The sequence below is a fragment of the Cupressus sempervirens genome, chromosome 6 (genome assembly GCF_028749045.1).
Source record: "Cupressus sempervirens isolate cs-2001-9-10 chromosome 6, ASM2874904v1, whole genome shotgun sequence".
Taxonomy (NCBI): domain Eukaryota; kingdom Viridiplantae; phylum Streptophyta; class Pinopsida; order Cupressales; family Cupressaceae; genus Cupressus; species Cupressus sempervirens.
This window is the reverse complement of record NC_143123.1, coordinates 69,582,599-69,726,777: the sequence shown is the minus strand read 5'-3', so window position 1 is coordinate 69,726,777 and position 144,179 is coordinate 69,582,599. Positions and strand designations below refer to the sequence as shown.

At 33.8% G+C, this 144,179-nt stretch overlaps 1 protein-coding gene across 1 annotated transcript; it reads right to left on the bottom strand.

Moving 5' to 3' along the window:
* Positions 1-43,298: 43,298 nt before the first annotated feature.
* LOC149551183 (asparagine synthetase [glutamine-hydrolyzing] 3-like) lies at positions 43,299-114,923 on the bottom strand. The gene is made up of 16 exons (XM_089786762.1): positions 114,685-114,923; positions 114,446-114,595; positions 114,151-114,267; positions 109,298-109,436; positions 104,432-104,530; positions 104,103-104,244; positions 103,779-103,874; positions 103,329-103,423; positions 75,283-75,444; positions 57,553-57,633; positions 57,210-57,431; positions 47,076-47,210; positions 46,604-46,684; positions 44,913-44,999; positions 44,158-44,265; positions 43,299-43,857 (listed from the first exon to the last, which is right to left on the bottom strand). The coding sequence occupies exons 3-16, from the start codon at positions 114,228-114,230 to the stop codon at positions 43,609-43,611; spliced, it is 1,776 nt and encodes a 591-aa protein (XP_089642888.1). The 5' UTR covers positions 114,231-114,267; positions 114,446-114,595; positions 114,685-114,923; the 3' UTR covers positions 43,299-43,608.
* Between the last annotated feature and the right edge of the window lie 29,256 nt (positions 114,924-144,179).

Below are 144,179 nucleotides of genomic sequence, written 5' to 3'. Positions count from 1 at the left end.
ATACAGGCATAAAAATAACCTTTTTATCCAGTGATTAATGTGTTATAGCAGTTGGCTTCCCAAGCACAATGACAATTTGTTGAAGGATATCCTCTCGCCAGAACTCCAAAGGAAGTCGTGGTAGGCAAACCCAAACAGGAACCCTCGAAGAGAGATCCTCAACAAAATTGAACCCTATATGCTAGGTTTCACCAAAAGAGCCACATGGTCATCAAAATATGGGTCTCCCTCAAAGACTTGGTTTCGATCTGACATGCAAGAGAAAGCCATCAAAAAGTAGCTATCACTAGCCAGCATAATATCCATATCACCTTCCACCTACCATGAATGGTGAATCCAGGTTCCAAAGCCAATAGGGAAATTTGGATACCAAGAAACTTGAATATCAATGCATGTGTGGCCAAATAGTCGACATCTTCCATTATTACCTTCGGAGGGATAACCAGTGTAGGTTGATCCTAGCTATGTGGAAGGCAGCCATTAACTTTATTTAACTTTGAGCACTCACTAACATAAAATGTCTCCTTCTCCTGTGAACTCACCCCATGAGAAGATCCACCATAAGCTAAGGCGCCACCAAGAATGAGACTCTTGGCAACCCTGCTCATGGCCATAAGAGCCAAGCAAAAAAACTCCCTCACAACTAATCCACACAACAACACTCAACCCTTGCACACCTCTGAAGAACACTACCATTCACACACATAGCCGCACAAAACAAATAGAGCAGGAAGGGTCAGTGCTAGGGCACAAAACCCTAGCCTACGAGAAGCTCAAAGGAGAGCACATTTTCATTATAGTCTATGGAAAATAGGATCATCCTAGGACACATTTCAAATGATAAACAAAAGTAATAAATCTATTCACTACTCCCACTACATGGGCAATATCCTAAGATGAGTGCAAACCATAAGATGCATGAAGCTACCTTTCATTAAATCTTGAACTGTTTGTATCTTATGACATATTTCAAATGATAGAAAAAAGTGATCAACCTAATTAGCACCTATCATACTATATCTATCCATATCTTGTGACTGTGCTTTTTTTAAGATAATATGTTGTCTATGTTCCATCTATCCCAAATTTTGGTCATACTAAGGGTCATTTTTTCTACTCCTAAATTCTTCATTGCAAACTTGTGAGCTAAATGTTGTTTCAAATCACAAACAACCCTTATGCTATTATTGGTTACTAACATGTCATCAACGTAAAACAATAATTTAAAAAAATTGTCATTATATAGTACCTTGTAATAAACACATAAATTAGATTAAAGTGTTTTATTTTTTTCTCCAAGAGCAAAGCTCCCCCAAATAGCGTATCAGCTAAATAAAAGATGTCAAACTCCAAAGAGAATGTCTTCCCCATTATCTTTTTCAAACACTTGACCTGATTCCCCATTTGATTCTCCACCATAACTTTTTGAATTTTACATTTGGTAAAAAGTTTTGATTTCCTATTGAACATATTAACTCATACTTTGTGAATAGAATCATTAGGAAAAGTGATAAAATAATTAGCACCTTCAAAAGAGGTGTCCTCCTTGGAGCCAAACACATTTAAGTGCACAAGTTCCAAAGGCTTTGTCTTCTTCTAATTGCAAGTCATTTAGAAATTGTTGGATTGTATTTTTCATAAATAAAATGCTCATACAACTCCAAGACAACATTTTTCAATCTTGAAAGTTGATCCCTTCAATAGAAATGACATCTTCAACTCTAAAAGGGAAAGAAGATTAGAATGATAATGTGTCCAAATTTATAGGAAAGGGAAATCTCGGTAAAGTATTACACACTTTCAATACCAAGGAGAGACTCATTTATAAAATATATTAACTTTCTTACACACCTCCAAGCAAGGATAAGATCATCATGAAGGACAAACAATTCTATGCAAAGAATAACATCTTTAAAAAAAAAAAACTCAATCAAAGGGTTAGTGAATTCTTAAGAAGAATTATTTTGTGAAAATTATAATTTCCCCTAACATAGAAACAAGAATAATTAGGCTATTATGTTGCTACCCAAACATTATTACAAATGAAAATTTACTACCAAGGATGAATTTAAATGCTCTAAAAAAGTAAGCTAATAGTATCACATAGTGAGGACTGACATAATAGGTCTAAAAATGTTATGGTATCATATGGAAAGTTGAATAAAAAATAAATCCAATATCAAATGTTGTAGGAATGAGAGTAATATTTTAAATATATATGCTTCCCTAATTCTCTTCAATAGGAAATAGTATGACCATACATATGATGATCTAAGTACAAAAAAATCTACAAAATCACATTTTTAATTTGTTACCTTATTTCTTATAGGACAAAGAATGAGAAATTTGTCTTCAAAGAGTCTCATTCAAATTATATTGTCTCCAAATAAGCAATTAGTTTTAGGAAAAATGTGTCTTATACTGTGCAAGGGGAAGGTCAATTGTTGGTAAAGGGATTGGCAATGAAGGAATACAAAATCCTATGCCTTCTGTGTTATATTGGGATACATGTTGTATAGGGACCTCGATTGCTCTTGCATGCATCCAAAACCTTATCCACTACATCCTTGTTTAATAGTAGAGTCGAAACTAAAATTTTAATTTATTTGTAAATCTAATGGGAAATGACTATCATGTCATCATAGGACTCTTCAAAAATGGTAACTATAAGCACATTTTGAAACTAAAAGGGGATGAATAGATGAATAAGGATGGATCCTTGTGTGGGAATGTACATCTTTATTAACATCATTTGTGTCCACTTAGGAGGTAAGAGTCATTTTGTATTAATTTGTTGGAATGGGAGAAAGTTTGTTATCCTTAATTTTTATTTAATATAAAGTTAAGTGACATTCCATTAAGGAAATACATAAAAATATATTGCCTTAAAAAATGTTGATGATTAAAATAATCTCTAGGAGAATATGAGGCATCTAAGTCTATTTATACGTTGAGGGGTGGATTATATATTCTTAAAGCATATTCCTCTGGGACCAAAGCATCCTTATGGGAAGAGGACCCATCACTAATCTCCAATGCTTCATATCTAGTAGAGAGATCATTGACCAACATATTAATGATTTCTTCATGAATAAGGGAAACTCTAGGAGAGGGACAAGCATGATTCATCACAAAATGATGTATATGGTGCATTAAGGTTCAACATGAAACATCAACTAAATATTTTATGAAAAAAATAAAACACACCATGAGTATCTTTAAAAATGTTACCATAGAAACATGAATATTTCTTAAAGGTCTTAGAAATGAAGTAATTGACATGAACATCCTTGCAATCCTCATTACATAATACATTATATTTTATTATTGCTAATTAGCGATGTAATACTCAAGCTAGAATTCATTGTTTTGGGTAGAATCCCTAGAAGCCAAATTCCCCAAGTCTCTTGTTCCCAGGAACAAAATGCCCAAGGTATTTTGTACCTAGTAACTTCAGCTCATATTTAAATCACATTTTAGTTATATTTTCAAGTTTCCATTTCTAGCTTTTATAAATTCCTATATTTTTTCATCACTTTGTCTTTTATCAAAGTGTTTATATTTTCTTATTTAGTCATTTATCTTACATAATTAGGTCATTTTATCCAAATTTGTTTCATCTTAATTATTATCGTGAAGGATCATTTCACTTACTTAGTGTTTAAATTTTATTCAAGCCCGTTAGGTCATCTTCCTCTCAATTGTGCATTAGGAAAAGATAGGCAAATCCCTTATATATTTTGTTCCCCTTTTTACTATACATTTTGGTGAACATATTGAGAGATTTTATGTGGTATGATGGGGATGGGAAACAAAAAACATTGTGTGAATTGGAATTGGTGTTGTAAACCCAAACAATTAGGAGGCTTTGGATCAAAGGATCTCAAGAAACATGCTATTTCTCTTGCCTCAAAATGGATATTAAAGGCTATCCATGGGGATGAGCATTGGAAAGTGTTGATTAGACATAATATTCAATGCTCCACTATCTTCAAGGGTAAAAATTGGAGGAATGTCCTATTTTGTGACATGTTGATGGGGGGCTTTAAAATTAAGATTTTTGGCTCTAATGTGTTTTCTACCTTGTGGAAGGTTTGGACCCATGCAAAGATATTCCTTCCAGCCATAGCTCCAGTTAGAGCTATAGTTGGGTCTTGTCCATCTTATATTGTCTCAGATAGATCAATTTGGTGGGGTTTGAATTTAAATGAGAAATCATTGGCACTTACACAAGTTGTTCATCCAAGCATTGGAATGGTCTTTGTATTTCATTAATCAATGACCTAATGATTAATAATCAGTTGGGAACTTGGGAGGAAATTAGAACCATGTTTGGCATTCCTCGGTCTCACAAAAAAACGTATACATTGATTATTAAGGCACTTGGTAACTGTAACTTTTCTAAGGTAATTGATTCAGATAGTTTTCTTAAATAGATGATGTGGCATGATGGGACGATTCTTAATGAAGTAACTTCAAAGAAAATATATAATATGGTTGTTTTAGATCTAGATATCTACCAAAGAGTGATCTAGGCTGGGGTTTTTTCTCTCCATTTTCTTATCAGTGTTTCTTTTTTCAATATTTTTGGTAGTAGAAAGTTGAACCAAACAAGTTATGTTTTAGGTGGTTATTGTTACTTTAAAAACTTTCTTTAGGCTCCAATATGGAATCATTGGGTCCTGATCCTAGGCATTGCGAGATTTATAACTCAATTGAATCTTTTGAACATGTCTCATTTCAATGTGATTTTTCCACTATGGTTTACTTGATCCTTTTAGGAAATCCCATTGTGTGGAATTCAAAACCAAGTTTTTATTGGAGTGAAATCTTAGCAAGACATGTTGAAGCCTTTGATTCTAAACTTAACATATTTTGTTATGTTCTTACTTGTGAGATCTTATGGTTCCTTTGGAAAGTGAGAAATGAATAGGTCTTTTAGAAGAAATATAGAAGAGTTACTAGGTTTACATGTAAACTTACCAATTGTTTTCATTATGTCACAATTTTCTCTTTCCTTGGAAGTTTCTATGGCTCAATTTATGATGTTAGTTCAAGAGGGCATTTTTCTTATTCACAAAGAAGTGGTCAAGACCTTCCAATATTTTGATCAATTCAAAGATATTTAGGATCCTATTAAAATAAATCAGCTTGAGAAGAGGATGGAAGATCTACAAATTTCCAATAATGTTCAGAATTTTACAACTGCTATTAGTGGTAATGAAGAGTCCAAAGAACCTAATGACAATACTTCTAAAGAATGTGTGCTTGTAGGTTGGAACGATGAACTTTTTGATACTATCTTTTTACTCTTTGGTTTCTAATGATGATTAGGACCCAAATGGAGAGGAATAGCAAGCTTCTCGATGTTTTTGAGTCTGTTATTTTGTGATATATTATGAACTTTGTATAGTTTCTCTAAGCTCTTCATACTTCATACCCATTATATTGAATACGCAATATATTGTTGCCCAAATGAATTTTTTCATTTCTGCAATTTAATATAGGCTTCTAGTTACATATAATAAGTACCTATATATTATATATTTATTTATATTGAATATATATTTATAGTGTGTAGTATATACTATAATATATAGTATGTATATATTATAATATATAAAGTATATATTTACTTATATTATTATTAAATTATAATATATATTGTATTAGAGTATATTATAGGATATAGTATATATTATATTATAGCATAATTTTGTTTATATAATATATATCTAATACACTATATTTTAATATACTATGTTTTTAAATATACTATATATATTTGTTGACAATATATGTTCCTAGGGGGACCCCTAGGGACATATGCCATTTATTCCAATGGGTATAAAGGATTCATAGTTTATTATATGATAGTATATGTTCCTAATGGTCCTAGGACCCCTAAACACATATTTCATATGTTTGGATGAGTCAAAAGTGGTCTTAGGGTACCCTATGATCCCTTTCAACCCATTTGGTGACTCCTAGGGATGTATGTTTTCATGGAATGGGTCAAAAGGGGTCATAAGATGCTTTATGACCCCTTTCAGCCCATTCAAATAAATGAGATTTAAGACCCCTAGGGATATATGTTGTAATGAAATGAGTCAAAAGGGGTCATAGGATACCCTATGACAATTTTCAACCCATTTAAACAAATAAAATATGTCCCTAGGGGTCTTAGGCCCGTAGGACCCCTAGGGACTTATGTTGTCATGGAATGGGTGAAAAGGGATCATAGGGTACCCTATGCACCATCTCAACCCATTTGAATAGATAAAACATGTCATGTTACCCTGGAATGGGTTGACAGGGTCATAAGATACCCTATGACCCCTTTCAACCCATTCAATCACATTATATATGTCTTTGGGGACCCTATGACCCCTTTCAACCCATTCAATCATATTATATCTTTTGCTAAGGGTCCTAAGACCCCTATGAAATTACTTTTGTCATGGAATGGGTTGAAAGGGGTCATAGGATACCCTAAGACCCCTTTCCACCCATTCTAACAAATGAGATATGTCCCTAGGGGTCCTAGGGGTGTATGTTATCATGGAATGTGTTAAAAGGGGTCATAGAATACCCTATGACCCCTTTCGACTCATTCACATAAATGACATATGTTGTTAGGGGTCCTAGGACCCCTAGGGATGTATGTTGTCATGGAATGCGTTGTAAGGGGTCATAGGATATCATATGACCCCTTTTCCCCCATTCAAAAAAAGAGATATTTCTCTAGGGGTCCTAGAACCCCTCGGTATGTATGTTGTCATGGGATGATTCGAAAGGGGTCATAAGATAACCTGTGACCCATTTTGACCCATCCAAACAAATGAGATATGTCCCTAGGGGTCCTAGGACCCCTAGAGATGTATATTATCATGGGATGGGTTGAAAGGGGTTATAGGGTATCATATGATCCAGGTTTAGACCCATTCGAACAAATGAGATATATCCCTAGGGGTCCTAGGACCCCTCGTGATGTATGTTGTCATGGAATGGATTGGAATGGGTCATAGGGTACGCTATGACCCCTTTCAATCATGAATGGGTCGAAAGGGGTCATATGATACCATATGACCCCTTTTGACCTATTCAAAAAAATGAGATATGTCCCTAGGGGTCGTAAGAACCCTATAGACATATGTTTTCATCGAATGGGTTAAAAGGGGTCATAAGTTACCCTATGAAGTCTTTTGACCCATTTAAACAAATGATTTATTCCTCTAGAGCTTTTAGGACACCTAGACAGATATGTTGCCATGGAATGGGTTGAAAGGGGTCATAAGATACCCTATGACCCATTTTATCACGTCCAATCACATTATATATGTCGCTAAGGGTCCTAAGACCCCTAGGAATATATGTTGTCATGGAATGGGTTAAAAGGCATCATAAGGTACCCTATGACCCATTTCCACCCATTCGAGCACATGAGATATGTCCATAGGGTTCCTAGGATACATAGGAAGATATGATGTCATAGAATAGGTTGAAAGAGGTCATAGAATACCCTATGACCCCTTTTGACCCATCGAATAAATGAGATATGTCCCTAGGCACATAGGACCCCTAGGAACATATGTTGTCATGGAATGGGTTGAAAGGGTCATAAGATACCCTATGACCTATTTCAACCCATTAAAACAAATTAAATATGGCCCTAAGGGTCCTAGGACCCCTAGAGACTCATTTTATCATAGAATGGGTCAAAAGCAACTCATTTCAACAAATGAGATATGTCCTTAGGAATCCTAGGACCCCTAGGGATGTATGTTGTTATGGAATGGGTTGAAAGTGGTCATAGGATACCCTATGACCCCTTTCAACTAATTTCAACAAATGAGATATGTCCTTAGGATTCCTGGGACCCCTAGAGATCTATGTTGTCATGGAATGGGTTGAAATGTGTCATAGGGTACCCTATGACCCCTTTCTACCCATTTGAACAAATGTGAATGTCCTTGTGGGTCCTAGGACCCTTAGGAATGTATGTTGTCATGAAATAGGTCAAAAGAGGTTATAAGATACTCTATGACCCCTTATCCTTTCCACACATTTGAATGAATTTGATATGTCCCTAGGGTTACATATATTTTCATCAATGGGTTGAAAAGGGTCACAGAAATCCCCATGACCCCTTTTGACCTATTTGACCAAACAAGATATGTCCCTAGAGCTTCCAGGACACCTAGGAACATATGTTGACATGGAATGAGTTGAAAAGGGTCATAGCATACCTTATGACCCATTTCAACCCATCCAATCACATTATATATGTCCCTAGGGGTCCTAGGACCCTTAGCGACATATGTTGTCATGGAAAGGGTCGAAAGCAGTCATGGGATACCCTATGACCTCCATTTCAACAAATGAGTTATGTCCTTGTATAATTATTATAATATATACTATATAATTACTAAGTTAGAATAGTATAACATGTACTATATAAATTAATATATACTATAATACAATAAATATACTATAATATTTACACTATAATTTATTATACATACTATATAAAAAATGTATATAGTATGTTAAATTTGTACTATATAATTACTATATAAACTAAAATGTATAATATAATATAAGACTATCCTATATAAAATAATATTATCTTATATAGTATATGCTATAAACACGTAATATTAAATGTATGGAACAATTTGTAATTAAAAAGAGAATTAAAAGATAAAATTGTTGATTTTTCTCATTCTATAACAACCAAAAAGGCATAAAGTTGACCAATTGAAATTTTTAATCACATGGATCGAGGAGGAGAGAATCTCAACCTCTTACTAAGTTTGAATCCAAACCCTCCAATTTCCATGGGATTCCTCTCGCTAAGTATGGTCAGAAAAGGAATGCCTAATATATCAGGTATCTTATATATCGAGTATCCAATTTTCCTAGGTAATTGTTTTTGCTTTGGTATTAGGATTGGGGAGAAAATTTTGACATGATTTCTAAAGCACTCTTGGGTGTTTTTAGACTCTTTTTTTCATGTCACCAATTTTTGACCCACCATGATCCTATACATACCCTTCATACTAATAAATTGTTAGATTGGATATCTAAGATGGAAAAGTACTTTGTAAGACCTCTCCTTGTATGTAGTTATTTAAATATGAACTTCTCCTTTAAAACCTTTATAGGAGATTTCGATCATGGATGGATATTTGAGCATGACAAGCAATGGTATGGAGTAAATGTTGTTGTTCTTGCTAGAAACCATGTAGACAACATCATGATAAATTTTGGATATCTTATGTATAATGATTATGATGATGGACATGAATTAACATTTTATGGTTTAGATTTCCTACTGGAAGTTGAGATCAATTGATATGTTTATGTTTTGATACTCTGTGATTCGAGACTTACTACATTGTTTGATTGTTAAACATTGATTTGTACTAACGATGATATGAGGTATTTCACCTTATGATGATGATGTTGATTATGGTACCTTGATGATTAGGTTATAAGCATGCAAAATTTTAGTATGCCCTATTGATGATGTTTATGATGTTTTAGGTATACATATGCATTACGATGATTATATTTAGTATTTTAATTCAAACAGATGAATATGTTATGATGATTCAATTATGAGGTTAGTGATGATTAAATATGTGTGGTGAAATGAAAAAGGTTATTTAAATAAAAAAATTAATGTTTTGATCAATGTAATTATGCAAATTTGGTTTAAATATATGAATGTGATGTTATTGAACTACTGATATTTGAATTGAGTGTGCAAGATAATTAACCATGGAATTTATTAGAGAATCTTTAATTGACCCTATGTGAAAACTATAAGACTAAGGTTGAGTCCAATAAAGTGATTTGAATCTCTTTGTCAGGTATTTAATTTGTATCGTAATCTGAATGTATGTGTATCATTCTATAATGTGTGATGTGTCAAATGTTATGTAAAAGTAAATCTCATGGTGTCACTTGACACTCATAATATGCATATGTCTACTGACATGTCAATTTAGGGTTAGCATAGTAACCCATTAATCTGAGACTAATTATTTAGTAACCTAAATTAATCTCCTTAATTAGGGTTTAGTGGAAAGGCTACATCCTTAGGGTTTTTGAAGATCAAATATTTCAAGCCACTTGTATAGGCCCTAAAATGATTCTAGAGGCTAAATTTAATAAAATTCAAGTGCCCAAGTAACAACAAGAGGATGCAAGGAAACACACTTTTGTTATCCTCGCATTTGCACACTACGGTGGGGTTCTAGTCTAGACACACCCCTTAGTACAATAAACCTTAATCATAGGGAGATGTCAATAAAGATAGCTATGTAGTTAGTATGTGAGATCAATCATAATATGAGCAATATGGTGTTTAGACCACCATCTAATTTCAATGCAAGATCCCTGCAATGTATTTGGAAGACATAAGATTCCTCTTTCCCCTCAGTAACCCTAGTACAGCTGCATTATGTTAGTAATGTAAATTTTGTAAAGCAATTGGATTTATTTCCTTATTTGTATGATTTCAAATTTTAGTATTTTAATATTATTTTCTTCTTGCCAACAATGTGATGTGGGGCTGCTTAACCAAATGTAGTATTGATGATTCTATTTTGCCTCTGGGACATGTCTTTATTTCTTGATTAAAATTTTACTATTGTGGTCACTCTTTATTTCTTTTATTTCATACTTTTGCATTGGATGTTTCATCCTTGATTTTGAATTTGAATTTAGCGGCAACTTCTTGTGAATTGTGTTGGCAAAGTGACATATGATGGGCCTACCAAAGGGTTCCTAACAATCAAGTAGAGGTATAGCAATAGGGTATGGGGTTCTTAGTGAAGGTATTCAAGCCTCACCCTCTCTCAGAACTATCATAGAAAGGCTAGTGAATATTCATTGACTAATATGAGTAATGGGTTGCACCCCAACATAAAACTAGTTAAGGTTACGAGTTAACCTAATGGACTTTTAGATGTGAAATGTGCATGTGTAGCGATGGTCTTATTTGGTGTCCTACCAAAGATGCAATATGCAATGGAACTCTAAAGTAAAAGTGATTAACCTTGAATAAAGAACCAAGTTGCATTATAAGAACCTCATTTGAGGGAGTCTTGTACAATTGTTGCCTCGATGAGTGAGTATGTGGAATTTAGAACACCTTATGGTATCAATATTACTATTAGAGACTCTATAAGTATATTTATACCAATTTAGAATGTTATATATGTGTGACCCATATGTTGTGGGAATTGTTCAACCCCGAGAAAATGTACCCATGTCAGAGTATGGGTTGAACTTGCTTTTAGTAAGGATAATTAGGTAATTATGTTATCATCCCTAAGTATGTATGTGAATTATAAATCATGTTTTTTGTATCGGACTAAATTTTGTGAATAAGCATAGACTAGGTCTAGCATGGATGAATGTCTCAGTTTGTGTAGCTTGCAGGAGGAAGTCAAAGGCTAGTGGGGGAGGATGTAAGACCCCTCCTTGTATGTACTTATTTAAATATTAAATTCTTTTTGAAAACCTTTATAGGAGATTTAGATGGATATTTGAGCATGACAAGACAACGGTATGAGGAAAATATTGTTGTTCTTACTACAAACCATGTAGAGGACACCATGATAAATTTTGGTTATCTTATGTATAATGATTATGATGATAGATATGAATTAACTTTTTATGGTTTAGGTGTCCTAGTGTAAATTGAGATAAATTGATTTGTTTATGTTTTGATACTTCGTGATTCAAGACTTACTACATTGTTTGATTGTTAAACATTGATTTTTACTAACGATGATATGAGGTATTTCACCTTATTATGATGACATTAATTATGGTGCCTTGATGATTAGGTTATATGCATGCATTTAGTTCAGTATACCCTATTGATGATGTTTATGATGTTTTAGGTATATGTATGCATTACGATGATTATATTCAGTATTTTAATTTGAATAGATGAATATGTTATGATGATTCAATTATGAGGTTAGTGATGATTAAATATGTGTGTTGAAATGAGAAAGGTTATTTAAATGAAATTTTTAATATTTTGATCAATGTGATTATGCAAATTTAGTTTAAATATATGAATGTGATGTTATCAAACTACTGGAATTGAGTGTGCAAGATAATTAACCATAGAATTTATTAGAGAATCAATAATTGACCCTATGTGTAAGTTGTAAGACCAAGGTTGAATCCAATAAAGTAATTTGAATCTCATTGTCAAGTGTTTAATTTGTATCATAATCTACATGTATATGTATCATTCTTTAATTTGTGACATGTCAAATGTTATGTAAAAGTAAATATTATGGTGTCACTTAACACCTATTATATGCATATGTGTACTAACATGCAAATTTAGGGTTAGCTAAGTAACTTGTTAACTTGAGATTTATTAGTTAGTAACCTAGATTAATCTCCTTAATTAGGGTTTAGTGGAAAGGTTACATCCTTAGGATTTTTAAAGATCAAATATTTCAAGCCACTTGTATAGGTCCTCAAATGATCCTAGAGGCCAAAATTAATAAAATTCAAGTGCCCAAGTGGTATGTGTATGGGTTGGGAACCTTTTCCACCCTTCTAGAACTCCCTAATAGCATTTATGACCCCTAAAATATCCCAATTTTCCCTTTGTGCGAAAATGGACCATCTCCATGAGGTTATTCAAATTTACACTTCTCCTAAAAGGTTGTCTTGATGTTAGGGGCAAGTGGGAAGACCATAGGAGGCTTAAGTCAAGTTTGGAGTTATTGTTGTTTTGGGTGGGTGAGTTTAGAAGCTATTTAGTGGCCATTTTGAGAGTTGAAGCTTGTTCACTCATTGTCTATATTTAGAGAAGTCAAGCTTGGATTTAAAGAGGAAGAAGGATTTAGCTCATCTCAAAACTCCATTGTCATAACATTTGTGAAGGTAGGATTCTTTATTGTCTTGTCCTTCATTCATTGTTCATTGCTTGCTTATGTAAATCTCTTGCATGTGTGTATTGTGTGTTTGTGTTGGAACATGTGAGGAATGGATATTTGTGGGTTTTCCATTTGTTTTATTTTCATATTTTATTATTGATTGTGTTGGGAAAACTATGAAGGGTGTGTTGGTAGTACTCACTCTCAGATAAAGCAGGAGTGGCCATGTATAGGAGAAGGGCTTTAGTTTGACTCTAGGCCAGTGTAGAGTCTCTCCTCATGTTGAGGAGAGGGAGAAAGCAAGGTGTTATGGGTTGTTAATTGTCAATACAAATTTATTTTGTTTTGAGTAAATAAGGAGAGAAAGAAATGGAAGTCTATTATGATTTGGTAGCCTTGGAAGAGGCATATGATTTATGTTAATGATTGACATCTCCTACTTGGAAAAATCCACCTTCTCCCTAGTCATAGGTTCATTATGAAACTTGTGCAAATTTTGGACTAGACTATATGTTGAGTGTGTCATTGTGATTATTTCTAAATGTCACCTGGTCGATTACTGATTCTCCTAGCTCGGGGTGTGGCCTCACATCAAGGCCTAGGTTGGGAGGTGAGCTCTCCATGGTTGTTCTATGTATTGCAGATTGCTTTGATAGGTTCTTATGATGGAGCAACTTGATTTTGGAACTTTTATGATGTTCCTTGAGTCACCTTATGTGGATATTTATCCATTATTTCAATCTTTTGTGTATTATTACATTCATGTAATGAGGAAGAAATTGTATCTTGATTTTAATTATGAAATGTTTCCAATATGGTATATTGCATACCTATTAATAAGAAAATCTCATTCCATGAAGAAATATGCATGTTATGTAACAAAGTTTAGGGTTCCATTCTATTGATAATTTTAGTGCTTAAAGTGAATAAGGAATCCCTAATTTGGTTGTAAACAAGATGTATTATGAGTAAAGTGATAGTGTATTATAGATTTCAATATTGTAGTGAAAGATTGTTCATGAAAAAAATGTCTTGATGAGAGACCATATCAATAAACCTTAGAAGACTTTATTCATTGCATGTCAAAAATGTGCTTGATTTAGCTATCAAATTTAATTGAAATCATAAATTGAAGAAATGGATATCATGTATGTGGAGTTACTTACTTATAGATTAAACCATTAGAATAAATTCGATTAAGTAGACACATTAAAGAAGGTGTATGGTAATGTCCAATGAAACATTGGGATAATAAAATAAAATCCTACTAAATTGATAGATAACATTGATACTAAGACAATATAAAGCAAGGGTGGAAGAAGAATTTAGAAAAGAAAATACATATGCCCATACATATTCTAAGAAAGCAAATTTGCTCTCTGGAAAACATATGGGACATAAATTAAATTTAAAAGACCTTACAATAGAGAATATTCTTTGAGAATATTCCATTTTTTTACTTTTAAATAGTGAGGGATAGAGACCCCATTAAATGCAAAGAAAGATTTTTTAAGAAAAATCATTTATTCCTAAGCTAATGTCCTCATTAATTTCTTGAATTTTTAAGAAAAAAAATTATTCCTAAGCTAACATCCTCATTAATTTATTTCCCCAAAGTCTACCTTCCAATCTCGAGGCATGGACTTGGGCCAATTTATGGTTGACTCGGAGTACTAATTGCCCTCCCAAGTCAAACATAACAAATCATAAGGGGACTGGGCACACGCTTTGGAGTTGTGGCTATTAACATGTGAAGGATCTTGGGTGGTGTGCCTACCACCTTGGGAAGTGCCTACTTGGACTATGAACCCCACTTGCCAAGTGGGAAGTTTGGAATAGGGTATTGGGGTGGTTAAGTAGAGTACTAAATAGAGTTAGGGAGTTATTAGGTGTTCGAAAACTTAGTGTTATTAAAGTTAGTAGTAGCTACATTTGTGTGAGTTGATAATACTTTTTTTTAGTAATTAAATATGATAGGATTTTAGTAAATAAAATGATAGATTCAGTTTAGTTTCTTTTTAAAATAAGATTAGTATTTCATGTGTGGGAAGTAAATTTTTTTTAGAGTCCATTTCTTGACTTTGATAGTTGTTAATTAAAGATTAGATAGTTACAAGTTAGTATGAAAATTGATGGCATTGTTTTGAGTGATATGTATTAATGGGTTACATTATAGTTTTAAACTAGTAGTAATGTATGAAGTAGTGAATTGATATGTCTCTAGTGTGTAGGTACTTTGTATTAAAATAACTTTAGTTAGTTAGGATATTAGTAGGTGTAAAGTATGAGTTAATGATTTTGGTTTTATTTTAAAATTTAAATATTTGAATGAGACTTTAGGAAATTGAAAATTTACATTTTTTTAATATAGTATATCTAATTATGTTGACAAGATAATTATGGACATTAGTCTACTATAGGGTTAATGTTAGAGTTAAATCGGGATAGTGCTAGGAGAAATAGTTTTGTTTAGGTGTGTATGTTTAAAGATTGATTTGATACTAAACGTTGAAACTAAATAAGAAACTATAGTTATATTATTTGAAAATTAATTAAATATTTCATTTTAACGTTTTGTACATTTATTCAAAAGTTCATTTAATTCAAATTATGAAGGTTATAGAATCAAAGGGGCATTGAAAGAACCTTACGTTGATAATCGAATAGAAATTAGGAATAGGGATGAAACTAATGCCATGAGTAATGTAATAATCAATACCTAATGATTTCATTTAGTATAATAGTTAATTTTAATAATTAGAGTTAAGTTATTTGATGAACTTGTCAAAGATGCAAAACTGGTTCACCTAGGAGATTAGACTGGCACACCAAATAAATATGAGATAACTTGATAACCTAATATTAGTTATGAAATTACATGAACTTAATAATGTGACATACAAAATTGTCAAAGTAAGGTTGAATTTGTTAGCATGAACGTTGATGATACTACATTGGGGGAGTATCCTAAGCATTGGAGAGTATTGACATGTTGCATTCGTGACTATGTTTGTCATTGATGTCAACATAGCATGATTTCTATAAAGATTGGCTGAGTAAAAGATAAACATCTTGATGGTATAAACGATGGTTTGATTGTTTGGTGATGCACAATTATGGATATGTTCAACACAATGTCCTAATGACATGGTTAAGTACACGAAGTCTAAGTTGAAGATGTATGAAAGTTGTACCTAATTTATAGAGAGAAGTTTAAAGATAGAGTATTGGGAAAGCAGTTCTTGATCTTTGTTTTCTATCTTACATCTGAGATGTAATGAAGAGATGTACAGTCAAGCAGTGACAAAGGACAATCAGTTGATGATGTTAGCAAGTGCATAAGCCTTAGTATCACACATGTGAAGTTTTGTATAGATTATGAGTCAAAAGTGCTATTGTAATTGTAATTAATTAATTATCTTATTATAATTAATTGGGAAAGCCTCAAGGCTGACTCAAGGAATTATTATGAAGATATGGTATAAAAGAAAGATTTTTTCCTTGTTTGTAATATGTATAAAGTGTTGTGATCATTTTATGAAGTATGAAGTGCAAAAATAAGCAGAGTTCTTACTGAATGCATGTAAGCATCCAAGGGATTATTGGATGTGAGATTGGTGATCTGTTGACAAGATCAAAAGGAACAAAATTTTGGTTGATAGGACAGAGAAAGAGGAAGGAACAGTACAATACCATTCTATTATTCCACAAGGAATAATATAGAGATCATTTGGATAGTGGGTTCATTGGTCTTTCCCTTGAAGTTGTTTGGGAAGTGGGTCCAGCTGACTTCCACAACTCCTAACAGGGTTGGCACAATTCCTAGCAGAGTTGGAATCTCCTAATAGGGACTCATATGTACTGAATGTATTCATAGACTCCTAATAGGGTTCATCCTCTAACAAGAAATATTTATATTAGTACATTATCTTGTGGGTACCATCTCCATCAGGGTTTTCCCTTTGATCAAGGGTTTGCCTAGTTAACATATTTGGTGTTATTGTGTATGAGTATCTTGTTATGGTTTTATTTTATATTACTCATATGGTTATTTTTTTTTAAGATTCATAATTATGATAATAATTGGATAATTGATTCATCCTCCACCTCCTCTTAATTATATCAGTGGACTATATATTCTAAAAATTGGTATTAGAGCATTAGGTCCTTGAAGGATAAGCTTAACATCTTTGGGAGATCAATGGTGAATCTTTTCAGAAAGGATAGTCCTAGATTTGATGGGCCAACTATGATAATTGGAAGGAGAATATGAAAACTCATCTTTTGTGCATGGGTCTAGGATATTGGATCTTAACAAAGGGTAAGAAGGAAATTGTTGAAGAAGAAAATCTTGAGGGATGTAGTGAAGAAGAGAGAGAGATATTCATGTAACATGAGAGAAAAAGAGCTCTACTAATAGCTCTTTCTGAGAATGAATACAATCAGGTAAAGTCACTTGTAACATCTTATAAAATTTGGAAAGCATTAGAATCTACTTTCGAAGGTGATGAACATGCAAAGAGAATGAGATTACAGAATTGCATATGTGCATTTCAAGATGCTAGAATGATGGAAGATGAATTTATAAGAAGTTATATTAGAAGAATATCAAAAATTGTTGTAGGAATTTGGTCTCATGATGGAACCAAGGAAGATTATGACGTTATATGGAAGATCTTGAAAAGTTTGACACTACCATCCAAGCCAATAGCTTAAATGATTCAATTAGTAATGCCTTGCACTAAGGATTTCACAAAGAAAATGTTGCTTGGAAAATTAGAATCAGAAAAAGTAGATCTAAGACAATTTGGAGATCTAGCAAAAGTCAAAACACCTTTTAGTTCCTTGAACATTTGACCTAATTTGACAAAGAGTGCAAGCACACATGGAGATTTTGTTGGTAGCAACAGATCTGATGAAGACAAGAAGATTGAGGAAGAAATGGCCCTTTTTCTGAGAAGAGAAAAAGATGGTAAGAAAATCTTTAAATGTTGGACTTGTAATGAATTTGGTCATTATTCATATAAATGTCCTAAAAGAGAGAAAAAGTATAAGGGAAAGTTTAAGAGAAGAGATAGAGATAGAAACTTTTTGTATGCAAATGAAGATGAAGAATCTAATTAAAAAGGTCAAAATGAAAGTGATGATGAATTGGGATTTGTGGCTATCAAGGAAGATGATCTTGATAGAGAAATTAGAGAAGAAAGAGCTCTAGTTTACCAAGTGGAAAAGAAATCTGATTGGATAATTGATAGTGTTTGTTCACATAACATGACTGGTGATATGAATAAGTTTTTTGAGTTCAAGAATCATGATGGAGGTATTGTTAGAGTTGGTAACAATGCAGCCTATCATATAATAGGAATTGGATCCATTACTCTTGATGGTAAAAGTAATACTAATGATGTTTATTTTGTTAATGGATTGAATCATAACTTGTTGAGTGTTGGACAGTTGGTGGACAAAGGTTATCAGTTACAATTCACTGAGAAGACCTGCATTATCAAAGACAAAGATGGTAAGATGATTAGAACTAACAATAGATCTAGAGGTAATGTATTTCAATTGAATCCTACTAAAATGGCATGTTTTGTAGCTAAAGTGGATAACATTTGGTTGTGGCATAGAAGATTCTGTCACATAAACTGTGATAATATTGTGAAGGTTAATAGCACTTTTGTAGTCAAAGACTTGGCTTAGATTACTAAGCCTACTAATGTTGTGTATAAGGAATGTATTTTGGATAAGTAGAAGAAAGTATCATTTCCTAGCAAGATGTTCACTACCACAAAGAAGTTGGAAATCGTTCACACAAATCTAAGTGGTCCTTCTAAAACAAGAGGATTCTATGGTGAAAGGTATCTTATGAGTTTTGTTGATGATTTGACTAGAATGATGTGGGTAGCATTTCTTAAAGAGAAATCTGAAGCTTTTGAGAAGTTTAAGATATTTAAGAATAGAGTTGAGAATGAATCTAGTGTTAAGATAAAGTGTTGGAGATCTGATAAGGGATGAGAATTCACCTCTAGATATTTTAACATATTTTGGGAAGAAAATGGAATCAAAAGGAAGCTATCTGCACCTAGAACACCTTAAAAAAATGGGATTGGTAAAAGAAGGAATAAGTCAATAGTAGAAGCAGCGAGAGTGATTTTTTTTGAGAATGATGTTTCTAAGACATTTTGGAGAAAAGAAATCAATACAATAGTGTGAGGCCTCGCCCCGACCCTTCGTGGCCTTAGTTGTTACTTTATCATTTTTGATACTCACGACTCGAGATGTCGAGACATTATCTGATGCTTAGAACATACTTTATTATTTCATGTTGTGTGATGTTATTTTCAGATATTTGATGTCCATCATTTAATGCTTTATGTATGTGATGAATTAAGTAAAATGTAGGATTAACACATTGATTTTAGAATCTTTATGATTAAGTATATAAGTCGGATACAAGAAACACTGATTTATGTATGTTTCAATTTATGTAAATTTTTGATACGTATATATGTACATGTGATTTTTGGGACTACTGATGTGTGCAATGAGTGTGCAGATATTTTAGTCGAGGAAACGGACGGAGGAACAGAACTGATCCCTATGTGATGTTTGTGGTAACCTTGTTGTTCATAATTCAAGTATTGTATTGTGAGATGTATGTATGTATCTTTCTGTGTTCAGTGAATGTAAATGTTCGTAACTATGTTCTTTAAGTGTCGCTTGAGACTCGTGAATTGTTGTGCTCCTCAGTGTGCTATTTTGGGTTAGTTGTGTAACCTTTGGACCTATGTTGGTTTAAGTTAGTGTCAGTTTGCTTATTAAGTTCTTAATCAAGATTATCATTCCTAATCCAGATTAGTGCTTAATCTGCTTTTTAAGAGTTGTTAGTGGGTCCTAATTATTTCCTAGCCTTTGTGTGGCTCTAAACCTATTCCTAAGGCTTTAAAACATGTAATATTTATACCCAAGGGGTATGGGTATGGGTTAGGGGTCTTTTCCAACCCCTAAGCCCCTTTTGTTGACTTTGGAGATCACTCAAAAAGTCTCTTTTTGCCTTTGTGCGAAAATTGACCATGGTTATGATGAGTTGTCTTACCACACCTCCTTTTGGTGTCTAACCATAGTGAGGGTAGAGTTAGGAGTTTCTAGAATTTCTAGTGGGTGAGAGAAGTTATTGATCCCCTTTGGTGGTTGAGTTTGAGGCTTATTTTAGAGGCCTTTGTTGGACTAGTGGAGGTTGTTACCCAATCTCTACATTTAGAGAGAAGCTTTTGAAGGTTGAAGGAAGGAAGTGGAAACTCTACTCAAACTTGTTCATTTCCATTACCTCTTTGTGAAGGTTGAAATTCTCATCTCCCTTGTTTAGATTTCATTCTTGTTTCATGCTTATGCTACCTTGTTGTTGTTTCAATGTTTGTATGTTTGTGGGTATGTTGGGAAGCTTTGGAAACCATGTTATTTTTGGTTGATTTCCTTTCATGTTTATGTTGCAATTTTGAGATTTTTCTTGCATGCGTTTTTTGGTATTACTCACCCTTGGAGAGGGCAAAAGTGACCAATTTTGGGAAAGGTATGTTTAGTCGGACTCCATCCAGTGTAGAGTCTCTTCTCAGGATGAGAAGAGGGAGAAAGGGTAGGGTGTTATGGGCCCCTATCTATCAGCACAAACCTGGTATGATTCTGGTATGTTGAAATGGAAGAACGAAAGTTCTTGGTATATAGCCCTGATTGGGCATCTGTTTGGTGTTGTGCTTGACTTCTCCTGGTTGGAAGAATCCACCTTTCCCTAGTTTTTATTCATTGTTAATATTATTGTGTAAACCATGTATGATTATGCTTGTTTGAATTGTTCTTGGTCATGCTTTTTGTCACCTAATTTGAATTCTGTTCCATCCATGGTTCAAATAGTGAGTTGCAAAAAACATTATAAATCCCTTGATGAGGGTCTTGAAGAAAATCCAATTTAATTGTTGAAATTTGGGATTGATATCCTATTGTAAATTGTATTTTAAGCTTGTTGTAATGGCAACGAAGCCAGGTTTTCTTCCTGGTTCTTTCCCGGCTGAGCCTTTGAATCAGGTTTCCCAATAAAATTGGTGATTGAGTATAATTTCTTGTCTTGTGATTTAATCGTAATTTCATTAGATGGATGCCCATTAGGAATAAGAAGTTTTGATGATGGTTTAATTGAGAAAATTTTCAAGTCCCTTATATGCTCCTTTTATGTTCAAAATGATAATTATGATAAGGTTATTACAAGTCCTTATAGGTTTGCTTTATAAGGAGATTTGTGATAAAGAATGAATTATTGCAATCCAAGTTATATAGAGAAAAAATAATTATGGTGTCACAATGTTTAAACTTATGTTTTAAATCTATCAAAAAAAAATATATTACTTTTGCTTGCAAATCCACACTCAGAGAAATAAGACAAAAAAAAAATTGTATCCAAGAGCTAAATAAGTCTCTAGAATTTGTATGAGTAAAACAAATTGAATGACCTTTGGTAACAGAGAATCAAAGTGATTCCTTAAATATCCTATTTGCTTTATTGTAATTATTATTATTTTTAGATTAAAAATAGTAATAGAAATAAAACATAGATGTAAATGCTTAAAATAACAATTAAAATTTCAAAAAAACTATCTATATTGCTTATCTTCTAAATATCCTTCTTACCTATTTAACTTTTGCATTTACTTCTTCATTAGACGTCAGTTTGGAAAAGCATTTTAAATTATTTAAATTTTACCAAAGTCAATTTGTCATCATACAAGATGACGTCACCCTGTCACCTCATTGGAATTTGCAGACCCCTCTTGCAATGTGAATTATGAAGGAGTTAGCTTGTTTAAAGTTTTACCTTTGGCCTGGGACGCCACCTTTCTTGGCAGGCCTTGGGTAGTGTATGCTGCCCCCTCCACTTGGGCAGCACGTTGTCCCAAGTGTAGCACTTGGGAAGCGCAACACAGATTTTGTTTTTTTGCATGGAGTAAGGGTGGGTTTAGGGTTAGTTGTAGGTAGTTTTAAATTTAGTTTTTTTTAAATGTTTTAGTTAGTATGTTTTATTATAAAGATTAGTTGTTTTTTATTTAGATACATTTTAATTAATCTAAATCTCGAATACATTTACATTATCATTTAAATAATTTGTCTATTTTTGCCTCGTAGTTTGGGCATGACAAATAGTATACACTCTGAAAAAAATATAGATCAGAAAAGGTATGAGCAAGACACCTTATGAACTATGGTTTGGTTATTCACCATCAGTTAAGTATTTCAAAATATTTGGGAGCAAATGTTGTATTAAGAGAGATGATGACATTGGTAAGTTTGATCCAATAAGTGATGAAGGTATGTTTCTTCATTATTCATTAAAAAAAAAGACATACAAATTTTTTAACTATAGAACTAAAACAGTAGTTGAATGCGCAAATGTAAGGATTGATGAAGAGTCTAGAACCAAGGAAAAGATGGTAGAATATAATTCAAATGAAGAAGAAGATAATTATGGAATCATTAAAAATATTACTAAAGTTTTCTTTGAGACTAACAATGATTTGTAGAATGATGTGCTAATTATTGAGCAAAGAATAGAGGAGAGATCTGAACCTAGAGAAGAGATAAGAGTTGAGATGTCAACTCCTACCTCTAACAAAAATTTGACAAAGAATCATCCTCCTAAGAAGATAATTGGAAACAAAGACAAAGGTGTGATGACAAGGAAAGGAGTAAATGAGGAGATATGTTTGATATCTCAAGTTGAGCCTAAAAGCATAGATGAAGCATGTAAAGATGATCATTGGATTCAAGCAATGAAGGAAGAATTAGATCAGATTGTGAAGAATTATACATGTGAGTTAGTTCCTAGACCTAAAGACAAGAATGTGATAAGAACCAAATGGATATTCAAAAACAAGATGAATGAGCAAGGCAAAGTTGTGAGGAACAAGGCTAGACTTGTATGCAATGGATGTTCGTAGCAAGAAATCATAGGCTATGAGGAGACATATGCACTTGTAGCCAGAATGGAAGTAGTAAGGATGTTCTTGGCTTATGCAGTGAATAAGAAGTTCAAGGTTTATCAGATGGATGTTAAGTCAGCCTTTATGAATGGATAACTTGAAGAAGAGGTATATATTGAGTAGCCTAAAGGTTTTCCTTTATTTGAATACAAAGACATGGTATGCATATTAAAGAAATTTTTATATGCTCTAAACCAAGCATCTAGAACCTAGTATGCAAGGTTGAACATTCATTTGGCAAAGCTTGGATTTGCTAAAGGTATGGCAGACAATGACTTGTATTTGAAAGAAGTTGAAAATGGTTTTCTAATCATTGTTATATTTTTTGATGACATCATTTTTGGAGGTAATGATGAAGCAAGTGATAAGTTTTATAAAGAAATGAAGAATGAATTCGAAATGAGCATGATAGGAGAAATGAAGTTTTTCCTAGGATTGTAGATTGTACATAACAGTGATCATATTTTCATTTCACAAGCTAAGTACTTCAATGATTTGTTGAAAAGCTTTGGTTTGAAAAGTTGTAAACTTGTTGGTACACCTATGTTAACCAGTCACAAGTTATCCAGTAAAGATGAAACACCTATAGTAGAGTAGAAGAAGTATAGATCCAATGTTGGAGGTTTGCAATATCTGACTCACACCATACGCTATAGTTGGGATTATAGCTAGATTCCAAGCTAATCCTAAGGAGTATCATTTTGTAGTAGTGAAGAGAATATTTGGATATTTGAAAGGGACATTTGACTATGGAATTTTCTATGAGTAATAGGGTGATTTCAATCTATGTGCATATATCGATGCAGATTGGGTAGGCAATATAAATGACAAAAAGAGCACTAGTGGCGAAGCATTCTTTCTTGGAGGAAGATTGGTTTCTTGGTTAAGAAAGAAGTGAGATTGTATTTCACAAAGTACTACTAAGGCATATTATGTTGTAGCATCAAATAAGTGTAATCAAGTTATGTGGATGAACCAAATGTTGAAAGATATCAGAATTGAGTTTGAAGAACATATTATCATTTATTGCAATAATACGAGTATAGTGAGTATGTCTAAGAATCATGTATTGTATTCTAAGACTAAGCATATATCTATTAAGCATCATGTGTTGAGAGAGAAAGCAACAAAAAAGGAGATCAGATTGGAGCATGTGAGTATTAAAGATCATATTGTAGATATCTTTATGAAGGCTTTGCCTAAAGATAGTTTTGAGTACTTGGGAGTTATGCTTGGGATTATGTCCCTACCTACTTCTATGTAGATGATGCAAAAAGTGCATCAGTCCAGTAATGTAGAGCACTACTGTTAGCCTGGACTAAGCACTACTGTTAGCCTAGACTGAGTGTTGATGCTTCTTGCATGGGGGAGTATCTATGATGATCTGAGTCACTGAGGACTCTCGGTATTTGGAATTGAATAGTGTCTTTGGAAACACAAGCTGGTTGAAGACTTGGAGTAGCATATTAGCAATTGGTATTTATCAATTGATATGTAGTAACATTGAGATTGAGGTCCTTGACATTGATGTCAATGGAAGAGAATATGAAAAAAACACATCTTCTAAGGTATGGGGGAGAGTATCTCCTAAGGCATGGAAAAGAGATATCTCTTTAGAGAGATTTAGAAATATTCATGAAAGGAAGCAGGAATATGCATCTGATGTATTGTGAATTATTTAGTGTGAAGTAAACAATTGGCATCTAAGAAGGAGTATGCACCTATTGTGTACTTGTTGTTTTGAGATTATTTTTAGCATGTGGACAACTGATGTTGGTCAGCAATAGCAGCAGAACATTGTTTGGTATTCTTAGAACTTAGATGGTTTTTTCATCTATGTTTCCATCAATACCAAAGGGGAAAATTGTTAGCATGAATGTTGATGATACTAAATTGGAGGATTATCCTAACCATTGGAGAGTATTGACATGTTGCATTCATGACTGTGTTTTTCATTGATGTCAACATAGCACAGTTTTTGTAAAGATTGGTTTGGTAACAGATGGAGATCTTGATGGTACAGATAATGGTTTTATGTCTGGTGATGTGCAGTTACAAACATGTTCAACACAATTTCCTGATGACATGGTTAAGTGTGTAGAGTCGGAGTCAAAGATGTACAAAAGTTGTACCTAATTTATAAAGAGTAGTTCAGAGATAGAGTATTGGGAAAGTAGTTCCTAATCTTTGTTGGCTATCTTACATTTGAGATGTAATGAAGAGATGCATAGTCAGGCAGTTATAGAGGATAGTTAGCTGATAACATCAGTGAGTGAACAAGCCTTAGTATCACACATGTGAGGTTTTGTAGAGACTATGAGCCGAAAGTGCTATTATAATTATAATTAATTAATTATCTTATTATAATTAATTGGGAAAGTCTCAAGGCTGACTCAAGGAATTATTATGAAGATATGGTATAAAGGAAAGATGTTTGCCTTGTTTGTAATATGTATGAGGGGTTGTGATCACTATATAAACTATGAAGTGCAAAAAGAAGTAGAGTGCTTAGTGAATGTGTGTAAGTGATCCAAGGGATTATTGGATGTGAGATTGGTGATCTAGTTACAAGATCAGAAGGAGCAGAAGTTTAGTTGATAGGAAAGAGAAAGAGGAAGGAACAATATAGTATCATTCTATTATTCTACAAGGAATAATACAAAGATCATTTGGATAGTGGGTTCATTGGTCTTTCCCTTGAAGTTGTTTAGGTAGTGGGTCCAGGTGTCTTCCACAACTCCTAAAAGGGTTGAAAACTCCTAATAGGGATTCAAAGTCTCCTAATAGGGACTCATATGTACTTAATGTATTCATAGAATCCTAATAGGGTCCATCCTCTAACAAGGAATATTTACATTAGTACATCATCTTATGGGTACCATCCCCACCAAGGTTTTCCCTATGTTCAAGGGTTTCCCTAGTCAACATTGTTAGAAATAGTTGTCCACCAAGATAACTGAAGGGAGGGGGGGTGAATTAGTTATCCAATAATTAAAACATTTATCCACCTCAAATAATCTTATCCATTCAACCAAAGTAAATAGCAACCATACAAAGATGTACATGCACAATTACACCAGATATTTTAATTAGGGAAACCCTTAATCAAAGGGAAAATAGTGGTGGGAATGATGCCCACAAGATGATGTACTAATATAAATATTCCTTGTTAGAGGATGGACCTTGTTAGAGTCTATTACAACATTTAGTACATATGAGTCCCTGTAAAGAGACTTTGAATCCTTGTTAGAAGATTCCAACCCTGTTAGGAGTTGTAGAAGATAGAAGGACCCACTTTCCAAATAGTTTTTGGGGAAAGATCACCAAACTCATTGTCCAATTGATCTCTCAACTATTCCTTACAGAATAATTGTATGCATTGAACTTTAACTTCTTTCCTCTATCTTGTCAACCAGACCAAACATTGTTAGACCTTATAGACCAAGTCACGAACCTTGGATCCAAGTATCAAACTTTGCATCACACAATAAAACTTCGGCAATGAAGTTTCCTTCACATTCTCTCTATTCTTCTTATCTTTGCATTCCACTCTTTGTGCTACTTATAACCATTCACATTCATCCATACACATCTCCTCATGATAAAGGAAAATTCCCTTCCTTTATACCAATCCATAAAAAAATTCCCTAAGTCAGCTATTACACCTTATCAATTAATCATTATAGGACCTCATTAAGAACACGTTACACTTAGCAATAACCTTAATCTTCTGCCTTACAATTTGAAAACATTTTTGTACATGCAATATTATGATGAGTGAGCTTAGCTATGTCATCTCTAGAATTTCTTCTTCATGTCTTTAACTTTGTCTTCACGAAATGAAAAATATGCTAAGAGATATAACAAGTTTACCAGAACATGCCTCTATAAACTCTATCTCAAAATAGTCTCCACTGAAACTTACATAACTTCTTCTAGAAATAATATCTTGTGCTTTTGAGGTTAGCTACATATATTAGACACTTAGTAGTATCTCCCTTGAACCTCTTTTAGTGAAAGTACTCAACTATCTATTTGTATCATCTTGATTTTTCTATTGTTCTTATGTCAGATACCACAGAAAATTGTTATGTTGACATCAATCATAAACACAATCATGAATGTAACAAATTGTCATGATAATGATATAATCATGTTTCTACAATACTCCCCCATAGGAATATCATTAGCATTCATGCTTCAAACAATCTCCTCCTTTGGCATTGATGGCAACATAGATGAAAAACATCTAGTTCCAAAAATACCAATTGCAAAAGACTATGAACCTTTTTTTTCAAATCCTCTTCATCAATCATTATTCCCATTGATATACCTCAATATGCTCTATGTTGTACCTCCCAAACTATATTTTTCACATTATTTTTCATTATTTTTCATGTTGTACATCTCTCCCCCATTGACATCAATGTCGAAGGTTTCAGCAACCATTAACCTCTGTAACAACTATCTCTGACTAGATCAAGTGTCCAAAGACATAGTTAAAAATAGAAAACAAGAGTCCTAGATGACTCTGTCCATCACAGATACTTCCCCATATAGGAAGCACTAACATTCAATTCAGACAAATAATATTGCTCTATTACACTAGATTGATGCACTCTTACATCATCTACTTTGATGTAGGAAGGGGCATAACCCCTAGCATACCTCACAAATACTCAAAAGTCTCTTTGGGAAGAGGCTTAGTAAAAATATCTACAATCTATTCTTTGGTGTGTACATACTCCAATCTAATTTCCTTTTCTGCAACTTTCTCTCTCAACATGTGATACTTGATAGAAATGTGCTTAGTCTTAGAATGCAACATTGGATTCTTAGACATATTCACTATGCTTGTGTTGTCACAATGTATGATAATAGGTTCACTAAACTCTATCTTTATATCCTTCAGCATCTGCTTCATCCAAAAAAACTTGATTACAATTTTTTATAGCCACAACATTTTTTGCCTCTGTTGTACTTTGTGAGGTACAATCCTGCTTCTTGCTTAGCCAAGAAACCATTTTTTCTCCAAGAAAGAAGGCTCAACCACTAGTGCTCTTTCTGTGATCTATACTACCTACACAATCAGCATCAGTATAAGCGTATAAAGTGAAATTATTAGATCTTTCATACCACAATCCAAACTTTGGTGTTCCTTTCAAATATCTAAATATCCTTTTGACTGTTGCATAATGTACTTTTCTGGGATCGGTTTGAAATCTCACAACAATTCCAACTGCATTTGCTATATCTGGCCTTGTGTGAGTTAGATATTGTAATCCTTCAATCATAGATTTGTACTTCTTTTTCTCAACAAGAGGTGTCTCATCCTTTATAGATACTTGTGTCCAATTACCATAGGTGTTCCAATGGGTTTACATGTTTCCAAACCAAACCTTTTCAGTAAATCTTTCAAATACTTAGTCCGAGAAATAAAGATTCCTTATTTGTCTTGCACAATATGTAATCCTATAAAATATTTCATTTCTTCTATCATGCTCATTTCAAATTCGTTCTTCATTTCTTCTACAAACTTTTTACTTCCATCATCAATCCATCATCAATTTCTTTCCAATATAGATTACTATCTGTCATACCTTTGTTATATCCAATCTTTGTCAAATGCTTGTCCAACCTTGCATACCAAGTTCTAGGTTCTTGCTTCAAGCCATGCAATGCTTTCTTCAATTTGCACACAATGTCCTTGTCATCTGTTAAAGGACAACCTTCAGGTTGTTCTATGTATACCTCTTCTTCAAGTTCTCCATTCAAAATTTTTGAAGGGACATCCATGTGATATACCTTGAATTTCTTATATCTTGCATATGCTAAGAATAACCTTGCTACTTCTATTCTCACCATAGGAGCATAGGTTTCATCATAGTCTATTCCTTCTTGTTGTGAGTAACCTTTACATGCCAATCTTACTTTGTTCTTTACAACTTCACCTTGTTCATTCATCTTGTTTCTGAATACCCATTTTGTTCCTATCACATTCTTGTCTGTTGATTTGGGGACCAATCCCCATGTCTTATTCTTCACTATCTAATCGAATTCTTCTTTCATAGCTTGCTTCCACTAGTCACCTTTACATGCTTCATTTGCATTCTTTGGTTCAACTTGAGATATCAAACATAGTTCTCCATTGATTCTACTTCTTGTCATCACACCATTATCTTTGCTTTTGATGATCTACTTGGGTGGATGATTCTTTGTCATATTCTTACCAGAAGTAGGAGTTGTTATCTCAACTCTTAGCTCTGTTGAAGGTTATGAGCTTTGTTAGTCTCAAAGAGTACTTCATTCCTTGGCTCTCCTTCATTCTATAAATCATTGTTAGTCTCAAAGAGTACTTCATTCCTTGGCTCTCCTTCATTCTATAAATCATTGTTAGTCTCAAAGAGTACTTCATTCCTTGGCTCTCCTTCATTCTATAAATCATTGTTAGTCTCAAAGAGTACTTCATCATTCCTTCATTTAGTAACAATATTCTCATCATCTGAATTATAGTCAACTATTTTGTCTTGTATCCTTAATTTCTCATCAACTCTTACATTTGCACTTTCCATAATAGTCTTAGTTCTTAGATTATAACATTGATAGCTCTTTCTTTTCAATGAATAACCAAGAAACATAACTTCATCACTTCTAGCATCAAACTTACCAATATCATCATCTCTTTTGACATAACATTTACTATCAAAAATTTTTAAATACTTAACTGTAGGTGAGTGACCAAACCATAGTTCATCAAGGGTCTTATTTGTGTCTTTCTTAACTTGCATTTTGTTCATAGTGTAGACTATTGTATTCACGGCTTCTCTCCAAAACATCTTGGATACATCATTCTCAATTAACATAGCTCTTGCTACTTCTATTACTGACTTGTTTCTTCTCTCTGCAATGCCATTTTGTTCAGGGGTTCTCGGAGATGACAACTATCTTTTCATTCCATTAACTTCACAAAATATGTTAAACTCATTTGAAGTAAATTATCCTCCTCTATTTGATCTTAAACATTTAATCTTCATACCTGATTCACTCTCAACTCTATTCTTGAATATCTTGAACTTATCAAATGCCTCATATTTTTCTTTAAGAAATGAAACCCACATCATTCTAAAAAAGTCATCAACTAAAATCATGAAATACCTTTCACCATAGAATCCTTTAGTCTTTTTAGGACTACTAAGATCTATATGTATAATCTCCAGTTTTGATGCAATAGTAAATTTCTTGTTTAGAAATGAAGTTTTGTTATGCTTTTTCAATACACACTCCTTGCAAATTGTGCTAGTAGACTTTACAATCTTAGACAAATCTCTAACTGCAAACATACTACTAGTCTTCACAATGTTGTCAAAGTTTATATGACAAAATCTCTTATGCCATAACCAACTATCATCTACCTTTACAACTAAACATGTCATTTCAGTAGGGTTCAACTAAAATACATTACTTCTAGATCTAGTTCCTATTCCAAATACCTTTCCATCTTTGTCTTTGAGCATGCATGTCTTCTCTGTGAACTGTAATTGATAACCTTTATCCACTAATTGTCCAACACTCAAAAGATTGTGCTTCAAACCATAAACAAAATATACATCCTCAGTGTTAGTCTTACCATCAAGAGTTATAGATCCAATACCTTTTACTTGACACACTGCATCGCTTCCAACTTTGACAATGCCTCCATCATGACTTTTGAAGTCAACAAACTTGTTCACATCACTAGTCATATGATGTGAACAACCAATGTCGATTATCAAGTCAGATTTCTTTTCAACCTATGATACCAAAGCTATTTTCTCTGGACTTTCTTCTTTAATAGCTACAAATCCTATTTCATCATCACTAGCACTTACTGCTTGTTCATCAAAAACATCTTCTTCATTTGCATGCAAACACTCTCTATCTCTTCTAGGTTTGAAATTTCCTATATAGTTTTTCTCTCTTTTAGGACACTTAGATGCATAATGACCAAATTTATTACAAGTCCAACATTTAAAGATTTTCTTACCATCCTTTTTCTTCTTACCAGAAGGGCTATTCCTTCTTCTATCTTTCTGTCTTCATTGGTTCTGCTACTGCTAGCAAAGTCTCCTCTAGCACTTGTGCTCCTTGATAAACTAGGCTGAATATTTAGGGCACTGAAAGCTTTTTTTAGTTCTAGTCAATTCTCTGAATTGTCTAAGTTCATTCTCAATTGCTTCAAGCCTCCCAAGTAATGTTTCCTTTGTGAAATCTTTGGTACAAGAGATCAACAACTGTATCATTTGAACTGCTGGCTTAAATGGTAGTGTTAATCTCTTCAATATCGTCCATATCACCTCATCATCTTGCTTGGTTCCTCCTTAAGATCTAATACCTATAGTAATTTTTGATATTTTGCCTACAAATGTTCTTATAGATTCATCTTTCATCATCTTAGCATCTTGAAATGCACAAATCCAACTTTGTAACCTCAATTTCTAAGAATGTTCATCTCCTTCAAAACTATTTTCCAAAGCTTTCCAAATCATATGAGAAGTAATAAGTGACTTTACCTGGTTATACTCAATTTTAGGAAGTGCAAACAATAGTGCTTCTCTATCTCTCATGTCGCACATGAAAAGTTCCCTTTCTTCCTTGGTACAAGTTTCCAAATCTTTTTCAGCAATGATTTTCTTTTCTAATTTTGTCAAGATTCAATATCCTGGACCCATACATAGTAGATGTGTCTTCATCTTTTCCTTCCAACTATCATAATTTGTTCCATCAAACTTTGGACTATCTTTTTTGAATATGTTTACCATAGATGTCCCAAAGTTGTTAAACTTTATCTTCAAGGACCTAATCCTCTGATACCAATTGTTAGAAACAATGGTCCAAAAAGATAATTAAGAGGGGAGATGAATTGGTTATTCAATAATTAAAACATTTATTCACCCTAAATAATCCTATCCATTCAACCAAAGTAAACAGTAACCATACAAAGATGCACATACACAATTACACCAGATATGTTAACTAGGGAAACCCTTGATTAGAGAGAAAACCCCGGTGGGAATCATGCCCACAAGATGATGTACTAATAGAAATATTGCTTGTTAGAGGATGGACCCTGTTAGGAGTCTATTACAACATTTAGTATATATGAGTCCCTGTTAGGAGACTTTGAATCTTGTTAGAAGATTCCAACCCTGTCAGAAGTTGTGCCAACCTTGTTAGGAGTTGTAGAAGACAGAAGAACCCACTGTCCAAACAGCTTCTAGGGCAAGATCACTAAACTCACTGTCCAACTGATCTCTCAACTATTCCTTACAGAATAATTGTATGTACTAAACTTTAACTTCTTTCCTTTGTCCTATCAATTGGACTAATCACTATCAGGCCTTGTACACCTAGTCATGAACCTTGGATCCAAGTATCGAACTTCAGATCACACAATAAAACTTTGGCAATGAAGTTTCCTTCACATTCACTCTACTCTTCTTATCTTCACATTCTGCTCTTTGTTCTGCTTATAATCATTCACATTCATCCATACACATCTCCTCACGATAAAGGAAAATATTCTTCCTTTATATTGAATCCATCAAATAATTCCCTAAGTCAGCTATTACACCTTCTCAATTAATTATTATAAGGCCTCATTAAGGACATGTTACACTTAGTGATAACCTTAATCTTTTTCCCTGCAACTTGAATAACTTTTTGTACATACAATATTATGACGAGCGAGCTTAGTTACGTCATCTCCAAAATGTCTTTTTCACATCTTTAACTTTGGCTTCATAGAATAACAACTCTTCTAAGAGATATAACAAGTTTACCAAAACATGCCTCTGTAAACTCTATCTCAAAATAGTCTCCATCGAAACTTGCATAACTTCTTCCATACATAATATCTTGTGCTTCTGAGGTTAGCTACATATACTAGGCACTTAGTAGTATCTCTCTTTAACCTCGCTTAGTGAAATCACTCAACTATCTATGTATACCAACTTGATCTTTTCATTGTTCTTCTGTTAAATACCACAGAAAATTGCTATGTTGACATCAATGAAAAACACAGTCATGAATGTAACATATCATCATGATAATGATCTAATCATGTTTCTACAATAATCCTCCATATAAATATCATCATCATCCATGCTTCAAACAAACATATCTAGTGTTATTGGGTATGAGTATCTTGTTGTGGTTTCAGTTTATATTACTCATTTGGTTAAGTTTGCTTAAGGTTGATAATTATGATAATAGTTGGATAATTGATTCACCACCCCCCCCCCCCCCCCCTCAATTATATCAATGGACTATATATTCTAATAGACTTAGTCAACAATTAAGGTTGAACTTGAATGTACCCTGGTAATGGTGTAATTTTAGGATTATGATTGAACATGAATCACTTGGACTTAACCTAACTCAAACCTAAAAAAATTCAATCCAAATTTAACTAAAGAAATAAGGAAACCTAAAAATCCTCAAAACATGATGTAATCACTCAATTAAGGTTTTGTTAATCCACCTGGTTAACCCGAACAAGGTGTTTCTGTAGCATCTTGGCTTGTGTTTTTTGAACCTATGCAGTTTGGTTGAATGGTCAACTCTGCATGTAAATGAAATGTAATCAAAACTCACTTAAACCCTTGATCAACCTTTCATAACTTTCAAGGTAACATGTATTAAACATGGTGGTTATTTAACTTCTTTTTTAAAAAAAAATTGTTTTTTTTTTGCCCCAAATTTTGGGCATGACATACTTCGAGTATGAGAATACACTGGTTGATAAAAAGGTGAAGTTGAAAGTACTAAGTTGAAAGGACATGCATCTCTTTGTTGGGAACATTTAGAGACTGATAGGAAGAGAAGAGGAAAGGAAAATATTAAGACTTAGGTGAAGATGATTAGCAAGTTGAAGGGAAAATTCCTTCCAAGTGACCACCAAGTTAACTTGTTGAAGAAATTGTAGAAGCTCTGGATAAGGCACATGACTTTGAAGGACTAGACAAAGGAATTCTACAAGTTGGATATTAGATATGGACACATAGATGATGAAGTGGAGAGGATTTCCAGATACCTGAATGGATTAAGGACATCTATACAAGATGAAATTAGCTTGGCCAAGATGGATAGCATTTAGGAGGCATGTCAATTTGTACTAAAGGTAGAAGAAAAGTTGAATAAGAGGCATGAATTGAGGTAGAGAGGTATAGGTAGTAGACTCCCTAGAGGTAGAGGTAGATCTTATGGTAAAGGTAAAATAACTTATTCCGATCAAGATAAGACTAATTAGGACATATACAAATCTGAATGGAAGTAGTAAGGTTCCTCAAAAGTGTAACACCCTGCTCGAGAACCCAAGTGAAATTAACCTATTATGTTACAATATTTTACACTACTTTTTTTTTTAATTTTGTACAACACAAAATAACAATGCAGAAGAAATGTGCACATACATGTCAAGTACACATAAACAATTACAAATATAGTTTACATTCCTCAAGGGTTCATTCTTGTTGAGTCATGTTTAAGAAAGTCTTATTGATTAGTTTTAATCTTAAGCACAATACCCACAATCATAAATGAATAAAAAATACATAATCTCATGAACAAATACATAAATACAACTAGTATGATAAAGAACATCTAGATAACAACATCCACTGCACATATTGTAGGGTATGCAATAATAAATACAAGTACATCAAAATATAATACATCAATCCATATGATCTCAAAATATAAGATACATGATACAATATGCATCAACTAAATAGAAGTCTCTAAGACAAGAACAAGAATGATAATGATACAACTACATCAGCAAACATCCAATATCTATCAATCTAAGGGGGACTCAAAGGGTAAGAAGTCACTACCTCCCAACTGCATGGTCACCTAATCAGGCTCCTACTCCCACCATTCAGGGGAGATAATATACAATCCACATACGAATGTCAAATCATAAAATCAATCATAAACAAGAAATATTAATAGCCAAATCTACCTCAAGGGTACACAAACTATTGATAAAGAAAGATAAACAACATCGAATAGACACTCAACCAATTTCAATACTATATACCAAAGTCAACAACAGATACCAAGTATAAACCAAGTATTGAAGCCAAAGAGATACAAGACTAAAAGAAAAACCATTTCCGAACAAAGTGTCAAATGTCAAAAGCACATTAACTAACAAATAACAGTTGTACTCAAAGAGAGTAGATCCCCAATCAATAACTTCAAAAATAAATACACCACTAATGAATAATTAAAACTCGTCAATAAAAGTCAACCGTCAATAATAAATGGCATCTAACCAATATGTAACAATTTACAATAAAAACATCTAACAAATACACCATCAGAGGCAAATATTAAAAAAAACATGAAAGAGACTCAAGTTACATACTAGGGAGTGCCATCACATGGTCAAACTACTTAAGTTACCCTGGACTGGTCTCTCACTAGACCTCAGACTCTCAAGCGTTGAGTTACCGTAGACTGGTCACTCTGGACCCCAAACCCTCAACATGACACATGTGAAACTAGAATACCCTTCCATGAAGACAAGAATAACTAATCATAGCTCTCATTAGGTATCATCACATTCTTATCCTTAGCTTATGTAAGAACTCAAGATATGGGTGAGGCAATATCTTTTTAATGTGTCTCTAAATATTTTAATTACTATATTATCACTTATTACACAACTTACAATGAGTTACCCTGGAAACCACTTTGGGCCCCGACCCCCATTGCAAGTCACTCCCATAGGATGCACCTAAACTTTCTTCCCAAAACTCACAAACCACAATTGTGTCTCATACCACAAAATAATAAGCATCAAATTTAGTTGCATAACAGACAACCCAAAAATATAAGTTAGTTCTCAAAACCCAAGTCATCATAAATGCTCATCAAATAAATCTTGTAAACATAAGTCTTAATTTTGAATCACAAAGTACATATGACATCCAATCAAATAATCATAAATGAAATCTCAAAAGTCTCTAGTGCACGTCCTAGTTGATCAGCTAAACACTACACAACTCACATAAAACCATGACAAAATAAATAGCATAAGACTTTAAATAAAATATAAAGAAACACATAGTTTCAACCATATGATTTCATTCCATCATTTTTTATTGTTTAGTTTAGCCATGAAAATGTTTTTCATAATAAAGTAAGAATATACATATTTATATAAATTATTCCATTCGTATACTTATGTAAATTAATAAATATTTAAATATCAAATCTCTTTATGCATATAAAATATCATGCAATATTATCCCACTATTAATTTAAATAATCTTAAATAATATTATTAGATTAAATATTAATATCAATTTTATTTCTAAAATAGTAATATGACTTCTATATAAGTCAGAAACTAATATTTACTTCTTCTTTTTAATTCATAATACAACTAGAGATAACTCAAACTTGAAATTATAAATTTAATTAAATTATTTAGAATTTCTCTTATAGAATCAAATAATTATAACTAGGTAGACAAGAGCCTACAACACAATGGTAAATTGTGAGCCTCTTATCAAAGAGGCCTTAGGATCGAATCTACTCACGCTCAACACATAATAATAATTAACATAATCATTACTCTTACCGATCAAAAATAATTATTATTATTATTATAACTAGGTGATTACAAAGTGAACTCCACCATAACTTATCTTGAATTATAATAGAATCACAAATATATATTTATTAAATGTCCACTTGCATTAATAAATATATAATCACTTATATGCAACTAAGAATTTAACTATGATTAAGAAAGCATTAATACTAACATCCACTTCACAAATAAATAGGTAATATTTATTTTATTTTTGAAGGTAATAAATAATATTTTTTTAAATATATATATTCGAAATTAATAAATAATAATTTTTAAAAAAAAAACTTTTTTAATCTACAAATCAAATTATATATTTTAAAAATATAATAAGCATGGATCATAATATAGTTAGTTTTGTATCTTGAATGTATCTTTTTTTTAAAGATTTTCAACCAATAATTATGTTTAAATTTGAGGCAAATATATGTTTTGTTTGATGAATCCATTTGAGGGTTTCTATAGAAGATTCAAATAATTTTCTTTCAAACCTCATTGATAATAATCATTTCCCTCTAAAATTTAATATTTAATTTTCATTGTTGTTTTTTCCTAAATCGATTTTCAATGTCATAATCCTGTAGTTTACAATTGATAGTTGTTTCGAAACAATGTATGAATCAAAATTTGTTTCCTAATTACAAATCAAAATTATTCTAAATATTTCATTACATAAATTTTAACAAATAAATTTCAGCAAAATGGCAAACACGAGGTAGACATATATTCCAAAATAATTTTTACAAAGGAGTTCTCAAACCCTACCTCAATCTGACAACTGAAATTCTGGACAATCTGGTTAGACATGCAATCCAAATACTCTTAAACTTTCAACAATTCTTTAACTTCAATTCCCAAATTGTTTTCCCAAAACCTATGTGTTCAAATGACCAAGAAAGCCTCTATAAAGAGCCCTAACCCTCTTTAGGATTTCTAACATCTAATCTAGAAAAAGCAACTCACTTTTAATTAAATATTAAAATAAATTAATATATTAATTATTCCATGCACATATAATGCATCTTTTAATTAAAATATTCTTTTTTATTTTATTTTCTCCATATAATGCATCTTTTAATTATTCCAAAGCACTTTTAAAAGCATAATTTGTTATTTTAATTAATAATAATAATTAAAGTCTATTATTAGGTCTTGCCAAAGACATGATACTATTGTTTTCATTAAATTCAATTGACCAATCATCTCATAAGATTTAAAAGATTAAAAGAAACTTCAAATGTTTATATCTTTTTTCTATTTTTTCATTATTTTATAAATCTCTTTGTCCATACACTCTATTGGACCATACTATTTTTGGTAAGAGAAAATTCAATTTTCTTCAACAAAAAACACAAATATTTTCTAACAACTCTATCATGCATTAATTACAACTTTGTCTTTTCCACATTTGTGACAAGTTGATTAGATATTCAAAAAAGTAATATTTGTATCTTCCAACTCACACCACTTTGAACAAAAATGAATGTCTAATCAATATTAATTATCACCATTTAATTTTTTCCAAATATAGAAAAATATTTTATATTTATTAGTTTTACATTGATGTTTATTTTTGACAATTGTAAAGTGTTATTTTTTTAAGTTTACACTATGTTTTACTAGCTACTGTTTTACAATCTTGCTATAATTTTTTTTATACCATTTTACAAATTGTAAAACTAATACTACCTCTCAAACTTACTAGATATTTTGGTAGTTTGAATTAATAATCAACAAATTTTTTTTTAATTAAATATTTCAACTTATAATTGAATTGGTAGAAATGAGTAGTTCATTCATATAATATAATTTCTATTGTTATTTATATATTTCTTTAAATAATATAATTATTAATATTTTTAAAATTCCCTTCAACTCTCTCTATCATTCTACCCTTACTTGTCCTTATAATAACATATCATTCTCTCTTTTAGCTCTCTCTTTATATCCTTCCTTTCTATCTATAAATCTCTATTTTCCTTCTTTTCCAATTATTGGTAGGAACTTTGAAGCATTGCGTCTCTTGTTTAAATACAACTCTAATTTAATCAATTATTAATTGAATAATTACAACAAATCAATATTAAATCGTTAATATTTTATTTCTTTTTATCTCATTTTTCAAATTAAACTTTTAAATTAAAGTACATATTTAATTAGTTTCCAATTAATTAAAGTACATATTTAATTAGTTTCCAATTAATTAAATATCATCATATTTTAATATTTTCTTTTTAATCAAATTAATATTTAATATTTATAATATTATAACATTAATACAAAAGTCATAATCAAATCATTTATCAAGTGAATCGCAAAGTCAAACTCACATAAAAGCAACATAAGAAAAACTAACAATGTCTCCCACTCTCGCTCTCGCTTCTGTCTCTAACGGCGATGCCCTTGCTGGTTTTCAACCCACGTCTTCTCTTGTCCACTCTCTGGTAGTCAATGGGGTAGGGGTTTGTCCTTTGGCCATGGCAGTGGGTGGCCCCTCTGTAGCGGTTAGGGGTGTGGCTTCTACTCCAATAGCTCCTATTGGCGAGGCTCACCGTTCCCCTAACACTCTACTTCGAGGTGTTATGGGTAGATCCGCCATCTCTTATGCTGATGTGGTTGCCTACGAGGCTGGTATTGGAGGTCAAGTTGTGTGTTTGGGGCTTCAAATTGTTGTGTTTGTTGTTGTAAGTAACATGATTCTAATTCATCTAGAGTCTGATATTGTTGATGAGATTTCCACATATGTGGAGGACTTCTCTTCTACATCTACTATTTTTTGTTTTAGGAGATTTTGGCCCTCTCTGTCAGATCTGTATGCTTGGATATCCAAATATTGGGAGCCTATCATTTTGGATTCAGTTCAAATTTACCCTGTGGCAAAGGGTTTTTTTATTGTGAAATTTGATACTACTGAAGATAGAAATGTCATCTTGCACCATGGTTTCTCTTGGGAGGAGAGGTACCCTTTGATGGCTAAACCTTGGTATAAAGATTTTGACCCGTCAACTGAATCCTTTAATAAGATTCCTCTTTGGATCGGGTTGTCGAATCTTCTACTTCACTTATGGTTGGGTTCAATCCTAGAGGCTATGAGGGAGGCCCATAGGGACTTCTTGTTGGTTGATACCCCATCTTCCAATGTGTATCAGACGGCGTATGCTCACATTCTTGTGGAGATTGACGTCTCCAAGGGGCTCCCTGAAATGATTAAGTTGGCCTCTCCAAAAGGCTCATGGATTCAGCTTCTTGATTATGAGGGTATTCCCTTCCAATGCAGGAAATGTCATAAGACCGACCATCTTGATGCGTGATGCTCCTTTGAAAAGGTTTGATCAAAGAAATCACCTTCTTGGTGGTTGGGGGTTTCGAATGATCACTATACGGTTCAAAAAGTTTCCACTGTTAGGGATGGGTTGGTTAGCTCTTCTCAAGATTCTTTGGTGATAGATTATGTTGTTCTCTCTAATGGTTATGATGTTGTCCCTATGGTGGTGACCAATAATGTTGCAGTAGTCCCTCCTTCAAATGTTATAACTGTTGATTTGAATGTTGCCCCTCTTGCGGCTCTATCTCAGGACAGTGTCGCAGTCCCTTCTACTGATGTGGTCCAGAAATTGTGTGGTAGTGTTGTTTCTTCTCCTACCATGAGGGTGTTGTGGGTTGGTTGCAGTGCTAATGACCCTGCATGGCAGAAGGCTGTTGGGAAGTTGGAGGATGGATGGACAATAGTAAAAGGAAAAAAATGTCAACCCCTCCAATCCATCATTTGATATGTCTTTACGATCTCAAAAGACAAGACTGAAATGTAAATCTTGAAACTTGGTTTTCATAACTTGTTGCTTGCCTATTCTTTTAGAGGTTGACCATTTTTGTTTGGCTCTCCAGGCCTTTTTGGCCTGTTGTTTCTTTGTAGTTTGACATGGTTCAAGACTTATTGTCTATTTTTTTTGTAACCATGGGGTTTCAAGCACCTGTTCAAAACTTATTTTGGTGGTAAAAATGTATTGTGTTACCTGTGAGGCCACCCTAGTCACCTATTTTTGGTTGGTGACCTGTTCACCCTTGGGTTGTTGTATCTTTTGTTCGAGTTCCATTGAAAATATTTTGATACGTGAAGGGTTTCAGGCACCCTTCAAAACCTATTTTCCTTAGTAAAAAACATAAGCAAAACTGACTAAAGTCAAAATCAAATAGCACATGCAAAGAACTCATAGGTTTCAAAAAGGGTAGGCAGTCATATACATGTCCTCCTTCTTAGGAAAAGTAATTAGGCTTTTGGTTGTGATTGGACCTGAACATCATATCCTCATTTTTACCATTGAGTTATTGAGATAGGGCATGCTCATCCTGCCAATTCAGAGAAGTCGATGTCTGGTACCTGCAACTTGCATAAAAGACAAGGCATGTACATGTGCATATATATCTAAAAGCTAAATAGGCAATGATGGGGAGCGGTACATCGTGTAGATCTCGACTAGTAGATGACTATAACTCCCTCCCCTAACCACATCAGACATGTCAGATAGAAATATAAAATAAATACACACTATACACATGCAAGTATGAGGTAAGTACCATAAATAACTAATGAGTACACATAACATTATATTTCACTATAACAACTCATCATCATCATGATACCATAATCGTCATTTAAAGACATGCCATATGGCATCATCCAAAAAAAATAACATTTACATATTGAAGTATTTGCATTCAAATATCACTTAAGGGCTAACACGTTTGTAGGAGATTCAAATAGAGTTTGACATAGAGTACACAATGATAGCAAAAGGGATGGGTATTACACAAAGGTAGAGGAAATCATTCTACGATAAACTGTCATATAAGGGAAGAAGGGACTTGGTTCAAGGGCACTTGTTTTAAGCGTGGAGAAAGTCAGAGAATTTGAGTGTAATAATTCGAATAGGAAAATTGGTAATGGTAGCAAAAATGCAATTATACAGGAAGGTTCATGTGATTCATTGAATGGACCAAAAGAGGGAGAAAACCTTATGGTTAGGAGAACCTTGTGTAATGAGGAATTTGTATTGAAGAAAAGCTTATCCAAGGCTAGATGTAAAATTATAGATAAATGTTGTAGTGCGATCATTGGCAATGGAAGTTCTGATAATTTGACATTAAGGGAAATCGTCACCAAATTGTAGTTACCAAGAATGAAGCATCCTAATTCTTATCAAATTGCTTTGATCAAACTTATGAACATAAGCTTTTTGGTAAGTGAATAATGTCTTATGAATTTAAGGTTGGGTCATATTATGATGAAGTCTTGTGTGATATTATGCCCATGGATTGTTGTCACCTCTTATTGGGTAGACCTTGATAATATGATAGAAAACTCTTGCATGATGGTAGATTGAACTAGTTTTGAGCTAATGGGAAAAGACAAGTTTTGCTACCTTTGATATAAGAATCCAAGGGTGAGAATTGTACTATTGTGAGAGCTTTCTTGATTGAAGGAAGTCGTGTGTACAAGATTTGGGGAAGGAAGACATGTGATTTTATTTTATCCCTAGTGGGACTAAAAGGGGAGCTAAATATGAAAACCCATAGGAATTCAAAGAATTGTTGTCATAGCTTAAGGATATTATTTCAAATAATGTACCTAATTGGTTACCTCTAACTAGAAATATATAACATTGACCTGATACTAGGAGCTAGTTTTCTTAATAAAGCACCACTGGTTGGCACCTGCAAAGAATGAAGAATTGAATAGACATGTTCAAGAGTTGTTCTAGAAAGGTTTGATTAGAGAAAGTTTGAGTCCTTGTGCAATACCAATTGTATTAGACCTAAGAAGAATAGAGAATGGTGTGTGTGTATAAATGAGATCACAATGAAGTATAGGTTTCCTTCACCAAGAATGGATGACATTATGGATTGTTTGAGTGCAGAAAGATATTTTAATAAGATTAACCTGAAGATATAGTAATAGAAACTAGGCATAGCATTAAGAAACATAGCAATCCATCCATATAAAGCAGATTTCGTATTCTGATAACATGATAGGTATAAAGGCACTAATATTCAAAACTGAGGAAATCTGCTTACCTGCATTTGTGTTTTACACACAATGTAAGATGCTTATCCAACTATAAGTCTATGAATTATTCAAGTTTCTTTAAATGTTTGGACAAATTGCACAAGTTCAATCGGTTTTAGACCATTTGAAGTCTCCAATCAGTCTAAACATAGATGCAAATTGGAACCTGTGTTCTGAGATAGAAAATCTACACGCAGCTTCTTCAATTATGGTTCATCATTTTTAGACAATCACAACTAAAAAGAGGTTTCAAAAATATATCTCTTACCTATTACTACTGGCAAGATTCATGGCCCATTTAGTGTTCCTTCCAATCATTTCACTTGTTATTAACGCTTTCACTACAAAATCGCTTAAATGCCATTCAACTCCTAAAATGAAAAGCAGTGTTAGAAGTAGAAAGTATAAGCTATGATATTGGAGACAAGTTCATTCAATTACAGGACTATGAAGGTGAGCCATTTAAATAGGGTTATTAGGAATGCTGATCCAGAGATGATGATTTGAGTGGGTAAGAGATTTTTATAGGCTCCATGCTGTTTGGCATTCTACAGATAAATGAGCTGAGGATAGCTGCCAAGTCCTCCCGTGATTAAAAAAATGTAACAGATCTTAGCACAGAAAATATCTAGTGAGAAACTACATTTCTACAGGAAAGGAAACGGCTTGAACTTGTAAGATCCAAACAAATGGAATAGAAATACATAACTGAGGCACTCTCCAGATATACGCCCAATGGAAAATTCATCAGAGGAACCGGCTAAGTAATTTTCAGCGATGAAATCCAGAGAACAAATACAATATGAAGATGAAATCCAGGGAACAAATACAATATGAAAGAATGTTCGCCTCTATTCAATTCAATGAATCTCAATCCTCACTAAGGGGAACATTACCTAGACAGGAAAAGTACCAAAGCTTCCAGTAATACATTCCAAATATTCATTCACAGCTTTAACTCTCAACTGCAACTTCTACAACACCTTCCTGCAGTCTTTGCCTCTTATTTGGAGAATCTGCAGATACTTCCTCTGTGCCATTATTCGCATCAGGTGCAGTCTCTTCATATGCAGCCACATGAACCCCTAAAGCAGCTCTTCCAGAAGGATCTGGATTTTTAGACCATGCAGCATCCCATTCCAAAGCTTTGGCGGTGCTGCAGGCCACACTAGGGCCTCCTGGTACAGTCAAGCGTGCAGCGTTCTGCAGAAACCGAAGGGAAAATACGCATAAAGCCTACTCTTGAAACATCTTAAAGCCCCTAGAAAACATTTAATAACGCCCATCTTCTTTCACTTCATACAAAAAAAATGCACCCTCGTAAACCTAAAAATACTATCAATTGTAACAAATTTCCCTATTATAACTCAGAAAATCAAAGCATCTCGAAGTCACTCAGCTATAACACTTACTAGTTCATAACAAGTTAAACAAAATGATGTCACATTCTAAGAAATACAGTGAATGTTTATATACTCGCATATATGAAAGAACAAAGCTTGCCTGGGGAAAGAATCTTTCAAAAATCATCCTGTAATAATATGCCTCTTTTGTGGCAGGTGTATTCTCGGGAAAAATGTATTTTGCATTTGCCAGCATCAAATCAGTAACCTGCCAGAAAATACAAACCACTTCCAATCAGAAAGTACAAATGAATTTTAAATCTAAAGCTAATGTATGAGATGCTTTGAGCAGCCATGCCCTGACAATCTGGACAGTCAAATTTGATTGCCATTCACAAAAAATCAGCTTAGGGGGATCTTCATAGTTTTGTAATTGTAAAGCACTAGCCTGAAAGTAAATAGAAGTCAGGAAGTTGAAAATTTGTAGTTGCAGTAGCATTTTTTAAAGACAAGCTAAAAGCCAATCAACATCACAAGTTTTGAATACATATTTACAGGTAACAGTGCACATTTTTCACAACTAACGAAGTCTTGCCACACAACCTGGACACTACCAGGTATAAGTGGAAAAAGTGGACGATAGTAAGTAAAATAACTTCAGGTTGAAAACGTATTCCATTTTACAACAACTGCTATAGAGAGTGAAATCATTCACAAATATTCAAGCACTAAGAAAACTTGTCAAAAACTTGGGAATGCTTGCAATTTTCCAGCGAAAATCATTCCATACATGAAAATTTCAGTTTCATGATGCTCTTACCCTCAGATCAACAAATTACAGCTTCAAAATCCAATAAAATTATAGAATAATGAAGAAACTAAATAGCTTTTGACAGTGAGGATCAATTTGCATACGTGATTTGAAGCATGTGCTTTTACACCATCAATCCAACTGTAGCCAACCCCATCACTGAATTGTTCTTTCTGTCTGTACAAAATATGCTGCAACATGAGGAGAAAAGCGTGTCATTACAAATTGCTACTATTTTGACAAACTGAAAGTTACATGTCAATTTTTTGTCTTCAGCTTGTCATTGTAAATTGAAATTTTCTAGCCAATGTTACAGATTCACATGAGAAACACTGTGTAAAACAAGTTATAGCTTTTATGTTGAGAATCAAAGAGAAAAGCTTCAACCAAATATTAAAGAAATATGTAATAATGGGAAAAAATATGAGAAATAACAAAGGAACCACCTTGGCCAGGTAATTCTCACCAAACTTGTATCCTTTCTGAGAAGTTTGTATTATACAGGAAAATTTTGCATTTTTGAATAAATTTTGAACTAAATTCAAACATCAAATCCATCTCAACAAAAGACCATTTCAATATAATGCATAGTTACGAGCTTGCCAAGTAATCATGGGTTTTTACACTTATTTCGTATTCACCATGTGAACTCATGGGGCATATCCAAACAATGTTTTTGGCAAGTTTTGGCATCAGACTCACTGGAAAAACAGCATGCATTTTTTAGCAACTAAGGTAAGTCTTATCAAACCCTTCTTTCTAAGTAGTTTGTATCATACAGAAATAGTTTTTAAGTAGGAGATAATTTCCACAGCAAGTCAACTGTGATATTGCTATCAGAAATCAACTGTGTACACAAGGGCTCCACCCCTAAACACTACCCTATATCTCAACAAAGAACAGAGGAGGGGCTAGGGCACCTCAACCTCACTAGGGGTGTTAAACCCAAACTCCCACCCAACTTATTTGATAAATTTTGAACATGTATTTTGAATAAAATTCATGTTTCGTAAAATGTGTGTGTGTGTATTTAATAAATTGAACTGTGGGTAGGAGATATTCTCCACAGCAAGTCAAATTATGATATTGGTATCATGATTCAACTGTTTAGTTTTCAAGTCAAACTCAACAACCCATTTGCAAAATATTCAGCATGTATTGTGCCAAATGAACCACTCATTTTAGAGCCTCTGATTCTTTTGAAAAAGTCAACCAAAAATATCCGTTAATTTAAGATGTGAAACCTTTCATAAAATGTTATTTTACAAGCTATAGCCTATGAAAATGAGTAGCCATAATAAGTGTTCTCTAACAACAATAATTTTAGTGACATAATCGAAACCAAAACTACTGTTCTGTAAATTTCCTAGCAATAAAGATAATTGGATCGCACTCTACTAGAAAACATCATGCAATAAGTTTAACTTCATGTTGGCTATTTGACAGTAAAATTGTTCCCTTAATAATGTGTATGCATGGATGGGTGGATAGGTGGATGGATGGATCTATATGCATGTGTGTGTGTGTGTGTATACATGTATGTCCATATGTATACATGCATACATAATGATAAACGTATGTACTACTGTATGTATATGCTCTGTTGCATGCAAATAGACATATATTAAATGTTATTCCAGGTAAAAATTCCTACTGAAAATTCTGTCCCTCTATTATAAAGTTGCACAGCTTTCACGATTTAGCAACACAGCATAATAATAAATCTTGTGCACTTAAGAAAATTGTTCATAATATGCTAGAAACAATAAGAATTTCAATGGTATGGCGTTCATACTTTTGGCAGGTAAGGCTTTTCTTCATCGTCGAATGCCTTCCGAAGGATCCACTTCTCAATGCGACCAAGATCAGGCCGAACCTGGAGAAAATTTCAACTACCCAATGAATTTGATCTACAAATACATACATTAATTATACTGAAACTTGAATACTATCTTGCTGCAATGTCCACCAATGTAACTTTTTTTATGAGCCAACCCCAAACATGGGATAAAGATTTCAGTTTAGACAGAAAAAATACCTTTGAAATCAAAGCCAACACTATATCTTCAAAAATTATACAACTGAAATGTATTAATTGAACATAATTTTACAAGGGATGATTGTGAGCAACTGGACACAAGTTTTAAACACTTAAAGGAAATTGTAATAAATTCCCATTGAATCTCATACATGAGATCTTTAAATTCTTGAAACTATTACAATAAAGTAAAATATTCACATAGTTTAATTTGTGTGACATAGCTTACCATCTTCCACTCTGGATCAATTGACATGGAAATGTTGATAAACTCCTTGTCTAGGAAAGGCACACGAGCCTCCAAACCCCATGCTGATGTTGACTTATTAGCTCTCAAGCAATCATATAGATGAAGAGCTTTAATCTGAAGTTGGAAAATATGGAAAAGCAGATACTATTACCACACATTTATGATACATGATAATGTACCAAAACTTCAAAGAATCTATTTCAAAGTAGCAAACAAGTAAAATGAAGATAAAAATCCAAATTCATTATCTAGTTTCTAACATTTTGATGAGTTTGAAAACCAAAGAATTGGAAAACATAGAAAGGGCGTATTAAATATTTTTATACAAGGCATATTTTGGTACAAGAGAAAGGGGCCCAGATTCACATTTTTTTAGCAATGTTTTCAGAGTCAAATCTTTACACTGCTATCTTGACTATTAAAGAAACTTGAAATTTCACTAGATTTTTTAAAAGGGTAAAAACTCCGTGTGGAAAGTTATTTATATTGCAAAAATTCTCGTTTAGTGTGTACATTTATATTTTAGTTCTGCATTTTTTGTTATTAGTCTGGAGAGTATTGGTAGAAATGAGCCATTTATAAGGTCAGACGGCAAAAGTAGTTACAAAACTTTCAGAAACAGACTTAATCCTATTTGAACTTTAACTGTGACAACTGTGAATGAGAATTTAGTGCAAAAATATATTTGAGAATTACATATTTAGTCCAATGTTCCCTATAAATCAATTATCTACAAAAGATATTTCTGTGATATTCAGAATGCTAAACAAATCACAAAAATAAAGGCACAGATAAGCATAGAGAGCATATGATATGAATGCAAAATGAATAATCGTGAATACCTGGCCAAAGCCAGGGAGTTGGGACTCTTCAGAAAATCTCTATGGTCAATAATTCTTGTCCATACTTCCTACTAACAAGATGAGTGAGATCAATAAGTCAAAACAAGGATTGAAAATACGTATATCAGGAATTGATATGTAATTCAGCCATCCTCATTCATTGGACAATAACTAAGAAAAGTGATTGAAAAAATTCAGAACAACACTTTCTACTTCCCATCTTCCCAATAGCGGTTGCACAACATTCATGCATATTGAAGGGAACACAAGAAAAAGGATGAGAAATGTGTAATGTCCCTTGTCAAACATTCCCCGATTTAGAACATTCCTTAATTTCACAATGGCTACTAGAGTCGAGTCTCCACATAATAAGCATTATATGCTCGAGCCTGCGAAGAGGCAATGTGCATTACTGCCACCACAACCATTATTGGTACGTCAGATCAACAACATAAGTAGGTGAAGGGCATCTGGAACAACGGAGCGAGGAATTGCAGAAAGTAAGAGAGGTGCCAGTTCTTCTTCTCCAAAAAGGAAATTCTATCATGATTTTGGGGGGGAGATAATAAGAAGGCATGATTATAATGGAGGGATTTCTTCTAATGCATATCATGCTGCATATTACTCGTTTGACCCAAGAACTCTCCTCTTGGCTGCTACATATTTTTCATTTCATTCTTTCAAACGAAGAAATGTTTTTGTACTCTGCAATTTATTCATTCAATCCTTTTGAAGCAAGCAATGTATTGTGCTCTGGAAATTATTCATCTGTTCTCAAAACCAAGAACTGCTTGCGTAGCTAATAATTCTTTCATAATAGCTAGAGCTCCTTTCGATCTACATAATGATTCTTTGAGCTAAGAGTATAACCCATCTATATACGCAAGCGGCAAGATCACTATGATTGGTTTTTATCATAGTTACCAGCTTGAGCCTAAGGATAAAGTGGATGTTAGTTATTGACCTTTAAGACCTTTTTTTTGTGAATTCCTTCATTTTGATGTGGATATACAAAGCACGCACAAATGTATACAGAGCTTGAGTCTAAGGATAGAGTGGTTGTTAACAAATCTTAGCTTTGTGTGTGATTTTGGATTTCAGAGATATGACCTTTTTTATGTGGGTTCCTTGGTTTTGTTGTGGTGAGAGTTTTTTTGGAGTGTTATTCAAGTTTTATGGCGATTTTTTTCTGAGTACTGGTGTATTTCTTCCTGAGGTTAAGGCTGTTTTATAAGCCTTGGAAAGTGGTCTTCACCTGAGTTTAACACTTCCGTTCACAAACAGAGTGTTCGAGCAAACTTGGAATGACATGAAACAAAGGTGATACCTTAATCAAATCATCCTCAGGACATCTTCATCAGTTTGAGGATTCCCCTCAGTTTCCCAAGGGCTCAACACATCCTCAACGAACACTTTCTAAACAAGAAATACTCCCCAGACGCACAATTGCATGGAAATGGATACATCAGATCTAGATACAGTTGGGCAAATGAACAATTATTTTTCAAGACAAAAGCCCTCTAAAATATATGAAAAAATACATATATATTTAGTTTTTATATACCTAAGACTGTAAAGCACAGAAATCGACACTTGAAAAAAGTTTATTTGCCTATTCTTAGGTTTTTATATGTTTAGTTTATAATATATTTTTTGTTATATTTGTGTCTACAGACATATATACACATGTATATGTATGTGTATTGACTATATGTAAAGCATATATATGTATACACATGCATATATAAAATGATACACATGTATGTGTATATGTACATATAAATATTTTGTGTGTGTGTGTATGATGCTACATTGTGCGTGTGTGTGTAAACACGTGTATAAACAGCCATTTTTTATGTTCTATTACTTTTGTAAATTTAATTAAATTTTTATTATCCTAAAGTGGATAGGGCCCAAATATGGGCTCGTATATGGATACATCTGGATATGGTAATTGTGGCATGACTAGCAGTATTGTGTCCATTTTTATTATTTGGTATCCAATATGCAAATTTCTTGGCACAGTAAAAAAAAGAATATGGTAACCCTTCCAAGATGACAGAAAAAATTAAATCATTTCAATGATGTGAGCAAAAATTGTAGTAAATATGTCCCTTTGCATCCCCACATCCTCAAAATATCTAGGATGTCCAAAATAGCCCCATTGGTCAAAAAGCATATACCTATGGAACATTAAAATATGACTGAATTTAAAGTGTCTCCACTTCAAAATTCAATTGTGTGCCTTGATATAACTTGTAGTGAATGAAACAAATCTACCTTGGAAACTTAGAACTCCCAGGAAACTTCTCCAAACCACGTCTTACAACTATAAAACACCTTGAAGACTAAGTAAATAAATTTTGAGCTTCTGGAAGTTAGTTTAAATGATTTGAAGCGGATAAAATAGTGGTCAAAAAAAGAATGGAAATCAAATTCACTCCAGAAGAGAAAATCAGTAAGGCATATACTAGTTTGATGCACTTGAAGATTGAATTCATCTATTAAGTAGCTGGAAATGAAAATGGGGACAACATTTTGAAAAAAACAAGATAAAAGAATACAAGAAACTTGAGAAAGTGCCACAATACAAAACCATATTTTTATAGACATCACATTAAAATATTTGTAAATGAAAACTCATGTTTTTGAAACAATTCAAAAGTTCTAAAAGCCTGAAAATTACAAAATGTCAAGCGACAACAAATTGGTCATAATGTATCAAACCAACTAGGGATTGCCACTCAATCTGGTTCGGTTTAAGGTGTATCAAGTATCAACAATTCACTTGAGCCTTATGTAGATAACTACACCAAACTATGTAAAGAACCCTGCTGGCTCTCACTAACAAATCAGAGAAATGTGTATTTTTGGTGTTTTATAGTTTTGCAAATTCCTTATTTTTCTCTACATATATAATTTTGAATTTTCTAAATATAAACTATAAAGAATGCTTGAAAAGAAATGTTCACCAACTACTAGCAATACCAAACAAATTGCTTATCGCTTCATTTCTATGCTTGCAAATAATTTTTACATCCAACTCGTGAATAAGGAAAAACAAATTCTTATTACACCTAGTATGAGTTGCGCCTGAACCTCCAATTGCAGCACTTTGAATTCACACTGATACCACTGTAATGCACGCTGCCTATTACCAGATACTTGAGCAGTGTTGCCAAGTTGAGGAACTATCGCTCTATTCTCAGAGCTCAGACACGGGCTTAATAGGATAAATCACAGCCCTCTGTTAATGTCACTTTATCAGCAGACATGCAGCAATGAAGATGGGATGTAGCAGTAAATAAACGCAGCCTCCTAGAATTAATTGCAAACTCACCAATGATGATCACTGCTGCTTGGATATGGATCGCAGCCCCTAATTGGAGACCGCAGCATGAAGTCAGACCTCCCACAATTACTTAAAATGATCGCCCAGTATTGGGAAATTGACGCCCAACCAATAAAGCAATTTTCCACAGCTGCAACTCAATTTTCCCAATGATAACTTGCAATGCCAACACTAATAATGACACTGCCTAGCTATGAACAAATTACAGACATATAAGCGCCTGATTTGCAAAGAGAATAAACACTGAATAGCAGAGACAATGGGCACTCAATAACAATGATAATAAACCCCAAACTTTCAGCACCAAATCGCCTTCCAAACACAGTTACATCAATAAAGAAGGCTGTGACAACTTTCAGCTTTAACCCTCAATGAGATAACACAAAATCAGATCGAAAGAACTCAAATTAACTCACCATACCTCAGCAGTGAATTTCAATGCTCAATCAACTTTAGAATACAAATTCAATTGTTTTACAACAGCAACAATTGATGCACAATTCAAGAGGAATCAGTCCTCAAGAAATTCAGAAAATACTCAAACCCTCACCAAGAGGAATCAGTCCTCAAGAAATTCAGAAAAAACTCAAACCCTCACCAAGAAATATATCAAAAGCAATAGACAAGAATGAATCTATTTCCTTCATGAAGCCTCTTTTATAATGCAACTTAGCTTATCCAATACACCTTTTGTTAAGGACGCTTCATCAATACACCTTTTAATTAGAAGTTTCCATCAATTATTTTAAATAAATAACTCTCAAACACATAGCTTCATGAAGACACTTTTCACTTAAGAGGCTTCTTCAACACACCATCATATTATAACACTTAAATGATAAAGTCATTTATTAAGATAATCTTAATAAACAACTTATAATATAGAGCTTCATTAATTTACGTAATCAATCACTGAAGAAGCCAACACCTGGTCCCTCAGGTGCACTACTAAAAATAGTAATTTCCCACAATTGAATTACTATAAATAGCAAGTCAATCAACAGAGACCCTCAAAACACATTGTCAGCTCACGAGGGTCGGAAAGATGAACTGACTAAGCGCAATTACAAGAGCTTGTTAAAATGGGGACACTACAGGCCTACCTCCTCGAGATTGTATTACACCATCGAATTATAACACTTAAATGAGAAAGTCATTTATTAAGATAATCTTAATAAACAACTTATAATATAGAGCTTCATTAATTTATGCAATCAACCACTAAAGAAGCCAACACCTAGTGCCTCAGTTGCACTACTAAAACTAATAATTTCCCACAATTGACTTACTATAAATAGCAATTCAATCAACAGAGACCCTCAAAACACATTGTCAACTCACGGAATGATGCACTAACTAAGCCTAGTTACAAGAGCCTACTAAAATGGGGACACTACAGACCTACCTCTCCGAGATTGTTTGTCCTCAAGCAATCGCAATCCAAAAACATATCGAACCCCAACCTCCACCAAGATCCCATAAAAAGATGAGTGTGATGTCCCTGTCATCACTGAATAAGTCTCGTAGATGCAAAACAATTAAAGTAAATAACCTAGTCAATAGAACTATACTCAAAACCACTATTGATGATGTACAGAAAGGAACATCACATGGAACTCAATAGGAAGTCCTGATTTGCCCCCTTTCTCTGCACCAACTGAGCTACCATGCCAAACATCAAACTTGGGCACAGACAAACTCCACGCCCGGTAAATACCCTACACATTGGTGTCAAACTGTACGCACACCTCATTGTATATACCTTAGAGATCTCTTGATCACCATCATCTAAACCAATAGATTGTTGTGAGGGTTCAGCCTCAATCTCGTCATAGTACACCCACATCGTACGATTTGCCCCTCCTTTTGGGCTCAATGAACAAGTGTGACCCTTGGCATAAGGTCTTTAAAAGCAAAGTTGTCTTCTCAAATGCTTGAGTGATGCCTCATCATTCTTCCCAGCTGTTTTTTCTTTCTCATCAATAATCAATGGGTGTTTCTCATCTACAAGTGGAGAGGTAGAAGGTTTTGAAGCAAACTTGCCTCGAGATGTGGATGACTCAAGATCTCTCGCCTTTCTCATTGCCTCCTACAAAGTAGGTGGGTCCAAGGACTTAACCCACCCTCAAAGTGGCTCAACCAGTCCCTCCATAAAAAGCATAACTCTCCTCCCCTCAAAAATATCATAGACCATCACGGAAAGCTGCTAGAACTCATTGATTAAGGCCTCAAGGCCACCTGTCTGTCTCAATTGAGCAACTCCCAAAAGTATGCCTCAGGATCCTTCCTATCAAATAGCTCTATCAAACTATCCACAAACTCCTGATAGGAAACTATTTGATGGTTCAAAGGCACTAGCCCATGGTACCATCAATCATGAGCCACTCCATCCAAGTGTAACACATCAAATCTAATGGCATCCTCCTCAGTCATGGGATGCAATGCTAAGTATGTGTCAAGCTTATGAGCCCAAGCTCAAGTTGTCACCTTGTCACTACCATCAATGTGGGCTAAGGTCATCTTTTTATCTAGGCCTCTACCTCTCAGGTGCAGGCCTACCTCTAGTATGCTCTCGCTTCTGTGTGAGGAATTTGTCAAAGTTAAGATTATGCTTGATGGCATGCGGAAGAGCATCCCACTCAGCAAAATTTGCCACAAAACCATCCACAAAAGGCGTAGCCTCAATCTGAGTACTGACCATGTCAGCCTCAAGTCTCAGAAAAGTAGGTTGTGGCAGCCTATCATATGCACCAATATACCTTATCCTGTCAATCCTCTCATCAATCCTAGCCTGTTCCTCAGTGCTAATCCTGTCTCCAACTCTAGAACTGTCATCAACCCGAGACCTGTGTGAACTAACAAAATCATCCTTGGTACCTCTCTCCCACTCTAACCTCGAGGAAGTGCAATATGCTGCAACATATCAGACAGCTGATGCAGCACATCGGCAACATGATGTTGACCAGCTGCAAGGTCTCTAAAAGTCTCCTTGGCCTCTTTGTAAATGTCGAAACCTGTGCCAGCATCCCTATATCCGCTACCACCAGACCCTCCTGATCCACTCTCCTTGGCCTCTCTGTAAATGTCGAAACCTGTGCCAGCATCCCTATATCCACTACCACCAGACCCTCCTGATCCACCAATCACCAATACTACCAAATTGTATCTTAGGTTCTCCATCACCAGTTGGAGACGTGCGACATTTACTGGTATAACGTCTACTCGAAATAAACCTTGGAGCTATGTTGAAACCCAGTTCCCTGCAATCTGGTAGGAAATCACTCTAATAGCACTGTACAGAACCCTATTGCCTCTCACTAGCAAACTGCAGAAATATTTATTTTTGGTGTTTAATAGTTTTGCAAACTCCTTATTTTTTGCTACATATATGATGTTGAATTTTCAAAATATAAAGAATGCTTGAAAAAAAATGTTCACCAACTACTGGCAATACCAAACAAATTGCTTATTCCTTCAGTATTATGCTTGCAAATAATTTTTACATCCAACTCATGAGTAAGGAAAAACAAAATCGTATTGCCCCTGGTATAAATTGGCATTTCACATTGATGCCACTGTAATGCACGCTACCTATTTTCAGACACTTGAGCAATGTTGCCAAGTTGAGGAACAATCGCTCTATTCTCAGAGCTCAGATGTAGGCTTGATAGGATGAGTTGCAGCCCTCTGTTAATGCCACATTATTGCAGCAGACATACACCAATGAAGATATGATGTAGCAGAAGAACTAATCTATGTTGTGGCATCCAAACAACAATGTACCGACCCATCCAAGCAAACGCACCAGCCTGGTAAATAAAAACAGCATCTCAGAATTAATTGCAAACTCACCAATGATGATCGCAGCTAATTGGATATGGATCGCAGCCCCTGATTGGAGACCACGGCAAGAAGTCAGACCTCCCACAATTAATTAAGATAATTGGAAATGGACACCCAACCAATAGAGCAATTTTCCACAGCTGCAACTCAATTTTCCCAGTGATAACTTGCAATGCCAAACACGTATAATGACACTGCCCAGCTATGAAGAAATAACAGACATATAGGCAACTGATTTGCGGAGAGAATAAACGCCAAATAGCAGAGACAATGGGCACTCAATAACATTGATAATAAACACCAAACTTTCAGCACCAAATTGCCTTCCAGACACAGTTACAACAGTGAAGAAGGTTGTGACAACTTTCAGCTTTAACCCTCAATGAGATCACCCAAAATCAGAATGAAAGAACTCAATTGAATTTACTATACCTCAGTACTGAATTTGAATGCTCAATTCAGCTTTAGAACACAGATTCAATTGCTTTACAACAGCAGAAATTGATGCACAATTCAAGAGGAATCAGTCCTCAAGAAATTCCGAAAAAACTTAAACCCTCACCAAGAAATATATCAAAAGCAATAGACAACAATGAATCCTCTTTTATAATGCAACTTGGCTTGTCCAATACACCTTTCATTAAAGACACTTCATCAACACAACATTCAATTAGAAGCTTCCATCAATTATTTTAAATAAATAACTCTCAAACACATAGCTTCATGAAGACACTTTTCACTTAAGAGGCTTCTTCAACACACCATTGAACTATAACACTTAAATGAATAAGCCATTTACTAAGATAATCTTAATAAACAACTTATAGTATAGAGCTCCATTAATTTACCCAATCAATCAACTGAAGAAGCCAAATCCTGCTGGCTCAGCTGCACCGCTAAAAATAGTAATTGCCCACAATTGACTCAATAAAGCAAGTCACTCAATAGCGACCCTCAAAACACAGTCAGCTCACGAGGGTCGTAAAGATGAATTAAGCAAGCCCAACTATAGGAGCTTGCTAAAATGGGGACATTACAAACTAGATGACTAAGATAATTTAGGTTATGTGTCCATTAGCATTTGCAATGATGAATGATAGAGAACTTGAACCTATATGCTAACCTAACTGAACCTTAACATGAAAAAGGTGTATAACTGCCTACAACAACAAAAGACGGGCTCTTCCTACAACACTCGAAAAAGATCAAATATAAAAGGGTTCCCAAAGACATAAATGTCATTCATAGTCCTTTAGGTGATGTGGGTAAGATTGCTCAAAACAATTATTTAATAATGGGGCCTATGCTTTTTGCATGTGGCGATCCTATTTTAAATGTATTGTCAAAAATGAATGGATGATTTTGAATGTCTTGACAATAGATAGATAAATTTGAACAACCTTTTGTATTTGTTAACTACAAGGAATTTTCTTATTCTCTATTTATTTCTATGTTTTTTAATTGGAAATTCAAATAAGGCAAAACAACATGAAGTACTAATCTTTAAATTCCATCAATTGAGAAGGTTTCACTACAAACATCTTAACCCATTTTACTGAGCAATTTCTCTTCTTCCTGCAACCACTCTAGAGATGGATTATGAGATTCTTTGCTGCAAAACATGATGTACATTTTCAAGCAAGCAAAGTTTAAAGATGTGTATAGATATGTCATCTCAAGTCATCTACTGTCAAGGGATGTCCTCACATGCATCTCTACATTGACAATGTGTTTCCAAGGCTGGAAACAAATACTGAGAATCAGGGTGTGACTCTCAAAGTAACTACACATAAAAGGGAAGCATTCAAGCACAAAAACAATAAACAAAACTTCAAGCTGAAACAAAGTCAAAAGAATAATAGTCCCTGCCAAATACCGAACAGTACAGAGTCAACAAGCATGAAATGTGTGGTTGATATCAACATGCATAGGAGAGAATACATACACACAAATGCATCAGTCTTAGCGATTATGTAACCTAAAGGTATTTTTCCAACAATGATTATATTGCAAAAGCATATGATCTAATTTTCTACCTGAATAATCTGACTACAGAAGCACATAACCATTTTATACCTTGCGACATGTTTCACGATGAAGCTCCTCTTTGTTTGGAGCCTTATGAAAATACAAATAACCACCAAATATCTCATCTGAGCCCTCACCAGAAAGAACCATCTTAACTCCAAGAGACTTAATCTTACGGGACATCAAGAACATAGGTGTGCTCGCTCTAATTGTCGTCACATCATACGTTTCAACATGATAGATGACCTCCTCTATTGCATCTAGGCCCTCCTGTTATCAAATTCATAGTCGGAAACAATGTTAATTTATAAGCATAAAATTTGGTTGTTTAAATTTAAAGAATATCTTTACGCTGTCAGTATAAAGAGATACCATTGGCACAAAGGTTTACCTGCACAGTGAAGTGAAATTCATGATGAAGAGTACCTAGATAATCAGCCACCTCGCGTGCAGCCTTCAGATCTGGAGAACCCTGCAAGTGATATGTAGCACGTAGGTATGATAGCAAAAGGAAAAATACATAATTTTGTAACAAGTGTACAATAGGAAGTAATAACTGGACAGCATTGATTAATAGGCCTTGTGAACAAGAACACAAGAAAAGGCAAACACAAGAGTGAGAAAATAAAAAAGAAACAATCACATTAAACATTTGAACTGAGCAACAATGACAAAGGCCTTTAAACAATTGAGGCCCAACAATACAAAAAATTCATATTTCCATTCCTATAACAAGAGTTGAATTACAAAATCATCATTAAGTTTCTTACACATACATTTAACCAGTGCCAAATTTATAGAATTTAGTATTACTATCAACAATAACCTGGACAAAATTTACAATTGTTTCTTTTTAATTCCTTAACGGATGACAATAGCTACCTGTTATGAAGAACATGGGACCAAAGTATTCCAGAATTCACAAGGATTAAGCCTAACCCACACCATTCCAGAAGTGAGTAAAATGCATTGGTAAAATAAATTACTTTACTGCATTTTACTAAGATTCAAAAGGCATTGGTATCAATATATAAGCGAAGGGAAAGTTATAAAAATGGTGTGGCAACCTCTTGATGCTAGATGTTTCAGTTCTCTTGAGCTTTCCTCCTCCCTTAGAGCTCATTCATCCCCAATTTCATTCAGTAAGGTTCCTCTGGTCATGTTTGGTCCTAAAGGCATCCACTTTGTGGTAATAAATTTCTCTTCAAGTGCATTGATTAGACTTTTGATTGGGCATTGCTATGTTAATCCATTGATTGTGTTGAAATATATGTAGCCAACTTGTCAACTATTGTGTGCAAGCTTGGACTCCTTGGGATGAGGATACTTCTATTACCTAATGGTGACTTTAATTGAGAAGTAGCAAGCATTAGTTAGCCATCATACTGCAAACATTGTCTCATTGAATGTTTTTAGTGGTTACCCCTTGAAAGGCTTATTATTACCTATTTGCATAACTGATGCAGATTGTGTTGAGAATTTTGTGGTGCAGGTTTGATGCCAAGAAGATCAGTTATTGTGTTGTCATTGATGTCAACTGAATGTTCTGTTGGCTGACAGTGTACGGAATGAGCTGCTTAGTGTGAAAGTAGTTGAATCCAGTGTTCCGGCAAGAATTGGAGTTGAATTGAAGTGTGCAGCGCAAATAGGAAACTTGGAGATGTCTCGAGATGTTGTCTGTTGGATTGCAGAGGCTTGCAACACATCCAGATTATGAAGAGTTATGATGGATTGAAAATTGACAGAGCAACCAAGAGAACAGTGACAGATGATGAATGATTTTATTGGTTTATCAAATTTGTGTGGATTGAGGTGTTGTGGTTCAGTCTACATTATGTAGACTAAGCTAGGAGATTGGTGTTACAGTCGCGTGACGATTGGAGAATCGGAAGGCATAGTTTCAATGGACAGAAGATCGTTTTGTGCAAGTTGGCAGAGTATTTGGAATACTCAGTGTTAGATCCTCAACCAGTGATGTTTTAGTCAACTGTGGTGCATCTTTTCATGATCCAGGTGTCGTTGTAACGTGGCCCGCAATTAACGATTAAATGTATCAAAGAAAATAACATAAAAAATTTGCTTTTCCAGGTTTGTTTTCACATTCACTGTGTGCAAGAAACATCTGCAAATACTTGACCTGAATTGCTGATCTTCGTAACACATGGCCTCACATCAATCATGGCGATCAAATTTTCTGAAGTTATGGAAACATGTGAAGTGTAAAAAGGTTTGACTGTTCTTGATCAAATTGCTCTGAGATTGCTTTTGGAGGCCGATAGACATTGGTATATGATTGATTGGGGTTTGGTAATACATTTTGGCAGATCAGGATGAAGTGCAAAGATTCAAATGGTGAAACTCAAATCTACTACATTTTCTTTATAGCAGTGACCGCCCTAGGCAGTAAACAATATATTTAAGTCCAAAATGATGAATTATGAAGTTGTAGATCATAAATGTTGGGTACCCTCAAGATAAGTGTGTGGATAGCCTGTAAGAAAAGAGGAGATTGTGCATAGTTGGAGGCAAAGTAGTATTATATCATTGTACTTGTTGAATCCTAACAGGTTCTCCAAGAAAATCCCTCAAAGAGGTAGATCTTAACAGGTCTAAAGTTGAAATCCGTTAACCGCATAGCTCTTCAATTAGGATTTGAAATCCCTTAACTGGGTTACTCCTAATAGGGTTAAGGTCCTAAGAAGGCTAGAGGGAAATCCATTAACTGGGTAGCTCCTAACAAGGCTAGGCTTTTAACCAGGTGTACTTCAAAAGAGTGGATAATTGTAAATACTAATTCCCACTATGGTTTTTCCCTCTGACCAAGGGTTTCCATGACAAAAATCTTGGTGTTCTTGTGTTGCATGTTTGGATGGTTTCATTTGTTTCATTATTTGTTGCTTCACAAGTTATAAGCTAATAAATATGGTTGAATGGTTAATGAAAAGATTTGGTTTGGTAGATTACTAATTCACCCCCAGTCTCAGTAATCTTGGACCTTAAAATACTAACAATATCAAGTATTGACATCTTATTTCCTATTATTTTCTTCTTCTGTGCAAGTAATTATGTTACAAGTGATGTTAGAGCTTAACCTTAGCATCTAAAAGGCAAGCAAAAAGGCTTTTTTTTTCTATTTTTCAAATCTTTTTTGTTGAAATCTAGAGGGTTTATCAAAGCCACATTGAAGCAGATATAGTCCAAAATGAAGGTAGCTTAAATCAATTTTAGAGTAAATGTTAAATGGAGCTTTTGCCAAGATCACTTCCAAGGTTTGAAAAGAAAAAATTTCTTGCAAGTTTTTTTCTAGCAAAGCGAGGATTAGATTCAAATAAGTTAAACTTTCTTCTTAATTTGATAATAAATCATAATCATGCCGGAAAGGTTGATAACTTGATATTAAAGGCTTAGGGTCCTATGCAATGAAAATTCATTCTTTCGAACTATGGTTATGTGGGAGAGGATATTTTATCGTCATTTTTTAACAAGGATCATTTATTTTTCTAACAATAGACTGCATAGTTTGATCCTCAAATGAATGCGTCTAACAAGATTATGATCTAGGTAAGACTTCCCTTTCTTCCTCTACATTTATGGAATAAATCAATTCTAGAGTGAATAGCCAATCAAATTGAAAATTTTGTTGACTAGAATCCTCTTAAAGCCCACAATACCTCCCATGTGAGAATGTGAGCCAAAGTTAATCTATTAATAGCTATGTTACGCCAAGTTTCTAGAACAGGGTTGACACGGGATGGGAAATACATTTCGGAGTCTACGATTTTTTGAGTTATTTTTGTGGATGGCAAGGGATGGCAAAGGCAATGGCTATACAAAGAACAAGGAAAACTTAAAATGTACATGGAAATTTTAAATATTCATATGATTAAATTGATAAAGAATACATATATACTTTTATCAAGCCTTATTATATAACATTTGTGTTAAGTTGAGAATTCACATTAGAGCCAAGGTCAAACAAATTAGCAAATGTCAAAACATTATTTGATTTTCTTTCATAATTCAATGTCAATGTCCATACAATATCTTTGAAAAAAGAACATAAAAGTTACAACATGTCCAAAGGCTACAAGGTTCACTTTCAATTACAATATGACAATAGAAAAAGAGGAAGTACACTATAACTACTAATCTACATCTCTCAAAATTGCATCAAAATCAAAGTCCTCCAATAAGTCACTCTGAGGGCATGCATCATCCAATGAAATCTCAAGCAATCCCTTTGGTGCCCCCTCCTCATCAACCTAGGTGATGTCTTCGGGATCAAGATCCCAACGCTAACTTGGAGCATGCCAAAACTCGAGTCTAATGATCATTAAGACAAAAAACACTAAATACAAACACTACTAACTTCTTCATTTGTCTAAATGTAAGTCTATTCCTCTTGACAGAGTACATAAAAAGATATGCGGACCAATTACTTTCAGCAGCAAACAAACTTGCAACCTATGAAAGGAGGCAAATGGAAAGCATCTTCAACTATGGTGTATCCTTCTCATGCCATATCCACCATCCAACAGGCATAGTGTGATCTAATGCAACTTTACCTATTTTCTTCTCTAGTTTACAAAATGTTAGACTACAAAGATTTGTCAAGACAAGCCATTTTTTGTGAAGTATTTTAGACTCCTCATTTGAATAGATCTTTCAAAGGGACTTCATTATCCCTTCTTTCACCTCTTCAGCATCACACAGCAGCAACCTTTCAACCTTAGAGCAAAGCTGCCATATGAAGTGAGTTGTTCATTTTGCTCCACCTCCACATCACAATGGGCTTGATATGTTGCTCATATAATCCCAAAAGTAGGATCCTTGAACAAATTATTTATCTTGCCAAGGATGTTGTCAAACACCTTGAATATCTCTCCAAGCCTAGGAGAGTTTGTAGCAATATAGCTTATGATATCTACAACAAGTGAGATGAAAGCACAAACATATCAATAGAATGCAATCAAAAAGTTCAAAAGAATCAATTGATTAGTTGATGGACATGTTTAGAGGTTTTGAAAGTTAAATCGCTGAACAATAAAATTAAAATATTAAAATCAGAGGTTTAATTGGAAAATCAGCAATTTAATATTTATTTTTTATCAAAACAGCAATTTAATAATTAAATCAGCATGATCTTACATCAGAGAGAGAGAGAGAGAAAAAGAGAGATCAGGGGAGATAAACAGAGTGAGAAGAGTGAGAGAAAGAGCAAGAGAATTCTAATAGAAATCTATTGATTGATCAACTAAGTCCAAAAATTTATATGAACATCTAAAACCTAGAATTTGAATTATTACACCTAGAGATTTTAAACCACTCTCAAACATCCTGCCAATATATACATGAAATGTAACTTTAAGAAAGGAAAAATTCATTGAAATGTGACTTGACTTTAAGTATAACAAAGGCAACAACAATTGAAATGTGACTTGAACTTGAAGACAAAGATGGGGAGTTGATGTATATTTTGGGGACATTTTATAAGCCAAAAAAATTAAAACAATTGAAATTTTAGGAGTTTAAAACAAATGGTTAAGTCTCAACAAATCTAGCAAAGACTTGACAAATCCGAGTTTGAGTCTGAGACCGAGAGCTAGTCATGCCTCGTTGAGTACTCACGAGTCTTGATGAGTCTAAAATATATGGTCTAGACAAAATTGAACTCCCCAACCTATAACACCCAACAAAAGAGATCAAACCCTTGTGTAGACCTACTAAATTTTGTCTTGCAAATGTGACAAAACCAAACCCTACTCATGTTGGTTTTCCAAGACTTAATGAAACTTGAAACCGAAAAAGGAAGAGGAAAAGGAAAAGGAAAAACAAAAAACAAAAAATCAGACATTTCCAGCTGCAAGCTTTCAAAAAATAAAAAATAAAAAAGATAGAAATTGCTCACCTCTTTGAATAAATTGCAATCTCACTACAAATGATGCCCTAGATTAAAACCTATTTTGCAGCTGCTCCTTCACTCCTTTCTATAAAATTATAAATTTATAAATTGCTCCTCTGCAACTTTTTTAACAAAAAAACATGCAAATGAAATGAGATGAGGATCTTTTCTCATCTTGGGCAAGCTAGGGTGTGGGGACCAACCAAAAAATATTTATTTTCTAACTTTTTGAATTGCAAATATTTACTTGTTGCAAGGAATAGAAAGCCATCCCAAACGTAATTCCTCCACGTCCTCGCATTTCGAGAACATTTTCATTGGTTTTGGCACAAGGATGTCCCCATGGCATCCCACATCCTAGGACATCCCAAAGACAAGGGTGCCCCTAAAACATCAAGGATGTGTCTCAAGGTTTGCTTGATTAAAAAGACTCTTTGAAGATATAGGCATCAAAGTTTTGGATTAAATTAACAACTAAAGTCCAAACTACAAGCATGTCACCTTTAAACATTCATCAAGACATTGATCTAACAAACTAGAAATAACTTAAACCAAAAAATGAAAATTTGTGCCAAATTTATGCCTACCCAATAATAGAAGAAATAGCAGATTGGAAAGCTCACACCCAAGATCTACTAGAAATCTTAAACCTTCTCATTTGCCATCTAATCCTTTCAAAATTATTGACTTATAATCACAATACTAATTGTCACAAGTCACTACTAAGGACCCTGAGGACTTAAAGGTTGAATTTGCCATCGGAATACCAATAAGCTATGTTATCGAGCATGCCCACAACCCATCCTACCCAATTTTGAGTGCATCTAGTTATGGGTTCCCCTGAAGGCTGAGGGTACACCTAGGTGGACCTAGGGTGCCAACCTAGGCATACCCAAAGGTATTGAGCGCCAAAAGGTAACATATATAAAAATGTAACCTTTTCTTGCACCCAAAAACCCTAAAGCAACCCTGACAAGCATTTTTTCCCCAGTAAAAAGATTGTTTTTCTCTCTTCACTCTCTTTCCTCATTTTGAAGGGCAATTGATATAAATTATATCAAGACGTCATATTGTTAGGATTAGGCAAACAAAAATAACAATTACATGCAAATATAACCAATATCAAAAAGGAATATAGCACACAGAAGATAACACAAGACACAAAGATTTAACGTGGTTCACCCAATCCCTAGGCTACATCCACCAAACAAGAAGTCCAATATTCTTATTATCCAACGATTTCAACCTTATTACAATCTGCAATCCCTTGCAACTCAATACTGTTGCAAGAAGCTACTAAATCATCATCCCTCATAAAAATCTCTAAGCCTAAGCTATTTTATACACGACTTATGTCACTAACAAAATTAGGGCTAGAATATGTCATCCAATACAAAAACAATCCTGACACCTTTTATAATCATAAAGTCAGTTTTGGCCTACCCCAACACCTTGCAAGGGGCACTACCGCCAAACACTCGTAGATGAAAACTGGGGGGAAACCATGTCAGATGAAGCGGGAAAAAATTAACCTCTGAATCTGATTAGGCTCTACATAAGAACATATATATGATATTCAAATTTTTAACCTAAGTCACAAGGTTTGAGTTCAAATTCGAGTTCGACAACAATAAAATTCAAATGACATTTGACAAGGAGAAAAAGTTTGGAAAAAATTCAAAATTATATCCGCCCTTGTAAATTTGATTTTTTTAAATATATAATAAATCCTTTGAAAATAAAATAATATTATATTGAATTTGAATACATTATTATAATAATTTTTTAAAAGATTACAATATGATATATTAAAAAAGTCTTAAAAGTCTAATTTAATGTATTTGAAATTTTAATTTATTTATTCTGAATATATTAGTAATTAATATAATATAATTTAAAATATAAGTTAAATATTTTAAATTACTTAATCTTAACATGATAAGTAAAACACAAACTAAATTAGATAACATACTAAATTTGAATTACCAAATCTTAACATACTAAGTTAAAAACAAAATTAACAAATGGGCATGTTTTATACTTTATAATATTGAAAAAGAAGTAAAAATTTACTTTAAAAACAAACCAAAATATAAAAGTCAATATGTAACTATTAAAACAACACATTACCCTTCAACTACCCATTTGTCTGATTTCACCGTTGAAAATCGTGCAAGTTTGTTCAAAAAAAAATCTTGCAAGTTTGTTTTGAAAAATTAAGCATCATTGCATTGTCGTTCGTTGACCGGAAAGAATCCTAGAAAAAACGATGTTTATAAGTATGTTTTATAAATAGAAATAAGCCTAATCTATATGTACAAATTTCAAGCGAATTTAGGCGATTTTCTTCATAAATTTGAAGTTCGCCAATATTCAAACCTCATGGTAGAAATTTGGCAAATGTTGTGACTAAGTTTTTAACTATCAATTAGCATTTAATATTTCTTTTTATCACTACCACTTTGGCAATTGGCATTGATCAATGATGAAGTATGATACCACAAAATGTATTTAGTTTTAGAATTCTACATATTTCTTTGAATCTTTAATTTTTATTTTTTAATGTATGTATATATGCCATATCCAAACATATTATACCTAAGGAAAGAAAATTTTATTGGCATACCCATATCTTATATTTGAAGTTATAACCATACCACCAACTTAGCCAATAAGAATATGGTAAGGGTTAATCATATATATTCTTTGAAGCAAACCCATCAAGGTAGTTCCACAAAGCCTTTAAAGCATAGTTCACAAACTTGAACTCAAAGATTACTCAACATGCCCAAAATTTTCAACTTGACAAAACTTCAGCAAATTTTTGGCAGGAGATATTTAGATTATGAGGGACTAAATTGACTCCTAGTACCAATTATCAGTCGAAGACGGATGGTCATACTTAGATTGTAAACAAATGGGTTGAGGGATATCTACAGAACTATGTTTCTTCTCAGCAAAAAGGCTTGGGTGAAGTGGATTCACTTATGTGAGTATTGTCACAATTCTACTCACCACATGACCATTCAGATGTCACCCTTCAAGGATTTATACGGATATGATCCACCTAGCTTTATGGATTTGTTATGTTGTGACAATAGAGTGCCGAGTGCGGGTGATTTGGTACAAGATGGCCAAGATTTAGTGAGGTCTTTGAGAGACAACATACAGAGGATGCAAAAGCAATATGCCAATCAGCGGAGAACAGCTCGTACTTTTCAGGTGTGTGACATGGTTTACTTGATGTTGCTACCGTATCGACAGTCTTCTATCAAGAAAAGTGGTTGAAAGAAACTTAAGCCGTGATATTATGGTCCCTTTCGTATTGTGTGGCGAATTGGTGAGGTGGCATTTGAGTTAGATTTGCCTGATGATATAAGGGTTCATAATATATTTCATGTTTCACGCCTCAAAAGGGCTTTGGGTAGACATGTGATACCATCTCCTGTATCGCCTTCCTTAGATGATGAAGAAAGACTAGAGTTGATACCAGAAGCGATTCTTGATACTAGAGAGAGGCAATTGCAGGGGAGGACTACTAGAGAGTATATGGTTAAGTGGCAAGACTTACCAAATGAGGATGCTACTTTGAACCAATAAACGGTACTCCAACAGAGATATCATCCATATTATAGGGTCTGCAGTTATAACTAGGGCAAGACACCAACAATCATTCAAACCTACGATGGGCTAATTCATTGCGGCAACTTCCTTAGGAGATTTGTGTTCAACGGCAGGTGGTTTTGGCTTCTCTTAAGGGGCCAATTTCATCATACAAGCTTGTGCCCATTGGACATTAGCGATTAAGATAATACAGAGACATCATTGATACAAGTTGGTGCTATAGCTAGCCGCCAGGTTCCAATTTATATGTATTGATTTTGGTTTAAAATTCAGTCTTTGGTAAAAGTTTGTGTATGTTTATTATTTCATTTAGTAGAGAATTTGAAATTATAATCGATGTTTTGTAAATTACAAAAAAAATATATTCCAAAAATTACAAAAAAATATCAGAAAAACTTTTCAAAAACACAAAAATACAAGTTGTGCATCAGAATTCCAGTTAGAAGCTAGTTCGGGTCTTTACAAATCCACCCTTGGATAGACTTGGGGTTTCATTCAATCCATTTCCTGCCCCTAGGGTTTTCGTCCTGGGTTGAAAAACAAACCCGGTTCAATCTCTGGATAAAATTCTTTCATAAAATATTCAAATGCCCAAAAGACTCTCATCCCTCCTATTATAATCTTTTTTGTGCCCATTGAACATTAGTGATTAAGATAATACAAAGACATCATTGATACAAGTTGGTGCTACAACTAGCCGTCGGGTTCCAATTTATATGTATTGATTTTGGTTTAAAATTCAGTCTTTGGTAAAAGTTTGGTGCATGTTTATTATTTCATTTAGTAGAGAATCTGAAATTATAATCAATGTTTTAAAAATTACAGAAAAACATATATTCCAAAAATTACAAAAAAAATCAGAAAAACTTTTCAAAAACACAAAAATACCAGTTGTGCATCAGCATTCCAGTTAGAAGCTAGTTCAGGTCTTTACAAATCCACCCTCTGATAGACTTGGGGTTTCATTCAATCCATTGCCTGCCCCTAGGATTTTCATCCTGGGTTGAAGAACAAACCTGGTTCAATCTCTTGATAAAATTCTTTCATAAAATATTCAAATGCCCAAAAGACCCTCATCCCTCCTTTTATAATATTTCTCAGAACTTTATGGAACAAATACAATTTAAGTCTTTTTAATTTTTATAGAGTGATCATATAAAATTTCCTTAATTTTTATTTGTAGTTGAAATAAGTTATCTTTTTAATTTAATTTATCAAGACAACTTTATAATAATTATTTTACTTATTTTATTCCCTTATAATTGCTTATCATAATCCAATGGGAATAAAAATATGCCAAATGTCCCTTCAGGAGAATCACTCAGAAAAAGGGGACATAAGATATTTCCAACCAGCGTCTACAACATTCTGGAGCAGATTGAATCTAATTTTGATAATTCTACCCCCACTTCTGAGTTGATTGATAAAAGGGATGCCTCTCTCCAAAAAATGAATGACCTCTGTCAAGTGGAATAACAAAAGAGAAGATTCAAAGTCAAGAGTGCTCTAGCTCAAGGAAGGAGGCTCCAATTCATAGCTCTCAAGACTTAAACCAACCGAAGGTATAATAAAAGAAACATGATTCTTTGTCAGCCAATTTTGATATAATTGATTTCAGAGAAGTTCCTAGGAAGACTAGTTCTTATGCCAAAAAAATGGTAATGATGGAATCAAAACATCTAGCCGCAAAATCTTCGTTCAAATATTAAATTGTAACTCTCAAGATGATACTTGTCATCTTGAATGAAAACATCTAGCCGCTTGTAAATGATCTTTAGTGCAGACAGTATTATCATACATATTATATGATGCTTGTCAAGCAAAAGACATGGGTATGTTGCTATCCATGTGACCTTTTCATTCCTAAGAGTCGTATGGTTAAAATTTCACCACCTAGGTTTCGTGGGTACGTGTACCCACACCCCTGGGACACGTAATCAAGTACTGGGTACACATACCCCAAGTACCAGGTACTCAGTGGAGAGCATCATACCTAAGGACCTTGATTAAGATTTCTAATTTTTGTTTCGGGTTTTTGTTTGAATGTCAGCTTGTTGTTTATCAAGCTTAATTCAATATGTAATCAGTTCGAAACTTCAATACAATACCAATTAAAAGTAAACTTTATCACTGTTCAAATCAGGAGTTTATCATTTGCAATATAGCATTGTTATATGATTTATGATCTTTGTGTTCATGTTTAAAGTCTGCCTACCCTGTTAAGCATCTTAACATTTATCGTACATTATTATTACAAACATATTGCAAATCTGAAACTGAAAACTGTTAAATATATAGATCGATGTTGGTGGAGACTAAGTTGAATTGTAGTGGCAGAAATATTGTAATGATCAGAGCATTATTCAATTTCCTTTAAGAACTCTGATATATGTTTGATTGACTTTCTTTTATAGATCACTTATGCTGATGAACAATAGCTATGACTTTGATAAATGCAGATCTATTTCAGACTGTACTGAAAGTATATTGCAGACCGAACTTCAGATGTATAGCAGACTGAATATGACTGAGATTCACATTTCCATTGTTATTGATGATCTTCTGCAGTCTCAAAGGCATATTAATATATATTGTAACATGCTCATGTAGGGGCATTATCTTACATGGCATGAGCCATGTCGGGTCATGACCCTATGTGGTCATGTTTCATATCTCTGCCGATTCAATGTATTTTGATTAGAAACGATAGTCGATACTTGATCGACATTCAATCTTTGATAACAGCTGATACTTATTATGTTTTCAATAATATATTTTAGTATAAAATATATGCAAATATATATAAGTTGATGATGCTGATAATATATACATATATATGTATGTTATATACAAATACATATCTATATATATGTATATATAGATATGTGTATATATGTATATGTGTGTGTGTATTAGATCAGCCTTTCATATATTAGATTTTCATCAACACATATATATTAACATATATTATATATAGAATTTGCTTCAATTTACTATGAGGCTAAATTTCTCGACACTCCCTCTTCTGCAAGGAGGGAATTGAAGCAATTTCCATAACTTTAATATAAGCTTAAACACTGCCTTAAGTGTGGTCTATGATAGTTACTATGTCATGGTGTCCAACAAGATCCGGCCCAAAGAGACATAACAATTTTGTTATCATGGTGTCTGGTAAAATCCAGCCCAAAGAATCATGATGAGTTGGTTATCATGGTGTCCGGCAAAATCCGGCCCAAAGAACCATGATAACACTTGTCTAGGAGATAGGTCAAACTATTTATCCGTCGTCACCTTACAATAGTGACCTCACACACATGAAAGGTCGTCACCTTTTATAACACACAAATGCAAAAATTTAATTTTCAATTATACATGAATATATTAAATTACAAATGAATTTACAAACTTGTCATGCTAAGTTTACCTCTGAAGTACTCTATTTTCAACTTTGCAGGAGGCTTGGTGAAAATGTCAGCATTTAGCTCATCGCTACTCATATAAATCAGTTTGATAACATTTCTATCAACCATGTCTCTTATGTAATGATATGGAATCTCGATATGCTTTGATCGATTGTGAAGACAAGATTAGCATAAAGTTTTATGCAACTTTGGTTATTACAACGAATCACTGTCGAGTTTAGTTGCTTTCCGAAAAGTCCAAATAATAGCTTTCTCAACCATACTGTTTTGCGAGCTCCTATGGAGGCTACCATATATTCAGCTTTGGTGAAACTCAAGGCAACTATTGGTTGTTTTCTATTCAACTAAGATAGCATTGATGATCCAAGACTAAAGCAACACCCTGTAGTACTCTTGCGGTTTATGGAACAACCAACCCACCAATCAGAATCAATATATCCTTCAAGTTTTATCTTAAGATTTTTGCACTTCAAACCAAGACCAATAATACCACATAAATATCTCAAGATATGTTTAGCAACCATCAAATGAATCTTCTTTGGTTCACACATGAAATGGCTTAATCCATTGGTGGCATAACAGATATCAAGCCTAGTGTTTACCAAATACATAAGTAATCCAATGATCTATCTGTAAACACTGGGATCAATAGATTCCAAATTCACTGCTTCTTTTAACTTGCGTAAATTTATTTCCATAGGAGTCGCTAAGGGCTTACAGTTCATCATACCAAATCTAGTCAAGATGTCATAGGTGTACTTCCCTTGATTTAGAGAAATATGATCTTTCTTTTGACATACTTCTAGACCCAAAAAATAGTGTAGTAGGCCTAGGTCCTTCATTTCAAATTCAGCCACAAGATCTTGTTTGTATTTTTCAATTAGATGATCTTCACCTATTATTAATAAGTCATCAACATAGAGGACAAGAATTAACATGTCACCATTAAATATTTTGAAATATATGTTAGGATTAGCTTCATTTTTGGAGTATCCTAGTTTGGAGAGATAGCTATCTATCCTTTCATACCAAGCTTGTGGTGCTTGTTTAAGGCCATAAAGAGCTTTCTTTAGTTTGCATACATATAGGTTCTTGTCTTTTACATTGAGACCTTCAGGTTGTTTGATATATACTTCTTAATTAATGACACCATTTAGAAATGTGGTCTTCACATCCATTTGATGTATCTTCCATCCTTTGGATAGTGCAATTGCAATAATTGTCCTTGCTGAAGTGTATCAAGCAACTGGAGCAAATGTTTCCTAATAAATAATACCTACCTTTTGAGAGAAACCTCGTGCAACAAATCTTGTTTTATGTTTTTCAATACTACCATCTGATTTTGTATAACCACTTTGATGAGACAACTGATTTCTCTTTCAGCCTAGGTACGATATCCCAAACATCATTTTGCAATATGGATTTATATTCTTTGACCATAGAATCTTTCCATGCTTGACATGATAGGGCTTCTGCAACAGTTGATGATTCAGATTTTGTAAGCTCAATTACTAGTGCAGTGTAGCATGATTTATTTCTAGTTTTCTTACTCTCTTTAGAGATTTCCTCCAGTTCAACATTTTTTTTTCAATTATTTTCCTTGCCCATAGTGGTCTTCTCTTAATATTAGAGATTCTATATCTTCAGCGTCTAATAATAGTTCATTTTCTTCTAATATGTTCTCCCTCTGATTTTCAGTTTGCTGATTTTCATCCAATTCTATGATGGGCTTATCTTCTGTACTTGTGGATAGTTTTAAGGCAATGTCTTCTTCAAATTTGACATCACTACTGATTTTGACTAATCCTTGCCCGAGTATATAGACTCCATACCCTTTAGTGTTTTCACTGTATCTAACAAATATACTTTTCTTCCCAGATGGTTCCAACTTGGTTCTTTTTTCTTTAGGTATATGAATGCAAACAGGGCAACCAAATATTCTAAGATGACTTAGGTCAGGTTTAATTCCTATAAACGCTTCTTTAGGTTGTTAAGTTTTCTAGGATTGAGTGTGGGCATCTATTTTGAATATATACAGCAGTAATAGTGGCCTCAACCCAAAATGAGAAGTGTAAATTTTGATCATGTAACATGGCTTTTGTTGCTTCAACAATGGTTTTGTTTTTTCTTTCTGCCACTCCATTCTATTGAGGATTATAAGGTACAGTATACTCCCTCTTAATCCCAACAAAGGTGCAGAAATCTTTGAAATTTCCAGAGGTGTATTCGCCCCCATTGTCTGATCTTAAAGTTTTTATTCTCTTTGACATTTGATTTTCCACAAGTGCTTTGAACTCTTTAAATTTCAATAGAACTTCATTTGATTCTTTGACTTTTAGGAAGTCAATCCAAGTTTTCCTAGAAAAGTCATCAATAAAGATTATGTAGTATGAGTATCCTCCTAGAGAGAGTGTTCGCATAGGTCCACACAAATCAGTGTGAACTAGTTCCAAAACTTATTTAGATTTGTGTTCACTTGGGGGAAAATATCTTTTCACATTCTTTCCTAGAGCACATCCTTTACAAATGCCTATATAATTTGAAATTAAGTTTGGTGTTCCAATGGTGATTTTTTCTATATTCGATAGTGCACTAAATCCAAGATGTCCAAGCCTTCTATGCCATATTTCATTAGGGTTTGATACTTCATGATTTAGGGCTTGTTTTTTAATGTTACACAATTTATATAGAGTTCCATCTCTAGACCCTATGGTGATGGCATTCTTAAAGTTAAAACAATACAATACTTTGTCTTCATTAAAGGTAACATGATACCCTTCATCTACAAGTCCTAAGATGGATACTAGATTCCTTTTTATGCCAGGTGCAAAGAGAACATCTTTCAATTTTAGAGTGATCCCAGTTCTTAGTTGTATAGAGCAAGTCCCAATGCCTTTTACGCATAGGTGGAGTTGTCTCCAATGTTGACTCCTTCAGTGAGATAATTTTCAAAATTTTCAAACTTATCTCTGAATCTTGTTATGTAACGAGATGCACCACTACCGATTGTCCATACATTTTCGTCGGAATTCATCTCACTTGATAGAGCTAAGTACAATAATAGATTCTCTTCCTTTTTAACTCCGGCTATGGTGGCTAGAATTTTTTCCCTTTCTCGACAAAAAGTATGTCCAAATTTCTCACACTTGTAACATTGAACTTTGGAGAAGTCTTTCCTATTGTGATTATTGTTTCCTTTTCTTTGGTCATTTTTCTTCCCTTTATGTTTAAATTTCCTCTTCTTCCCTTTGTTATTAGAGATTGAGAAAAGGGCTTGATTTTCTCCCTCTTGGTTTGAAATGATCCCTCTAGAAATTAGTCTTGATTCTTCTAAGGTGCAATCATTTTTAAGTTGATCAAAAGCTGGTATTGAAGGTCTACTATCGACTTGGATAAATGCTTCCCAAGATATAGCTAGCCCTCTGAGTGCTATTATGGATAATTCTTGATCTTCAACTTTATTTCCAATAGAAGATAGTTGATTCTTTATTTCAGAAATTCTTCCAAAGTAGGATGAGATTGACTCTTCTTTATTCATTTTTATATTCATAAGTTGATTTTTTAAGGAGAGCAATCTACTTGAGTTACTAATCTCAAATGCATCCTTAATTGTTTTAAATACTTCAAATGCTTTCTTGAGATTTGATATGGAAGGAAGAATGTGATCTTTTACCGAATCAACAAAGATTTTTCTGGCTTAATTATTTTGCCCTTCCCAAGTGGATTTTTCTGCCTCGTTTTCAGGTATTGAAGTGTCTTCGACAATAAATTATTCTAATTCCAATTCTTCGAGGATTGTTGTAATTCGAATTTTCCATGAGGAGAAATTTGTTGCTCCTTCAAGCCTATCCTTGACTCTAACATTGCTTGCCATGATGTCACTTTTATTTTGTGATTTGAAAATTTGTTTTAAGCAATTTAGCAATCTCTCTACCAATTAGGCTCTGATACCATGTTAAATATTTAGATTGATGTTGGTGGAGACTGAACTATATTGTATTGGCAGAAATACTGTAATGATCAGAGCATTATTCAATTTCCTTAAGAATTCTGATATATGTTTGATTGATTTTCTTTTACAGATCAATTATGCTGATGAACAATAACTATGACTTTGATAAATGCAGATCTATTTCAGACTGTACTGAAAGTATATTGCAGACCAAACTTGAGATGTATAGCAGACTGAATTGTTTATGACTGAGATTCACATTTCCATTGTTATTGATGATCTTCTGCAGTCTTGAAGGCATATTAATATATATTGTAACATGCTCATGTAGGGGCATGACCCTACGTGGTCATGTTTCATATCACTGCCGATTCAACGTATTTCGATTATAAATGATAGTTGATACTTGATCGACATTCGATCTTTGATAACAACCGATACTTATTATGTTTTCAATAATATATTTTTGGTATATAATATATGTAAATATATATAAGTTGATGATGATGATGGTATATATATATATATATATATATATACACATATTAGATCAGACTTTCATATATTAGATTTTCATCAACGCATATATTATATATAGAATTTGCTTCAATTTTACTATGAGGCTAAATTTCTCAACAAAAACAATACATCACATTTGCAAAAACTTTATTATTGTTCTTGCTTTGAAAACCCACTGTCATGACTCATAATTTCAGATTTCTACAAATATTAAATTGTATTAAAAAAAAGCTTGATGTGCCAAAGTACCCCCATCCCCTGTTTTGAGAAATAGTCGTATCTGTACCCGTACCCGTACTTGTACCCAAGTACCCCCATTGCTGTGCAACATTGTATTTCACTAACACTGATTTCTTTGATTTTACTTATGTGGCATCTTTTCAGGAAAAAAACAGCAGAAGAACAGTATCAGATGTATCAAGATCTTCACAAATGCACATCTGGCCCAAGAACCCTCTTTTAAAATAGTTTTCTGAAATTTTAGCTTGGATATAAGTCCCATCCCTTGCTTTGAACTCTGATGTACTCTTAATACAAATGATAAACAGGATCCTGTAAAGCTTAAATTATAACATTCTGCATCATCCATTTACTGAATTAGATGGTTATGGTGTTGTACTGCAAAGTATGATTATAATTCATAGGAACAAAAACTAATCTATGAAAGAATCAATTTTGTTATGATGGAGTATTTGAACAAACCTCTAGTCCCACACAGAAAGTGTGAAGCTTGGATCCCCACTGTTTGGCAACCTCAGTACCTGCCAAGTGGCGAGAAGCAACAGCAGCAACTAAAGAAGAATCCAAGCCACCAGACAACAGAACTCCAAAAGGAACATCTGCCATAAGCCTTTTCACAACAGCCTGCATCACTAAAATGAACCTAATCAGTCCAGTTCCACAATTTTATTAGGCTAACGAATAAATCATCACTACTAGATGCATATTGTAAATTATATAATTTGTTTTGATTTCCAAAAAATAAATGTAAAGTCGACAAACAATAAAGCAGTACAAAGGATGATACTTATTTGCTAATGTGAGGTAACACTTTTAAGGAGAACATTTTAATAAGAAAATATAAATAGGGAAAAATCTAATTATATACGATAGCGATAGTCCAATTAATTCTCTAGAAAATATTAAAAAACGGCAAGTTGCATAGTTTTGTAAGTATTTACAGTTTACTTGAATAAATTAAGGTCAGTGTTAGCTGTCAGTTTCAGGAAAATAAGAAGACTACAAAAATTACAATTATGTTATCGATAAAGGTAAAGTAAGGTTTTGAAAGAGCCTAGCAACCTCTTATAAAACAAAGAGCAGAAATAGAAATGAAGGCTGAAACACAACATGAAACAAGATGACAAAAAATGGCAGACCACACCAAACAGGGGCCAAAAAGAAACAAGAACCGGGTTACAACAGAAGAAACGGTAAATTTGTGTGATTTGAATCCAAGGCGCTATAGAGAGCTTTAAATACAGCCACCAAATCGATCAAGTAAGAAATCATTATAATCAACATTCCCTTTTTTATTTGTTGCCTTGAATAACAAGGATTTGAGGGGCATAATCACAAATCGCTTCTCCAAAGGCTGCTTCTTAGAGTCAGTATATTTGGATGACAATGAAGAGATTGAACAGTATTCACACCAAGCTTTTCCTGTCGATGAAATTTGGAGTAACCCCCACAACCACTTCACCCAATCCCACTGAAGCTCCACAAAGACTAGGATTAATTGTAAAGTTTCTGCAAATTCTTTGACTGAATTTAGACTAGATTCTGTCTTCTTTATCCCCTTGTGACTTGCTTTGAATAACTTCGAATTATTGCCTTCAATTGAATTAGAAATCTAATTCAGAATTCTGTTTCTTCTGCAAATCGTAGGTGGGCAGAATTGACTAAGGAGCAGACTATTTGTATTTTGTGTGTCCTTAGACTTCAACAATACCCACTATAAGTAGAGAGACCTAGGTGAAGGAAATAATAAGTTTAAAATAATACCAATCTAGAAGTCGGCAACTTTTCTAAGGAGATAATAAGTTCAAAATAACTTAACACAAACTGAATTTAGTTAACTCCAAACTCATCCTAAGTGAAGGCGCCGATATCTTTAAGAGAATAGTGTTAAGACATTTGGATTACTCTAAGTTATTTAAGAACAGATCAGACCGATCTGAAATCAGATCAGTAAGATTATAAGTTACAGATTTAACACTCCCTCTTAACTTGATAATCATGCTGAGCGATATCATATCTAGCAACATCAATAAAGATGAACAAGCTCTATATCTATCTGAATCTTCTTAGCATGTGGTACCATAGAACACATGATACAATGTCATATTACTAAACCTGCTGATATGACAAATCACTGCTACTAGTGATAACAGTATTGCAAAGAATACAATATACAGGATAAATTTGAAGAATGATCAAGTGCTTCATTTATCCAAGTTGTGATTCATAGATACTGGTATTCCTATATCACAACATGACCCTAAGTTAAGATCTACCAGAACACAAGATAAATCTTGGAGAATAAAAGAATTCTTCCTTTATCCAAATTGTGACTTATAGACATAGCAATGTCTATATCACAATATGATCTTGAACTCATCTAGATCTTACAATAGAACTCTACTGCCTAGCACATTTCTAAGAGATCATCATCTCTCATAATGTCTTTTATACAAGTGTTCATTATCTCAGAGATCGTCACCTCTTAAATAATGAATACAAATGGTGGAGCCCATAACAGTCAATAGCCTAACAAATAAAATTATTTTATTAATAATTTAAAGAATACATATGGATTACAATTCAACCATACCACGTCTTCCCTTGAAGTGGTCTATCTTCACTCTAGATAGAGGTTTGGTGAGAATGTTTGTTGTTTGATCTGCAATGCAAATGTATTCTAATTTTACAGAATTTTTGTCTACCATATCTCTTACATAATGGTAAGGAATTTCAATATGCTTGGACCTGTAATAAAAAACTGGATTCACCGAAAGCTTGATAGAACTCTGATTATCTCAATGAATAATCATAGGATTCATGGCTTGCCCAAATAATCCCACAAGTAACTTCCTTAGCCAAACTGGATTCACCGAAAGCTTGATAGAACTCTGATTATCTCAATGAATAATCATAGGATTCATGGCTTGCCCAAATAATCCCACAAGTAACTTCAAGAAGCCATTGCTGCTGCAATGTATTCGGCTTCTATGGAGCTTTGAGCTATTAAAGACTGCTTTCTACATATCCAAGATATCATTGCTGATCCTAAACTAAAACAACATCCTGAAGTACTTTTCATGTCTTTAACACTTCCACCCCAATTTGAGTCAGTGAATCCATGTAAATCTAAGTCAACCTTCTCATATTTGAGTCCAAAATTAAGAGTGTCTTGTAAGTATATCATAATGTTTTTAACTACAACTAGGTGAATCTCTTTTGGCTCACACATTAACTGGCTTAAGGCATTAACAGCATAGCAAATATCTGGTCTTGTAAGGGAACCAATCATCTGTCTGTAGAGAGTAGAATCTATGGAAGGTGATTCTGCTGCTACTTCTTTAAGTTTATGTAGTTTAGTCTCCATTGGAGAAGACATAGACTTGCAATTTCACATTCCAAATCTCTTCAAAATGTCTAATGTATACTTCCCTTGATTAAGTATGATACTGTCAAAATTCCGCCGTACTTCAAGTCCTACAAAGTAATGAAGGAGTCCCAAGTCTTTCATCTCGAATTCTCTAGTTAGATCTTTCTTGCATTGATCTATAAGATGATCATCACCTGTTATTAGTAAATCATCAACATACAGTATCAGAATTAACATATCATCTTTATCTCTTTTATAATATAAATTTGGATCGACTTCATTCTTGGAGAATCCTAAGTCAGTGAGATACTTATCAATTCTTTCATACCAAGCCCTTGGAGCTTGCTTAAGCCCATAGAGAGCTTTCTTGAGCCTGCAAACAAAAACATTAGGATCATGAGTTTCAAATCGTTCAGGTTGCTCCAGATATACTTCTTTTGTAATCTTTCCATTTAGGAATGTTGTTTTTACATCCATCTGATGTACTTTCCATCCCTTCGATGCTACAATTGCTAGGAGTATTCTTACAAAGATATATTTGACAACAGAAGCAAAGGTTTCTTCATAATCAATCCCTTCTTTCTGAGAAAATCTTCTGGCTACAAATCTAGCTTTATACTTCTCAATGCTACCGTCAGCAGCATGCTTTATTTTAAATATCCACTTGGAAGAAACAACAAATTTTCTTTTAGGTCTTGGAACAATTTCCCAAACATCATTCTTCATAATAGATTGGTATTCTTTTGTCATAGCTTCATTCCAGGCTGTATGTTTAATAACACCTGAAGGATTGGTTGGGTTTATTTTGGACAAATCATTCATGTTTGTTGTATAACTAGAAAATCTTTTAAGTCTTTTGCTTTCTCTGACTGTTCCAGAAGGTGCAGCAATGTCTTGTGCTTCCTCTAATGTTCTAATGTTCTGATGGCCCAAAGTGGTCTTTTCTTTGAATTTTGAATTTCTTCACGATTTAGGTTTTGAATTTCGTCTTCAATTTCTTCTAAGTTCTCCCTCTGAGACTCAAACTCAGTATTTCTTTTAGAACTGGGTAAAGAAGAAGGTTCTTCAGAACTTAGGGCTCTTTTGAATGCTAGATCTTCTTCCAAAGTTACATCCCTACTAAGTTGAATAGTTCTCTGTCCAGGTATGGAAATCCTATATGCCTTAGATATTTCACTATACCCTACAAAAATACCTTTCCTCCCAGAGGGTTCTAACTTGTTTCTCTTTTCTTTTGGAATATGGATATATACAGGGCACCCAAAAAACCTGAGATGACTTATATTGTGTTTAACCTAAGTAAAGACTTCTTCTGGAGTTTTATCTCTAAAATAGGAGCAAAGGCTTCTGTTTTGAATATAAACAGCAATACAAGAGGCTTCTGCCCAAATATAACATTCTAGATTTTGATCAAATATCATAGCTCTAGCAGCTTCTATAATTGTTCTATTCTTTCTTTTTGCTACCCCGTTTTGTTTTGGATTATAAGGAACAGTGTACTCCCTCTTAATTCCAGTTTCATTACAAAACCTTTTGAACAAATCTGAGGTGTATTCCCCTCCTTTATCAGTTCTAAGAGTTTTAATTTTATGTCCTGATAAGTTTTCAATTAATGTTTTCAATTCTTTAAATCTGTTTAGGATTTCTTCTGATTCTTTGCACTTTAAGAAGTAAATCCATGTTTTCCTAGAGAAGTCATCTATGAACAAAATATAATACTAGAATCCTCCAAAAGAAGGAATAGACATAGGTCCACATAGATCTGAATGAATTAATTCTAAAACATTATTTGTTTTTCTAGTGCTATTATGAAATGGACTTCTGGTGTTCTTAACCAATGTGCACCCTTTGCATATGCTTGAGTGGTCTTTACTGAGTTTAGGTAAACCAGTAACCATCTTCTCCATAGTTGATAAGGTTTTGAAGTTTAGATGCCCTAATCTTCTGTGCCAAATTTCATTTATGTCTTCAGCTTCATGAATTAAGGCTTGAATAGGTCGACTAGATTCTGAATTCAATTCATACAAATATCCTTTTCTCCGACCAATCAACTTTTCTTTCTTGATTGAGGAGTTATTTTCCCAAGTCATTACTTTGTCATCCACAAATGCAACATTATGCCCATCATCTTCAAGTGTTGTAATTGAGATTAGATTTCTTTTCATTCTTGGTGCGTAGAGTACACCTTTGAGAAGAAGAGAATTTCCAAATTTTAGTTTCAAGATGCAATTTCCAATTCCTTCAACGGGATGTGTTGAATTATCACCAATGGTAACTTCGCCATTAACCTTTTCTGAAATAGAGTCTAGTGCTTCTTTGTATCATGTTATATGTCTAGAAGATCCACTATCAATTACCCATACTTTATTTGAGATTTCATTTGATAGTGACGAATATAATACATGATTCTCAGGGTCATAATTATCTTCTTCACTAGTAACATTTGTACAGTTCGCTTGATGTTTAGAATTTTCGGGACAATTAGATCTGTAGTGTCCAAACTTTTCACATCTGAAACATTTTATCTTGGATAGATCTTTTTTGGATTTTCCAGTCTTTTGATTTCCCTTTTTCTTCTTGAAATGCTTCTTCTTGCCCTTATAAGAGTTTGTATTAAGAACATGAAGTTCTTCATCTTTTGTTTTCAGTTTCCCCCCTTTCTTTAATTTTCTAGATTCTTCTCGAAGACAATCCCCCTTAAGTCTGTTGAAGTCAAGAAGTTTATCTCTGGTACTTAGTCCTTGTACAAAAGTTTCCCACGAATCTGGTAATCCATCTATAGCCATTAGTGTTAATTCTGTGTCACTAATAATGGTTCCTATACTTGACAGTTCCTCTCTAATGCTGGCAACCCTTAGGAAATAAGAATTCATCAATTCTCCTTTCTTTATTTGTATGGGATTTAGTTGTCTTTTCAATGCGAGAACTCTAGTTGCATTGTAGACCTCCTTTGCATTTTGTAATGCATTCATCATCTCAAATGTTGTCTGATGTTTTGTTAACATAGGTACAATATCATTCTTTACTCCATCTAATATGATCTTAATAGCTCTTCTATTTCCTTTACTCCAGGTAGATTTATGAGGTTCAACTAGAGGTTGTTTGGATGTTGAATCAACAAATTGTTTTACATCAATTTCTTCAAGAATCATCATAATTCTGAATTTCCAAGCATCAAAGCGTTCTTTTCCATCAAACCTGTCCTCGAGTCTAATTGTGTATGCCATTGACGATAGAAGATAGTTGCTAGATATATATATAAAGTCTGATTACTGAATTTTGCAGAGCCTAGGTTCGACTACCAGAGCTTTGATACCATGTAAAGTTTCTGCAAATTCTTTGATGAATTTAGACTAGATTCTATCTTCTTTATCTCCTTGTGACTTGCTGTGAATAACTTCAAATTATTGCATTCAATTGAATTAGAAATCTAATTCAGAATTCTGTCTTTTTCTTCTGCAAATCGTAGGTGGGCAGAATTGACTAAGGAGCAGACTATTTGTATTTTGTGTGTCCTTAGACTTCAACAATACCCACTATAAGTAGAGATACCTAGGGGCATGGCCTTTCAAGAGACATGTCCCTTCCAAAACAATCCTTAACCAATTTAGAAGTCGGCGACTTTTCTAAGGAAATAATAAGTTTAAAATAACTTAACACAAACTGAATTTAGTTAACTCCAAACTCATCCTAAGTGAAGACGCCGATATTTTTAAGAGAATGGTGTTAAGACATTTGGATTACTCTAAGTTATTTAAGAACAGATCAGACCGATCTGAAATCAGATCAATAAGATTATTACAGATTTAACATTAATAGCCTCTTTTTTTCTCCAAGTCTTCCCCAAAGGTTGAGAAAATCACTATTACTTGAAAGGAAGATAAAATAAAAAGGCATGAAGTGCAATGTAGAATCTAGATTTGGAAATAAAAAGAGTAAATGATATGTCAAGAAAAGGATAGTGTGAAAGATTTTATTGTACCCAAAACCCTCTTTGTTTTGATTGTGAAGTGAAACAATAATAATAAAAGTAGACAAATTACTTTGAGAATAGTACAGTTTAGAGAGAATTATCCTGCCATTAATATTGTTATCATGTTACTTAAGGAATCAAGGTTCTAAATTTCAATTTAATTTATTTTTTCCCTTAAGTACTCATGTATATTATATATAAATAATCATATTTATGCAATTTAATAAAAGTTATTAAAAAAATACAACTAGTCCAAGGGGTTGAGCTTGATTGGTTAAAGCATTGAGTTTTCATTATAGGGGCCCAAGTTCAAATCCCAAAGGGAAACATAAGGTGAAATTCTACTTTATGACTTTAAGTCTTCCATAGTCGGTTTCTAGAGTGAAAATGGGTTCATAATAAGTGGATTTCAAGTTGTGACTCTTGGGGTTCCATATTTAGCATCTAGTGTGGAGATTATTTTCAATTAGGTGGATTTCACGTTGTGACTCCTTGTCTTCCGTAGGTGGCTTCTACTATGATTTCTCTAAAGGAGTTGATATAAGTCTCACGGCTGTACTCAAAAGAGCTTCTAATGGTCTCAAGTTTATGCTTCTATGGGCAAAATATTTTTAAACAATCAGCTGTGTATGCGTGTGTGTGCAATCAAGCAATCAGCAGTTTATTTGTGATTGAAGTATTAATAGTTGAACCCCAATACTGAGAAACATGCAATCACAAATTATGGCAAGCCAGAGATCAAGGAAAAAACCAGATCGAGGACTAAAACATATGGTCTGTTTCCATATAGAGTACATGAGGCAAGTGGTTGATTGGAATTTACTTGAAGAAGCAAACTCCAAATCTATCAAAAGGTTCATTTCACATAATATAGGAGTGTTTCACCATTTTTCCAATGACAAATGAATGTTATACAATGTACATGCTTCACATGTGGAGAAAACAAAGTGCATTTTGCCACTAAGATTGGAATGCTTACAAAAATAATTGAACTGACGAAAAAGACAACAGTAAATAAAATTATTACTGCCAACACAAGAATGTATCATTGCTTCAATTTTTGTTGGCAAGAAAATCAATGGCCATCCACACCCTATATCCAATGCTGAACTGGAGCCAATGAATATGGGTCTCGAAATAGCTAAACTTGATAAGTTCACAAATTATCACATAAACTTGTCAACACTCAATATATCCCTTGTATTCTCTCATTGTATCATATCAGCATAGCCAAACCCTGAACCCAAACCAAGGATAGCAAGTTATATAACTTGTTTTTTTGCATAAAAGAACAATGAATAGTTGGTTTGATAATAGGAAACAAGATCTTTAGTATTTCTTATTGTACTCCAGCATGTTGGAAATACTGACTTTTGAACACATCACAACAAAGCATGGAAGTTAACAGGTTATAAATCAATAAATAGCCTTCCTACATGACTCGCATTTCCATTAACCAAAATTAATAGAATAACCCTATAGGTAAGAACTTTCATACATCATCCACAGTCATGTATCTAGATCCCATTCATTCATAGATGGTGTGAAAAAAAGTATATTACCTAATTAGTTCCACTTCTGAAACTATCCATGCCTAGTTACTTAAGCTTAAGTAGGTCATATACTTTTTCTGTCTCGTGTCATAGGATTAAGACACTTGTAACGTGATCTTAAGTTTGTCTAGAATTTCATCCCTGCCTATTCATGAGAAGTTGTCTAATTGTTTTATAGAAATTATGTATTTTGTATTCCTTGTGCTCTATGACTATCAATATAGAAACTATTTCTACTACATCACTATTATGGAAGGTATTTTAGTCTTGCTAGTTAGATTACTACTACTATGAATTCTTCCATTCCAACATGGTATCCATATATTAAATTAACAAACCCCTTCCCCTTTTTCAAGTGTTTTCTCCAAGGACTCTTATAGGTCATCTCACAGAGTGAAATGGACCTTGCAATTGTGTTTAAAAGGCCTAAAAACCTCTAAATCCATTTTGGCAAAATAAAAACGTTTTCTGGGTGGGGGTAGAGCGGAGAGGTTGCCTAGGATGCTGCTATGCAAACCCCATTAATAATCTTAGTTTGCAAACAAAAAACATGTGTCATGCCTAGTTGTTCTCACAATCACAACAAGGTATGACTTGAAATTGTTTTAAACTTGGTTACCGGATGCATGCACCCTGCCCATGTATCTGGGTGCTGGTTATTTTGGGTTCAGATCCTAGTGCTATGGTGCATCCAAATGCATCCACAAGGAGAAAAAGCACTGCATGAGCATCCGAGCGTACCCATGCGCATACTGATGCACCCATACACCCAGCACATAGAATTTCTAATAAAAACTTTTTAAAAGTGACTTTTCTAATTTTGCAATTGTAATATTTTCTGATTTTCATTTGAATCATAAACATACATATATGAAATGGCCAATTTGAATATTTGTAAGCTATAAATTGACATTAAATATTTATCTTTGGCATTTCGCATTGATCAATAATAAAGTATAATACTATCAAATGATCTAATTTTGTATATTTCTTGCATTTTTTTCGTATAAATCTATATTTATACGTACCCAAACGCACCCTATACCTCAACAGAAAAATCCATGTACCCACGTACTGGACTCTCGTATCCTTACCCACATCCGCATCCAAATTCAAACCAATAACTTAGGTTTCTAAACTATAATTATTTTTCATTTTACTATTTCAAAAAAATCTTGTTATAAAAAATAAATGTTGGGAATTATCCACTACCATAGCAAAGATGGTAGGCCCTCCAGCCCCAACCATAAAGGGGCATGATAACCCAAGGTGGTTGTGTCTCCTTAACCCCTAACAATTGTTTTTAAATTCATAACCATGTTATTTTTTTAGTTTTTAAAAAACCTAAAAAATTGATGTACAGGCTAAGGTTGTCGTTGCATCAAAAGATCGAGTTCTTAATGCTCGATACAACCACTAGACTTATGAAACACAAGAGGTGATTAAGCCATGTCAAGAATCCCGAAGGGGAACGTTGGCGGTTAGTTCAACAATCCCCCCTCAGCATTACCCGAGGAGATTCGAACCTAAGACTAAGCTTTGATACCACTTGTTAAAATTTAGTGTTGTCGTTGCACCAAAAGATCAACCTATCAATGCTTGATACAACCACTAGACTTAGAGAATATAGGAGGCGATTAAGTCGTGTCACGAATTTCGAAGGGGAACATTCACGGTTAGTCCAACATTTGAGTCTATCCATATGTGACTTTTTTGGTAGAGTTGTTTTGCTATACATCATTGTTTGGCAATTTCTCCAAATGCATCAGCACCTCAATGTTTAGCAGTTTCTCCAAATGTAGCAGCACCCCAATATTTGACAAAGAGTTCATTTTGCCAAGGGCTATATTTTTAGTAGCAATAATTACATTGGTGGACCTCCCAATTTAGTTGTCGTTTTTCCAAATTTGTCAACGGTGCCATTATGATGTCAATAGACAACTTGGTTTTTTTTGCCTCACTTCACCAATGGGGAAGATCTTTTTCTTTGAAGCCAATCTTCAAAGCTTCATTCTCACACATAGGGGCTCCTTTTTCAAAGCATTTTTTCCTAAATTATGGCAGAATTTCATACTCATTATGATGGTCTAAGTGATTTCCAATTTAGACAATATGCATTTTTCAAATTTTCAGTATTCCTGGTGATTTAGTTGGGCAATTCTCATTTTGGGAACTTTGAGGGGCCATATCATTTTTGTGCAAACTTTTTTTTGTGCATGTTTTTAAAAGTTCATTTTCATTTTACTAAGTTACCGATTAGGGTAGGGTGCGGGTACAAATGCAGATGCGAGAATCAGGTGCGTGGATGTGTGATATTTTTCTTTTTTTGAGGTGTGGTGAGTGGTTGGAGCCAAGTGTGCGTGTGTGTGTGTATATATATATATATATATATATATATATATGTATATATATATATGCAAAGAAATGTAAGAAATATATAAAATTAAATCATTTGATAGTATGATACTTCACCAGTAACATTGATCAAGATATCTAATAGTTCACAAATATTCAAATTAAAATAACTAATAACTAAATAAACCATATCAAATATATCTATGTTCAAGACTCCAATGCAAATCAGAAAATCATTACATAAATAGGTCCTAAAATTAAATATAAAATGAGTAACTACCTTTAAAGTAAAGAATGTTACATATATTTAGATTATTAAACTAAAATTATTAAATTTGACGTTATAAACAATAAATAAATTTAACTTAACTTTAATAAATTGTTCTAACTATACCAATTCAATGAACCTAAATTGATATTCGAGAAAGAATACATTTGCTTTTACAAATTTCTAGTTCTAACTTGATTTATGTATAATTCCGATTAACACAAATCTAGGATATTCATCGAGATCGAAATCAATAATATTGTTATTTATTCAAAGGATATTTCGATGAAGAAAATGGGGCAGCTTCCTATTAAATAATAGTGTAGGCCAATGAAGGAAATGGGGTAGTTTCCTATTAACATCTGCTTGTCAAGGGTAGATGGATACCACTTAAGTCACAAGGTTAGAATTTGAATTCAAGTTCACCGATCATAAAATTCAAGGTAAATTTGGCATAGGTTAAAATTTGGTAAAAGAAATTCGATATTAAATTGAACTTAAATAAATTTATTTATTTTTCAATATAAGTAATATATCCAAAAATAGTCAAAATAGTTTGACACTGATAAATAATTAAACTAAATTATTCAATTTTATTTTAAAATAAAATAATACTATTATAGCTATAGCAATATCATATTAAATATCATGAAATTCAAATAAAGTTTGGAAAGCATAAAAATTCGCTGAAATTCAAACTTCATGGATGAAATTTGACATATCCTGTGACTTAGGACACCACAGTGGTTACAATCCCAAGTGGACTACAAAACCACCCATAGGATCATAACAATCTTTGTCTCTTGTATTGCCTCCTCTTGCTTTACTTTCTACCTAAAATGTTCAATTATCTTTATACTCCTCCCCTATTCTCCTTATCCCCATTAAGATTACACAAGACTCTCCTCACTTCTCATCACTGGAAAAATGAGTATTTCAAAGGCACTAGTCACTGCTGGTGTTGCTTACGTTCACGAATTCAGAGATCAAGGCATTCACTTCAAACATCTAAAGCATCCTAGAGGCATCCACATCCCCTGGCATCCGCTTCCACCTCCACTGCTTTCTTGGGTGCACTGGTATCTTAGTCATTTTGCATACTTTGCAATGGTTTCTTCTCATCTTCCAACACACTTATATTTTTATCATGGGATTATTTTTTTGGAGATTTGTAAGCATCTATTTATTTCCTTTTTTGATTTGTATATGCACTAAGATAAAATTCCAAATATTGCACTTGTATTTTGTGTCATTATTGCACTCATACTACTTTACTAGCAAAATATAGTTGGTATTATATTGTTTAGCTAAAAAAAGTTACACAATAGATATAAGTGTACTTCTATCTTTTTTATTAGGTACACTAGACAATGGGTGGAACCAATTTTTTTATTACGTATTTGATTTCAATTTGAAGTAGATTGCCTAGCACACCAATTCTTAATTACAAAAAAAGGGCTTAATTTTCTACACGATCTATCTAAACATCTTCTAAGTAGATGTGGAACATATGTTCCAGTTCTAAGGCACTCCCCATTCCATAATACTCATCATACTTTAGTCCGCATTGTAAATTGCAGCATGTGTCTATGACCACACTCATCATATGTTCGTGTTGTGCCGCTTCCTCCACCTTCTATCTCACGGTCCTGAACATTTTGCAAATTTTGGTTCATTGAACCAATTTTCTCTATTATTTCAAGAATTTTTGAAGTGATTTTGTTTGCAAGGCTTTTTGTATTATCTTGCCATGTTGCTGATCAACTCATTGAAGAAGAGCCGATCGATATTGTCTTCTTTGTATGTGTTGTAGGTGGGGGCATTCCTGTCTTTTTGTTGCATCACTCGAAATGTCTATGATTACCCCTGATGTTGCTCTATTTGCGATGGCTTAAGCTTATAATGCTAATTCTATATTCAAATAACCTACAGGCACCCTTTTCCATTATTATTTTGAATTGCATTTACAAGCATTCGTTCTTCTAAATGTATCTTGAAAATTTTCTAACAAAAGTTGTAATTTAATATTCCACTTGTTTCTTTTACAAATTACATTTTATTGGTTTGTTGTTTACTATAGCCTTCAAAATATTTAAATCAATACAATCACATTTTGAACTAAAAATAATAATTCATAAACTAACAGTAAATCAAATACAGCTGACAAATATAGGTTAGATCAAAATATATTCTAACAATATGAAAACATTTAAAGGTGTATCTAAAATTTTATTGATATTCATATTAGACAATAGCATACCTTCAAAGAATATCCATAACACATACAAAGAAATTATTAGAATATAAATAATAGAGGTCAACATTACAAATCACTAATTAAATGGTCTAACCTGTATATTTAGCATTTCAATATAGGAATTCACTTTATAATGGTATGTTAGGGATCAATTCTTCTCTTCGTTTTATAATAGTTATCAAGTACTACGGATAACATCGATTCCAAGCAAAAGAGAAAGACCAAGTTACACTTTAACAAAGCAACAGGAAGAAAACAAAGGAATAAAACAAACCACTGTTGCAGGAAAACAGACAAGACAGAGCCATTGTGAACAAGCACAGGAAACCCCATGCTTTCCAGTGACTAAGCCGCACACATAGTAATGCGCACGTTGGGGATGCAGCTCACATGGTAGAGCACTCACTTGGCATGCAAGAGGTATGGGGTTTGATAGTTACTCCTGTTACTCTTTACCATGACATGCCCAGTTCATCTTTGCCAGTTCCCTTCATCCCCACACCAGTGGTCAAGTGGTAGAATAGTACCCTGCCACAGTACAGAACAAGGCTCGGTTCCGGGCTGCTGCAGCAGTTTTGTGCTCAGTAAACTTCACTGTTTCCTTTCCTTTCCAGTTTTAAAGCTCATTTTCAGATTCTCATTTCCTCATGTTTTATTGTGAGGTTATTGCTAGACTGATGTTTTACGATTATGCTCTTTCCCTGCCACCTGTGCATGCAAAATACACCTATAGCTTGTTTGATTTGCCATGATTGTTTCAATGGAAAGTTTCACAGCATGCACACTCCAAAGTTGATAAAGGAAGATTAGAAATCATCGGGTTACTGTGGAGGGTGAACAATCACATCCAACACTGAATGCCCCCATCATTAGATCGGTTTTTGAAAACATTTGAGAGGGGAGAAGGATGGAACAGGGTAGATTAATCAGGTAGAGGCAAATAATTGACCAAAGGGACATTTCCACAGGTAGATGTTTGTTGTGATCTATACCTGTGATAATGTCTGTTGTACTAACTTTGATAGCTGAAGGAGAGGCGTTCAGTAATAGCAGTTGTTAGAGTTGGTACTTTCAGTAAATAGACCAGGAGGCCCGAGATTAGATGGGTTGTTAGGCAAAATAGACTGAAGGCCTTATAATATGATTAATAAACGAAAGAGCAATGGAGCTGATCCATAAAGCTTCTGAAATCAGACGGGTGGCTTGTACAATTTGACCTCACGAATTCTTTAGCATTTTTTTTTTCTATAATTATGATATTACGATTCTAACTAAAAAACAATTTTAGATACAATTTTCAAACATGTTTGACCTCACGAATTCTTTAGCATTTTTTTTGTATAATTATGATATTACAATTCTAACTAAAAAACAATTTTAGATACAATTTTCAAACACGTATTACCTGCAAAAGACTAATTCTAAACAGCTTCTGCAAAAGCTTTAATTTTCCAAATTATATGCCAAAAAATGAACTTCTGTATACATCATTCTGAACAGGACCTGTTTCAGCTAGTCACCCTCATTTGAATGTTGAATGCTGAGCATTTCTAGCAACAGTCGACAATGGTTCATATACTGCGAACATATCTATTACAAAACAAAATTTTGTACTTACATAGCAGCAGGTTGATAATTTGGTTTCCAGATGCAGCTCTGCGCAAGGGTCTTGCATGTATCTCTGTCTTGTTTAATCTTGTATTATTCTATAGTGTCTTTTGGCGGTCAGTCCAGGTTGGCAGGAGTTCAGGAGCAGTAAACTGTCATAGTGGTGCTTATCTATTCTGCACTGTAAAGAGCCTGGCGCATTTAATACAAACTAAAGAATGCAAATTTGTTCGCTTTAGAAACAATGGACTATGGCTCGGATTTCTATGTTGCAGTAAATTCTGCAATTTAGTTATCCTTCCCAAAATTTACTTTGACTAACAAATGCATTGACGTGTTTTATAATTTCCGGCATCTGCCATTTCTATTCTCCGGGTGAGACATCATGGGAATCCGTCAGAATGTTCCTGCATAACTAGCCTATCGGCTAATAAAGTGTCATTGGAGGTTCCTTGTATGCATTTTTTTATTTGCAAACACATCCTTGCCCACCTTTATGCAAGAGTATCTTGTTCTTGCACACTTTCTTAACTGTAAATCTATCTTGTGCATCTTCGAATGCTGCTTCTCCACTTTCTTGCACTAGATTGTGACTCATAATTCAAATAGATCTATCATTATTTTCAAGGAAAGATATTTCAGCTGCCTACTGGATATGTCAACATGCCAGGTGCCAACCAACACCAAACCAGATAAATATTATATTTTCCAACATCACCCCCCAACCCACCCTTATGTTTGTTAGAAATGACAGACTGAACAAACACTCTCATGTGGATCCCTACATTGCACCTAATGAGGTATCTATTGCCTCCAGCTTTCAAACATATAAAATTTCCTGTCATTCAGGAACCTTCTCAAAGCAAATTGTAGATGATCATTTGGTTCTGTCAATATGCCATGCAGGACAGCTTTCAAGCATCTCTAATGTAACCATTACATCTCGCTGAATCAAATGCAACAGAAGCCTTTGCAGTGTCTATTGACACATCTTTAGACTGCTTGTCAAGGTTATAGGAAATAGCAACCTAAGACATCTGCCTTTGTACCCATATTAGCAGACCTAAACCTCAAACTTCTAGCCTTCCTCTGGAAAATTCTGCACCTTAAATTCAAAGAAAATAATTACACTTCAATATGATCATCCTACCATGTTTTTAAACATCTTTGGCATGTCTAAAAGCTTTTTTGCACAAAAAATAAATTAACACTTTTTAAGCCCCTTTAAAATAAAGGAATTTAACTCATGACTATCAATTTTTTGAAAGGATAAACATATCCCATTCCCTTGCTCACCTTCTGCACCCTAATCTAACCAACTTACACTCACTTTGAAAACAAAACAACAACCAAGTTTTCCTTTAAATTGTTAAAGCTATTTCTCGTTCTTTATTCGATGCACTTTTCTTTCAGCAATTTTTTTTAGATAAGACAGCACACATTCTTTATCTTTGCCAAACAAATTTCTTCATATCACCGACAATGCACTAATCTCACCTTCAGCGGACACAAACTTCCACCAACACCAACTACTCTTTTGTGTACAGGTACGGGACATTCTCTCTGTCAACGCTGTGTGGCAAAATCAATATTCCTTTCCAATGCAGTTGGTCCCACTTTAATGTGCCTGTTTAGAGCCAACAACTGGAGCACCTACTCTTGTGCCAGTCTACAGTGTTCTCACTACAGATCTGGGTTGATCACATCTGTCATAAAATGCAATGTGTTGGACTCTGTCAGGATTGAAAGGAATTTTAAGAACTAGGCTCTCTTGCAACAGTCCCTATACCTCCCAAGGAAATACGAGCTCTCTCTCACTGCAATAATTAGATGCTTTACAGCCCTTTAACATGGGCCATTGTGAATATTTGTTCCAATTATTTTCCTACCTTTGCTTCCGCCATCTTTATTTACCAGCACCTTTCCAGTCTTCAATTAGATTGTAGTTTTCCAACAAATTTTTATTCAAGTGTTCAATTTTGACTATCATGCCAAGTTTTTATACTATGTTATGCGGAGAGGCAATCAAGGAGATCAAATGGCCTTTGAACAGATGAATAAACAAAGCAGTTATTTCATTTGAGAGAGTTGAAAAAATATTGAAATTAATTTTTAGACACTTGATAGCAAGTGAGGCACTACCGGAAAATTATTTTGTAATAACTAGTGCTTAATGAATGCATGAGATGGGCGATTAATTATGTTGAATTGTTTAAAAATTATTATTAACTCTTCCAACAATGCCATGTATGTGCAATGTAATGCATTGGGATGTCTCCAACATTGATGAGTAGGACATATTTTTCCACAGCAAGTCAAATTATAATATTGCTATCGGGATTTAATTGGGTAGTTTTTGAGTTAAACACATTGACTCATGGTTCATGAGTAGTAATTCACATGAATCCATCTCTCATGAGAATAAATGGAACACATAGCACTCAGTGGATCTAGGTGATGCTCATAGAGGTGAAGCGTCGGGACTTTCTGGGAGGTCACCCATCCCAGTACTACTCTAGCTCGAGTGCACTTAACTACGGAGTCACTACCCATGAAACATAAGTCAATGAGTTTGACTCAAAAAACTACATAGTTAAATCCTGATAGCAATATCATAATTTGACTTCTTGTGGAAAATTATGTCCTACTTATCAATTGATGAGCTTAAGGGGCTTTCTAATGAATTGTTCATTACGCACAACACTTGGTGAAGGTTTTGCAAATGGGGTCACAAGCAGAGCAGGTTTAAAAATGGAGGAAACTCCATAGTTAAGCATGCTCGAGCTGGAGCAATACTAGGATGGGTGACCTCCCGGGAAGTCCCAGTGCTTCACCTTTGTGAGCATCACCTAGATCCAATGAGTGCTAAGTGTCCCGGTTATTCTCATGAGAGATGGATTGAGTCAATGAGTTTGACTCAAAAACTACACAGCTAAACCCTAATAGCAATATCATAATGTCTCCACCATGTCAAATGATAAAAGTTATCCCATGATTAGCGAAGGAAAGTGTTTGCTCAAATGAATGTGCATTAAGCTATTTTAGTGTGGATTGTGAAGCTAAATAGTAGGTCTTGCTGTTAATGATTACTGGAAATGGAAACAAATATCTCTTTCTCCCTCTCCTCTCTGCTTGATATATGGCTAACAAAGGTGCTAGTTAGAGAAGTGCTAGAAGAAGATTTTGTCACTGTGCTTTTCTTATAAATTAGCGCAATGGACAGAAACAAAAGCTTGCAACATTGGATAAATCATCATGAAAAGGGTGATTTTCCTCTGCTTCAAAAAAGGGGCAACTCCCTCAAATGCAATTTTATATTTAATTTTATCCCCCCTCTCCAAGAAATAAATAACTGCAGCCAGTCTGAAAATTTATTAATAGCACAAAGGCTATTAATAAATTTGGTATAAATAATGAGAGAAATTGAAATAAATACTTGCAAATGCCAGAGATATAGAATATTCAAAGCACACAGACTTAAAAAATTCTTATATTCGTCAAAGAAATAACTTCAAACATTGATAAACACTGTTTATCAATATTCCTTCAAAATGTGACACACAGATCACTCTCTTTGCCATAGCACACAGACTACTGAAAGAAAGAAATTCATGAGGAAAGCCATTGTTCTTTTACGAAGAAAATATTTTAATTTTTGGTTGCAAAATCCCTTTTTCCCCAAGGAGGAGGGAATCCCTTTACAACAAAGCCATTCCCCTTTTAAAGAACTCAAAGACAAGTAGCTGGTAACTACCTGTAACTACTTTTCACCGAACTTTCTTTTTCCAATATTTTCTCTGCATATTAATTTTCCCCTTATGCCTTTTCACTCTCACCAGCATTTCACACATTGTATGCAATAACATATATACATTACAATCATAATTGAAGAATTAATTGTGTGAAAGATAGAATTTAGTAACTTAGTTTCACACACACATAACTTAATAATTTATTACTTTGAACAATATGATAACGTTTAATTCTTTAAAGAATTATATATGATATAAATGCAAAAAAATTATAAAAACATGAGGTAAGGAGGGAGTTAGTGGGAAGGAATTACCTATAACCACTTTTTCCAATCTCTCTCATTTTTTAGTGGGAAGGAGTTACGTAAGGTTACTCAAAACATGAGGTGACAAGATGCAAAGGTATTATTTGAACCATTGATTGAATATGTAAAGCATGTTTGATTAAAAATAACTGTAGGTAAAGGACCTAAGTCCCCAAATTTCATTTATGACTTGGATAAGTATGATAGAAGGTCAACTACATTGGTCAAGCTAGGAGCTCCCATAAATGCTTGCGTCAATATATTATAAATATGATGCAAATAGTAAAAGCACCATAGAATTGACCTATTACATGGATAGTGACTTTCCACAGTCCATAAGAATTTTTCAATTGTTGCTTACGGAATTGATTGTGCAATGATTATTTTCATCAACATTTTGGATCACACTATGTGATCCAATTTTTCGCTTGTTGCTTTCTCTCTTTCATCCTGATGATGGATCACAGAGTGTGATCCGTAACGTTGATGAAAAAAACCTTTACACAATCAATTCCATAAGCAACAAAGGAAAAAGTATTACATGGATTTAAAATAACCACTTCATGTCCTTGTTTGAATTAGGAAATCACTCGTCTTTGACTTGGTAAGAGTTGAAAATGCATTTAATGGAATACAAATGTTATGTGTGGTTAAGTAGATATGTAAGTAGTGATGTGAATTTCTCCCCTAATTGGGCTTTGGAGTTGCGATCTCATCCAACAAATATTGGCATACATATTGTTGATTGATGGATTTCCTTATGAATTATCAAAATTATCACATTGATAAATACTAGTACCTTGTGCCTTGAAAAGAGTAGAGTTTTTATTTGTGTGTGATATGAAGTTAATTATCTCCCTTAATTAGAATATGGAAATGTGTGCTTATCCAATGAATGTCGCATAATGTGCTATTGTTTGACAGCTTTTCTTATATGTTACTGAAAACTATTATTTGATAAATGGTATTTTCTTATACTTGAAATGAGGGAAGTATTGTTGTGTATGCTCTGCAGGATGGATGAATGGTATACAATGATATTTAGGAAAGAGGACTAACACAGATCTTGTGAAATGATTGTGTTGCATATTTATCGGGAGCACTGAATTTCTTTCATAATGGTGTCATTAATGGAAATGCTTCTCCTGATGACAAACTTGTGGTTATAGTTAAGTCAATATGTGAAGGGGTAGTATACTAGTAGCATTACCAATACCACTTCCTTGGGTAGAACAAACAGCGTAAGAGTGATGGCAGCATGAAGCAACCTTAGTTTCTACTACTCAAGGGAGGAAGTAACCAACGCTTTCCCTTATAATGGAGTCATGGACTTGTGTATGTTATTGTTCATAAGTGGTTAGTCAAATCCCCATAGTTCTTGAGCATGATACTTGTACTTAGTAATGGGTTCTATAGATAGATATATGATTATTGAGGCTTCATGTACATTTGCATATTTATGTGATCCAACATGTGGGGGGAAATTATTTTACCCATGTTGTGATGGATAATGCATCTGCACATATTCCAATATGATGCAATAGATACAATGCCACACTCCACTAAAGTTCTGGCATAATGTTGATGATGATGTCGTGTTGTTGAAGGTAGCAAGTCGAGCTTGCGGACACATTGCCACCTATGTATATACATAAAGACGTAGTAGATGTATGTTATGTATTCCTACTTGATGCAAAGCGATAGGGAGATGCATGTATGCATGCTTGTAGAGGGGCACCCGTAGTTGCTTGGTTGTTCAAGCGTTGTAAGCATATGGGTTGGCCCTAATCATGTATACCTCTAGCTACGACAATAGCCTTTGTGTGCCTTCTCCACAAGGTATCACTATAACGTATGTGTCCTATGCAAATTTTCTATATGCAGTGCATTGCAATGCAACATACAACCAATGTTTAGCTTCTCTACTTGGCGTATGGTCAAGTCACATTGCAACATGACGTGGGGTGTAACCAAGGAGTACACTCCATGTCAGGTAATGGTGTTGCTCATTTTGTACCAAATAAGGGGCTATTGCGATAGCTGAACAATTGCTCCATGCTTCCTTGTTGGGTGGCTAGTTCTAGTCACATGGTGATGAAATGTGCAATTACATGGTGATTTTTATTGTGCTTGTGCGGTGGGATAACAATTTGTTTATCCTTGTTTGTGATAGTTTAGCCACAACTTATGAGATTTATTTTCAATTTTATTTATTGTTGCAAATTGCTTATTTTTTCCTATCTTATTGTTGAAATCGATGATTCAAAACTCACCGTAGGGAAAACTTGCGGGGCAAGAATAGGTCGGAGGGTTTTCATGGCCTACCAACATGACCCACCAAGTCATAGACCATGACCGAAATGGCTAGCAGAGCCAGTAAGTCATGCCATGACTCGTCGCGTCCATGGGCTAGACTTGGTCAACAATAGTCACGACAGGTAAATGAAAAATACACTTTTTCCTTCTTTTTTACATAAGCTTTCTAATATGCCCTAAAAGTTATTATGTTTTCTTGTTATGAGAAGAAGAGAGGAAAAGTGAGAGAGGAAGAAAAACAAGAGGCTATAGGTTTGCAACTAGCAAAAAGAAGAGCATCAAGGAATCCACAAAATCACATCAAGGAGGGATAGGTTTGCATTAAGAGCATCTAGTAGTCCATAGCAGTTGTTCCAAGACTTCTCAACTCATTTGAAAGAGGTCAGAGTTCAATTTTGTAGATTTTGTTGGTTTTTTTTGTATGATTAAGGATTTTCCAATTTTATATATATATATATATATAAACTTTCCAAATCTTGAATGTTTTCTATTAAAATAAAAATTGCATACTTCAATGATGAAAGAAGTAGAACAATAACGGTCCATTTTGTGTGTTTTATGCAATCATTGAAGTCCATAGGACCACATTTCTTAGAGATGATTTATAACACTTTGCAATTATTGTTTATGTTCTCGACATGTGGTGCACTTTGCCCAACTTAGAAGGCAAAGCAATAATGGAGGGACGTGGTTTCACTCAAAGGGCATTTAGGATCTCCACATAGTTTGCTCCTTTGATCAAAACTACCGGAGTTTGTTGGATGGGCACCTTCAAAGGAGATTGGCTCTAGATATGGAGTGGAGAACAAGATTGGAGTGCATTTGATTTGGGAGGAGATCACAAACAAGTATGCTATGACAAAAATCTTATCCCACGTTTTGATTTTGGATCAATATGATTTTACTCCGAAGATTAAGGAAGCCCTAAATGATGAATGGTAGAATCAATGACATAAATGTTCCATAAGGCATTGAAATGCATTGGTTGGGGCAACTATCAACATCAAACAGTTAAAAATACCTAAGTCATAGGTTCGGCCATATCAACATATTGGGGATTTGAGAATTAGAAGACAATTCCAAGTGGCAAGAAATGCTGAACTAGGACCAAAATCTGAAATCCTTATATGAGAAATTTAAGATTATAAACAATAGAGGATTGGATATTTCCAACATTGGAAGACTTATCGTTATAAGGAAAATCCAAGAGTTAGCTTTCTCCAAAGTCCCTATCAGGTTGAACTCATAAGAGTTCATTCTCAAAACTTACAGGAGTTTCCCGCCCCATGTTAAAACAATATATCCTCTCCTCTATGAAAAAACACAAATACTCCTAAGACATACGCAAAGGTTGATCCTTTGTTAAACTCAATAGCCTTTTTCTTGTAACTAGATTGTTGGCATGATATTAGGCTTGATATGACCCAATCCTTCATTATTATGTGATAAAGGTCTCCATTTTATTTAGAAATGTCACAAAGGCTATCCATGATATGAAAATCATTGCTAATAATATAAAAGAAACTGATGTTAAATGTTCTAGTTTTCAATTATAATGTTATTAATGATTAAATTATAGGTTGTAGTTTTGACTGCAGCGATAAAAATATTATTGGAGGACAACAATCAGGTTATGTTTTCAAGAAAATAAAGTACAGTTTTACTTATAAATGTGTAACATGATATTCTTCTTAATGATTATAAATGCGCTACTTAATGTATGCTCTATTTTCAATAACTATGATTATGCAATTGTGTAGCGGGACTATTATCTAATTGCATTTCCTCGAAGCAAAGACGTCCATTATGGATAAATAACGTACTTGAGGCAATTATATGTATTTAGGACTTCGTTTTGATAAAAATCTGTCAAATGATATTGAAAGTATAACAATGAGATGATAAACATAATAGGCTTAAAGCCTTAATGCATTCATGAGGTAATATTGATATAATGGAATTACTTATTGTTGAATGAATTGTTTGCCACCTTCATGCCCTTCTTGGCAGATCTCTTATGCATATCCATGCAATTATGTTGAGTATAAATGTCTTTGTTGGAAATAACGTGATTACCAGCTTCAGTTATTCTCAGAAATGCATTATTAATAAATTTGGATATATGTCTCGTACCTTCTTGGGAGTTGTCAAAATGGTATTCATATTGTATGTATTTGAGACAGGGCAAGTGTATTCTTGTTTGTTGTGTTTAGGTTGTTGAGTGTTGCATAAGTAGACCTGATCTCATGTCTATTAAGTGATATAGCCGCTATCACGGACTAGTAGGGATCTTATTATAGTATGGACTACTAGATAACCTCCATCACGGACTAATAGCAATCTTATTATAGTATGGACTAGTAGATAACCTCCATCATGGACTAGTAGTGATCTTATTATAGTTTGGACTATTACTCTATATTTGGATTTTGAAATCAATTTCCTGCTATTGACTAATCGTAGGTTTTTGTACTTGCTTCACCTAAGTAAGCGACAACTAACAAAGAAACGTCTAGTGTATGGAACCCTAAAAAGGGTTGCAAACATACTTTAATGATTTTATTATAAATGGTTTGAGATTGAGTGTCAAACTACAAAGTCTCTATGTCGCATAGGCAAGACCATCAGTAATGAACCCCTAGGACTTAAGTTTAGCCCTCAGGTCTTGTCTTTAAAGATTAAAATGAGATTATAACACTCAATCTCAATGACAATTCGTCTATATAGAAATTGATTAAGGTTATATTTATGATCATGTTTCTAATGACTTGCATTTAGTTGCATATACATGTGTGCAGTTACAGGTAGTAGGGCATGGTGAAAACAACGCAAAAACAAGAAAACGGAACTTCAATATGCAGTGATATTTGTTGTTACTTGGACAAGGCAGTAAACATCCACATTCTTTATCCTCTCGATTTCTAGTTATATGATATAACAAAGTTAGACTATACTATGTTTCTTTAATATGTAGTACATTATGGTATATATATTGTTCCAAGGGTGTCCCTTGGCAAGGCATTACACACTCCAATCCAGATGTGCCTGGGATGCACATCATGGACTATGGTGCACATCCACAGGCTAGTATGCACATTTGCAGCCCAATCACATTTTATCTTTAAAAACACAAAATTAAGTGTTTTTTTCTTTATTTTGCTCAAAACCCTAAACAATCCTTTGTGAGGCCATTCAGCTTAACAATATATCGTTTTGTTTGTTGTTTTGCTCTCATATCATTTTGGCATATTTCAAAGGGTGGGTGGTTTTTTCCAAAGGGAATCATTTGTGGACCTAAAACGGACCTTTATGAGGCCATAAAAAGATTTCCACCATGAAGTACTATGTGGTGCTACCCCTTGAGCCCATGGGGAACACTGCCCCTTGACCCCACTAGGGGCACTACCCCCAGACCCCATTATGGGCATTGCCCTCGAACACCCATTTGATTATTTAAGTAGACTACAACTTTGAGTTTGCACAATACGTGTATTTGGTGATGTTATTGTGTCTTTAAGGCTTATTCAATTGGCCTATAGAATTTATCTTTGGCATTTGGCATTGATCAATGATGAAGTATCATACAATCATAATCAAATGATTTAGTTTTACAGTTTTGTATATTTCTTTGACATTTTTGTATGTATATATAATATATATACACACACGCACATACCTAAACCCCCAAAAGAACTGTGTGCATACCCAGATATCAGGTTGTTCTCATACTTGTACCCAAACTGACAACTTAGCAAGGTAAGAAACATTAAGTGCATATAATCTGCTTAATTTTCCCATGGCAGGCCTTGCCAATATGCCCATTGATTAGAACTTAAATGAGAAAAACAGGGGATGAAAGACAAATCATTCAACAAACCAAAGCTCCAGTCTCACTCGTTTATATAGTTGTATAATAGACTTCCACTTTCCTCCATATTGATAGTGGAAAATTATTTAAAATAATTGTTGTCATACAACGTTATTTAATTTTGCTAACAATCAAAAACAAATTACATAAACAGTGGAAGACAATTTAGATTCAGTCTATGCCAAAGTTCCTGAATTTCTAATACAGCAAATGTCATGTTGTCAAGTCTGAAATCGCTCAAAGCCAGGTTCTATGTTGTTCATGTAGTTTACCAAAAAAAGAGACTTCCACAGTTCATAATAATGTGAAAAACAATTTCAAACAGTTGTAAAAGAGTAATGTGAAAGCTATTTAACACTTGTTAACAGTCAAATAGTAAAACAAATCAGATCACCAGTAGAAGGTAATTTGAGTCCAACCTATGCCAAATTTCACCAAACTTCAATAAATATGAGAATTCCATGTTGTTGAGTGTGGATGTGAAGAAAAGGAGCTATGACGTTTGGATATTGATTATTGGTGTGGTCATTATTGCAAAATTGTGGTGATAAGCTGTTTAAGATTTGTTAGGAATATACAAGAACTTGTCTAAGTTTACTGTTAAGGTCTACTATTGAGGCTGCTGTTGAAGCCAACCTTGAGACTTTACTGAGATTGTTCTTGAGATTTTGGGACACGGTTGTGAAATTGTTGAGGGATTCTACAAATAGATCCTATTAAACAGTAAAATCTAAGTGGACATTTGTTAATTTGTAGGATTATCTCTTCAAATCCTACAAGTAAAGAAAACAAAGAGATTGTATTGGGATTCAGATTTGTTGTGAATTTATTGAGCAGTCAAGCATTTGACAGACAGAGCTTACAGAAATATGAAAAGCTGATTGAGTTTACTATTTTATTTTCACAATGGTAAACATAATGTGTCCATGTAACTATGTTGTACTCAGAGCAATTAAAGAAATTTGGTTTTTCATCCACTCTGATTATATCAAATACCAATTTTAATCATACTAGGAAGAAGAATGCTGGACTAGATAGATTATGGAAATCAATATAACCACTTAAGTCTTATTTGATCCATACAATTAACAGAGGATGATCGTAGTCATCAAAATAAAAGGTTTTGGTTAACATAATACACCAAATATAGCAAGATTGATTATTTTGAGGATAAGTAGCACTTGAGAACAAAATTTGAAAAGCTGTAATTAAAACAATGAAGAATAGATATTTAAGGTTGAGAAAAATTTGCTGCCCAGCTCAGTCTCCCCCTTGGGACAAGCTGGGGCGAGACTTGTAACCTGGGATGGTGGCCGCAACCCACATGTCACTGCCACTGAGTAATTTGAGGTAGGAGTCGAACTTTTTTTTGGACATCATGGACCTGGATCAAATGCCTTTGTCCAACTCAGATACCCCCTCAGGCTATATTTAAGGTTAATATTATTATTAAGATAAATTAATCTTTATTATAGAGATAGTTGAGCCATAACCAGCTTATAGAAGGAAAAAAAGGAGGATCTGATGAGCATATGAGCTCCCAGTGATGTGGTTCACCTTTTTCTAACGATCATGTGATGGTAAATACTAAACACCATATTTTGTATTATGATGAGTTTGAAGAGGCTGCTCATCCTTCTTCAGATCCATCTAATGCTGTACTGTACTTCTCTTCCTTCAAGTTGAGCTATAACCAGCTATTATCAATTGAGCTATCAAAGGCCAATGTTATTATTAAGATAAATTAATCTTTATATAAACTATTAAAAACAATTGAGCTATAACCAGATAATATAAGGAAAAAATATATAATGAGTCTGTGTTCTCAGTTATGTGCTTCTCCATTTTTCTGATGACACTCTGTTGGTAAATACTAAAGACTACAATTTACATTATGATGAGTTTGAAGGCACTGCCTCCTACTTTAGATCCATCTAATTCTGCAGTTCTCTTATCTTCTTCAAAGAGTTCCAATAAAGAGAATGATGAAAAGGATTCTACTCCAGGGAGTACCATCCTGAAGATTGGCTCTAAATCAAGTAGTTCCAGTTTAACTGATGTAAATCCTGCATGTAGCCCCAGCTTCTCTGGTGTTAAGCCTGCAATTATGATTAGTTTATAACTTGACGCAAGATTAGATATAGCTGTAAGTTTATGCATATGGTTTTAATAGTCTAATCAGGATGTTTGAATGCAAATATAAATGTTTTTTGTATTCTGTAGGCACAATCAGTCTACATCTTAATTCAGGCTTTCTCTTGCTATTTTGAGACAATGCCCTTCTAAAGGCTTAGCTTTGCAACTTCAATGCATTTTAGAGAAAAAGCAATGAACTCATCCTCAAACACATAATTTTTTATGAACTGACTTCATATTTTCACAAAGTGTTAATCAAAGAGAATGATAAAAAGAATTCTACACCAGGGAGTATCATCCTTAGATTGGCTCTAAATAAGATAATTCCAGTTTAGCTGGTGTAAATCATGTTAAGCACGCAGCTACGATTAGTTTATAAACTTGACTCAAGATTAGATATAGAGCACGTGAATAAAGAATGGGGTCCTTATTTTAAGCCTCATCGGGATGTTTGGATGCAAATATAGATGTTTTCTGTATTCCATACTCACAATCAATCTACATCTTGAATTCAGGCTTTCTCTTATTATTTTGAAACAATGCTAGCCCTTCTAAAGGCTTAGCTTTGCAACTGAAATGCATCTTTAAAAAGCAATGAACTCATCCTTGAGCACATAATTTGTTTATGAATTAAATTTATATTTTCATAGAGGGATTAGGAAAGTTTGCTGAACTAATAGATAGTAGTGCCAAAATAAGCAAAACAAAGCCATAAACTTAAACGATACAGAAAGTGCAATACCGTACATTCTCAAATGCTTGTCGCAAAACCAAGGGATTGTATGGAACTGTTGGAATATCTTCTGAGAACCAAGGTGGATTGTACCATCTTCGATAGCCTCCTGCAACAGTTTTCCAACCAAACTGCTTAAAATCAAACTTTGAACAAAGATGTAATTTCTTACATACAAAGAAAGCATAAATGAACACACAGTAAAAAAGAAAACCTGGTAAGTCTTCAGGTTAATGTAAGCTTGTAAAGATTTTGCTTGTCATTGAAAAAAGAACTCAAATAAGTGAAACAAAAAAACTACGGCACTACTCTTCATGTGTGCTCTTCCCCTCGATTTCAAAAGTCTTAAGGTTGCAATCCCAATTGATGCCTTCAATTTCCCAAAAAACACTAAGAGAATGAGGACCGGTAACAGAACACCAGATAGTTTCATAGCATCATCAGGAAAGTGGTATATAAATTACCTGCTTTGCTGGAATATATATGTCCCGGAGGAAAGCATTCAAAACGTTCACAGTCATCATTTAAAGCTTTCATTTCAGATGCAAACCATATTGATCCTACAACAAAACAAAGTTACAAAAGTAAATAGAAGCACTGACTTAGGGAAGAGCAAATTGATCTTTCTAAAAGCAATATAAGGATGAATCAAAAATATAAATATCAAATGTCTAAAAGTGTCAATTTCATTAAGCAGCAAATTGATCTTTCTAAGAGCAATATAAGGATGAATCAAAAATATAATATCAAATGTCTAAAAGCACCAATTTCAGAGAGCTATAGCATACCATCAAGGCCCCAGCCTGTATATAGGGGTGTGATGCCAATAGCATCACGAGCTGCAAGAAAGCTGTTGTCACGGGTGTCCACAAGAACAAAAGAGAACATTCCATCCAACATATCAACGCAGTCCTCACCGAATTCTTCATACTATCGATATATTCAAACCACAAGTAGTCAGTATCCCTAAATTCCACTACATCCCAGAAAAGTTTAAGATACAACAACTGCAATCCCATTAAACTTCAACCTCAAAAAAATCAACTGAAAAAAGGCTCACAAATTCAAACACTTAACCTAAGACATGATGCAAAACTTCTCAATAAAATTTACTTACAAGGTAGGCAATAACTTCACAGTCACTCCCAGTCCTAAATTTGCAGGATTTGAGTACTGTTTTCCTTAATTCCTTGTGGTTGTAAATCTCTCCATTCACCTGCAGCATAGATAGACACCTCTGATTGCACATTGACATAGTCTTTTAAATCCTTTTAACTTTTCCAAAGATATGCCAGCAAAGAACCATGGAATAAAAATCTGAAATAATATTTTTATTGTATAAATATATATTATAAACATAAAGAGGAGCACCACATGTCTCTAACAGAACATAGTATGAATAAAATGCAAGATTCTGTGACTGGCAGAAAACAAAACACACAAAAATAAATCATCCACACTCGAACACCAAAAAAGTCAAGAGATACTCCTAGAGCACCCAAGTACCCAAATTACTCAATCTAGAATTGGAAGAAATAAATGATACGACATTTCATTGTGTAGACAGAGATGTGGCAGAGTCCATATTTATATTTTAAACCTTCCTAGAGAGAATGTCAAAGCAATATAGAGCCTACTGTGCTGACATCAATCCCAAGGTATAGCACAAATACTGGTAACTTCCTGGGCCCAGTAAGAAGATCTCCACAAACACAAACAATACCAACATCTCTTCGCCAGAATTATTTCAGTAAAACCTTAATAATGAGAAGAATGGCAAAACAGTCAACTACTTATGAGATATCTTTCTCCATTGCCTTCATTACTGGATTGTTTAAAAAACAGTAAATTGAAAAAATTATTCATATACAGATTTTATATAGCTGATTTATAATGACCATTTACAAGTAATCTAAACATTCATTTATTATTTATTATGAAGTGATTGAAGCTTCAAGCACCTGGTAAATAGACAGATAGACAAACAGATTGAAAATGCAGCTGATAGTGACATAGATAAATGATACTTCCATGCCAAGTGTCAAATCAATACAACATTATAATCAATAATCTTCAGATTCCTCTTCAATAGATAGATGCTGCTGCAGCTACTTGCAGTTCAAACAAACCAAGTGATGACATTGATGCTCTCAATGACAAGCAATATGAAGATTATTGGCTGAGTGTGTATTGCTTTGACACTTGACATTGATTAACAATAATCTTTGTCACTATCAACTGTGTATTCAACTCTGCATTTTTTGCTACATTGTGGGTATATATTGATGGCACTGCAGCTGCTTGAGGCTCGAATTAACCAAGTGATACCATTGATGCTCTTAATGAATAAAAATATGATAACTGCTGATTGTAATTTATTATTGATTTGACACTTGACATTGAATTATCAATTATCTTTATATATATGGCTGAACCCATCCATATAAAAGTTACCATACTAGCAAAATCCCAAACCCATACCTGAACCAAAGATTTAGTGCAAAAATAACATCACTGCCTTAAAAAGTCAGATCTAGATCTTCACACAATACAAAGAGATTCCACCTTTTATTAATACAAAAGACAGAACCATTGTGTGCTGATCAACACATCATTCCTAAATTAACCAGCACAGATTATTTTCAAGCAGCCCATCAAACATCGGGCTGCATATTACTTCTGTAAAAGCTTCCTCTGCAGAGAGGCGTGCTAGAAGGCATGGCCTTTTCAAACCTGCATGAGAAGCCTTTAAAGTTTGAACTACAGAAAGCAAACCAATAACTGCAAGATTTGAATGGAAAGACTCTCTGAGTAATCAGCAAGTCCTCTGAATCCAGGTTCAGGCAGGCCCAGACAAACCCTGCCAATAACATTCCAAACCTGAGCAGTAACACTGGTCCTTATAGAAAGTTTCTAGATAATATCACCATTATAATTTTGGGAAATCCAATGTTTAGCATTGAAATTATGTCAAATATCTGTCAAGACTGGGTCAAAAGTTAGCCTGCTAAGTCCGTGTCTGGTTATACTCATTAGGTTGCTGAGGCTCTTGAACATGCATCGGCAAATCAAAGGTTCCATTGTCAAAAGATTTAAAAATTTCATTTACAATGGAGTATCATACCATGCATAATTATCAGCAGACCAAGAAGAGGGACCACCATACTATGAATGCAGGTTTTTGATATTTCTCACAACATCACACTGTTAATTGTTTTGAAGGGACTAAATTTCTATTGTGTGAGCATGTCATCAGCCTGCTGAGCCCAAGTCTCGTAACACTAATTACCTTGCTCTGGATACTAAACATGTAGAGGAAAACAGATAGTACACCAAGGAGAAGGATCATAGTTTTGTCATTGTGTGTGTAAAGTCATTGTGGAGACATTCAAGGCAAGTGAGCAACATGGTTGTCTAAGCTAATGAAAGAAAATCTGGTTAAAATGACAAATGAGTATGCATGCCATCGTAAGTTAGTTAATTGGGTGACTAGCTTCGTGAGAAACTATATATGCCTTGTTAGAAATATTGCCATTGATGTTAAGGAGAACTAATATCACATTATTTTATTGAAGTTGAAAGAGAGCTAATGGCTGGCAGACCCATGGAATAATACTGAGATTTAATGTAGCTATTACTATTTAATTTAGTATCGCCAACCCATGTGTTTGGTGCCTATGTTTTGGTAAAAGTCATCCAATTTAAATATTGATTGGAGTACATCTTTGAAACTGGCTAACCTCCCTTGGAAAAATCAGTTTCTCTTTGTGAAGAGGCGTGAAAAGGTATTGAAAGATGAGATGAGCACAAGAAGGCAAGTAGAACAAAAGTGATATCTTTCTAGTACATGCAGATTATGGAGTGGTATATGCATGAAAAAATATTGCATCATTTATAAGCAGATTTTATAAACTAAATTTTAATGATGGTTAAGAAGAAATATTTGAGAAGGCAAAAACTTTGTTTATCTGAAGGTTGGTACCTCCTAAAAGAACAGATAAGTGTCTTTTGTTAAGTTGGTGCCTAGTTGTGGGAATTGTGTCTCCAGCAGGCTGGTGCATACAAACTTTCATAAAATAATTTTATTTTGTGGCTGGATGTACAAAGTAGATCAAGTAGTCTTTCTTGTGGTTTTCACCTGAAAGCTTATGTGATTGCTCTAGTGGTTGTTAAATATTAATAAATAAAAAATGTCTTGTACTAATTCATCCCTCCTCTCACTATAAGTGTCTGCTCATCGTGCCTACCCAGAAGCCATAATAGCTTTGTGACTATTTGAAAAAAAGGAAACAAAAATGTGGAGAAAGATCTGTAAGAAATGACAATGAGCAGACCTTGTCAAACCAGCCTTTTCTTAACATCCTCAAAGATATCACTTGAATTTTGAAAAAAAAAAAAAATAGGAACACCATACAGTGTTAAAACCTTAGTTGCCAATTCATGAAGTGAATCCAATTCAGGCACGTGAATCGGATCCCTGGATTCGGGATTTTTTTTTTCTTCCCAATTATGATTCATGGAGGATTCGAGTGGGTGTGTGTGGGTGTGTGTACACACACACACAAAAAAATGAGAGAAATATACATAATTCTAAAACTAAATCATTTCGTAGTATGAATCCATGATTCTGGTATGGATCTATGAATCTAGTATATTTGATAATTGATTTATTTTCACACTTATAAAGAAAATCAACACATTCACATTGACTTACTGAATTACAAAATGAAATTATGATCCTCGCGAATCCTCGGGCTGTGGCTTGGATCCTTGAGGATCCAGACAGGATCCTTGATTCTGCCTGTGGATCCTCAGGCTGTGGCTTGGATCCTTGAGGAGCCAGGCAGAGCCAGACTGTGGATCCATCAGGATCCGCAGGCCTGCCCGGATCGTCAAGGATCCAAGCATGAATCCAGATCCGGCTTGTCTAGGACAAATCCGGCAACTAAGCTTAAAACCCATCAGAACATTGTCAAAAATGACATGCCAGTTATCTGATTCTCCCCTATAGGAATACTTGTTATTAAATTGCAAAGAAAATGAAATGACAGTTATCTGATTCTCCCCTATAGGAATACTTGTTATTAAATTGCAAAGCAACCCTGTGTTTTTTAATCCAGTATCCAATCAATGTAATTGTCATCAGGATACAAAAATTGTTGAAATGGCATAAATACAATTGATTGAGAATTTTAAAATCTTTATCACATGATTTCCAAATTTTATGGTTTCTGAGGAAGTTTAGTTTTGATGCTTTAATAAACAACAAGTTCACCTGTAAAATTTTGAAATGTTTCCTTAATGGCCATATTCTTTGATATAAGGCAAATCGGTTATATAGCACTGAACTATTTTGAATCAAAAGGAAAAAAGACAGTCATATGAAGTAACCAAAACATAAATTGTCACGTTAAAAAATTGTGCATAGAATAGTATAGTATATACTATACAACTGGATGGAATAAAAAGAGAGAAAATAAATTGCCCACAATTTTCAAATATCCCATGTTGGTATAGTATTTTATATCTCACCTTTTTTGTTTAAGTTGATATCCTAGGTAGGTAATGAACACGTGTAATGTCTTGTTTGAATGCAATCAAGTGCCACCAATGGCTCTAGTTATTAAGTCAGCACATGTCCTATGTTGACTTCACACCTCTCTTCTTGCAGTTAACTCAGCTCTTATAGGAAACTTGTCAACATGACTACCCACGAGACTATATGGTTGCATATCTTCTTTTAAATAGTAGGATAAGAAAGCCAACTTCAATTAACAGCAATTGTCAATATATGCCATTGTTACTGAAAGCAGTAGTGGTAGTTTGATTGTCAGGGAAATGGATAGAGACTTTAGGCTTTTGCAAAGGAAATCATAAAATCCTTCAAGGATAGAAACTCACAAGTAATCCAATTAAAAGACATTTCACTAGAATTACACCAAAATTGACAATTCGCTTCCTTTTAGCAGGCCTGGAAACTTACGGTAACAACTATTGTTTTTTCCTCATTGTATAATGGTTGATCCCCAGATGTTGGATCCACTATGGCCAATCTCTGGTGTGCAAGAAAAAAATTGTCATGGTGAGATAATCCACTCCAGTCTGGACCTCTGTGCTTCAGCCTGCGCACAAGTAAAAGAAAAATGACATGTTATGAACGTTCTACAATGCAAAAACACAATCACAAATTTGTGATCAAATTAATGTCCCGATCTAAATTTTCCTAGTTTTATTTAAGTATAATAAATGCCAACTCATAATAATACTTGAATTATAAATCTAACCTAGAATTTGTAGTCTTAACAATTATTACGGAATTCAGATTTAAAGCTTGCAATGTATCTCAGAAAATAAAGAACTTATCCATTTATCTCTGTTATAACTCTGCTCAAATCTGCAGTGATTTCTCCATTTTAAATGTCTTTCAAATATTTTTCTAATGATAGCTTACGTTGGGGATTTTCCTTCAGTAACTCAGAAATAGAAATTAATGTTTTAATTTCTAATCCTTAAATTCCAAGCCTAGAAGGGTTTTGTCATCAAATTGGTCAAACCTTAGCTCACATTCCACACACAGAGAATAAAATAATATGTCCACAAATAAGTGATTCCTAAGTCACAGGATTCGTCGAATTTCATCCATGAGATTCAGATTTCAGTGAACTTTTAATCTTTCCGAACTTCATCCGAATTTTATGATATTTAATATAATAGTATTTTATTTTAAACTGATTTTGAGTTATTTAGTTAAATTGTTTAGCAGTGCTGAACTATTTTGACAATTTTGTGGTTATATTACTAATATTTAAAAATACATAAGTATATATAACTAAAATTTAAAGTCGAATTTTTTTCCAAATTTTTACCCTTGCCGAATTTCATTTGAATTTTATGATTGACGAACTCGAATTCAAATTCGAACCTTGTGACTTAGAGTGATTCCTCTTCTCATTATTTAGACTCCTTTAAATAAATTATTTATCCAGGGGTCATCAATCTTTGAATGTCTCTTGATTAAACTTAATTTCATTTGGTTATTTTATTCAATCCAAGTGGTTACATTATTCAATCCAATGGCAGCTGCTTTTTAACTTTTTAGCTTCTAGTGCTAAAAAAAGAGTTGCAATTTTTTTTGTCTTCTGGTCTTAATCTAACTATGTTAGCAGCATTTTAATGTCCTTTTTGCTGTAGCAACTGCAGCTGCATCCCTTTTACTGCCTTAATAATTTATTAATATTTATGAATGTTTTAATCTGAACTTCATTTCTGAAATGGGGACATTACATTCAGTAAATAGAAGAAAACGTGTAAAGCCTTCCACTTCCACATACAAAGAGAAAAGAAGACAGTTGTGTTAAAATTTTCATTTTGAACTACAATTTTAAATTTTTTTACCTGTATAAAGTGTATTAGGTCATTAATTCTTGAGAGTGATGTCAATGAAAATATAATTCATGCTAACAGTATCTTAAGCAAATTTTAACATTTAATATTGAAAGAGCAATCTCAGCAACCTTCTTTTTCTATATCTCTTACCGTACTTCACATTTAGACACATTTAATGTGGTTTTAAGTTATAAACAGCTCTTGTCTACTAGCAGATTATCAATGGCTCTGTACAATTCATATCACTGGAGCTAGCAGCATCAACTAAACTATTTATGCATTCCCTTTTTTCTGTTACAGGGAATTTCGAAAAAGGATTTGCTGCCAAATTTCTTAGTGGTGTTTATAGAATTTATTAGTCTTTGTCATTCATCTAGAGATTTTAAAAGAAAGGATCCATTTGTTGCACACCCTAGCTACGCCCCTCTCAAAATCCTATGTGGAAATTTCAAATCACTTGCAATTTCTTACAGCAGCTTGCCTGGCAAGTCCCTTGCTTATAACTAAGCATTCAGGGTCACATCACCAAATATGATGCCACATCAGCATGCTTTTATTGAGGTGTCAAAAAAGGCTGAAAAAAAGGTAGACTGGCAGCTGTGAACTAAGTCATGTTATATTCATATAGATGCAGAAATCTGCAATTAGTCACAACTAATGTTTATAAAATTGGCACCGAGTACGATTTTTCCCCCAAATAATCATGGAACTTGGTCTAAGCGTTGACTGTCAGTCAGCGAAATATTGTTTTTAAAATCATTTTTATTAAAGTCAAAATTAAGAAAAAAGTGCACCTAGTCTTGCTGCATCTGCAAACCCATGAAAACCTAAAAGGAGGAAACAAATTATGCTTTTTTTAGGGCCTGGTTTGGCTTTGATATCGACAGGGACCAGCTGCTTTCTGCAGCAATTATGGCCAAATATGCAAATGTCAAAAGCACCAGGCAAGACACTCAGGATATGCCTAGTGTTCACAATTTATTGCAATTTCCACTTCTATTTGAGCACTAAAACTCAACACCCATAGTTCAGATTTTTTCATGGTTTTCAGTAAGTAGCACAAGCTGAAGTTGCTAGGCGTGACTCCCATTTGGCTTTTGTGAATCTTCTATTTTCCTTGAGTATTTTGTCCTCTCCAACTATGGGCTTAAATTATTACTTTATATTGTGGGTTTGGCATTTAATAATATATTATTTTATTATATAAACATATTAAATTAATATAACAGTATATTATTATTGCAATATATTATATAATAATAATAAACTATAGTAATATACCTTTTTCCTTAAATCTGTTTTTTCATAATTTCTCCCCATTTTTCAAAAATTCTTATACTAGTTTGCTGATTTTCAGCAAACATTTTTTTTTCTGCTATAAGCTTTTATTGATGCACTGATATGGCATTGCATAATTTAGCGCTTTATATGTAAGAAATAGATTTCAAGCAATTATGTGCATTCATCAACACTAACAACTTTAAAGTCACGATTACTGATGCTATATTATTACTTAAAAATTGGGCAGTAAATCAACAAATGCTCTAATAACATTTGGAACATGCTCAACTACTAGGTCCTTTCCCTGGGCAATGCATTCAACAGATAGAACACTGCAGTGAAGCATATCACATAACATTATATTTTATGGGTGACAAAAGCCTAGGGGAAATGGCTAGCTCCCTTCAGCATCCTAAATTAGCCATCAAATTAAAAACAAACGGTATAATCCATTTAGAGACCTTCTGTTCACATCATTAACTTTAAATATAAAAATAAGTACAATTGGTAGTGGGGCAGTGATTCAATATATAATCAGAAGCAGAATCAACAATGCTCCATCCAATCCTATGGGGACAGTATATTCCTATGGTCAGCAGTTTGAATATGCATCAGAGAACATTGTAGTATGGGTTTAGTCCTCCAATTCGTGATGATTATATTGCTTCTCAAGTTATTGGCAATTATTGTAGCAGTAGCTGGCAAAACCTTTCTTCGCATCATTAACTTTGTATTTAAAAGAAAAATCATAAATACAATCCTTGAAGAGGTGTTGTTTTAATATATAAGCAGAAGCAGAATCAGCAATGCTCCATCCAATCATATGGGGGATGTGCATTCCTATGATTAGCAGTTTGAACTTGCATCAGAGAACAATGTTTGCAGTATGGAGTTAATTCTTGAATTTGTGATGGTTCTGTTGCTTCTCAACGTATTAGCGATAATTGTAACAGTAGCTGGGATCCTACTTGTCAGTATCCTAGACAATTCAATGGCTGGGAAGTAAGTTCTGATCCTGTTCATACAAAAGTCGTTGATAACTAGTGTTGCACCTCCTAATTAAGATTAACATCCTATATTCAACAGTCATAAAACTTGATCAATCTTTAAAGTTAGTATAAGATGAATTTGGATAAGAACAATATATGTAGTTGAAAGCATTATCGGTAAGAACATTTTCATGTCCAAGAATCATTTAAAAAGATTTTAAAAATTAGTTGGAAGTGCACTTCTACAGTTCCTAGCTCCACGTAAATCAGTTTGATGTATTCCTGAAAAATGTAGTTATGGAGTGTCAAAATTGCTAAAATTAAAAGAACATGGTTTGGTTAAAAATTTCGCAGTAAGGCAGTTATTGGCAATTCTTCTGGCTTTGATGAAAATGGTTCTGGCTGTCAAGCAAGTTAATATGTTAACTTCAAGACCCTCTGTTGACTCGACCATTGTATGCTGATCAAGATCCTCAGACAATTCCACCATGTTCTACTGTTCATATTATGTACGGTCAGACTACAGTACGAAACTCTATACGATTGGGATGCCAAATTATTAGTGCTTCTCCGGTTGCAGATATAACTGTTATGCAAGAAGATCAAGAGGAGCTTTTTCAAGGTTGTCTGACTCTCGCGGACAGCTCCTTGTAACCTCAGCAGATGACCACTAGTTACACTGCTTAGTCATGACTTAGCCTTCACTGGAATCAGATTGCATACCATATGGACAGATAATTTAATGCATGGTAACAACAATTGTGAAAAACTCGCTACTGATCGTGGCTTGGTGGTTGTACTGTGTCGATTTTAGCCTAGAGCCCCCAGAAAGCAGGCAAGATTTTGCAGGAATAGAATAATGTCGATTCATTCAATAACGAGGGAATAACTATTTCCTGTTTTGAAGACTATCTCATTATTTTACGTTTGCTATGTTTTTCACTTTCTTTTCCCTTCCGTGTCAATAGAACGCTATTTAAAACAAACATATAATGTAAAGATTTACATACCCTCCCCAGAAATTAAAAGGGATTTACCAGAAAAGGTATGAGCGGGGTTTCTAACATTTATTGAGCGGAAAATTAACAGAAAAAGAAAAACCGGTAGAAAGAAACTAAATTAAAATAAATAAATTGTTCACCAAATGTTAGAAATTCCAGGCATTAAAATACCAACATACCTTCGGGAAAGTTCGAGTATGCGAGCTCGTTTGGCTTGTGACGTGTCAATACAACCCAACACAGCGAGGATTCCGCACATTTTTCCTCTTCACTCTTAACCCCAAAACCCTAGACGCCTGAAAATCGCTCAAAGGTGGCCAAAAAGCAAAAATACACCAGATGGAAGGAACAAATGATAAAATGTGAGAAACATAGATTTTCAAGACTATTAAAGACGCAAGGCATAACCAAATCTAGGAATACATTTACGTGCATTTGAAAAAACTCTGTTTTACCCTGCCGGTAGAACCTTACCAGTATCAGCCAGACCGATCCTCTTCTTTCAACTTGTGCTCTTGGGTTCCAAGCTTCTTTACATTCGATTTCAGAACGGTGGCGTCCACCAAAAAGCGCGTTTTAAATAATTATCAAATGGCTCACATGAATCTGAGCTGGTTCCGTAATCTGTGGACGGAAGCAAGTATTAATTAGAATTCCAATTTGCTTGCCCTTTTTCTTAAGTCAAAGTCAAACAACTGAAATTTTAAGATTACCGTTGGAACGCGCTCATGGAATCTCTTTCAAAGCTGGAATTTCGAATCTGTGCAGACTTGGCAGCCACGGGACATGAATCCCGTGTTTATTGAATTTATCGTTATTAATCAAAAGGTCGCTACATTTTTCCGACAATGTACGTCAATGGATCTTCCATAGAGCTTATGGCAGACTAGCTTCTCCTGAACTACTTTCCCCACCAAGCCCTAAATTTAAGGTTCTTACATAATGTGATTGTAAGGAAATAAAGCAAGTTTGATATTTCTAAGATAGTCCTGACTTCTATGCATCTATCGTCAAACACATTGTCTGAAAAGAAAATTAGATAATGGGAAAAATGCGATAGAGCTGAAAAAAACTGGTTGGTATTCTAGTGTTAATATAAAAGGTGTAAGGGGTATGTTCATAGTATACAAGGGCTAAGTCTATAGGCCATAGTTGTAAAAGTAATATCTACAAAAATGTGATATTGTGAAAGGGTGGCTTGTACTATTTCAATTAATTTTAACACATTGAAAAATATTGTATTTGTAAACACAATCACATAAGAAAAACTAAGTACCTAGGAAACCAAGGATGAAGTTATATTTCTCTTGTCATTCATCTAGTTATAACATAAGGATAATAAGTTTCCAACTATCTTGTGTTGAGATTTAACTAGTAGTATATGTTATATACAATTGCAATCATGGATAAATCGTATAGTCTCATATATTCTTACCGTGTCCTCAATATGTCTTGTCATTTAATCATTAACAAAAAGACACTAATATTGTTTCTTGAACATGTATATTTCTCTATTTTTTCTCATTTCAAATTCTTGTGTTTCTTGGATAATTAAGCAAGCACTTAGTTTATACCCAATTTTTACTTTGAGTCACAAGCTATGTTTTCAATGCATTCTCTCTAGTTTGTATCCTCTCAAGTAGCACATTAGAACATATCAATTGTGTACTTGCACAATGACACCCTTTAGGATCTACTATATTATATTCATCATTTTTGTATAATTTGATCTACAAATAATCACTTTACAAATATATTTAAAATTGATAATACTTTGAAATGCACACTCATATTGGAATTTATATATATACTTATGTGCTAGTTTTATATCATCATACATGAACATCTTGCAAATAAAAAATACCTCATTGAAAATCATGACTACATAAGACTAAACCCTTAAGTGGCATTAAAATACTAAAAAATAGAATCAAGTAAAAAAATGTGGTAAATTAAAGAACAAGTCTCCATGATCCAAAAAGAAATAATAATATAAAATATAGTAAATTAAATTTTGTTATAAAATGCTAATTTATTTTGGAATAATCTTAAATTATTGTAGCAAAATTCAAATAATTAAACAATTTTAAACTACAAGTGATCCTAATTTATTCAAAAGCAATATAATATTTATAATTTAAATTTAATTAAGTCGATATGTTTCTCTCTTGTGAGACTTTGGACTTTAGCTGGATTGTTCAAACAACCTGGCAGTCTTATGTCATGCAATCAAAAAGCAATGTTAGAAATTTTTAATAAGGTATCATGTGATGTGGTTTCCTATTGTGATGTGGTTTCCTATTGTCATTGTTCCAAAGTAGGGATGTGTCTTATCTAGGTCTGATAAAACAACTTCCCTAGAGACCGGTGCAAATGTGGAATGTGGTTATTATGGACCTTGGTCATTTTGTACATTTCTAGAGTTCTCTACTAATAATGCAGACATTTCCTAGAGTTTTTCTAGGTATGGAACATGGCATTTGGTCGTGACATGCACCATAAACACTATGAACAACACAAGAAGCAGTGTTTCAATTTAACATGCAACAAATTGTCCCAAGTCAAATAGAAAGCAGAAATTTAATGATTCAACTGAATAACAAATCCATTGAGCTCAGGATGGAGGCGAATGGATATTGGTGGAAGTAGTTGAAGTAGCTTATGAAATATGCATTGAATAGACAGAATGAATATGTTCAAGGGAAAGTGTCTTCAAAGTGAGCATTGTGGGAATAAATATTGTAAATATATTCACAACAATCGCACCACAAATGTACACAACAGTCTCTATTTGGTTCCTCCTGCAGATTATGTTTCTTCCTCAGTTTCCTCATATATCTACATGTGTATAGGCATGGAATTCCTAACATGCAAAACATCATGTATAAGCAACCTTATATACAATAGCCTACAATTTACATGTCCTCCATAAAACAAGAGTTTCCGAAGGGAAAAAAAAAAAGTGAGATTTTGCATTGAAATTAAGTAGCATATAAAGCGACATCTAACATGAATCTACCACTTGCACATGTGCAACTACTTGATTCTATTTTTCATTGGCTAGAGCTAATTTTGTTGGTAGTCTTTTCTTTTTTCCAACTAAGAAAACTGAAGACAATTTGTAAATAGCTTGTGTGTGGCATTCATACAATGGTCCATGTGTAACATTGATGCTTCTACATTTCATATGCATGCAAAGACAGGTGGAAGATAGTGACTCTGCTAGATATTCACCTAGCTGTGGGGCTTTGGTAGAAAAAGGTAGGGTTTCTTTAATTTTTTCAATTCAATCTTTCCATTATAACAGGCAGCTTTTATTCCAGCAATTCTTTCTTATTTTTCTTATCTTTGCTTGTTGTTGTGGACGGAGAATTCGCAGATTTATTTTCATCTGGATAATAGTTAATATAGAATACATGTGGGCAAGTGGTGGCCTTCAATTAAAAATTTAATATTTGTTTTTAAATGTTTTGCCAGTATGAGAGGACCTGAAACTTTAATAATTAATCTAATTATTCATTTCATTGTTTCTAATATTTGAGGTGATTCAACCTATATCCTTGTAATTTCTCTAAATTTTTAGAAACCTTTTACATGTAATATTACAAGATACTTTTTACATGTGTGTCAGTTCACTACCTACTAGAGGTTCTTAGTATAGGATTGTATCCTCTGAAGATTATTACATCACTTTAGTCACAATCTTTATATGTTTCAACATTTTTAGTATTGGACATTGAGGATTTGGAGATTACATCATATACATGAGCAATCTCTATTTCAATTTTTTTTAAACTGGACATTGAAGATTTAGGATTTACATAGCATTCTCTATTTCACTTTGTTATGTATTGGTCATTAAGGATTTAAGGCTTACAAAATTAAACCACTTGACAATATTTTTGGAAGGCTAGAGCTACTTTTTATCCAATAACATGGACCAATACAAGAAAGCTTGAGAGTATTTGGGTTCTCGTTCTTGGCATTGAATCATCAATTCACCTTGCTAATTCAAGGTGTCTTCTTCACTTTTTAACTATGTAGTGGTTTTGTTTGTAATTTTTTTGGCTTTCAAATTAGATTATCTTCATTAAATTGAAGAAAATTGGTTATTACTTTCAGTTCATCATGCACAAGTGATTTTTATTCAGAAAGTTGTTGTTATGGGAAGTATTGCATACCTAATGGACACAAATTGGGAGTTCAAAAATTCATTCAACAGTGGATGGTATCGAGTATTTTGTAAGCATCCTACACCCTTATACTATTATTTTGGTATATTCCTTAAATTTGATTCAAACTCTTATAATAGTTTGTCTACTCATCAATTGTCTATTATCAATTTGTGTGAATTGTCTTGCAGCTCATAAACATAGAATTGCATTTTTCTTTAAATTTCATGCACACAATTTCAATAATCTCAGTCAATTGCAAATTTAGGAATTTATGTTTGCTTTGTACTCCTAGGTATTGGAGTTCTCATAGTGCATTTTCTTCAATCAACAACAATTATCCATGTTTGATAGGATGCCACAATTATTGTTATGGATAGGGTATTTTGGATTGTTTTCCAGCCCTTATGAAAGTTTGTGGTGTAGTCATGTTTCTTTTTGTAATTATTTCAGCAATCCTTGACATTACTTATGGGCTACTAGCAGCAATAGTGGAAATTCCAAGGATGTGACAAAGATATTATCACATTTAACAAAGAGGCAACTTACAAAGGTGTCTTTTAAGACTTATTTTGGACAAAAGATCTACAAGACAAACAATTATCTGCATTCTTCTTCTTTATTCGTAGTTTTTGTTCATCTTTTATATTTACAAATATGTTGTTCAAGACCTGCGTGCACATTACACATTTCCTAAGCTAGATCTGGAACATGAAAAACATATGAAATTGAAGTTCCTTTAAGTCCATTTGAAAATCAATGTGACATGTGTACTTCTTTGATATTTATTTTCTTCCTCGATGTTTCTAGTAATTAGCACACAAGTATCTTTAGATATGTAAATGTGCGTGTCTATCAAGCATGTGTGAGTTTGCACTTATAATAGGAGCAAGAATGGACTTGTATGACTGTAAATGAATTTCAACTATTCATTTTTTTCCTACAACTAATGGTGTGATATTCAACTTCATTCAAGCAGTAGATCAATGCAATATGTTGGCATTAATTTTGATATCAAGGCTTTGCAAATGTGTTGCTAACATTGGCAACCAAGGCATGGTTGTTCTAATCTATTTACTTTGTAGCTATTTTTGATCTTGTAAGCATACAACAACCAATCAATATCACAAGTGTTTATAAAAATTGATTGGAAACATATCTATTAGAATTTACATTGGAAACTTTGCTTTAAACTCATAAAATCTTGGAAAAACTTTACTTGTACAAAGAATAGTTTTGTTTCCAAATTGGAATGATAATTTTGCATTCAATTTGAATGTAGCATCAAGTAGAAGTTGGAGGCTATTGTCTTGGATGCTTTAGCAACATTCCTAGTGGACTAAATATGTTTTTTGCACAACTATATAGTTTCTTAACAAATGGAAGTTGAAATATAATTTCTTTCTTCATTTTACAGCTTTCAATTTTAGACAGTATTGTGTTTGTTGGTTGATCATTACTCACATAGATATTCTAATTAACTTTTATAATTAATATGTTAAAAATATATATGGTATTTTATGTAATGATGATGGTTCTGACTTATGTAATATACTCAAAATATATCAACTTGTTTCAAATTCCACAACCTTTACTAGTATCATCCCCAATAGTGTCATGATAGGGATTCTGGAGTAAGGTATGGATATTTGTTAGAAATATTAATCTTTCCTTAGATGTATTTAATTTGGGATATTCCAAAGATCTCTATATGTAGTTTGTCCTCTTGTACACATGTGAAGGACATGTCATTTACTTGTCCTCAAGTCCACATGTGAAGACAACTCATTTTGTAATTCCTTTTATAAAGGAAATTAGTTTATCCTTCTTAAGAGGATCTTGACACTTTGCACATACTTATTATGAATGTGGCATTCATAGAAATGGGAGTTACACATGTGACCACATGAAGCTCCTTTCTCATCTCTATAAAAGAGATACCTCCTCATTCTTTTCTACACATCACATTGGTGTTATTGTACGTTATTTTTGCTCTCTCTCTCTCTCTCTCTCTCTCTCTCTCTCTCTCTCTCTCTCTCTCTCTCTCTCTCTGGCTTTTGCCTTCATTCATAATATTCACAAACGGTTTTCTTTTTCTTTCCCCTTTCAAAATATTTGTCTCCTTTGTTTCTCTACATTGGTGTATGCTCTTGGAAGTTGTTTACTTCATGGTAAAATTTCTTCTCACTTAACTCACTTGGATTGATTTAAGTATTCCTTGTACATTTCTTACATGGTATCATAGCTTGGTTACTAATCCTTGTTTTGAGTTCTAGTGTTAAAGGTTACCATTCACTTGAGCTCACCTTATTTGGATACATTTTTTTGAGAGAAGAATTTTTGGTGGCTTCATCTCATTCTAACACTTTGTGTGTGCAAGTTTTTTTATGTTTTACCTTTTTATTTGCATCCAATCCCCTTTGGAATGCTTGCTACCAAAGGCTCGTTTATTCTTACATTTTTTTTCCTCTTGTTTTGGAAGGCTTGTTGCAGTCAAGAGACATTTTACTCTATTTTTGCTACAAGATTAATATACTATTTCTTACACACTTCAAATGTTATGTTGTTATTCTTAAAGTTTCATATCATTTATTTAATTAAACAACTCTTGTAGCAAGTTTCTTCCTATCACCATTCTTTGGTTTTTTATGTTCTTGCAACTATATTATTCTATTCTCAAGGTTACATATTATTCTCTGTTAATTAGTTCTGTAACAAGTTTCTAACATTGTTCTTGTTATCATTTCTTGGTTTCTTATGTTCTTGCAACTGTATTATTCTATCCTCAAGGTTGCATATTATTCTTTATTAATTAGTTTCTACAACAAATTTCTAACAGTAGTTCCTGTAGTAATAAGCTCCTATAGTAATTAGTTTCTATAGAATATTTCAAACAGTAATAAGTTGCTATAGTAATAAGTTTATGTAGCAAATTTCAAACAATAATAACTTGTTATAGTAATAAGTTCATATGGTAATTAGTTTCTGTAGCAAATTTCTAATGTTAATATGTTCCTACAGTAATAAGTTCTTGTAGCATTTTACTTGGTTGCAATCAAACTGAGCATTTTTTCTTTATACATCTATTCTTAGTCAACAACGTTTCGTCTAATTGTTAGTGGATATCAAGTGTCAATAGGTTTCTCTGATTAAATATGTGTTGCTTTTCTCATTTATTTACATTAAGATATCATTTTAATTATTCTTTTATCCTTTTAAAATAAGATTTAATTTGCATTATATGTTTAACTGATTATTAATTCCTTTTTTAATTTATCTTTTTTTTTTAAATCTTTTCTCTTCTTTAATAAGGGGGATTTTTTTTCTTTATATTGTGTCAACTCTAATTCCGGAGAGTAAACAACTCTAATTATCATATATGAAAGACATGTATTTCATTTATTTTTCATTTTAAACACATTTTGGATGTTGCAATTGATGCTTCTACTGAGCCCCTGCATATGCCACCCAATAGAAAAAGATGCTTGGAAAATAAAAAATAAAGAGGCCTTAGGATTGATTGGAATTTCAATAATTCTTGATTTATATGTTTTAATTTTAAATTGTTGTAAAGGTCATGAAGCATGGGCCATTTTGCAAACTACTAATGATAGCATGGATGAATCTCGCAAAATACAATTGCAAGACCCACTCAAGGATCTCAGGTATATGAATTTCAAAACTTTGGATTAATTCCTTTTAAAATTTGATGCTCTTAAAAGTCATTTGATTGGTTTAGGTGTTCAATTAATTGATATCTGTATGATTCATAAAATTCTTTAAAAGTGTCATCTTATACAATTTCAATAATTCATTACTAATATCCATGCTTAACATGTGATGCCTAGTTTATCTTCTTAATTGACTTGTGTTTTTTTTCAAAAAAAAAATCATCAAGAAGAAGCTAAACTCATTCAATTCGGTACTCTTAAATCAAGTGAAAATGCTTTCATGTCTAGAAATTCAAATAATAACTTTAGATATAATCATCATAATAATAATAATTTAAATCATTCAATTAATAAATCTCATGTCAAGACTCATAATAATAATAATCATAATAACAATAATAATAATAATCAAAGAAATAATTCCAATTCCAAACCTTATTGTACTTATTGTGGCAAAGATGGTCATGTAATTAATAATTGTTTCAAAGAGAAAAATGATAAGAAATCCATGAACAACAATAATCACCATAAAAAACCAAATTATAACAAAGGTTATTCTAATGGTTCTAATTCTCGTCATGTTTTTACTTGTAGTTATAATATTTCTCGACCATTGGAATGGATTGTGGATAGTGGTGATTCTCAACATGTTACTTCTCATAAGGAAGTTTTTAATTCTTTGCAACCTTATTTGGCTAACATTCCTATTCAATTAGCTAATAATCATACTTGTAAAGTGAATGTTTAGGTGATGTGAGTGTTCCTAATGGTAAATTGCATGATGTGTTTTATGTTCCTAATTTGAAAACTAATATACTTTCTATTGTAAAGTTATGTCAAGACTATTAAGTTGAATTCTATAAGGATGTGTGCTATGTCATCGATCGTCAAAATAATCAAGTTGTTGCTAACGCTAAAATGGATCATGGTAATTTATTTAAATTTCATAAATTTTCTAATTTAAGGTATTCTTTACATGTTGCTACTGATTTCAATATATGGCATGAAATACTTGGTCATTTAAATTTTTATTATATTACTCTGATGCATAAAGAAAATATGGTTGATGGATTGCCTCAAAGTATTCCTTCCAAAATTGTTTACACTAGTTGCATGAGTGGTAAGTTGCATAGGGAACCCTTTCCAAATGGTAAATCATGGAGGGAAACTAATAAGTTGTTCCTAGTCCATAGTGACCTATTGGGCCCCATGGAGAATAACTACATCCAAGGTTCAAGGTATGCACTTACTTTTGTTGATGATTTTTCTAGGAGAACTTGGATCTATTCTTTGCATAGCAAAAATCAAGTTCTTGATACTTTCCTCGAACTTCATTTATACATTAAGAGGCAATCCGGTTTTAAACTTAAGATTCTTAGAACTAATAATGGGAAGGAATATGTGAATAATTCCTTTCATTCTTATTTGAAGTCATGATGAATTAAACATGAGCTTACTATTCCTTATACACCACAACAAATGGTGTGGTAGAAAGAAAGCATAGGACCATTATTGAAATGACTAGATGTATGCGACATGCTAAGAATATGCATTATAATTTTTTGGCTGAAGCTATGGCATGTGCCACTTATCTTGTTAATAGGACTCATATCAAAGCTCTTAAAGACATAACTCCCAAAGAAGCTTGGTCCAGTAAGAAGCCTAATTTACATCACTTTAGGATTTTTGGATCTATTGCTTATGTTCATACCCCTAAACAAAAAAGGCATAAATTAGATGCTAAATATTCTCTTTATATTTTTGTAAGGTATGATGAAAATACGAAGGCTATAGAGTTTATGATTCTACTACTAACAAAGTGCAAGTTGCAAGGTATGTATTTATTGCAGGAAATTGAGTTCATGATTTCTCTAATGTATTTGATAGAGGAAAATTATTCATCATTTTTTACAATATCCATCAAAGCATGTTTTATAAAGGAAAGCTAGAAAAATTTCAATTAGCATATGTGTATTTGGTTGGAGAATGCAGAGCAGGGCAATTTAAATGTTGCACTAGACTATGCTAAGAAGTTAAAAGAGATGAAAGGAGGCACATCAATAAAAGGATGGAGATTTCTTGATCTTATACTCCCAACATGACAAAAGAACTCTAAAGAAGAAAAAGTTATTATTTCAGGATTGTATCAGAACTTAGCAAGGAAAGGATTTACGAGAGTTATCCCATCACTTAGTACAAATCAAAGTACAAGGATGAAGAAATCTCCATCCTTTTATTGATGTGCATTATTTATTTAACATCTTTTCCATCAATAAAAATATGGATTAAGTGATGGGATATAAAATTTAACTAGCGAACCTAGGTCAATCTTGTATATGATAAATTAATTGTTGCAAAAATTAAAAGCAGAAAATTGGGCATTACTCTTAAGCCGAGAACCATTTAGGTTATTGTGTGAAGCATCCAATTGTTGAAGCTCTACTCTTCCAACTCTACTCATCCACAAATAGAGTTTGGGATATCTCCTTGTAGATTACATTTTCTCAACCATATCTGTTGTAGGTAAACATTTGTCATATTAATTCATCAAAAAAATTATTGGTCAATCTAAGATTTACCAAGTTCATCAAATTGCTTAAAAAGCTAGGAATAGTTACTCCCAACATATTGTAGTAAAAATAAACTATCTATAAATTTTTAACTTAGGAAAATCCAAAGGAATTGCACCTAAATGATTGCAATCTGCTTATTTGCAATAGGTTGGACTCCAACTGCAGCAACACAACCTGTTTATAGTGATATGTAATTAATTTCATTATTGGTAGATTTTATTCACTTTTGTTAGCCGTACTTGGTAGAGTTGGTTGATAGGATATGTCACAATCTTATGAATTTGAATACCAGATGCTTGGTTACTTTGCACCTATTAAAAATACTTATAAAGACCATCATTCAACATGTATATGAAATGTCCCTCCAAATACAATAACTTGTGTGACTCTACATGTCTAATATGCTTTGAACTGCCATAAGTTTTCTCCAAAATTTAGCACTTTAATTAAGCTTGGCTTACATTTGGCTTTATGAAAATCATACATGCCCCAGTCATTATGAACATAATAATACTTTGAAACCATACTTCTATTTAAAATGTTGTATAAGTTAATATTATATTAATATGTGGTAATCCTACTCCACCATTATTTATATTTCAATTTTCTCAATTAGAGAATTTTGTAGTATATACAATTTATTTATTAAAATTGACCGGAGAAAAAATATAAAATATACTTATTGAATATTATTATAGGTAATTATCAAGGAACAGGAGGCGAGGACAATACAAAAAATACAAATCTTCTATTTCAGACTTATATATATATATATATATATATATATATAGAGAGAGAGAGAGAGAGAGAGAGAGAGAGAGAGAGAGAGAGAGAGAGAGAGAGAGAGAGAGAGAGAGAGAGAGAGAGAGAGAGAGAGAGAGAGAGAGAGAGAGAGAGAGAGAGAGAGAGAGAGAACTCTATTGGCTTAATTCTTGCACCCTTCAAAGGTGCAAGTGCTAGTTAAATAACATTTGTAATAGCTACTTTATACTAGCATAACTAGTGTCGTAATGCAAGTGGTTGCATTGATGAAGATTGGTATAGATTTGATGACATATGAATCAATTTCTAGATTGTCGTTCATGTTGATTGATTGACTTAGTGTTTTCAGTATGTTACTAGATCTTGTATGAATAAATAACAAGTTGTGATATGTTTCTAAAGTTGTTATTCTAAAGGAAGACTATGTTATGTGTAATGATATTACATTTGTGCTCCCAACTTTTGATATGAAGAATGGAGTCAATTGTGTTTGATGAGATCAAACTAGATAGCTGCTAAAACAATTGTAAATGATTTGAATGTTATTTCTTCAAAAGCACGATTAAAAGAATTTAAAATTAATTTGAACATTTACTCACCTATTTCTTGTATAAATAGAATGTCCAAATTCAATTTAGATTGATATTAGATATTACATGTGTTATTTGAGATGACTTTTTAGTTTAGCTATGACAAATTTAATACTGTATTTTTTGAGCTATCTTCTTCATAGTACAAGACACATTGCTCCCATTGACTAATCGTTGCATATACATGAATGTGCAATTGCTAGTAATAAAAATTATAATAAATTAAATTTAGTTATAAAACACTAACTTATTTTGGAATAATCTTAAATTGTTGTGGCAAAATTCAAACAATTAAATAATCTTAAAATACAAGTGATCCATTTTTTTACTTTATTTAATGTTAATAGTATATATATATAATGGTCTTTACTAAGGAATGTTAAATGGATTAAAAGAATAATCGAGTATATCTAACACATTTTTAAATTTCAATCAACCTAACTTATAAGATTTATTTTTCAAAGTTAGTGTCATTAAATCTTATGAAGTGAAAAGCTTTAGATTTAAGTTCAATGAGAAATTGTTGTGAGAATTTAAAATGTTTTAAAAAATTGTTCTTAAAGATATAAACATACTATGTATACTTAATGAGGGACAAATTACATTTCAAAATCATTAGAGTGTACTATAATAAATTGTTTTTTAATTGAATTTGATTTTAAAAAATTATCAACTTATAAGATGAAGAAGTGGGTTTTTTTTCAATCCACATTATTGGCACTTTTATATCACACATTTTTATTGTTGTTATCATTATTTGTTTCATCATGAACTTGCACTTACTTATAACCTTATGCAAATTTATCATTTCCAAGGTTTATAAGTTATTAATAAAATAGGTAGAACAAAGATATTCATATTAATAGAAAAATAAAAATGCACACTAAGCAAGATCAAACCTAAACCTAAAATATGATTTTTTAATTAAAAAATTAAAAAATGATTAAGCAAGCTTTAATTTAAAGTTTTATTTAAAAAATGGTAGAAAAAGTGAACTACAGGGCGAAAAGCAAGCAATCAAAGAATACAAATAATTCTTCAAAAGCAAACTCTTATTTCTATCAAAGAATGGTAAAATCAAGACATTTTGGTTTTGCGAACTCACGCCCGGAGCCCTATCTAGCCAACAATGTTAGAGAGACTAGATCTAAATGTAAGTAGGTATTGGCAGCCTCGATAGTTAATGGTCAAGAATCTTCATCCACAACAGTAAAAACTTGGAACCCCTTCACCTACTTAGACTATGAGAAGGAAGCAGAGGAAACTAGGGATCAAGATCTTAATGCTAAATGGGAAACCATTGCTAATAACAAATTTTGTCCCCTGAATTGCGGCCCTACTTTGATTCATTCAACCAGTAGTTTAGATAGATAGATTTATCATTTCAACCTAACTAGATATGATAAATCCAATCTTAACCCTTTCTTCATAAACCAATTGGAATTTTCCATTAACCCCCCCAGAGATTCATCAAACCCTACTCAGGGACCCCCATCCTTTAAACCAATGGAGTTATATGTTCCTCCCCACCGAAGATCCCAAGATCATTTGCCAATGAACTCCACCCTTTCACCACCCCGACACCTTCCTTCAGATTAGGGTGAGAAGGTCATCATCATTAGCAACCAAGATAGCAAGGATTGATGGCAGGAGTGCTAGGAAGTCAAATTATTTGCCTTTTGGAATGGTCCCAAAGCTAAGTTGCATAACTTAATTAGTTGGCTGGAGGATTTCTGCGGGTATCAGGTAGGTATATCTCACTATTCTGATAGACTTATTTTTATTCACTATTGTGAGGAGGCTCTGAAAAAATATTTTTTAAATAATTTTGTATTTTTTTTAAAGGGTCATGCAGTAAAATTCTTTAATTGGATGCCTAATTACAATGAAGACAATTTAGAATTTTTAATTCTGACTTGGTTTTTGATAAACCCTATCCCCCTAGAGCTAAATCAAATAGGTATCATCAAAAAGATTGGAAGATCAATAGGAGAATTGATGGGTATAGATGTGTCTTTTGAGTGCTGCAACACCACTAAATTCTTAATCAACTATAGAGTAAACAATAGGACTCTCAAACCTATAAAACTTATTACCAATAGATCTTTGTATAATCTAAAATTTCAGGCATATGAAGTTAGAGTAACAAAAATCATCAAGCTTGATGATGAATGCCACGTTTCTTTCATAATTCAACAAGCTACCTCGAATCTCAATGACTCACTCCATATGATCAGATTAGGGTATGAGGGATTAATGCAGGAGGAGTGGACAGATGGGGAAGACATACCATCTAATATTAGAGAATTAACAGGAAAGGCAGATGGGGTTTTAAGAGAGAATAGTAATTGTCAGATATTCTAGACCAATGGAAACTAGAAGGAAGGATGCATGAGGATCCAAGAAAACAACAAGGAAAATTTCCAAGTTAACACAAATAAGAGCAAAGTCAAGGTATAGTCTTCAGATAGAATAGAGGCAATAGAGCCCACCAGGTGTTTGGACAACCCCTCCAAATTAGACAAGCAGCTTATCATATGGAGTGAAGTTGTCATTAATAAAAAACACAGAAAGGAAGAAAAGAAATCAAAGAAAAGAAAAGGATCCCTGAAATCCACAAATGGATAGGAGCATTTGGAATTAGGAAAAATATTGGTGGGTGGCAAGAACTCATAACACTCGCTCAGAGATAGTGACATAAAGGAACTTCCACCCGTACTTGGAGTAGATATAGTACGCAGTAAAAGTGAGTAGACTGATGACATTCTGAAGGCTCAAGAGTAGCAAACCAAGAAACTAATTTTGGAGGCCCCCCACCCTAAAAAGAAGTCTCTGAAGCGTCTGACCAAGTTTTGGCAGACTCCAACCCCGAAGAGGGAGTCTCCTATAGACTAGCATAAGACAAATATCTCAAGAATGTATAAGCCAACAGACATCCTCGTGCTAGAGTTCTAGAATTTTTTGAATAAAGATCTGGAGGAGAAGGAAAATATTGAAGTAGATGTCCTAAAAGAGGAAGACAAGGAAAATTTGGAAAGGCTCTTAGAGGAATTGATCAAGGTATTTGATATGGAAATTTCAGACAAGCGTAGTAACTCAAAAAAAGAACTACAATAGGTTTTAGCACTAGGAGGAGACAATTATACTTTTGAAGATCTGAGAATGGACCTTTTGACTTTTCAAGTTGAAAATCAGATACTTAAGGATTCTAATGATGGGGTAGTCAAAAGGACGTGTGAGGATGAGGGCAGATCACCTTTGGTTAACCAGAGTTTAATAGAACAGATTCTACAGGAATTGGTCAATGAAGAAAAGGGGATTCTAGAAAATACTCAGTCAGAGACAGTTAAAGGTGCACATGAGAATTTGGATCAGCTGGGCATAATGATGCACCAAGAAGGGGTCACCTCCCCCAATTGTGTTAAAACAAAGCCCAAAAGAGGAAGAAAATCTCTCAGAGAACTTAGAGAAGTGGATGGTCACGCATGCGAATAATGAAAGATTAGTGAGCTTTTTAACATAAGGAAGGGGACGATCCTTCCCAAAGAGACATGAAGATAACCACATGGAATGCTAGGGGCTTAAACGCCCCTAGCAAAAAAAGACTATTAAAACAAAACCTAAACTTACTTGAATATGAATTAATGTTATTATAGGAAACAAAATTAAACAAGATAGAAGGTATTAAACTAGATAAGCAGCTAGGTATTTGGAAAACTGTCATGCAAGAATTTGTAGGTGCCTCTAGGGGCTTAAGGTTTATTTTGAACCAAAGGAAAGTTACCTTAGATGTATTAAGTATGAATAAAAAATAGATTAGTGGTTCAGTTATGAGTCAAAAATCCAACATCAAATTTATTCTAATTAACATTTATGGTCTTACTAACAATAACAAGAAAAGAATAGTATGGGAAGAAATCACCTTTTTCTTGAATAGTCATCAGAATAATCTTATCTTATCAGGAGGAGATTTTAACACCATCCTAAAACCAAATGAAAAAATAGGGGGCTCACAACAGATTCCCCAATCCTCGAAAGATTTCAAAAAATGGTGTGATCTCCACAATCTGATTGACATCCCATCTAAGAATGGGAATTATAGTTGGAATAACATGCAGAATGACTTCACCTACATCACAAACAAATTATTATTTTTTTTATTAGAGGAGACCTAGATGTTAATAACCTAAATATTCAATCTATGATGCTTCCTATTGCTGGCTCCAATCATTTCCCAGTTAGAGTTGAATTTTTTGAACCTCACAAATTAGCTAGGAGTTCTTTTAAATGTGAAAAAATGTGGTTTTTAGATCCCGGCTTCTTAACTAATATTAAGACATGGTGGTCACAAGGTAATTTTGAAGGTTCTAAGATGTTTATCTTTGTTTCTAAGATGAAAATGCTTAAAGAGAAGATTCTCAAATGGAACAAAGAACACTTTAACAACATCTTTAAAGAAAAATTGGATATTGAAGATAGGTTAAAGAAATTAAACAGAGAAATCATTAAGAAAGGTATGAATAATGAAAGTTATCTTTTAGAAAAAGAGTTGCTCGCAAAACAAGAGGATATTTTATCCAAAGAAGAAATAATCTAGAGACAAAAGTCATGAGAAAGGTGGCTAAATGAGGGAGATTGAAACACCAAATTCTTCCATAATTCTACCCTCTATAATAGAGCCAAGAGTAAAATCACAAGTATAAAAAACAATAGGAGTAAAGCCACAGATAATCCGAATGAAATCTTAGAGATTTTTATGAACCATTTTCAAAATATTTTAAATAATTTTGAAGGGTCAAATAGAGCAGCTCAATCCAATCTATTGAAAATAATCCCTAAACTAGTTTTAGTAGAGGAAAACAAAATATTAAACAATCCTATAACATTAGAAGAAGTTAGAATGGTCATTTTCAATATGAATCCTGATAAATCACTAGGCTTGGATGGATTTCAGGCCTTTTTTTATTAGAAATGTTGGGATATCATTGGGACAGATCTTTGGAAGGTAATCAAAGCCTCTAGAAAGGGTGGGTCTTTGCTATCTGAAATTAACTATACCTTCATTACTCTGATTCCCAAAAAATTAGAACCCAAGTATCCAAGAGATTTTAGACACATTGCTCTGTGCAATACAATTTATAAAATTTTCTCAAAGATTTTAGCCAACAGGTTAAAACTAATTCTTTCGAAGATTATCTCTGAGGAACAAATAGGTTTCATCCTAGGCAGATCAATTCTAGATGGTATTCTTATCATCCAAGAAAAAATTCACTCAGCCCAAAAAAACAAAGAGGCCTGTATGTTCATGAAGCTTGACATCCAAAAAGCTTATGATATGGTGGACTAGCGGTTCCTTTGCAAAACATTAGAAGCTTTCGGCTTCTCCCACTAGTGGATTAATCTTATCTTCAAATGCATATCAACTACCAAAATTTTGATACTCATTAATGGGTCCTCAAAAGGTTTCTTTGAAACATCAAGGGGCATAAGGCAAGGAGATCGATCTTCATTTCTTTATATAATTATGGTAGAAGCCTTTGGGAGAGCATTTACCGAGGCTCATAATAAAAAGGTAATCAAAGGGATCACTGTCACTAGTAATATTCCCAACATAACTCACCAAAAATATGTTGACGATACAATTCTACCAGGTGAAAGCTCGATGAAAGAGGCAAACAATCTAAAATCTATCATACAAAGATATATGTCAGCCTTCAAGAAAAACGTGAATGAATCAAAATTAGAGATATATTTCATTAATATAGATCCTAAGATTGAAGACCAGATTTGTCATATTATGGGATACAACAAAGGTTCTTTCCCTTGCAAGTATCTTGGTATTGAGCTTGAGAAGGGAGCAAGATTAGGAAAGGTCTGGAAAAATATTATGGAGAAGTTAGATGCCAGGATCAGATGTTGGAAAGACAAGTGGCTTACGAAAGTTGAGAAAAGCATTAAGATTAGCTCAATTTTATCGGTCATCCCTATTTATCCAATGTCTTTCCTTCTGCTACCAAAGTACCTCCATCACAAATTGAAGTCTAAACTTAAAAACTTCCTTTGGAATGATTGTGAGGAATCCAAAAAACTAGCCCTTGTCAAACGGGAAAATATTTGTAAACCTAAGGTATGTGGAGGGTTAGGTATTAAGAATCTTCAATGGCAAAACAAAGCATTAGGGGCCAAACCAATATGGCACCTTTACATGAAAAAAGAGAAAAAATGGGCTAAGATAATGCTTAATAAGTATTTGGATGCAAAAGATTCAATTTTGATATTTAGAATGAAGACCCTTCCTAAAGGATCGGAAGGTTGGAATTTCATGATTAAATGTCAGCATCTTATTAGCAAGTATTTAACATGGGATGTTGGGAAGGGCAAAGATGCTCTTTTTTGGGAAGATTCTTGGGATGGACACCCGCCGATAGATAATAACCTTGCCCTAGGAAATCTGAAAGAAAAACTTACAAGACATTGAGGCAGGAAAGTAAGCAATTATAGAATGAAGGTCTCCTCTCGAAATCACTCTAGGTGGGTTTGAAAACTACTGGAAGATGCAGGGTTGGATTCAGCTGAAATTAAGACCTTTGAGAATATCATTCAAGAGAGGAAAGTTAAACAAATTGATAGGATGGATAAGCTCATCTGGGCGGCCTCTAATGATGGAAAGTATAGTGTGAAATGGCTACAAAGTACTGATAAACTCTAAGAGATGGGAGGAGGTGGAAATCCCACTCAAACTCTATTGGGATTCATCTTATCTGTTGAAGGTTGGTTTTTTTCTTATGGCTCGCATCTCAAAATAGGATATTGATGGCTGATAGACTCAGCAAGCTAGGTATGGAAGGTCCTTCGAGATGTGTCTTGTGCAAGCGGGATGGTGAAAATGTTGACCATCTCCTTTACAATTGTCCATTCTCCCGAATTTTTTGGGAATGGCTCAGTCAAAAGTTAAGCTGGACTTCACCATTTATGAAATTTCTTAGTGATTTTCTCAAAGGGTGGCCTTCAAGCCTAGGTAAGGGTGTTTATAATAAACTTTAGAACATCGGTCCCTCCATCCTTATGTGGTAATTATATAAAGAAAGGAATAGAAGAATCTTTAGTGATTTTGAGATGAAACCATAAGAGTTAATCCTTAAAATCAAAGCTAGCATAGTTGAGACAGCTAACTCTTATCTTAGGACAACTAGAATGGAAGAAAGTTCCTTTTCTCTATGGGACAATCAAATTAAAAAGGCATAGCCCAATTTGATAAATGCACCTCTTGTTTACTTTTAAAAATATAAGGAGGCAAGGAAAAGTTGCAGATGGACTCCCCCTCCAAAAGGATGGGCAAAGCTTAACTTCGATGGAGCAGCTAGAGGTAATCTAGGGGTAGCAAGAGTTAGTTGCATCATCAATAATGACTTAGGCCAATGGATTTCCAAAAAAGCAATGCCCATTAGCCCTACTTCTAATAACTTGGCAAAGCTTGAAGCACTAGAAGAAGGGCTAAAGTTATATCTCCATTTAGGAGTACCCAATATCATCATTGAAGGTGATTCTCAAATCATCTTAAATACTATTAGGAACAGAGTGACCCCAAACTGGGTTCTTAATTCCAAACTAGAAGAAGTTATTACTCTTACATATAGGTTTGAAGAAATCAAATTTGATCATATATATGTTGAGAGGGCAATCAGAAGGTAGACACTTTGGCCAATAAAGGTGTTAATTGTGTTAACTCATTGGAAGTCAGAATCGGGGGTGCTCCTATATGCAATCATGTTTAATAATAAATCCTTCTTCTTTATTTGATAGATTCAATATTATTATTTAGATAGCTCTAGGAAAGTTAGATTAAGCTATTATATTCATGGTTAAGTTAGTCGAGGCACCCGCATGTATTAACATTCCTCAATTTTTAGAGTCTCTAGGAAGTCCATCAATTAATAGCTTAAAGTAGGTATTATAAAGTAACCTAGGCAAGTATAAATATTATCGGGGCATTTGCATTAGGTATTTGAATAAGAGGAATCATAGTTTATTAATAATGCCATAAATCATATAGGTTGTTTGCATCATTCCTCGATATACTAGATGGCTAGAATATGTATGTATCATCATTATTAGGTGACTTCAAGATCCATTGAGTTAGGAAAGTCGAGGAGATCCTAGAGGCTTTGTTTGGTAATCTATTTTAGTAATTAAAATTCATGATCTCTGTCACCAAATCAAGCTATTTCATAAAAAATGGATTAAAGCATATGCGTTTACCACTCCTTCGAGGCTCGCACCATGGCTTTTCGAGGCAATGTTAAGCCAGAGAGGTGGAACCTCATCCTTAGGCTAATGGATAGAATGACCCACATTGTAGTGAGCAAAGCTATTAGTGACAGAGTATTCAAGTATGAATACACCTAGAGAATGAACAGTGATATAATAGGTACATTCATTGGTTGCATGGCTCCTGCCAGGATCAGTAAATAGAATATGGTAAAACTTTATTTAAACATCTTTGAGTCTACATTGTGCCATGATATAATGGAAGCAATTTTTAGCCTAGATGAAGACTTGAGAGTTTCCCTTCTGAAGATGTATATGGACCACCCTTTGGGAAGTCTTGTGGTAGCCAATATGCCTAGGAGACCAACCCTTGTAATTAGGGATAGAGTTGCATTCAATTTGGCCTAGCCCAAAATGGAAGCATGTTTCCATTTCCTCCATGGTTGGAGAAAGATCATGATGAATGTTGACATAGGTTGGCTCATGAATTATCTCAGTCTATTTAAGGCATACATCCATCAAGGAGTGAAATTTGGCAACTTGGACAGGTTGGATTTCTGCATTCAAACGACCAACAGAGATAGGTCCTCTTTTGAATTTCATCCATACTTTTAGGTAGAAAACTCGAATGATCTAGTGAAAGTAATCATGGTATACTAGAAGAAATGAGGTGTATCTAGGAGTTTATGACTCATGCATGGTGGTTTGTTCTAGTTCAATGGTTTAGTCAGGAAGCTTCATCATCTTTTGGTTTTTGGATTTGAGCATAAGGCATATGTTGGTCATATTACTCATTGTAGTTTTATTCTTATTTTGTTGGTTTCTTAGTTAGATGAGCCCCTGTTTATACTAGAATTATGGTCTATTGTAAAATCTTAGAAGACTGTTTAAAGTTGAGTATCCAGTAATGGGAAGGTAATGCCCTCAGTTGTATTTATGACAATGTTTTTGGTATTTCTCTGTACTTAATATAACTACAAATTAATAAAAGTATATATTTTAATCTCAGAGGGTTATCTCTTTTTGTGATGCTTATTGGATTTCCTTTCAATTAAGTAAATAGTATAGCATTAAACATTGGTATGTTATCTAAATGGATATAAGATGCGTAGTCTCCTAAACTCAATATTAAACTTAATATCTTTAGGACTAAAGCTGGATTTAGAATTGGTACTCTATTTTTTCCATGCTTTCTTTGATGGGCATTATGGACTATGAGCTAGAGCCCTTGTCAGTATAGATATCAAAAGATGGATAATGACTTGGCTCGGAGGTAAAAACCAATGACGTTTGATTAGCACTGAACAAAAATCTTCAAGTCCTAATATTTAAATTCTACAATTACGTTTGTAAGATTAATTAAACTTTGGGATGTTGGTGATTAATTGATTCTACAATCATGCTGATGTATGTTTGGTGTTAGAAATAGGATATTCAATAAGAGATGTTTTAAAAGCATAACTAGACAAGTCCTTATTTTTCAAATATAGGGTCAAAAGGCTCTGTTAGGAAGGCACCCAATTTTAACTATTTGGATTTGGATCACCTTTTGATGAACGTTTATCATGAGTTGAGTAGGAATTTTTTAAAAATAGGTATTTGATCCTCCCTTACGCTCATATCAAATTAAAAGATCATGTAATTATATTACTAACAATCTTGATGGTTAAGTAAATAAGATAGGGTAGAGCTCGTTGTTTTATAGTCAGAGGATGTAAAAGGCATTGGCTAGAATGGTCCAATCACGATTGGTTTTAACAACTCTGAAGAATTGTTGATTATTGGATTGATTTGTATTACAATCCGTCCTTTGTAATAACATTTATGAGTTAAGTTACTGGGGGTATGCCCCTTTTATAATGTAATAATAAAGGACGTTAGTCTCGGGCTAGACTGGAGGTTTTCTTCTCCGTTCTTTCCTACCAATGCATGTTTGAACGAAGATATTCTGATGTAATTATTTCATTATTAATAAAACTATTAAGGCCTTGGCCATTTATCAGCCTTGGCCATTTATTGATAAAAGAAAAATAAAAAATAAAAAATAATTTAAATTATTAAATTTGACTCAAAAAATATACATATAATAAACACAACACCTAAGTTATTTGTATTCTCATTTACTCTTAATAACTTTAATCATCAAAAGAATCCCAAATGTTAAGTAAAATTAATTTACTTATATCTAGACATTAACTGCAATGCTTAAGTAAGTATAAAGTTGTAAGTGCAAATTAAATATGAAAGCAATGACTTTGAATTTACACAAATTATCTATATAGAATTATGAGGATCCTCCTTGTGCATGAGCCAGATTGGACATCGTATCCACGTTGCACCTAAGCATAGATCTGCAACCACATTTTTTTTTGTTGATCCACATTGTAATGACATCATATCACTCCAAAAATTGAACACACTTTCACATTCAAAGTTGTCTACATCGACAATGCATTAAAATTTTTGAACCACATTAGTAACAACTGATATGGGGTTATCCACCTACGACTCAATCAAGGAGGTAGGAATTGGGCTCACACTAGCCAACCTGACCTGTCGGGTGTTGTAAAACCAAATTTACAATTCAAAACTGGGTAAATGGTAGGTTCAACTATGAGACAGGTTTTGTGGCCTTCAACAAATGTTGTTTGACATGAAAAATTATAACATTGTTTTAGTTTAAATTAATGGGAAGGGGAGTTAGTTTCTCAAATAAATTTAAGGAAATTATTATGAAGATTGTTAATGAGCCGAATAATACTTCAACAATATCATATGTTAAAGCTATGATGAGTCGTTGTATCAAAAACACACCTTATATATATAAAGCAAATATCCCTTGCCAAATACATTACAAAACTTTAAACATGGTCTTTGTCATAGGAATTTAAACCATCACCACAAATCCTCGTTGTTACTAAATAATACTTTAATAATTGGCATAATCGTGCCTTTACTTTGAATAAGCCCCATAAACTATGTTTGTTGGTCGCATGCTTCAAAAATATTGTCATGTCTGATATGGCCTATTCCTCCAATCCACCATAAACAAATAAGACAAATGAATTTTTATCATTTACCAGGATACAATATATGGTCTATGAATATCTCCTTTCCACTCGTAGTGATGTATTAGAAAATGTCATGAAATAGGTTTTCCTACTAGTTATACAGGGGCAACCTCGTAAATAAAGTATATTGGCTAATAATGTCTTGAGGACGATAGAAATTCAAGCATAAATAAATTCAAATATGTTTAGAAATGTAACACATCACTACGAACATAATTAATAATATTTATACCTTTGTATTTGTTGCCCCACTTTTCACCCCATAATCATTTTGCAAAGTGGGAACTTTTGTGTCCTAGGTATGTCTGAGTCTAAGTTCAAGTCCCCTTAGGTGGAAGGAGTCTTCATTAGATTTTTCATCTTTCGCTTCCCCACATTTCATAGCCAGGCGGTTTTCCTTTATGTTGTGAGTCTTGCGGGTAGCTTAGTACCTAATCCAATGGAGATTCTCGTAACATGCAAAGATCATTCGTAAAAGTTGTGTCCGCTTGCAGCCTATCATATTCTCCATGAAAAGAATAAGCTTGCAAAAATCTAGACTTCACCTTCTCCTTGGTGGGTTTTCAACCCATGAAGGCGATTTCCCGCGAAGAGCACCAAATGATGCATATGAGCCACAATAAGAACATGATAAAGTACTTTATGATGAATTCATGTTTCTTTTATGATTATCTGCCTTAGGAGGTATTAAAGATCCATCACAACTCTCAAAATCATCTTAGGCAGAATGTTGAAAATCAACTTCTCTTTGGCGGGTTTTCCACCCATGAAGTCTTTTTTCCACAAAAGGCAATTCTAGAGGAAATGAAACGAGAGGTGGGTCCCTAACTAAGATTCTCACTCCTTATGAACATCTTTGAACCCAAAGGAAGCAATAAGTCAAAAGGTAAAGTTAAAATAAGGCCTAGGCGGAAAAATGAAAATCGTCTTCTCCTCGGTGGGTTTCCAATTCATGAGGACGATTTTCCACATTTAAAAGAAAATCAAGTTTATAAGTGAATTGAACCCACATTTCACATACAAAATCTCTTAAGATGATAATGGAAATAATCTAACCATTGTGAGAAAGATCTGTTAAGCAGGATTTCATTTAGTAGATATTTTCTTACAAAGTACTTTGTTCATAACTTCCCGAAACTTAATGGGAAACGAGAAAGTAAGTGTGAAAGGATGGAAAGTTACTGTTGGTCCAATAGAATAGTGAAAAGACACCAAGTTATCTATTAAGACCCCCACCATTTACTATTTCAATGGATTTATCCTTTAATTCATTTGTGTGGCACGAATCTTGAAGATCAACGAGTGAATTGAAATTCCTATATAGATGGAAACATAAATAGTTGTACAAACTATTGCTCTTTCTTGAATTGTTATTCTGTTAATTTGCACAACTTTTTCAAATAACCTACATTTGTGCATTCATATTATTTTCTTCTTCTAGATTCAAAATTCAATTCATTCTCGGATAGAATGGCAACCAGATTTGCGGGCTTTGATAGGTTGAGTGGAATTAAGTCCACATTGTAGAATTTCATGGACACTTCTCTCTATTTTTATGATATGCAAGACTTTCAAAAGGGAGTAAAATCAGAGCCAATTCATCCCATAACTAAGAAGCTTTGAGGATGTGGGCTAGTCAAAGTAGTTGGTTTCCCAGTAGTAGGCCAAGCCCTAGAATTAATCTACATATGCATAAATCACTACAACCTGGATACTAGGTAGATTGTATTGCCTGATGATACGGTATTGATTTCCATCAATAGACAAATAGTGGTGAATTGTCTACGAATTTCAGAGTGAGAGGAGTTTTCAAATTTGACAATTGGTAGAGCTGTCTTTGAGTTTTCTACAAAGAAAATGGTCTAGAGAAAGGAGATTATGCAAACATGGTTTCAAAAGTTGTAGACTGCCAAGAGAAAGGTCCCTAAGACCCTTTTTGGTACTAATCGCAAACCTGAGATTGTAAACATTTTGGTTCTTCTGCACAAATTGAAAGGTGAGGTAGAAGCTTTAAATTTTGTTAAGCAATATTTCTTTTTGGTACAAGTTATCTATTTGGATACTCAATATATTGATTAGGCTCATGAGGTAAGTGAGAATCTATCCAATTCTCTCAGTGCCGCGAAGTTCTATAACACATTCTATATGTCCTCTTTTCTAATTTACATGCCAGCTTCTCTACAGTTATGGCTGGGCCTTCCAAGGGTGGAAACTTTCCCTAACAATGTGAAGACTTATGAATTCTACCCATGTTTGTAGCTGGAAAATAGTTATGTTGAATATATAAGGGTTAATCATTTACAATGAGAATTTGCAGGGAGCTCCAAGGATACCCAAAGAGGAGATTTAGTCTAGAAGCAATGGAAAATATTAGTCAGTTTGGAAGCTATTTTATCCAGTTCTCATCTTTCTCATATTTGTATCTTGCAACCTTCGATGGATTCCCCTTGAAGCTTCCGAGATATCTGAGTGACATGATTGTGTTGATCGAGACAGTGAGGCAAGCAACCTAAGTGAATGTGTTGAGCAGGAGTTTGAAGAAGAAAGGATATGAGTTCCCTATGAAGGTGGGAGCTTTTAGTTGTGAGGCCCATTCTGATGTAAAGAACATGCTGAAGGCCTTTGAGATGAAATACAGATTGGAAATGTACGAGGTCTTAAGGCCTATGTTTGACATGAATGGGTATGCACAAGAAGTGTTGCAGATTAGGAGTTTGATCAAGCACATCACCACGGTCAAAGACTACTAGGTGGATCATAAAGATGAATTTGAGAGCAGGGATCATGCTTTTGCTAGATTCACAGTTGATAAAGTGAAATTGTACCAAATTAACATTAATGTTGAAGGAGTAGAGGATGACAGGTAGAATATGTACAATAATACATAGCTGACAAAGTTAAGAGGCACTCCTATAAGCTTTGAGCCTTATGAGGATACTGGAGAAGAGCTGGATGTCATGATGGCCAAAATCATCAAAATAACAAGAAAGTGGGTTGAATGGACTACATTGTGAAGAAGTCGAAGTAAGAGCACACCCTCTTAAGCTTCTCTAGCATCTACCCCTACCTCCTCTCAAGGTGGCACATCAAGCGTGACCTTGGCCATAACTCAAGAATCAACTCAACTATCAGATGGAGGTGACCAACCTCCAAAAAAAAACATCCCCATGGCTAAGACTTGCCAAGATGACTCCCTCCCAGTGATTGGTGCCTAGTCAGAAATGGAGAAGAAAGTGGATGAACCAAAAGATAGTGTTGTTACTCCAGTCCCCTCACCTCATAGTAGTCTTATTCCAAGTATGAGTGCTACACTTCTCCTCCCAAGTAGCCCTCAAGTGCAAGTAGTAGATTTAGGAGATGGAGGAAGTAGTGATAGTGACTCCACCAAGTCAGATGAAGTAGCTAAGAAGACTGTAGAAATAAAGAAAGGCCAGGAGTCCTCAAAGCTTGTCTCTCAAGCCCAAAATAATCCTTTCTCTTCGACTATGAAAATAAGTACTTTGGTTAAGAGGAAAATGTTTAGCATAGATTCACTCGGGATGACTTCCAAGGTGGTAGACATTAATTCCTGGTTGGAGGACACTCTAGAGAGAAAGAGAAAGAGAAAGGATGAAGGGGCTCCCAATAAGGATACCTTACCTCTTGCGGTTCGCTCTAGATTTGCATTGAGTAAGGTTAAGAAATAGAAGACCCTATCTATTCTCAGGCAAGACTCAGAAACAAGACACCTAACAATGGAGATTGTGAAACCCACCAAAGATGGGAGAATTGAAGATATGTCTACCAATGGTTTTACTCTGCATTCGATCGATCTTGGGAAAGCCACACATGATACCAAGGTTGGCTTATGGAAGTTGAAAAATGAGGTAATTGATGGACAATTGGAGAGCCTCAAATTGTTAAAGGTTAGGATGAAGGCAGAGATGCAAGAGTTGAATAGGTTTATCAAACAATTGGTCACTTTGTTGGCGAGTATCTCTAGAATGCCCATGACTAGTAATCCTACTACTACAAATGTTTAACCACTTATCTCCCAGCTTCAAGAAGATAAGCATTTTGGCTAGATTGGTAAAGAATGGAGTGACAAGCTTAAATTAGAAGGGCTCTCCATTATAGAGAAAATTGAAATTATTATCTTAAGACTAGAAACAAAGAAAGATAATATTTCATCTAATAGAAATACCTTGGCCATGGAGAGAACTAAGAGTGATGATTGTGTATCCCTGTTGAAGATGATTGTTCAAATGAAACCAAAGGAAGCTGTCGAAGCTAAGATTTTGCCCAAAGGAGATGAGCCTTTGTTTAAATGGTTACAAAGCATGTAGTTCAAGTCAGAAATGATCTTGGAGGTAGACAAAGGTCTAAAGGAGACTGAGGATAAGGTAAAGAAAGATCAAGATAGAGATTAAGAACTTCTAAAAGGACTGCACACAGATTCACAGACTAGTGGGCAAGGAAAAGAGTAATAAGAATCACTATCATGCAAACTAATTTCTCTAATTTTATAGATAGCATGACAAGCATATCTTAAGGGCACCAGAACAGAGTTTCTGAGCTTTAGAAACTTGGCAGATGCATACATGTGGCCATGGAGGAATTGCAAGATAGACTGAATGCCCTCAAAAATTTGGCTAGGGAACACTCCAGATGGCTCTTGAGATATACTAATGTTATGTACAAAGACATGAAGAGCTGATTCTGATTATTTTTGCCATCGAGGCCTATAAGGCAAAAGTAGAGAAAGGGGAGAATGCAAAGTGATTCATATTTTGCCCTTTCCATTTTTATTTTGTAATCATTGTAATAGACAAACTAGCTCTTTGTCATTTGTTATTTTTGAGAAGATGAACCACTTAAACTTCCTTTGTAACGGTCATCTCAGAATCCTATGCATATGACAATAAAATATTAATAAAAGGTTGGTAAATTTTTGGTATGAAAGACTTGATGTTGCAGAGTCAATTAAATGGTATTTTTATATCAATCATTTTCTGTTCCATTTGAAATAGTTGTTATTAGCTTGTTGTTTCTCTTTATCTAGAATTGAAGCAAGGAATAAACATAGTTTTGTTTCCCCTATTTTAATACAAGAAGTTAAAATTTGATAGGAATTGTCAATTAAAACTCAAAGAGATTTTTTCGATGTTTTCATTCAATATAACCTTTTTCCACAAATTAGTTCCTAGATAGATCAATTAATTTTAGTATGAATTAATAAGATGTGTGAGTTTGTTAGATTTGACTAACCCTCAAAACATTACTTCTCACCTAAGTTGAATTCCATATAGGTTTGACTTAGTTTTCCTCTCCTATTCTTTGGTTAAGAACATACCCTGTTTAGATTTAGGAATAAACAAAATTCATTACAAATTTTATAATAAGGAGTTGTACCTAACAATTCTGAGGAAAGTAAATCTTTAAGAAGCCACTTTCCAAAATGTTGTAGTTAGAATTTGTTCATAAATTAGGGCATTTGTGAGTCTAAACTGGAAAGAACAAATCTATTTACCAACATATTTTTGGTGACTCCGCTGGGGATACAAATAGTTGCTTGACTAATAGATCTTATAATATGAGGGAAAATGGTACTACCTCATGAGAATATTGTCCCAGTGCTCCAACCTAATCTTGGTTTCCAAGATGACCAAGAAGACATAATTTCATCTCTCAATACATTTGTTTGGAGAAATAGGAGGAATGTTGAACATTACAGGAATGCTAGCCAAGTATCGGAAGAAGAAGAATCTGGAGCTAAGGCATTAGAAAGAGTTGTTCAGAGGAGAGACATCTGAAGGGAAGAAAGACAATTGAGACATGAAGCTCAAAGACAAAACTAACCTAGCACCCTGGAACAAAAAAGGTTCCTTAGAAGTACCAAAGAATAGGTGGGCAAGACCCTATTTTTGATAAACTCACTAAACTTGGTTTTCCCATCCTAGATATTCCTAAGCGGAAAAGTGAAAAGAAAAGCTAGAGCAGACCACCTTCACCTGTTAGAAATCAAAGCTCTTCACTTACTACCTACCAGGTATTGGCCTTGCACAGAGTCATTGCTCCCCTTGTTGTCAATTTTCTACCATACCTGGCCAAAATAATTATGGTTGCTACAACAATAGGTCCATTAGCACTAACATCCTATCACCCACTTCCAACTAGTTTGAGGAAGAATTTTCCTAAATTTTTGGGTGATGGGAAAGTTACTACAGATGAACATATCAAAGCCTTCTTTGTAGCTACTTATATCTTAGGAGTCGCACATGAAGATGTTGCTGTAAGATTATTTGTGGAAACCTTGACAGAAAGTGTAGCAAACTGGTTTTATCATATGGATGATGGCTCAATGACTGATTGGGATACAATTAGAATAGCCTTCGAAACAAGATTCAAAACTACAAAAGATGAACATGTCTTGTTAATAAAGTTGACATCCATTAAAAAACAACCCACCATGAGTATGAGGGATTTCGTTGCTACTTTCAACAAGATCACTAGTAGAATCCTCACTGTTGGTAATCTAAAAACATTCTTCATAAGTGCAATGCCCTTGGATATCAATTATGACTTAAGAAGGGCACATCCTATAGATTTGGTGGATGCACAAAAGAAGGCAATTGAATTTGAAGATGATTTGCTTTCTATAGGAAAATGGAAGTGAGAACTTCAAACTAAAGGAAGTTCCAATAATACCACATCATCTAATGAAATGATTCAAAAGTTGTCAAATGAGTTGGCAGTAGTAAAGAGACAACTACCTGGGTTTAATCAATCTTACCAATAGAATTACCAAAATCCACAAGGAAGAAATAATGATGGGAAATTTCTGCAAGGTTCACAATCAAGGTTGGTGATCAAGGCTGCACCAAAGAAAGGAAACATGTGCATGTTTCATTTGATGACGGATCATGATAATGAGAGATGTTTGAAAACTGCTCATATGATGGAGTTGTTATCCACCAATGAATTGAATACTAAAACTCCTTGTTTGAAGTCAAATTCGTACTCAAATGGCGACTCTAGAAATTTATTTTTGGAGTATGAGTCAGATTCTAAACCTAAGGGTGAATGTTATGCGACCATTGGTGGAACTTCATACACAGTGTT

Coding starts and splice junctions, on each gene's coding strand:
- LOC149551183 (XM_089786762.1), bottom strand. CDS start 114,230: ATGTGCGGAATCCTCGCTGTGTTGGGTTGTATTGACACGTCACAAGCC. Junction 109,437..114,150: donor ATACTCGAACTTTCCCGAAG/GTATGTTGGTAT, acceptor ACTTGTGCGCAG/GCTGAAGCACAGAGGTCCAG. Junction 45,000..46,603: donor AAAAGCCTTACCTGCCAAAA/GTATGAACGCCA, acceptor CTCATGTTGCAG/CATATTTTGTACAGACAGAA.